This window comes from Schistocerca serialis, chromosome 4 (genome assembly GCF_023864345.2).
Source record: "Schistocerca serialis cubense isolate TAMUIC-IGC-003099 chromosome 4, iqSchSeri2.2, whole genome shotgun sequence".
NCBI lineage: Eukaryota > Metazoa > Arthropoda > Insecta > Orthoptera > Acrididae > Schistocerca > Schistocerca serialis.
In genome coordinates, this window is record NC_064641.1 from 379,863,234 (window position 1) to 380,007,412 (window position 144,179).

Below are 144,179 nucleotides of genomic sequence, written 5' to 3' on the forward strand. Positions count from 1 at the left end.
ATTTACGAGTTCAGAGGACAAACTCAGCACTACATGCTCCCCAAGGCCTGTTTGCACTGTGTCACCTACTTTTCCGGTGTAAATATCAAATTTCAAGTTGTAAGAGGTCTTGTCACACAGCATCCACACTTTGTAACCACGCTTTATGGGTTTATCTCTCATGTATTGTTTCATACTGTTGCGGCCTTTGAATTTGATCATTGACTCATCAATTGCTAGGTGTTTGCTGGGTTGGTAACACTTGGAAAAAGATTCAGATAGTATCTTGATCACTGGTCGCAGCTTGTACAGTTTGTCATAACCTGGGTGTCCTTTTTCTGGATGCAATGTGTTATCATTCAGATGAATGTTCCTCAGTAACCATCCAAACCGATTTACTGCCATCAGAGATGCAATATAACGATCATGAAGTTCTGGGGCACTAGACCAGTAGTCTCTGTATGCTGGCATACGCTTTATACCCATCAAAATGTTGATTCCCAGGAAAGTTCGTATTTCATTGTCAGTTGTTGGAGTGAAAGACTTGCCAGATTGCGTCGCATATAAATTTGTTTGGAAAACGATTAGCTCAACTAGCTCTTTTGGAAATATTTTTTCGAATATATCGATAGGTTCTGGATCATCAATGTCCCTAATAAAAGCACTTGGTCCTGATTCACTGTCGAACTGCATTCCTGAGGTAGCATTGAATTGTTGTCCCCAAGTTGGCGCTGTGTCAGCAGCGCGTTTTGGCGGAGTGGACTCACTTTCTTCCTCGCTCTCTGAAACTTCGCCTTCAGACGACACAATAGCCTCCGCAACAATGCTTGCTTCATAATCAGATTCGTCATCTGTGGTGTCAACAGTGGAATCCTCGTCTGATGGAATTTCACACAATAATCGTTCGATTTCTTCATCTCGTAAGCCTCTTCTTGACATTTTCATTTTCAAACAACAGCCTGAATCCAAGTAAAGAATACGTAAGCAAAACAAAATGGAGAAAGAGCTAAAATAAGTCACAACACAATTAAAAACTAAACTTTGTAGCGGAGGATTTCGAATTTTATACTAGGAAACGAAATGCAATAGAATACTGCTACATGCACGGTGGTACAAATAATATACCACCAAAATAAATTGTATATAAATAACGGAAGATTGTGCATATGAATGTATACATGGGTTCATACCGTAGCTGTGACGTCCAAGATATGGAAAAAACACAGGCGCAACAAGAAATTCGTTATAAACCACTATTCACACGCAAAAACCATGCACAACTCAGCACGCAGCTTTCACAGTTGTAATCTATGCAATTCTTGGCGGGAACTGATTCCTTATAGGCAGTGAGTGCCATCTGTCTGATAAGTAGAGAACTAGGTGAGCATATTAGAGTGGTGGTCGTGCAGTTAAACCACTGTGCAAAGAGCCAAGAAAATTTTCAAAAGGTGGTATACTATGTATACCACCGTGCTCCAAAGAGTTAATGTGACAGCCTGTCAGAAACCTGAACAGTCATATTCTGCAGTGTGGACCGCTGCGAGGCCGACAGGAGGAGAGTCAATGAAGTTCTGGGAGGTACCGACAGGAACATGGAGGCATACTTACTCCAGCGCCGTGGCTCAACAGTTTCACGTCTATTCGCCCGTAGACATCTCTGCAGCCGTCGTTCCCCCCTGTCATCTAAGGCCCATGGTGCACCACAGTTGCACCAGCTCCGGCTTTGGATAGCGCCATTTTTCCATGCAGGGTGTACTTCAAACAGGGCAGCAAGTGAACAACGACCGCATTGTTTCTATGCCAGCCACCGCCCCTCCCCCCCTCCCCGACACGCATTATATGCCACTGACTGTTATGCTGCCATACAAGGCCACTTTGTTCGAAAAGATTTCGGGATTTCAGCTGGTTGTCGTAAACCTCGACTATTTTCAATCGAAATATCCTGGAGTGAAGGTAACGACGACACGCTGCAATGCCGAAATTTTTTAGAACATTTAATTCGCCGTGAAAATTTAAAATTTCACTAGTCCCATCTGTTTAAAACAGTGTTGTACACCCCTAATGTACAATACTATTTCACAGAAAAAGTTATTTAATAATGGTGAAAGACTAGTGCTAGAAAATTCGTTAGTTTCTCACTCGCAATCACTGCACACACTACACACACATTGTTTCATAACACTAAGACACTGGCCGGCCGCCGTGGTCTAGCGGTTAAGGCGCTCAGTCCGGAACCGCGCGACTGCTACGGTCGCAGGTTCGAATCCTGCCTCGGGCATGGATGTGTGTGATGTCCTTAGGTTAGTTAGGTTTAAGTAGTTCTAAGTTCTAGGGGACTGATGACCACAGATGTTAAGTCCCATAGTGCTCAGAGCCACTAAGACACTACACATACCTATATCAACAGATTATAGAGAGGTTCAAATGCTTGAAGTAATTAGCTGTTTAGGAGCGTATAATGCAATAATTCCAAACCTTGTATTCTAAGACAAACAGCCATACAAAATGGACCCCGACAAATTTCACGATAGATAGTGCTTACGTTCTCACAGACTAAACACCAACTACAAAAAGAAATCCATCTTTCGTGAACTTTTTGGCACTAGAAGCAATGATACACAGATCCAATAGTGGCAGCTAAAGAAAAGCAACGCTGTGAAGCAGTATTTCAGTGATTTATGGAAGACATCTCTAGATATAAGCTGCCCAGGCCTACCATCAAGCTAATAATTCCAGTAGTGTCGTTTCCCCGGAATCCGCTGGCTTATTGTGTTGCTGCACATTGTCGAGGAAGGCCAGATAAAGGTCCGCTGCGCAAAGTGCTTCGGTGTTCTCGGATATATTCTTCACAATAGGACTGAAGCTCACAGAAGGGACTCTTTCGTTGCTTTTCTGAAAGGACGTTATAGCTACATTCTTTGTCATCACGTGCGAAGAAGGTAAAGTATTTCCTTTTCTGTCGTACATCGACAGAAATGATAAGAAGTGAAGTTTTCCGTCCACTAGCTCACTGCGCGTCCAACAGGCTCACACAAAAGCCTTACATTCTTATTTAATGGAAGCTATCTTACAGGAATATCAGTATTTTCTTCTGAAACTTTCATAAAAATTGGTAAAGGAATGATATGGAAAAGTGTGTTCATTCTATCAAGAGTTGCGATTCGTAATCCCAAAATGTAGAACTCGAGACCCCCCGCAACGTTTTCTTGTATGTACTTGAAGACTTACTACAGGGGTTTTGCTACGGTTTTCACTGATAGACGAAGTGATTCACGAGGAATATTTGTGCATATAATTTACAATTATACAATGATAAGTGCATAATATATGTATTATTACCCATTACATATTTAATTGACAAACGTTTAGAGACATCTCGTGATTATGACGGAAGTTACCAAGTGGTTAGTTTCAGACGATGTGGTATTTGGGGAAAAGCCCTTATGTAAACAGCCACCTCAGTGTCACCAGAATCACACATCGGCACATATCGTAAATTAAACTCACTCTCTGTATGTTTAGGATAATCTGAAGAACTACTGTAGGAATTTCGATACAGATTCCACTAAAAGACCGACTCATGAGGAAGTTTACATTATATATTACAGCTAAGCCAGATAATTTTCCTGACAGATACCTAGTATTGCTACCAGTGCGAACCCAGAGCAGATTATATACAGGGTGGTCCATTGATAGTGACCAGGCCAAATATCTCACGAAATAAGCATCAAACGAAAAAACTACAAAGAACGAAACTCGTCTAGCTTGAAGGAGGAAACCAGACGGCGCTATGGTTGGCCCGCTAGATGGCGCTGCCATAGGTCAAACGGATATCAACTGCGTTCTTTTAAATAGGAACCCCCATTTTTATTACATATTCGTGTAGTACGTAAGGAAATATGAATGTTTTAGTTGGACCACTTTTTTCGCTTCGTGATAGATGGCGCTGTAATAGTCACAAAGGTATAAGTACGTGGTGTCACGTTACATTCCGTCAGTGGGGACGGTATTTGCTTCGTGATACATTACCCGTGTTAAAATGGATCGTTTACCAATTGCGGAAAAGGCCGATATCGTGTTGATGTATGGCTATTGTGATCAAAATGCCCAACGGGCGTGTGCTATGTATGCTGCTCGGTATCCTGGACGACATCATCCAAGTGTCCGGACCGTTCGCCGGATAGTTACGTTATTTAAGGAAACAGGAAGTCTTCAGCCACATGTGAAGCGTCAACCACGACCTGCAACAAATGATGATGCCCAAGTAGGTGATTTAGCTGCTGTCGCGGCTTATCTGTACATCAGTAGCAGACAAACTGCGCGAGAATCGAGAATCTCAGAAACATCGATTGCACCCTTACCATATTTCTATGCACTAGGAATTGCATGGCGACGACGTTGAACGTCGTGTACAGTTCTGCCACTGGGCGCAAGAGAAATTACGGGACGATGACACAGTTTTTGCACGCGTTCTATTTAGCGACGAAACGTCATTCAGCACCAGCGGTAACGTAAACCGTCATAATATGCACTATTGGGCAACGAAATATCCACGATGGCTGCGACAAGTGGAACATCAGCGACTTTGGCGGGTTAATATATGGTGCGGCATTATGGGAGGAAGGATAATTGGCCCCCATTTTATCGATGGCAATCTAAATGGTGCAATGTATGCTGATGTCCTACGTAATGTTATACCGATGTTACTACAAGATGTTTCACTGCATGACAGAATGGCAATGTACTTCCAACATGATGGATGTCCGGCACATAGTTCGCGTGCGGTTGAAGCGGTACAGAATAGCATATTTCATGACAGGTGGATTGGTCGTCGAAGCACCATACCATGAACCGCACGTTCACCGGACCTGACGTCCCTGGATTTCTTTCTGTGGGGAAAGTTGAAGAATATTTTCTATCGTGATCCACCGACAACGCCTGACAACATGCGTCAGCGCATTGTCAATGCATGTGCGAACATTACGGAAAGCGAACTACTCGCTGTTGAGAGGAATGTCGTTACATGTATTGCCAAATGCATTGAGGTTGACGGACATCATTTTGAGCATTTATTGGATTAATGTGGTATTTACAGGTAATCGCGCTGTAACAGCATGCGTTCTCAGAAATGATAAGTTCACTAAGGTACATGTATCACATTGGAACAACCGAAATAAAATGTCCAAACGTACCTACATTCTGTATTTTAATTTAAAATACCTACCTTTTACCAACTTCTCGTGTAAAATTGTGAGCCATATGTTTGTGACTATTAGAGCGCCATCTAACACAATGCGAAAAAATTGGTCCAACTAAAACATTCATATTTCTTTACATACTACACGAATATGTAATGAAAATGGGGGTTCCTATTTTTAAAAAAACCCAGTTGATATTCGTTTGACCCATGGCAGCGCCATCTAGCGGTCCAACCATCTGGTTTCCCCCTTCATGCTAGACAAGTTTCGTTCATTGTAGTTTTTTCGTTTGACGCTTATTTCGTGAGATATTTGGCCACGTCACGATCAATGGACCACCCTGTATATACGCACTGCCGGAAAAAATTAATGCAGCTTTCTGAAGATTTCCAATTCACTCAGTATTTATTGTTGCAACAGTGCATATGGATTACATGAAATGATTACATCACAACAGCAGCACAAGTGGTTCTGAGGTACCCAGTACCAACACTTGCTGGAACACCTACGTTAGTACGTGGTGTAGGCACTACGGGCGCTGATTCTGGCATCCAGTCGATCCTACAGATGGCGAATACTGTCCTGGGATACGTTATGCCACGCCTGCTCTACCTGTTCACGTAGTTCTGTAAGTGTTGTTCGTTGACGAGTCGCACCAGTTACTTCTTGTCTTATCATATTCCACACATGCTCGACTGAAGACAAGTCCGGAGATCGTTCTGGCTAGGGAATTTGCTGTACATCCTGCAGAGCACGTTGAATTCCACGGACGGTATTTAAGCGAGCATTGTATTGTCCTTTTTGGACAACATGTCACGTTCCTGTTGCAAGAACGGCAAAAGAACGGATCTAACAACATTCTGCAAGTGCATAGCGCTGGTTAGCGTCCATCCATTCCAGAAACGTGAAAGGTTAACGACGGTTACAGCTAATCGCACCCCAGACCAACCATGGGTTGGGACCGGTGAGTCTTGGACGAATGCTCTCTAAGAGACAGCGCTCACCAGGTCTACACCACAAAAGACCATCACTTGCTTGCGGGCAGAATCTGCTTTCGTCGCTGAAGACCACGGCAGGCCATTCCAAGTGATTCTCTGACAGCACTGGCCGAACCGTGCACGGCAGTATTGTGGGGTGAGTGGAAGACGATCTAGATGCGTGCGTGCCTGTAGACGCATTGCTGATAACCGGTTCGCAACAGTTTGTGTTGACACGCCATTGCTGTCCATACTGTACGACAATCCTGCCAGGTGTCTGCGTTGCGTTGCGTGGACGTCCAGAACGTCGTCTACAGGTGTGAGAATGTTCACTTGGACATTGATACCAACGTCATTGTACAACCGACGCAGCACGTCCAACTTGTGAGGCAGTTCTCTGAAAGAACCGTCCTGCCACTTGGGAAGCCACAATTTTACCTCTTTCAAACTCGTTCAGATGGCTATAGGAAACATGAGTGAGTCCCCGAGGCATGGTAACCTGCCTGTTTCAAGCGTTTGCACCACAATGAGCCTTCTGGCTGTGACTAATCCCTATTAAAAGGTAGACACAGATGGCATTCTGGTAGCTAAGCCACTACGCTCTCTGTTTGCGGACGACGTTGAAACTAATATCAGTACATCTACTATTCTGCAGGAGGTACATCGAATCAAAATCGGCAACGTCTTTCCAGGTGCTCTAATTTTTTATAATATACCAACTCTGTCATTCATATTGTTTCGTGTATTCTTCAGTTGTCTTGGCATAGTTCTAACTGTCTAAGGTACGTAACCGTACCGGCCTCCTGACAGCGCATTGATTGAAGTTACTACGTGGTTGATCTGGTCTAACTCACAGAAGTTTAATAACTGTCTCTAATTTTTGTAATAACTGTCCAGTAACTATAAACAATATTATTACCTCTGAAAACTAGAATATTCATTGACGAAAAATGTAAAGTATCGTATTTTCTTCTTCCTTTTCGTTACTATCGAAATGTGGGTACAATGCATCGATAACACGGTTGGAATGCCCTTTGCCGGCCGAAGTGGCCGTGCGGTTAAAGGCGCTGCAGTCTGGAACCGCAAGACCGCTACGGTCGCAGGTTCGAATCCTGCCTCGGGCATGGATGTTTGTGATGTCCTTAGGTTAGTTAGATTTAACTAGTTATAAGTTCTAGGGGACTAATGACCTCAGCAGTTGAGTCCCATAGTGCTCAGAGCCATTTGAACCATTTGAATGTCCTTTACAAGGTATATTACTGCAAAATTACATTTAGTTGACAGGAATATACATTTGCAGCCGACTTTATTTTGAAGTATGGACTTGTACGAATTTTATCAAGAGACTGCATTCATTTTACGCGTAATTAAACCTGTATTAATCTCGTAATTTTGTATGATACAATTACTAGGAGCGTAATTCTGTTAGTGGATATTATTATGCGGTGTAAATATCCTTCACCTTCATGACGACTTTGATGCAGCCGGGCACACTTACATTGAGGTGTCTGAATGTCTGTGTAGTAGTGGGAACCCCATAAGAGTTGAAACTATAGAAGCCAGTGGTGTTGGACGCTTGGACTGGAGCGACGTCGACTTTTTCTTCCCAAAGGTGTTTCACTGGACTCAGCTCAGCACTCTAGGCGTGCCAGTACATTTCAGGAATAATATGTTCCAGAAACCATTGCTTCTTCACGACAGGAATGCTGAGTCAATCATCGTCTCCGAACGATTCCTCTACTTTACGCCGTACACAATACAGTAAAATATGTTCGTATCCATCCGCATTTAGCGTTTTGTTAAGTGCAATAGGGGGAATCCACTCTGACCACGAAAACCAACCACATATTGTAAAACTACCTCCACTGTACTTCACTACTGGTATTTCTCATGATGCCAGGTAACATTCTCCAGCCATTCGCCAACCCCAAACCTTCCCACCGGATTTCCACAGGGTATCGCGTGACTCGCCACTCCAAGTTATTCGTTTCCCACCATCCATTGTCTAGTGACGTCGCTCTTTACGACATCTCAAGCGTCACGAAGCACTGACTGCATAAATGTGTGGCTTATGAGGAGTTGCTCGACCACTGTACGCCGTTATTTTTAATTCCCTAGGCACAGTCCTTGTACTTGATGGACTGCAGGCTGCACTTTGGAATTCACGAGTGATTCCTTCACTCCGCAATGTTCGACTGTTCCTCTTCGTCAATTCATGGGGTCTACATTGTTGTACCTACGGGTTTTCACGTCACAGTCACATCACCAACAGTCAGCTTGAGCGGCTTTAGAAGGTTGAAACGTCCCTGGTGGATTTCTTCCTTAGGTGACTTCCTATGATTAGGACACCGAGCGACCCATACTGCCGTGACGATTTCTCTACTGACAACGCACTTCTGTCCGACTCCTTTTACTCTGGCGGATCCGCTTCTCGGGACAATCAGTCCCCAATTCCTCTTTATGTAGGGATGTCCGGATACCTGTAATCAGATAGCGTACAAAATCTGCACTGTTCGTGATTGTATCTTCTGAATTTCCAAATGTTGCGCAAGAATTTATTTACGATCACGATCTTGATCTAGAAATGCCTCTGTTCGTTTGCTCTTTAGAAGGGACACGTAAATTTTAAATCAAAATTCATTTCTAACGAAATTTTACAATTTTATTTTTGCGGGAGTCCACAGTCTCAACGTGTTTTAGAGAATGAAAACTATTTCCTGCAGTTGGTCAATGTGAGCCGTGGGCATCGGGACACCATTATGCAATGTGGGATTTGGAAATACAGAGTTATTACAAATGATTGAAGCGATTTCACCGCTCTACAATAACTTTATTATTTGAGATATTTTCACAATGCTTTGCACACACATACAAAAACTCAAAACGTTTTTTTAGGCATTCACAAATGTTCGATATGTGCCCCTTTAGTGATTCGGCAGACATCAAGCCGATAATCAAGTTCCTCCCACACTCGGCGCAGCATGACCCCATCAATGATTTCGAAAGCATCGTTGATGCGAGCTCGCAGTTCTGGCACGTTTCTTGGTAGAGGAGGTTTAAACACTGAATCTTTCAAATAACCCCACAGAAAGAAATCACATGGGGTTAAGTCGGGAGAGCGTGGAGGCCATGACATCAATTGCTGATCATGATCTCCACCATGACCAATCCATCGGTTTTCCAATCTCCTGTTTAAGAAATGCCGAACATCATGATGGAAGTGCGGTGGAGGACCATCCTGTTGAAAGATGAAAATAGCTCCCTGCTTTCTTTATTCGTCGACTTCCGCGGGCTACGCGTGAAACTTCCCCGCACGCGTTCAACAGTTTCTTCGCTCACTGCAGGCCGATCCGTTGATTTGCCCTTACAGAGGCATCCAGAAGCTTTAAACTGCGCATACCTTCGCCGAATGGAGTTAGTAGTTGGTGGATCTTTGTTGAACTTCGTCCTGAAGTGTCGTTGCACTGTTATGACTGACTGATGTGAGTGCATTTCAAGCACGACATACGCTTTCTCGGCTCCTGTCGCCATTTTGTCTCACTGCGCTCTCGAGCGCTCTGGCGGCAGAAACCTGAAGTGCCGCTTCAGCCGAACAAAACTTTATGAGTTTTTCTACGTATCTCTAGTGTGTCGTGACCATATGTCAATGAATGGAGCTACAGTGAATTTAAAAATCGCTTCAATCATTTGTAATAGCCCTGTAGTTGTCAGAGGAGGAGGATCCGCCAGAATAAAAGGAGGCGTGGAGTATTGTTTTGTCAGATGGTATGTCCTTGAAAATGATACACCAATCAAATTGGCCAGCTGCACGGAAAAAAAGAACACAGTCTAGTTGGACCATGTTTCCATTCTCAAAAGAGATTCTTTGTTCTCAGAATATTTGCTTGGGATGAATCACTAGAGGCTCTTTCATTTCTACCATTTTGATTCTCCATTAGCCAACATACTGTATAGTTTTGAATGACTAATCTTATTCATAGTATTTTTGCTATATTAGTGTAGATAGCGCAACAAACATCACCTCCTCATTGTGTATAGTATTGTCAAATCGTTGACTTTCCTTTTCGTAACGCGACAAGATTTGTTCAAATGGTTCAAATGGCTCTGAGCACTATGGGACTCAGCTGCTGAGGTCATTAGTCCCCTAGAACTTAGAACTAGTTAAACCTAACTAACCTAAGGACATCACAAACATCCATTCCCGAGGCAGGATTCGAACCTGCGACCGTAGCGGTCTTGCGGCTCCAGACTGCAGCGCCTTTAACCGCACGGCCACTTCGGCCGGCGACAAGATTTGTGGAAATTGAATTATGGTAAAACATTTTTATCTCTCCTCAGGAAGAGATGGAGAAGTTGGGAAGAATGCCTGTAGCAATTTCCTAAAGAAAACGAAAAACTACGAATCACTAATTCTAATCTGCCTTTCCTCCTTACCGGGAGGCTACGCTAGGGGAAAGGCAAACACGGTGAAATCTTACATCGTGCTAGAAAGATTGTTGTCGTCTACGGTTGGAGACAAACTCCGAAGGAAGTTTGAATATAGGCAGACACGCTACTTTAGCATTTTAGAATATGCACCACTCTTTATATCCGTAATATTATTATATGCAAGATCACTGAGCCATGCACAGCTCATGTTCATGCCGTTCATTGCTTGACATCTTGTCTTTGCCGTACTGCCATCTAGTTTCTTATTCGATTTACTGGCGTCACTAAGTTACTGGCTTGCCTGCCCATGAGTGGCAGCAGCAGCACTTATCGATAAGAGCACTGTCGTACTATCTTTGGAGCGACCGCTAGTATTACCGGAGTTCAGTGAGTACAGAGCATCAGTGAGGTCTGGACAGCCATCACTCGCCCGACCATTGCCGACACACATGACATGAGTGGGGACGACCTTGGTTGGTTGGTCGGTGAGTCGTCTCATTGGACGAGTTGTATTTGGTCGCCCACCGCTTCTGGGTTCTCCATGTGTGTCGTTCATCCTTGTTGTTCAACAGTCACTGGTTTTAGTATTGTTCGAGTTGTTTGTGGAAGTGTTCATGGAACCGTGTGTAGCTTGTGTGATTTTGACTGAGCAGCTATTTTAATGCTGTCTGCGTGCTGCAGGCAGTGAGCAGTGAGGAAGTCTCCACGGCGCGGAGTCAGGCCAGGACTGCTGGTGGCGTGCACACGCTGTCGGATCGTGATCGAGAGCGAAATAATTCGTTGCCCACCGAACCTGGACGGTGAAGTTGAGTGATCAGTTAACCTGTTATGAAACCTCAACTATTGTGACATCTCTTTGTTCATTTGTGGGTTGTTGCTCCCTCGGCCATTCAGGCTAGCAGCAACGTATGATGTGTTGGAGTCGGTGAAATCTTGCAGCTGTCTTCCTATATTGTGATTAATTATTAAACTGACTGTTACTTGCCAGTGAAGTGTACCAGTGTGTATATTAAAGTACAAGGTGACATTACTGTATATTACCATTCCTAATAAAGATCCTTATCTAATAAAGATCCTTTTCCAAAAAAAAATTTCTTATCAGCTACTGAAGCATCTTTCTCTTCTGTGGGTTGCAGGGGTTACGACCCCTGGGGAGGTGGGTGGGTTTTATTTCATGGCTGTGTGACTTTGCCTTATGCTGCTGTGTAAGGCGTGTGACCTTGAAGGGGACTTAGCCGCTGAGCGAGGCAGCCGGGCAACACGGTGCCTAGTATTACTAGCACCGTGTTGCTGGAAAATCAAGATTGCGCAACACTGATAAGGCACGCTGGCGCCTGGCGCACGGGTGGGGGACAGGAAGTACATCCTGTTCTGAGGCAGCAGCAGGCTCATTCGACTCGAGGCAGCCGCACGAAGCACACAGCCATGCCGTACAGGAGGAGAATGTATAGAAGAAGGAGCAGACTACCAGTGTACAAGACAGTGGACACTTTTAGTTTTGTACCTAATAACGTTTCTCAAGAAGAACTACTGACTGGCCCTATCACATTTGTTGGATGCAAGATTAACTTCTCATGTACTACGACAGAACTTGTTCCTGGTAATTCATGGTTAACACTTGCATTTGGCTGCCTGTCTCACCTCGCCTTGCGTTTGAGCTATGTTCTCAGGCTGACCCTTGGAACACTTCTGAGCACCACTTGTTCTGTTTGTGTTAGATTGTGATTTTCATTTTAGTCTGAAGTATTGTGCGAGGCTTTTGACCACGTATTAATTCAGTTTTTTTGAGAAATTTTAAATAAAGGCCTTCAGCCACGTTAAATTAAATTTTTGGATACTGATTTTATTGTTAAAACATATTTTTAAATTTGTTTTATCTGAAATTGCTTGTAATTTAGGCCCTACGCCGTTAGTTGTTCGATGTGTTATGTGTAGCCTTCAGCTGAGGATTTACAGAACCCCTCTTAATAAGGTCTTCAGCCATGTGTATTCTTTAAAGGAAAATGTTTTATAAGAAGGAAGAGGTTTATTTTAAATAGTTTGCCTGACTTGCTGCTCAGGCCTTCAGCCGTTGTTTCAAATTTGTTATGGACTTCAGCCGTGCAATAAGTTAATATTTGTTTAATTAGGCTTTTGGCCGTTCTGTTGTAAGTCTAAAAAGAAATTTCTTGGTAAGAAAAAATGTTTATTAATGTGTTTTAATTATAGTTGTCCTTCAGACATGTAGTGTAGGCCTTCATCCGCTAATTGTTTTCAATTGTATGCATTTTTTTTAAAAAAAATTACCTTCTATTTTTTATTGCTTGTGATTTCTAAGCCAGGCCTTCAGCCATTCTTCTTTTTGGTGTGGTTTTGGGCTTTCAACCCAGAAAGCATCTCAAGTTTTCTTTAACTAGGCCTTCATCAGTATTGTTTAATTGTGATCTTTTAAAGGAATGTGTAAATGATTGGTTCATAGAAAAATAAAATTATGTGTTTGATTGTGCAATTCACAGTAACTGTTTACAGACCCATCCACTATCCTAACCTTATCCTGTGCGTTCTCTGAGTACCTACCAACCTCGTTCCAATCATGATATGATTACCTCACACTTCCCCCAGTGTAAAGATCTACTGTAAACTTTTATCTTAAAAGATTGCACTCTTCTGTTTTTAATGTCTGTGTCTTTATGCGCTAGGGCACCTCTAGGTTAGAACTTTAGCTGCGCACCTACAGGTACCCACGATAGAAATGAGCTACACTGCAAGTTGTCACTGTTCTGAGACCTTTATTAGTAGAAATAAGTGTGATTTTGTATAATCCAACCAAAAAAAGCAGCAGCCATGTTTCTGCCTGCATAACATAAATATACATGTACCACAAGTTTTTGTATGGTTGCTCACATATTCTTATTTGACATTTATTCTGTCTTACATCTTCTTTATATACAGTATATAATTCTACTGTACGTGTGTATGTCACTGAACTCCTCTTAAACGGCTCGACCGATTTGAATGAATTTTTTTGTATGCGTTTGGGCGGCGCCCTGGATGGTTTAGATTCACAAATCAGCCCGGCAGATGGCGCTACAGTCGGTATCAAGGTTATTTATCTATACTGCAACCGAACGGCTGGATTGATTTTAATGAATTTTTGTGAATGCTTTCAAGTGGGGGCCTGGATGATTTAGATTCACAAATCAACCTGGCAGATGGCGCTGCAGTCGGTATCTAGGTTACTTACCCATACTGCAACTAAATGGCTGGATCGACATGAATGAATTTTTGTGTATGCATTCAAGTGGGGGCCTGGAAAATTTACATTCTTAAATCAGCACGGTAGGTGGCGTTGCATTTTTGTGTGCAATATTGAGCGTATTATATTCAGATATAAGTTACGTGCGTAGGATTTCGTTTATTTTTCGACATTTTAATTTGAGTGTATTATATTATGTGTGTTTCGTTATTTTGACATTTTAATTTTTTTGTACGGTGTCTTTTGATATTTCAGGTGTCGCATTTCAGTGAATATTAAGTGTATTATATCATATTATATCTACATATAAGTTACGTACATAAAACGACGCCACGTCTTCGTGGACGAGGAGGAAATATTGGTCGACAGACTCGGAATTCACAATTAGTCCAGAACCATCGGTTAAATAGATCGGCAGAAGATCAATTGATGGACAATGAAAATTTAAGAAACCAGGCTGCAATCAGACGTGCTAATGAAAGTCAAGAGCAACGCAACGAGCGCCTTCGAGCTAATGCATTGAGACAAAGACTGGCCGGTCAACGAGTCACCGACACATTCAGAACACGTGAACAACAGCGTTTGCAAGTGTATCGCGCACTGACACGTGCATCGCTTCTTCTTCGCCTTGCGTTTGAATATGAGTCGGACATCAACTATTCGTCACATTCACAAATTGTAATCGGTGCTATGAACAAATAATGCCAACACTGTCATGCCCTCAAATACAAAGGTGAATCGGTCGGTTTCTGCTGCGCGTCTGGAAAAGTTGTATTGCCACCTTTGAATTCGCCGCCAGAACCATTGAAAACACTGTTGGCTGGAGCTACATCTCAGTCTAAATTGTTTTTGCGTGAAATTTGCAAATTCAATTCGTGCTTTCAAGTGACATAATTTGGAGCAACAAAAATCGTTCAGAATGAGGATGGTCGCAATTTTCAATCAACGTTTAAGATTCAGGGTCAAGTGTATCATCAAATTGGTTCTTTAATGCCGATGCCTGATACCGATTCAAAATTTCTGCAAATGTACTTCATGGGTGATGAGGAGCAGCAAATAAACGCACGCTGCCAGTACAACCATATCGAGCAGATGGAGGAGCGAGAAACTGTGGTTATTTTAGGACCATTTTTACAGAATCACAACCAGTTGGTCCAGTTGTTCAATACTGTTTCAAACAGACTGCAAAACGACATCTATACAGCAAAGTACCATCCGGATAGCACGCGGGCCGATATAATGCAGCGACCATTAATGAAGTTGCAGTTGTTATGTTTGGCGACGCATTTGAACGTCGAGATATACGAATCCAACGCAGAGATAACACAGTGCATACGATTGAAGACAGTCGTCGCTCTTACGACGCTTTGCAATATCATTGATATTTTGGGAAGGAGAAGATGGGTATCATTTAAATATAAAAAAAAAATGCAGGACAACGTCTGTTGGGTCCACTAGTTGCTATATACTTCTCTACGTATTAGTGTACAGCCAACATAGCAGAGTATGACTAGCGTCTACCGATAGCAAGCTTTTTAAGTTAGGCTCTGTCCAACCAAGGGCAGTTCTGTATGTGTTGCTTTGTTGGTGTCTGCTGAAGCTGGGCACTGAGTTTTGCTCTTGCATTGTCCGGGGTGCATGTTTCCTGATGGCTGCCTTCCAATCTCTCTCCAACAGCAATGTGGTCGTGCGCCTGTCGCGCTGGCGGTGGGTAAGCGTCACAACAACGTAATAAACTATTGATGAGTAAATACCTTATTTTCCTATTATGCATGAGGAATAATAACGTATAAAGGAGATTGTGAGAATTAAGTACGTGTTTCAGGTATTAGTAAAGTACAATTTTGTGATCTCTACTACTCTCAAGGGCCACTCACTAAATAAGATAATTTTAAATATGAAAAGACAAGTATTTACGATCTGTTACAAAGTTCCGATGTAACAGACATCTGGTAGCTGCAACATATACTACAAATATTATGTTTGCAGCAATACCTGTCAGTTCAACCTTGTGCGCCATCTGAAGTGGAACTGCATTGTTTATTACGTGTCCAGCATATGTACACAGATGTATTTGTATTTGTATACTGTAACAAGCATCTGTGAGTAATAAGTACATGGACATGACCTCTTGGATAAGATTCTGTGTGTTTTTAAGTATTTTAGTCATAATAAACGTTTATAATGTGCTGAGCCTTATCCACTTGACATCTTGTCCATGAGATCAGCATAAAATGAACATATTATACTAGAAAAAAATATTTAAGGTATGTACATGTACAGGTCTACTTTCGATTTTTGTTTTTTATAATACCAAATTAAAACATATATATAAAGTGAGACATTTTCCATGTATTGCATTTTCTTACAGACCTAACGATGACATCTAAGACTGTTGAAACCGGTTGTCTGAATAAAAAATATTTTATTCATTCATGGCTTTTGAGTGATACTGTGGTGATACTGATTTTTACAAGTCACTTGCTCTCCGACATATTTGTAAATTCTTTCTGTGAAACACCGCCCAAGTAAGTCGTGGAAGCAATGATTTCGCAGTCGTTAGGGCAGTCTGCATAACTGAAAATTTTTTGTTGACTAATCTTTAGAATGCAAAACTCTATTGGACGACCATGTAAAACTACAATCCATTCCCAGCGACCGTTCCAGAGAGTGAATTTTGTCTCCTCGTCTTTGGCGTGGCATTTGTCAAAGACACTTTTGCTATGAATTTGTGACTCTTCATAAACTATGGCAGCACAACTCCAATTTGCGACAATACGTAGTAGTTCTGCCCAAACGATCACTGGTGTTGCGACTGAAGCATGTCAAGCAGCATAAGAAACACATTTCCGTAGGTAATCTAACGTTACAACACTTGGATGCCTTAAGCTATCTTTCACAGTTGTTATTCTGGACTTCGAAGAATGATTTGAGGCAGTCCCTCACGCTAGTCTATCCTCCTGTACTAGCCCCTTCATCTCTGTATAGTTCCTGCAACATGTATCTACTTGAACCAGGTTAATGTAATCAAGCCATGAACTGCCTCTCCAGATTTTACCCTCCACACTTCCTTCTGTTTCTATTATTGACCGATCAACTTGTCCGTCCTTTTAGTCAAGCTGTGGTACTTTTTTTCTTTTCATTTCAGAACTGTATCACCTCATTATTTAATCGATCCATCCATCTAACCTTCAGCACTCTTCTGTAGCACAAAATCTCAAAAATTCTGTCTTCTCTTCTTGTCTGAACCTTTAATAGGTCAAATGTCAGTTCTGCACAAAGCTGCGCGCCTGACAAATACCTACAGAAAAGAGTTCTGTTTGGTTAAATTCATATTCATTTCTAACAAACTTCTCTGTTTCAGGAAAGTTTCTCCTGCTAGTGCCAATCTGCGCTTTATGTCCCCCATACTTCGTGCACCGTTAGTTGCTGCCCAAATCGTGAAACTCATCAAATCTTTTTAGTCTCTCATTCGACACAGTAATTCTCTCGGAGACGCCTCTTGTAAACTGACTACATTTCACTACATATGTTTTACGTATTGAAATTTGTATCTGAACCTATTTTCATCAACAAAAATTGTAACAAACTTTTATCCCAAAATTAAGTACGTACAGAGTCAGTAGTCGTAAAGAATGATCTGCACTAATCCCTCCTCATGTTCTCATTTCCTTCAAATGGGAACAGCTGGCCCTCTTGTATCAAACATTACAAGGATAGTTATTTGATTTACTTGAAAATTAGAGGCAGTTTTGCAAGTTAGTCCAGGACGCGGAAGATCATCCCAAATTTTCCCTCGAGAAATTCAAGACCAGACCTCCCTACCTGCCCTGATGGGCGAACAGTAACTGCCGTAGCCACTGGTGGCAGGCTCGACCGGTAAAGCGGGCGAGATGAAATCCAACAGGAGCTGAAGCTTTCGAACGAGACAAAATAGATCGCTCGTCTCTGTAATTTGTGGAAAACTTCAAAATAACAGTATCAACTCAGCTAAATACGCAACCTGTTAACATCACTTGCACAGCAACGGCACTGGAATCCATTTATATGTGCGTAGTCTATTTCGATTTTATCCTTGATGGATACGAGGTCGTGATTGTTAATATCTGTCTTCAAATGTAGGCTCACCCATATTTCACAATGCAAAAACACTAAAGCTGATGCGTTTCTAAGTAGTAACCCGCCATCTTCACAATTATTCTACAATAATCATACAAAAGCGATAAAGATAAATAAAGTGTTACAGATTCGTGCTCAGTTCCTGTGAAAGCTTGTCTTCCTAAAATCTACTTCAATATCATTCGCCTAGTCGGTTAAAGAAACTGCGTATGCACTCCGTGAATTAACGAAGCAGTAGCTGGGAGCGCGCATGCGATCTATTCCTCTAACAAAGACAGACCTGGACACAAACACATAAATAACTGAGCATTTAGTGAGCATAGTCAAGAGATAAAGGACTCACAAATGATCAGAGATAAGGCACGTGCCCACGGAGACGCCTGGCAGTTCTAATCTCGTTGCGCACTGAATGTCAACAGTATTGCTGCAGTGAAAGTAGCTAACCGCAAAAATGTTATACAAGATCTGCAAAATCGTTAACACAGATAGTTGCGTTTCCTGTAATCTGTTGATTTAATGTATTTTCGTTTACCCCGCTATGTATCGTAAACTCAAACTGTTCCAGTAGATCTAATTTATCCGTCCCGTATGTGGACAACTGAGAGATCTCCAGCCGACTTTTTTTTTTTTAAATCGTCAGTCTTTCTCTCCTGTACCAGCCCCTTCGTCTCTAAGTAAAACATGCACCTTATGTCCTTCATTCGTTGTTTTATGAATTAAAGTCTCTATGTTACACTACAGTTTTCACTCTCTGCAGCTCCCTCTAGTACCATGGAAGTTATTACCTAGTATCTTAACACACAAACTATCAACCTGTGACTTCTTCATGTCGGTGTTTCCCAAATCTTCCTCTATTCGAAGACCATGCGGAGAACAGCCCCATTTCTTATCAGCTCACCTAATTTTAAACATTCTTCTGTAGCACACATCTCAAATGCTTCGATTTAGTCCCTGTTTTCCCACAATCCATGTCACACTATCATACAATACTTATGTTTGATACTAGCAGACTTCACTTGGGCAGAAATTCCTCTTTACATGTGCCAGTCTGCTTCTTATGTCCTTCCTTGCCGTCCAAGGTAGCAGAATTTCTTATCTTCACCTACTTTGTGATAAAAAATGTTGATGCTAAGTTTCTTGCTATTCACATTCTGCTCCTTCTCATAACTTTTGTCTTTTTGGAGCTTACTCTCAGTCCATATTCTGTGCTCATTAGACTGTTCATTCCATTCTGCAGGTCCTATAATTCACTAAGAATCCAGTGCCATCAGCCAGTCTCATCACTGATGTTCTTTTACTCTGAATTTTAATCCCATTCTTGAAACTTTCTTTTATTTCCGTCATTGCTATTTACTGAACAGAAGGGGCGTAAGTCTGCACCACTGTCTTAAAAACTTTATAATCCGCTCACATCGCTTTTGTTGTTTCAGTCTTCTTATTCTCTCTTGGTTCTTCTACAGATTGCATATAAACGTCTTTCTCTATAGCTTACCCCTATTTTCCTCACAAGTTCGGAAACCTTGCACCATTTTACATTGTCTAACTCTTTTTCTAGATTGACAAATCCTATGCACATGTCTTGATTTTCCTACAGTCTTACTTCCGTTATCAAGCGCACGACATGACTCTCTCTTTGGCGCCTTTATCTTTCCTAAAGCCAATCTGATCGTTATCTAATACATCCTCAATTTTCCTTTCCATTCTTCTCTATAGTATTCTCGTAACCAGCTTGAATGCAAGAGCCTTTAAGCTGACTGTACCATAGTTGTCGTGCTTATCTGCATCTGCTGTTCTGATGGTATGTCTCCAATCTCATAGACAGAATAGAAGTTTCGCCGCAACTTTCCCGATAGAATTTCACCTGTTGCTTCTTCGAGACCTCCTTTAAACAATAATACTGCATTCCCTATGTATCCCACATAGACTCCAGTTTCTTCTAGTACGTCATCAGGCAAGTCGTCCCCCTCATAGGGTTCTTCAATGCACTCTTTTCACCAATTTGCTCCTCCAAGCTGCGTTTAACAGTAGGATTCCTATTAAACCACTAATGGTACCATCCTTGCTTTTAATTTAACCTAAGAGCATTTTGACTTTTCTATATACAGAGTTAGTCCTTCCAATGATCATTTCTTTCTCTTCATACTTTTTCTGCAGCCATTTCATGTTGGATACCCTGCACTTAATGCTTATTTCATTCCTAAGTGATTCATATTACAATATTCCTATTATCCACTGAACAATTGTTAACTCCGTTCTGACGACCACATGGTCGAGCCGTTCTCGGTGCTTCAGTCTGGAACAGCGCGACCGCTACGGTCGTAGGTTCGAATCCTGCCTCGGGCATGGATGTGTGTCATGTCCTTAGGTTAGTTAGGTTTAAGTAGTTCTAAGTTCTAGGGGACTGATGACCTCAGATGTTAAGTCCCATAGTGCTCAGACCCATTTGAACCATTTGAACTTCGTTCTTTCGTCGCTCAGATGAAATATTAATTCTTTCACGCAAGATATCTTCGCAGTATCGTTCTTTTTACCTACTTCTTTCCACAATCTGTGACTGCCCTTTTCCTTGTCGCAGTAGCCACATCCTTAGAGAACAAATGCGTCTCATTATTTCTCACTACTTCAGTATCCCACTTCCTTCCACATTGATTCTTCTGGACGGTTCTCTTAAACTTCAGTCTGCTCTTCATTGTTACTAAATTGTGATCTGATCTATACCCGCTCCTGGTTACGGCTCTAAAATACAGTATCTGGCTTGGGAGTGTCTGCCTGACCATCATGTAGTCCAGATGGAATATTCTGCTGTCTCCGAGTCCTTTCCAAGTACACCTCCTCCTCTTGTGATTCTTCAACAGAGAATTGCCTAGTATCATTTGAAATTTATTTCAAAACTCAATTAGTCTCTATCCTCTCTCATTGCTACTGCCTAGCTCATATTCTCTCGTAACCCTCTCTTCTTTTCCTTCCAGTACAACCCAATCCCGCATGATAATTAGTTTTTTACCTCAATTTACGTATTGAATTACCCGTTCAATATCTTCATATACTTCATCTGTCTCTTCATATTCTACTGACGAAGTCGGTATGTATACTTGAACTATCGTCGTCGGCGTTGGTTTTGCTGTAGAATCTGGTCAGAACAACCCTATCACTGAACTGTTCACAGTAACTAGCTCTCTGTCCTACCATTCTATTCATGAAGAATTCTTTTCCCGTTATATAATTTTCTGCTGCTGATGATATTATCCTTTATTCGTGTGACCATAAATTCTTGTTTTGTTTCCCTTTCAAGAGACGGACACACACTATATTTAAATAGAGTCTTTGCATTTCCTTTTTCAGATTTTCTAGCTTCCTTACCACGTTAAAACTTCTGACGTTCCACGCCGCTGCTCATATAACTGTATTCTTTTCTTTCGTTACTCAATCTTTTTCTGTTGGTCTCCTTCCCCTTTGGCAGTCCCCTCCCGGAGATACGAAAGGGAGCTAATCCGAAACTTTTTTTTCAATGGAGAATCATCATAACACTTTTTGTCAGTTATAGGCCACATATCCTGTGGAAACACATTACGTGTCTTTATTGCAATGGTTTCCATTGCCTTCTGTATCCTCAAGCTGTTGATCATTGATGATTCATCCACCTTTTAGGGGTAGTTTATCAACTCAAGAGCAAGAGAGTGCCCCGAGCACCTGTGACCTCCTTCATCCTCATTGACAAGGCTGTTGGCAGAATGACGGTGACTTCTTATGCTGGAAGTCTTCGGGTGCCATTGCTGGTGATTAACATTCAAAATTTAAATAGTGACTGGGTTGGAATCCGAGAGCCAGAACTTTCTGATTGCTTATGAAAGACGCTACCACTAGGCCATGTGTCTACCATTACGATGAAATGTGGATCTCTGTCATTTATATTTTAACTTGAAGGACCTTGCAGTCTACCGACGCAGTTCGCACTGCAACTGTTACACTGAAATCTGTAGCTACTAGCTTTACCATGTTTATAAAACTCCTGTTTTAAATTATTCCTTAATTTACGTCGTACACATCTGTTGGTTTAAAAGCAGTTTCAACTTTAAACGGCTTATTAATGTTAGCCACTCTCTGAGATAAATTACCGAAATACGGATCCTTAACTTTCTGTGTGGCTTTCCCATTTACATTCGTTTGCTGCTCTTGACGTATTAATTTATTTATTGTGTTTTCGTGGAATCCGTTATCTCTGCTAGTTGCCTTATAATATTCATCTCAAGTATTCTGTCATATTTACTCATTTGGCCTTTAAAAGCCATATCTGTCGGGCAGCCAAGAGTGGAAAATTAGAATGGCCGTATCAAAATATCCGTTGTTGTTGGCTATCCGTACACTTCGAAGTCATGCTTGCTTCACGATATTTACATCAAAGAACTGCAGTTCACCTTTTTTCTTATAACATGGACAATACGTTACGATGTAATTAAAATTCTTTTCGTGGCAGTAACAGCATAAGGTTTCTGTCACAGTCCCGGGAAAGGCGTGCTTATTGGGTATTTCTGTTAAACTAGGACACATCTGCACTCTTTCTTGGAGTCTACTTAGAAATGGAAGTAATTGTCTCGTAGTAGCTGAGGCTGGAAGTGCACTTTCTTTGAACTTGATAAACATAATTCTTTTATTCCTCTCTTAATCTACAACACAGGTAACTTTGCAAAAACTTTAAAAAACTGCATCCCCCATTCGGCTACCTCAGTTCAGTACCTATCTGATGGATTATTATTTTTCATTCAGTCTGAATACCACTATCGAAGACAGCTCATTGATTTCGGACACAGATCTCTTGGCCACTGGAAGCCTCGCAACCACACTTACGTCATTCGTAACCACACAACTGTCGTTCGATACTACAGAAGATCCCAGGTTGTACTCCTCATCCCGGCTGTCATCAGAGACAGCGTCGCTCACATCTTGGAGAGACACCAGGCGCCTGGACGATGCACCTCTCAGCAACCTTCCGCTGAACATGTAGCTAGTTTACTACAACCCAAGGAGTTTCCAGCAATTTCTTCGACTTCGAAATTTAACTTTGTAGAGGAATATGAAGTATTTTAGTTCATAAAAAATAAATAAAAATTATTCCAGTGTTCCTCAGTTCTGATCAAAGTTTTTGGGAGGTTGCTCTTGATACTCAGGTGAATAGACACTACAAGTCCTCTCCTACAAATTTCCAATTCAGACCCTTCTGCTCCACTCTCAATTCAGTCTGATACTGGCTGAAAAGAAGCGGCCCTCTCTTCTTTTAGAATTGAGATGGAAAATAAATAAATAAAAATGAAATTAAAAAAAAGAGCTGCGAAACGAATTTCGTACTGTGTAAGACAGGGTCGACGATGAAGTGAGCGCAAAAACAGAAAGCCAAGCTACACAAGAAAATTGTCGGAAAGTCTGAGGTGAATTATAAGACAGAGTAACGCAACAAAGGTACGTGATAACGAAAAATAAATTGGAATGCAGGACAAAGAAGGCTGTTTCAGTAATAGTGATCAGGGATCTACAGGTGAAATGCAGTGAACTTAATCATTCGATGTTTCCGATCATGCCTATCATCTGGCCGCATACATCCCGTCAAATTTGGGAAAAAATTCAGGAATGCATTTCCGATGCCATGGGCTGAGGAAAAGAAAAATACTGTCTATGTTGGCTGTTTGTTGGACGATACTGGCGCATCAGGGAGCCGTGCATTACAAAAATAAGAAAGACCTCGAGAACTACAATTTGTCGTCATTAAAGAAAAACTAGTCGAAAGATCTACAGTGGGCAGTGAAGTCGGTTACATGCAGGGTTCACATAAAGTCTCTATAAATTTCTATGGTATTATTTTTGTTGCACTGATCTGACAAAATATTCGCAACAGAAGAGTGAACCGCTGTTGTTCGTGCCAGTTTGAGTGGAATGTCACACGAAAACGTACACAACGACTGCCACGGTACATTAAAAATGTAAGGTCGCTCATGTTTGGCAATCAAGTATTTGGTTAACAAATTAAAACGTATGTGTAACTTCGTGATGAGGAACTTTCTGGGACGCCGTCCGTAAATCAAGAAATAGTTGCGATCGTACGAAGGCCCACTGCACCTACCAGGAGTCTGAGTAGGGAGCCAGGTATTCCACAGTTCACAGTCTGGAAAACTCTGTGATACATATTGAAGAAACGCGCATGCCTCGTAATGATTCTGCATAAGCTTGAAGCAGGGGACTGCGTACACACGGCAGGCTATAAGAGAAAATAAGTGCCGGGGACGCGAGCAGTGTTACGTTTAAAATATTTCTGATGTCGTAGTTGGTACAAGATGTGGTAAAGGACTAAGTTCTTTCCTAGCAGGACGGAATACCGCACCAATTTACCTTTGTTATCCGACATTTGCTGGATGCAGCTTTACCCAGAAGATGCATTTGACGTGGTTATCAGGCCCCTCGCTCTCCAGACCTGACACCTTCAGCTTCTTTGTATAGCGAGTTTATCGAAGCTGAAGTGTGCCAAGTGAAAATTAACAGCACAGCTGAATCAGAGACAGAGTTGATTAAATGTCTCCAGCTATACTGGACAGAGTGTTTCGGCCTGTAGAACACACACTTGTCGGACAATCGTGTTGAAATGTAGTCATCTGTGGTTCTAGTGCGTTATATGTTTCTTTATACACAGATATTTAATACGTTTCCGTTCCCACATATATTGTGTCCTATTCATCTTGACCATCGCAAATATCGTTTTGTACAGTAAGAAAATAAAATATCTCTCAAATAAATATTTTTTCTACCAGGGGGACATTGACTAGTAGACTACCTTTCTTGTGTCTTTGTTCTTTATAAGGATAAGCAGAGCATTACGACTGCTCCTAATCCTTCCCACACAGGCTCGAAGGAGTTCACCACACTGTTAATTCTAAGTTGGCCTTTTTTTCTCGTTGGCTGAGAGACTGCGAGGTTCTCATCAGAGTGAGAGAATATGAATCTCCACAAGACTGTACGCCTGTCTGTGATTGCAGAACGTCATTCGTCAATCAGCCGAAGGTGCGGATGGAATCCCAGTTCGATTCTACAAAGAATGCACTATGGCATTGTCTTCTTTCCTAGCTTGTATTTATCATGAATCTCTCGCCCAGGGCAAAGTACCAAGCGACTGAAAAAAAGCGCAGGTGAATCCAGTATATAGAAAAGGTAAAAGAACGGACCTGCAAAATTACAGATCACTATCCCTAACTTCTGTTTGCTGCAGAATCCTTTAACATATACTCAGTTTGAATATAATAAACTTTCTTGAGACTGAGAATCTTATTTGCACGATTCAACGTTGTTCTATAAAGCATCGCTTATGCGCTTTCTCACATGATATACTGAGATCTGTGGATTGAAGGGCAACAAGCAGTTTCCATATCTCTGTGTTTCCGGAAAGCATTTGACACGGTGCTCCACTGCAGGCTGGTAACTTAGGTACGAGCATATGGAACAAATTCACAGATGTGTGAGTGGCTCGAAGATAATACAAACCAGTATGTTGCCCTCGACCTCCTGTGTCCATCAGAGACACACGGGTATCGTCAGCAGAGCCCACGGGAAGTGTTATAGGACCACTGTCATTCTCTATACAGGGTGTTACAAAAAGGTACGGCCAAACTTTCAGGAAACATTCCTCACACACAAAGAAAGAAAATATGTTATGTGGACATGTGTCCGGAAACGCTTACTTTCCATGTTAGAGCTCATTTTATTACTTCTCTTCAAATCACATTAATCATGGAATGGAAACACACAGCAACAGAACGTACCAGCGTGACTTCAAACACTTTGATACAGGAAATGTTCAAAATGTCCTCCGTTAGCGAGGATACATGCATCCACCCTCCGTCGCATGGAATCCCTGATGCCCTGATGCAGCCCTGGTGAATGGCGTATTGTATCACAGCCGTCCACAATACGAGCACGATGAGTCTCTATATTTGGTACCGGGGTTGCATAGACAAGAGCTTTCAAATGCCCCCATAAATGAAAGTCAAGAGGGTTGAGGTCAGGAGAGCGTGGAGGCCATGGAATTGGTCTGCCTCTACCAATCCATCGGTCACCGAATCTGTTGTTGAGAAGCGTACAAACACTTCGACTGAAATGTGCAGAAACTCCATCGTGCATGAACCACATGTTGTGTCGTACTTGTAAAGGCACATGTTCTAGCAGCACAGGTAGAGTATCCCGTATGAAATCATGGCGGTGAATCGAGGACGTACAGTACATACTGACGAAACTAAAATGAGCTCTAACATGGAAATTAAGCGTTTCCGGACACATGTCCACGTAACATCTTTTCTTTATTTGTGTGTGAGGAATGTTTCCTGAAAGTTTGGCCGTACCTTTTTGTAACACCCTGTATACATAAATGATTTGGCTGACGGGAAGGGCAGCAATCTGCGGTTGTTTGCTGATAATGCCGTTCTGTACGGTGTGTCAAAGTTAAGTGGCTGTGCGAAGATGCAAGACGAGACAGACAAAATTTCAAGTTGGTGTGCTGAATGGCAGCTAGCCCTAAATGTGGAAAAATTTAAGTTAATGTGGATGAGTAGGAAGATCAACTCTGTAATATTCGGATACAGTCCTGCTTGACACAGTCTAGCCGTTTAAATATCTGGGCATAGCGTTTCAAAGCCATCTGAGGTGGAACGAACACCTGAGAACTGTGGTAGGGAAGGCGAATGGTTGACTTCGGTTTATTGGGAGAATCTTAAGAAAGGAGACTGCGTATGGGACGCTGGTGCGACCTATTCTTGAAAACTGCTCGTTTGGGATCCGTAGCAGGTCGGATTGAAGGAAGACGTTGAAGCAATTCAGAGGTGGGTTGCTAGATTTGTTACAGGTAGGTTCGAACAACAAGTTTTATGGAGCTGCTTCGGGAACTCAAATGGGAATCCCTGGAGGGAAGGCGACGCTCTTTTCGAGAACCACTGTTGAGAAAATTTAGAGAACCGGTATTTGAAGTTGACTGCCGAACGATTCTACTTCTGCCAACATATATTGATCGTAAGGACCACGAAGATAAGATACCAAAAATTAGGGCTTATACAGAGGCATACAGACGGTCATTTTCCCTCACTCTGTTTGCGAGTGGAGCAGGAACGAAATGACAAGTAGTGGTACAGGGTACACTCAGCCACGCAACCTATGGTGTCTTGCAGACTATCGATGTTGATGTAGATGTAGATAGACAGTGTTCGTAGTTGTCATAAAAATTTCGACATGGATGTAAAACCGGCGTGGTGGATCGCTTTGATCATATGATCGAACCAGTCGTGAAGCTGCATCTACACTCAGTCACGATCAATAGGCTGTACACAGTGCAGTTAGCCTTGCTGAGTACCCACGTGGACCACATTTTCTCGGACATGGCTTTTTCTGTTATATGAATCGATATTGAGAAGTAGTCACTGGAGTTAAGGTCACAATGTATGTCCCAGTGAACAGTGTGTTCGACAGCTGGAAAGCAAAAGGATAGCTTCACTGTACAGAATGACCTTGCGGCAGTGCCGAAGTTCCTGCTTTTCCCAGTGTTCAGGAGACAAATATTTTCGGACAACAAGCGGTTCTATTGTGAACTTAAAATGTGTTTGCGGTACACGTAAGCACAAAGGCCTGCTCTGTGATAGTCTGACGTTCTCCCCGTGAGTTCCGAACCTTCTACGTCCTACTGCAAGATGCGAGCCATTTCACTCGTCGAGGGGCTCACTGGATCCTTCAGGCAGATCTACGGCCACATTGCCCACGTCAGATTTCACAAAAGCCTAGTGTAGTGTGGCCTCATGGCTTTTCCACCTCTTCATTATACCTGTCCTCTTCGATGGAGATGCTGGTACTTCATCAATGGGGACACATTATTGCCTCTAGTCTGTCTACCTGTAAGGATGTTGATAAGGTCAACAAGAATGGACACCAACAGTAAGGTCCAAGAAGAAGGGATGGGAAACACATTGGACACCACTTATTACTTAGACGAAGAAGAGCTGGGAAAGTTATTGACCATCACTTGTACTTAGGAATCCTTATAACTAATTTATCGACTATCAGAATCTTTTACTAACACGTTACAACGCCCAAACATAAATCTGATTTTTGTTTAGAACAACACAAGCTTTTGCAGAACCCAATCTATGGAGGTCTCTTTTTTTATAACAATATAAACCTTAAAGAACACCAAGCATAAACGTATTTTTTATTTAGAACCAACAAACTTTAAGGAATACTATTTTACTCGAGCCTCATTTTGATCAATAACCATGTTTCAAGATTTTAGTGTCACAAGAAGGAAGTATATCAAACATGATTAAATGTTGTGTACTACTCACCAGGCGGGAGGTATCGACCACGCCTCATGGCTCAGATGTATTAGTGTCTTATGTGGCAGGCTAATCAACAGTTGTGTGTTGGCTGGCGGAAACAACTATTTTGTGCCAACTCCACCATTGCAAATGCACCTGCAGGCGCAGTTGTTGGGCGAAATTTCGGTTGGTAAGGTCTGTGTTGAAGAGCTTTTTATTTTTGGTAATGAGTTTTACCCACTGAAGAAAATTAGGATACGAAGGTTGACGGATTTTAAGAAACATTTTTGTGGCTTCCAAATATGGGACTCTGATCGTGACTTTGATTTCCTAAATTTTCTTCTCATCTTGCAAAACTTAGCCGTCAAGACTCCAAATAGCATGACTGCCCTTGCATTTCGCACGGGAGAAGCTTTACAAGGATCCCTATCTTCGTGAGTAGCTTGGCCACATTTTACACAAGTTGTCCTTCTTCCCAATTCTGTGGTCTAACCGTAGTTCTGAAAACTGAAACATCTCGTTGGGTTGGGGACATACTGTGTCACATTCAGGCAGATGAATCCTGCTGTAATATGTTCAGGTAACACTACAGAACTCAGAATCAGAAAGAATGTAGATGTGTTTTCTTGACCATTGTCCAAACACTTTAGTTGATTTTGAACATCCGTCACGCCAATGTGCACTCCGTGTGCATACCGGGGGGAGTCATTCCAGATGTGGAAAGGGTCCTTCCGGATGCCATGCAGGGTACAGGGTGCACCCATCTGCAGGTGGTCGCTCATGTCGGCACCAATGATGTGTGTCGCTATGGATCGGAGGAAATCCTCTCTGGCTTCCGGCGGCTATCTGATTTGGTGAAGACTGCCAGCCTCGCTAGCGGGATGAAAGCAGAGCTCACCATCTGCAGCATCGTCGACAGGACTGACTGCGGACCTTTGGTACAGAGCCGAGTGGAGGGTCTGAATCAGAGGCTGAGACGGTTCTGCGACCGTGTGGGCTGCAGATTCCTCGACTTGCGCCATAGGGTGGTGGGGTTTCGGGTTCCGCTGGATAGGTCAGGAGTCCACTACACGCAACAAGCGGCTACACGGGTAGCAGGGGTTGTGTGGCGTGGGCTGGGCGGTTTTTTAGGTTAGATGGCCTTGGGCAAGTACAGAAAGGGCAACAGCCTCAACGGGTGCGGGGCAAAGTCAGGACATGCGGGGACCAAGCAGCAATCGGTATTGTAATTGTCAACTGTCGAAGCTGCGTTGGTAAAGTACCGGAACTTCAAGCGCTGATAGAAAGCACCGAAGCTGAAATCGTTATAGGTACAGAAAGCTGGCTTAAGCCAGAGATAAATTCTGCCGAAATTTTTACAAAGGTACAGACGGTGTTTAGAAAGGATAGATTGCATGCAACCGGTGGTGGAGTGTTCATCGCTGTTAGTAGTAGTTTATCCTGTAGTGAAGTAGAAGTGGATAGTTCCTGTGAATTATTATGGGTGGAGGTTACACTAAACAACCGAACTAGGTTAATAATTGGCTCCTTTTACCGACCTCCCGACTCAGCAGCATTAGTGGCAGAACAACTGAGAGAAAATTTGGAATACATTTCACATAAATTTTCTCAGCATGTTATAGTCTTAGGTGGAGATTTCAATTTACCAGATATAGACTGGGACACTCAGATGTTTAGGACGGGTGGTAGGGACAGAGCATCGAGTGACATTATACTGAGTGCACTATCCGAAAATTACCTCGAGCAATTAAACAGAGAACCGACTCGTGGAGATAACATATTGGACCTACTGATAACAAACAGACCCGAACTTTTCGAATCTGTATGTACAGAACAGGGAATCAGTGATCATAAGGCCGTTGCAGCATCCCTGAATATGGAAGTTAATAGGAATATAAAAAAAGGGAGGAAGGTTTATCTGTTTAGCAAGAGTAATAGAAGGCAGATTTCAGACTACCTAACAGATCAAAACGAAAATTTCTGTTCCGACACTGACAATGTTGAGTGTTTATGGAAAAAGTTCAAGGCAATCGTAAAATGCGTTTTAGACAGGTACGTGCCGAGTAAAACTGTGAGGGACGGGAAAAACCCACCGTGGTACAACAACAAAGTTAGGAAACTACTGCGAAAGCAAAGAGAGCTCCACTCCAAGTTTAAACGCAGCCAAAACCTCTCAGACAAACAGAAGCTAAACGATGTCAAAGTTAGCGTAAGGAGGGCTATGCGTGAAGCGTTCATTGAATTCGAAAGTAAAATTCTATGTACCGACTTGGCAGAAAATCCTAGGAAGTTCTGGTCTTACGTTAAATCAGTAAGTGGCTCGAAACAGCATATCCAGACACTACGGGATGATGATGGCATTGAAACAGAGGATGACACGCGTAAAGCTGAAATACTAAACACCTTTTTCCAAAGCTGTTTCACAGAGGAAGACCGCACTGCAGTTCCTTCTCTAAATCCTCGCACAAACGAAAAAATGGCTGACATCGAAATAAGTGTCCAAGGAATAGAAAAGCAACTGGAATCACTCAATAGAGGAAAGTCCACTGGACCTGACGGGATACCAATTCGGTTCTACACAGAGTACGTGAAAGAACTTGCCCCCCTTCTAACAGCCGTGTACCGCAAGTCTCTAGAGGAACGGAGGGTTCCAAATGATTGGAAAAGAGCACAGATAGTCCCAGTCTTCAAGAAGGGTCGTCGAGCAGATGCGCAAAACTATAGACCTATATCTCTTACGTCGATCTCTTGTAGAATTTTAGAACATGTTTTTTGCTCGCGTATCATGTCATTTCTGGAAACCCAGAATCTACTATGTAGGAATCAACATGGATTCCGGAAACAGCGATCGTGTGAGACCCAACTCGCCTTATTTGTTCATGAGACCCAGAAAATATTAGATACAGGCTCCCAGGTAGATGCTATTTTTCTTGACTTCCGGAAGGCGTTCGATACAGTTCCGCACTGTCGCCTGATAAACAAAGTAAGAGCCTACGGAATATCAGACCAGCTGTGTGGCTGGATTGAAGAGTTTTTAGCAAACAGAACACAGCATGTTGTTATCAATGGAGAGACATCTACAGACGTTAAAGTAACCTCTGGTGTGCCACAGGGGAGTGTTATGGGACCATTGCTTTTCACAATATATATAAATGACTTAGTAGATAGTGTCGGAAGTTCTATGCGGCTTTTCGCGGATGATGCTGTAGTATACAGAGAAGTTGCTGCATTAGAAAATTGTAGCGAAATACAGGAAGATCTGCAGCGGATAGGCACTTGGTGCAGGGAGTGGCAACTGACCCTTAACATAGACAAATGTAATGTATTGCGAATACATAGAAAGAAGGATCCTTTATTGTGTGATTATATGATAGCGGAACAAACACTGGTAGCAGTTACTTCTGTAAAATATCTGGGAGTATGCGTACGGAACGATTTGAAGTGGAATGATCATATAAAACTAATTGTTGGTAAGGCGGGTACCAGGTTGAGATTCATTGGGAGAGTGCTTAGAAAATGTAGTCCATCAACAAAGGAGGTGGCTTACAAAACACTCGTTCGACCTATACTTGAGTATTGCTCATCAGTGTGGGATCCGTACCAGGTCGGGTTGACGGAGGAGATAGAGAAGATCCAAAGAAGAGCGGCGCGTTTCGTCACTGGGTTATTTGGTAACCGTGATAGCGTTACGGAGATGTTTAATAAACTCAAGTGGCAGACTCTGCAAGAGAGGCGCTCTGCATCGCGGTGTAGCTTGCTCGCCAGGTTTCGAGAGGGTGCGTTTCTGGATGAGGTATCGAATATATTGCTTCCCCCTACTTATACTTCCCGAGGAGATCACGAATGTAAAATTAGAGAGATTAGAGCGCGCACGGAGGCTTTCAGACAGTCGTTCTTCCCGCGAACCATACGCGACTGGAACAGGAAAGGGAGGTAATGACAGTGGCACGTAAAGTGCCCTCCGCCACACACCGTTGGGTGGCTTGCGGAGTATCAGTGTAGATGTAGATGTAGTTGTAGATCTTCCTTTAGTTCCCCTACGTCAGGGTTTTCCAAACTATGTTCCGCAAAACCAGGTTTCTGTGTGAAGTGAATAAGTACTTCGCAATAACACGTTAATAACATGGCTGGCTTTTATTTCGACATTTTGACGATACAAATTATTTCTTCAAAATTTTATTATGACTTGTGTGTTACTAGTTATGATTTAAAATTGAAGTAATCATTGAATAAAATAAGTTTTTCTCATTTTTTAAATCTTATTAACCTTAAAATTAAATAAGACATTCCATGAAAGAACGAGTATTTTCTATGTGTTCCATCAGAGAAAAAGTTTTGTAACCCCTGCTCTGTGTCTATATCCATTAAGTTTCTGTAAGTTACAGTACGCTTGCTAGAATTTAGAATGTTATGCAGTTCAATCTAAACTGGATGTTCCTCAAGAGCTTTCACTTTGTATAATTCTTCCACTTCATACAAGGTGTCAGTTCCAGAGAGTACTGTGCCATTTCTCAATTGTTTGACAGATTTTAGTGTGCCTGCTATACATTGTCACCCTTTATGTACGTAGAAAGGCGACACTTTTAGAACTTTCCTGTTTTTTATTAATCAGGAACACATTCTGATATACGGTACTCATTCTGTTATTCAGTGACATTCGTTTTTAAGCTGGACTTCGTGTCACGTTACCAAAAGGTGCTATTGTTAATTGGGTGTTATTATTCCCAGACGGTACAACCTTCCAGTTGGGAGTGTTTCTTTGGATTCATCAAGGCGTTCCCATGAGCAGCTAAGGATATAAAAATCCACATAAGCGAAGCCCCACTTGCCTGGGCAAGCTTTATAAGAACTGAATAGCGGAAGGTTCCACAGAGGTTGCCCGCTAATGACTGTTCCGCCTCAATAGCTATCAACCTCACACCACGCAGCGCATTACTGGGACTGAAATTTTTCTTTCAAGGTTTGTACCACCCTCACGATCCGGGTCGCTCCTCGTGACACACAACGCCGAATAGTCGCCGCTGAAGCATCCAGGGAGCTCACTGTTACAAAGAATTGGATATCAGAGCTCGTCAAACCCGTACCCAGCCACTGGAGGCTGAGTTCCCTAGGGTGCTTGGATTTAGCACGCCGCGAGACACACGAGAGTATTATCGAATATCAGGGATGCAGCCAGCATTAGCCACTGTTTTAAGTCGAAAATTTCATGATGAATCCTTAAATCATAATGGTTTTTACATAAAAATAAAACAAAGTCACATATATAAGAATATATCAATATTTTCTTTAACTATTTTAATCAAAAATTTGCAACGAAACTGTGGTGCTGGAAGTTAAGGGAGATGAGAGTGGCTAGGGCTTGTGTGGGCCATAAATGGGTAACATTATTTAAGAAAACATACTAACCAATATCAACAAACTCCAAGCACATCCTTAAGATAACACAAGTATGATATTCAGCCCTCAATGTAGCAATATGCAAAATTTAATATAGTAACAGTTACGTTGTGTGTATATTTCAATGTAGTTGTAAACTGAACTGGTTTCCTATTCTTAAGCTTAAATGTATGTCTGTGTTGAATGTGAAACCGAACAATGCAGGCGCTGTGACTACACTGACACTATAAAACAGAAAGTGTCGCTAAATGTCTGAAATTGTATAGCTGTGTTGCAATTAACTTTTGCCAAAATCAATTAGAAAATCTTATATACTATTGAGCCATGGTTGGCTCGCGCTGATGCCATTTCTGTTTTTGGCGTTTTGTGACCATCGAGTGGCGTCTTATTGCTCCCTCCGTTACTACCTAAATGAGTTGCTCACTTGCCTCCATCAGTGGCAGCAGCAGCGTTTATCGATACTGGTACTGCTGTACCTTCTTTGGTGTGGTCGCTATATTTCCATCTCGTGGTGTGTTTGAGGCAGTTGGTCAGTTGCTAGGAAGTCTTTGCAGTACGAGGTCAGGCCGGGGCTGCTGGCGGCGTGCGCGCATGGTCAGAGTTGTGTAGCACTAGCTGTGAGAGCTGCAAAGTTCGTCGACCACCGAACCTGCATACTGGAGTTGAGCAATCAGTGAACCTGTTATAAAACCTCAACTGCTGTGACATCTCTTTGTTGATTACTGTTGTTGCTTCCTGGGCTGTTCCCACAAGCAGCAACATGATGGTGTGCTGGAGTTGACAAAGTTTTGCCGCTATCTTCCTGTATGGTGTTTAACTTTTGAAATGATTATAATTTATTAGTGAAGTGCACCAGCGGTGTCCTCTGCCTTCTGGCCGTTAACGTTCCAGTTACCTGCCCTGGTAGTCAGCGTAGTTTTCCGGCAGTGTGTTTTCTTCATCGTGTTGATACTGTCCAGTACGGTGTGTAGTTCCACAGCTTGATGTTGTTCTCCCTTTCCCACGGGGTGGTTATTGTGCCTTGACTGTGTTTAGATGCCAATTATTAAGACATAGTCCGGCTGCAGTCCTCGTCCTCACTGATATTTTTGGTTGTCGTCCCACTGGTTGGGTGGAAGCGAATTGATTGGGTTGTTACAGTTTCCTTCCCAGGCTGACCCTTGGAACACTTCTGAGCACCGCTCTTTCGCTATTTGTGTTTGTGATTTTCTTTTGTTCAAATGGCTCTGAGCACTATGGGACTTAACTGCTGAGGTCATCAGACCCTTAGATCTTAGAACTATTTAAACCTAACTAACCTAAGGACATCACACACATCCATGCCCGAGGCAGTATTCGAACCTGTGACCGTGGCGGTCGCGCAGCTCCAGACTGTAGCGCCCAGAACCGCTCGGCCACTCTGGCTGGCCATTTTCTTTTGTCGCAAGTACTGTGCCAGGCCTTCAGCTGTGTATTAATTTTGCCTGTTCTGTGTTCAGTATATGGCCTACAGCCGCAACTTATGTGAAGTATTTTAATATTACGCCTTCAGCCGTATTTTATTTAAAATTCTCGCTTGCTCTGTATTTAGGCCTTCAGCCGTATTTATTGTAAAATATGTCGCTTTCAGCCCACAATGTGTAAATTCCTGTCTGTAAGGTTTCTCTTTAATTATCTTGAAAGCTTAAAATGGCCTTCAACTGTACTGTGAAAATGCTTATCTTAAGGTTTGTCTTTACTTATTTTGAATAATTGTTGGGACTTCAGCCATCAAGATATTTCAAGTTGTCTTAAGATGGTTTTCTGTTCTACTGTGTAAATGCTTGTCGTGAAAGGTTCCCTTTTATTATGTTGAAATGTTATTGGGCGTTCAGCTGAGGAATTAATTTAAATTTTCCTTAATATGGCTTTTAGCCGAAATGTGTAAATGCTTGCTTTCTAAGAATATCCTTTGCTGATCTGAAATATTATTTGGGCCCTTAGCCAAGAAGATACTTTAATTTTATTTAAGTAAGGCCTTCAGCTGTATTTTAGGGAAGCAGCCTACTCACGCCATATAGAATTGATGTGCTTTTCCATTGTGTGCCAGCCTAGTCCGCTGTAACTAGCAATGACATCACGAATGATGCGCAACACCTTATAAAGTAAATGATCTGAAAAGTTAATAGCATGCCAGGAATGGTGCTAAAATGATAATGTGTTAAGTTTCAGTTTAGTAACTTTAACAGTTTTAGAAATTTGGGCGTTTTATGTAAAAATCATCGGCACAACAGGAAGGAGCTAGAAACTACAAAATTTCTATTCGGATTCCTTTTTCATTATAATTTAATGGAAACAGCATTCTGGATCTCACAAAGTAATATTTTGGTTGAAGTTCATGATTTTCTGTTATTGTGTCCTCAGAGTATGGAAGCAAGATAGATTAAGTAAGTGATTAGATAAAGCTAGGATGTTTAGATTTAGGTAGAATGGAGATATGCTATAATAACAAAGATGTGAGAAGTTTCTAAAAGATACCTATAAAACTATAGCTTCGCCAAAAGTATTTAACCTAGCCACATCAGAATTTTATTATAGATACTTACCTGTGTGCTAATGGCACAGTTAAATTGAGAGCTTCATTGGCCTTCAGCGAATGAAGCAAGTAATTATTTAGCAACTTGAAGTGGTGGTCTACTATCCCCAATGGCTACTCAGGAAGGCAAATGTCGGCTGCGCCTTCGGCGGTCCGCACCGCGGCTATATAAATAAGAGCACTGGGAGTTAGAGTCAGGCCCCAGTTCTCTTCTAGATTCGTATCAGCGCGCACTAAATGTCGGAAGACGCGTCGCGTTTGTGCAGTTCTAAGGAGCAGCCTTGGATGCCGTATTACGTAACTGGGTATGCACGCAACAATGAGTTCGTATTGGGGTAAAGTGTTAATTGCAGAACGACTCCAGTTATTTATTCTCAGTTTGCGTATATGGAATTTTCACGTGTCGCCACAGGACAGACCTTCTATCATTACCAGCGCGGCTTCTGATGAGTATTAACATCAAATTTTGGCGAGCATCCACATTTACATCGATAACGATAACTGAACAGTTTCGTTATCTAGGGGATAACAGGATCCGTGCAGTAGACTCTGAACAGCTCTGATAGTACAATAGCTGATAGTAACATTGCTTGGTTAAATATTTATTTGAAACTTTATGCTTTATCTTTTTCCGAATATAGTGAAAACTGTTATAGTAAACTGCATTTTCTATGAAACCCAGACATGATCCTAAATCCTCAGAGTAATGAACTTCAATGATCAATAACTTTATTTCCCCATCAGAGTGGGCACAGTGAACTTTAATTACAGGCATCACGTTTTTGCTAATTACTTTCTGGTTGCAAACATTGAAGTTAGAGAGCCTGTCTTGCAAACGGCAACAATTCAATATTAATAAAAAAATTTCACCCGCCGCCCCACATATGGTGCTAATCGCCGAGAAGAATACTGTTCAACTGAGTGAAAGTGAATTTAATTATTCGGACTCGGAAGTGGAATGCGCCACGCAACTGGACAATAGAACAGTGATAAACAGTGTTACATGTGCACACTGACGACGCAATTGGATTAACGACCCCTTGGATTACGACGCATCTGATTGACGAAGCTGGCGCTGAATCTAGCTGTGTCGCTGGCATCGCAAGAAGCCAGTCTGCCACACTGCAGTCGTCCGCTGCGACCGGAGCCGCGCCTGCTGTTGCGTGTCACACACACACACACACACACACATACACACACACAACAGCTGTCGAGGTGCCGTCTGCAGTTCAACGCGCCGCGCCCCATCAGTAGTCCTGGTACGCCGCGCAGGCATCGCCATACGTCGTGCAGAAGGAACTAAGTGAAAAGCTGTTCAACTTTTTACTAACCTTCGCTAAAAGACTTTCGGCGATGGAACCGTTAAAAGAATCTAAAGTTAAAATTAAATCAGAACCAATGTCTGACGAAGAAAGTGCAAATCTACGCAACGGTTCAAATGTAAATCTGCTTGAAAATAGTGATGTTAAAGTGAAATCCGAACCATTGTCTCCTGACAATAATGTGAAAAGAGGCAATGATAAATAAATAGAAACCCCTGTAGTAAAGCAGAAAGCAGGGATTGTTAATTTACTGGATGATAGTTTCTCTGATGATTTAAAAATGAAACAGTAATCAGAAGTGGTAGTGTTTAAAAAGAAAAAGTTGGATACAGAAGACCAATCGAATGTTTCATTTGGTATTGATGAATCTGGTATTGGGTCTAGTTTATCGTCACCTGAGTGTGGTAAGAAACCAGATAATGAGCAACCCAAAGATACTGGGGCAATGGATTTAAATGTAATGTTGCTGGAAATATCAGCCAGTAATGCTAAAATGACAGCTGAATTAGAAACTTTCTTCAAGGCTGGCTGCAATAAGTTGAAAGAGGATTTAAAAAGCTGAGCTCAAAGCAGATCTGGACAGTTTAAATTATAAGATTGATTCCAACCATGCTGACATCAAGGAAAAGGTTGCTCAGCAATTATCTTAGTTGCATAAAACGGTAAAGTACGAAGTCGCCGAAATTCGCAAAGACTTCCAAAAGGAAGATGCGAAACTGGAGCAAAAATTAACAGAAAAGATAGAGGCGGAATCTGAACTGTGCTCAGATAGATTTAAAAATGTTAATGTAAGATTGAACATATGTCAAGCAGAGATAGAAGCAATAAAGACTGATACTACTCATGTTGTGCAAAGTGTAGGTAATGTTGAAATGAAAGTAGAAACGATTAGCACTAACACTGATAAAACTGATAGTAAAGTAGCTTCTGGTAATGGTAGTGTACAACAAGTTGTAGCTGCAAACGCCGCCTTTATCGGGTGTCGGCAGTTCTTACGATTCGATCCAGACAAAAATATCCATCCGCTAGATTTCTGGAACGATGTTGAAGATGTGTTTCCATCAGTTTGGTCTGAACGCGCGAAAATTTCATTTATTAGAAGTCATATGGTAGGTGATGCAATGCGTTGGTCAGCTGGTGTCATGTTGAAGTGTAGCACATTAGCGGAATTTAAGACAGCTTTCATTAATGAATACTGGTCTAGTAATAAGCAGAATGAGGTGTTGAGAGAATTTTGGAGTGGGGAACGCTTCAATGCAGGTATGGAATCTATCAAAGAGTTTGCCAGATTTTGGGTTTAACGTCTGTCACATTTGACGGAAAAGCTGAAACCTGAAATCATAATACTAGGTCTTGAAGCTAAATTGCCATGGTACTGGCAAACTAGAATCATATCCGCCCCTAGAGACAATCTTTACCGTTTCATTGAATATTCGGAACGTGTAGAGCATGTTGCTGCCAATGAGGAGCAGGCAAGTAATAGTAGAAATAGTAATAGCACTAATAGTAATTTTAACAATGAGCAGAATGGCAATGTAAACATCCGAACAGTAGGTGTTCGCCATCCTAAGAAAGGTAGGAAATGGAGAAATAATAACTATAACCAACAATGGCAACCTGATGCTAGTAATTTTGTTCGTAACGAAAATGTGCAGGTGAACAACAGTGTTGAAAGCAATGCTGTTCCAGTTAACAATAATGGCAATAAGGGAAACAGTAGTTGTGAAACATCCCCTTAGAACATTTTTACAAGAGTGTGCTTAAGCTGAAACACAATATTTTTTTAGCGCAACGCAATCTGACTTTCAATAATCCCTACAAAAGAATGGGCCCTGACTAACATTAAACTATACCTTTCACAAATCGCTTACCTCACAAAAATCTTGGTTACTCCCACTACTGCAATACAGCCAGCGCCACTACTGCCAGCTAAATAAAAGATTCAAACTATGGAAGGCACTAACTACTGATAGGGATAGTTAGCAAATGAAAGATATTAATAGAGAACAAACAATGTATTTACCTTAATAGTCATAATATATGTAGCAGTTCATGACAAATTACAAAACTCCGCCATCTCTCTCCCCACATCCACCACTGCTGGCGGCTCACCTCCAACTGCGCAACGCTACGCGCTGTTCACAGCCAGCTGCCAAACACTACAATGGTGAGTATTACAACAATGCAAAGCAGCCACAGACTGCACACAGCACAGCCAGTGATTTTCATACAGAGGTGGTGTTGCCAATAAAAAAAAACCTAAACAGCCTACTTACAAAGCCCCCGACTGCACACAGCACAGCCAGTGATTTTCATACAGAGGTGGCGTTACCAATAAAAAAACCTAAACAGCCTACTTACATAGCCCCCATGCTCCCCACAAAAAAAATTTTACAAATTGGTTTGGGCAGTGACCAATACAGATTTGAAAAAATTTTTCATAATTACAATAACAAAGATATCAAATGCACACAGTTATTGATACAATGTTGGTCAAAAGCTAAAATTTTCTCGCAGTCCATAAAGAAAGTCCTCATCATTCGTCACAGTAAAATTGCAGTGTTTTTCTCAAAATGTGAGCAGTAAAAGAAAATGCACACAGAAGTAGTGGATTTCCATGCAGTCTTGAAGAAGTAGTGTTGGCCTTCCAACGGAAAGACAGTGCTGACTCTCGACATGCAGACAGGTAATGCGCCACAACAGAGCAAACCCACAGCAGAGTCAGTCAAAGTTTTGAAGAATATTGGTAGGTAGGTCATCACAGAGCAGACCCACTGTAGTCCTGGTAGAGAGTATAGTATTGGTGGGCCACCAGAGGTGCAGACCCACTGCAGTCCTTGTAGAAATAATGGTATTGGTGGATCACGAAAGGTGTACAGCCCCTCAAAACTTATCCGCATTTGCTTAATCAAATTGCCTGAACATTTACGACACATTATTTTGGCAGGACGTTGCAAAGACGACATTGAAGCTTTTCAGGGACTGTTACAAGAATTGGAAATTGACACTGACAATCGCGGAATGCGGAAACAGGAACACAACAATTACAGGTCACATCCGTCACAGTTCCGCGATAATAACTGGACGCGACAAGGCTATTCTCACAACACAAATCGTGACCAAAACAGACACCACCCGTATGACAACCGTTGGCAGAGTAGTAATAATTACAGGGAAAGGTCACCTCTCCGCGGTAATGACTATCACAGAGACAATCAGAGAAACTGACAATATGGGAACCAAAATAAATATTATCAGGGGAGACACAATAACTTTAGACGCAACGGTCCAGCGCGCAGTTACGATTCAGGGAGAAATTCTCCACCACGTGACCGACAAGAAAGAAACTATGGAATCTACCGACATGACGACACACGATATGATCGTAACGACAGACCTGAATTGCATCAGAACTGGCGGGATTCAAACAGAGCAGGGCCCTCTCGACAAGGCGAATTTGTAGACGTTAGGTCTCCAAATCCCAATAACGACGCGCGCCAACAAAGAGACAATAGACAATGACTCATACCGCAGGCAGCCACAAAACGTACGTATGAAACTGACGACGCAGCTGCCGTAGCTAGTAATTACGTAAAAATGGAAGACATTAGGGACATCTTACTCCAGGAACACGACGTAAACCATAACAACATTGCATATCCTGTGATTCACATTACAGTAAATGACGTAAAATTTACGGCAGTACTTGACTCTGGCAGTCCCATTTCAGTAATTAGTGAAGCAGCCTTTAGCAAATGTAACAAATCGAACGATTGCCCCACACTTCCGTTACGTAAGATTAAATTACAAGGTGCAATCTTTGGAAAAAGTGTAGATGTACGCCAACAAACCAATTTAGAATTCTTTTGTCAAAGCCACAGCTTCTCTATGAACTTTCTCATTGTTCCATTATTGTCGACGGAAATTATACTGGGAGCAGACTTTTTGAATGATACAAAGCAATCTTAAGCTTTCATGATGCTGAAATAAGTTTAGAAAAAGAAGGTAAGTCAGTAGCTTTGAAATTTGAAGATTGGCTCTCAAACCATGACGAAGAAATTAATCGGCTTTACCTCCTGTTAGACAACAGTTCGGAATTTTCGACGGAACTTGACACTAACAATCAATCTGCAAGTACTGACAGGGGTGATATCGACGGCGCATTTGATACTAATGAGTTAATTCAGAATAAAATTCAAACAATTGAGAATTGTAATGACAATGATAGGCAAGACCTTTTTGAGATTTTACAAGCACATTCCACAGTTTTTACTCACAAAACAGGAACAATCAAGGGATTTCAATACCAATTTCGTGTTCGTGAGCATACTAAATTTTGTGTTAGACCATACGTAATTCCGGCGCATTATAGGGACCGTGTTAGAACAGAAGTACAATCTATGCTTGACGAGGGCATTATTGAGCCTGCAGTAAGCTCATACAACAATCCATTACATGTTGTTCAGCAGAAAAATAGATCGATCAGGCTTGTCTTAGATTCGAGACAAATCAATACTATCATCATTCCTGAAACAGACAGGCCGCAAACGTTGGAAGAACTTCTTCAAAATTTTAACGGTGTAAAAGTGTTGTCTTCCATTGATCTCAGATCCAGCTTTTATCAGATCGAACTTCATCCAGAATGTAGAAAATACACAGCTTTCCTTTGTTTCGGCGTTTGTTATCGGTTTCGGAAACTTCCCTTTGGTTTGAACATTTCTTCAGCAGCATTCATTCGCGGGCTAAATTCCATATTACCTGAGTTCTTAAAACGTCACATCACCTTATATGTGGACGATATTCTAATAGCAGAAGCTTCATGGGAACAACATAATCGCATCCTTAACAGTTTGTTACGTATTTTTGCAGAATCTGGAATTACAGTTAACTTGGAAAAGTCTGAATTTCGTAGGTCAAAGGTGAGGTTTTTGTGACATATTATTTCTTCTGAAGGTATTCAGCCGGATCCTGAAAAGTTAGAAGCAATCAGAGTCATTCCAGTTCCATCCACAAAAAGACAAGTCCGCAGTTTTCTAGGTCTCGTAAATTTTTACCGTCGTTTTCTGAATATGCAAATTCTTGTTACACCAAAACTTTGTTCTCTCACTGGAAAAAATACTATTTGGAACTGGGACGAACAAGCACAGTTGGAATTCAATTCTTTGAAAGAAGCGTTACTTCATGCGCCAATATTAGCTCATCCAGATCTGTCACAAGATTTCTGCCTTACCACGGAGTCTTCTAAAGTCGGTCTTGGTGCCCATTTATTTCAAGAAGCCACAGAAAATGACACTACTGTTCAGAAGACCATTGATTTTGCTAGCCGAGTGCTAACAAAATCTGAAAAAAATTATTCCGTTACTGAATTAGAAGCTTTAGCTATCGTTTGGGCATTTAACAAATTCCATTTCTTTCTTTCTGGTAAGCACGTAAAAGTACAATTTCTTATGTCTTCAAAATTAAATCATGACAGGTTAAAACGTTGGACATTGTTTCTGCAAGAATTCCGCTTCACAATAGTCTACATTCCCGCCAAGGAGAACACTGTTGCAGACGCACTGTCACGCGCACCAGCTGGGCTTGAGAAAAGTAACACAGAAGGTAACCTCGAGAAAAATTTCAGTATTCTTTACATTCAGAAAGTCGCCTTTGAAAACTTCATCACCACATCTTTAAAGGACATTGCTCATGAACAAAATCAGAAACAAATGGGACAAAATCTTCAAAAGTTAGACACAATGGAACAAAATCAGAGACAAACACAGCAAAAGCTTCAAAAGTTAGACACCACACTTGAAAAAACACGTGAAGATTTAACTACTGAGTTACATAACATTGAATCGAAATGTCAAAAAGTCTGTAATGACGTAAAAACACAAATTTGTGAGCATTTTCCGCCTATTTTTTCGCGGCATGAAAATGCATTACAGAATCATGAAGCAGCCATAAAAGAACTGCAAACCATTCTTCATGAAAATCATGAGACCTTGTCGGCTAAAATTGACTCAGTTGCATCTACCGATTCGGTTATGCAACTTGCAAAAACTCAGGAAAACTTAAAGGACACAGTAGATTCGATTTCAACACAAATGGACACTCTGAAACTTGGTTCAGAATAACACATTGAGGAAATGTGTTCACTATCGGAGAAAGTAGCCGAACTTTCGGATCAGTTCACAAACTTATCTACGAAGGTAGATGATAATCTGAACGACACAAAACCGGTAGTCTTTAATGACACAGAAGAGTGCGAACAAATGAGGAGATTAAAACAAAATCAGAATCAAATTAATACGCAACACCAAAGAGAAATCCGGGAAGTACAAGATCAGCTGACTCAGGTAATACAAGAATTACGTATTTCAGAGGCCACTCGCGCTCCAATACGGGAAGCGGGACTTAGAAATACGGAACAACCACAAAATAATAACACAGGACACTTCGGAAATTATGAAAGAAATTGGCAACGTGCACCGAATTTTGAGATTGAACCGCCGACACGATGTAACAATGACCGACATGCGACTCGCCGACACGATGATTTTGACTATAAGCTGTTCATTGCTACACATAAGTTCAAAACGTTTAAGAATCCTGGCAGGGTCGCCATATGAAACATCCCCTTAGAACATTTTTACAAGAGTGTGCTTAAGCTGAAACACAATATTTTTTTACCGCAACGCAATCTGACTTTCAATAATCCCTACAAAAGAATGGGCCCTGACTAACATTAAACTATACCTTTCACAAATCGATTACTTCACAAAAATCTTGGTTACTCCCACTACTGCAATACAGCCAGCGCCACTACTGCCAGCTAAATAAAAGATTCAAACTATGGATGGCACTAACTACTGATAGGGATAGTTAGCAAATGAAAGATATTAATAGAGAACAAACAATGTATTTACCTTAATAGTCATAATATATGTAGCAGTTCATGACAAATTACAAAACTCCGCCATCTCTCTCCCCACATCCACCACTGCTGGCGGCACACCTCCAACTGCGCAACGCTACGTGCTGTTCACAGCCAGCTGCCAAACACTACAATGGCGAGTATTACAACAACGCAAAGCAGCCACAGACTGCACACAGCACAGCCAGTGATTTTCATACAGAGGTGGCGTTACCAATAAAAAAAACCTAAACAGCCTACTTACAGTTGGCAGCGGCAGGAAAACTAGTTCCTGTCTGTGAGGACACTGACGCTCACCAGGCGGTTACTTTTCCTAAGCCGGTAATTAGAGAGATTGGTAAGACAGATCAAAATACTTAAACCAAGCATTCGGATGATGAGTCAGTAGCCTCCAATGATACAGCAGAAATATTAAACCACTCACAGTATTTAGTTGGTACCGTGTTAGAGACACTTTCTAAGTGGGAAGAGCAAGAGGAGGCGCAGCAACGTAATGTTAGGGAAGAGCTACAAAGTACTGAATTGTCAGGTGAAGGAGCAGAAGAAATTCATGCTTGTATCTACGATAAGAATGATGTGTTCCTATCTAAAGTGCCTGTGTAGGATGTTGATACTGTGCTGATAGATTTAGGGCAGGAGGTAAATGAAAATGTAGAGGGTAGCCTGTTGTGGGTCGATGAACCCAGTGGCTGTGACCAGTTGTCAGTTGAGAAGGAACCCGACGATAAAAATGAAAGTGGCTTAGCTGTAACTAGTGTTACACCCAGTTTGGAGGCGCAGAGTCGCTCCGACCACAATAATTTGGATCATGTTCAGCAAACTAAATGTAATGAAGTCGTGCGGGTTTTGATTTGAAATTAGTAAACCGACTGGAAAACGCAGCTGAAAATGTGGTTCAGGATACCCCTACTCACCTTGACCTAAATGTAATGAAGACAGATGTCGATCACTTTAGCTGGATACAAATCCAAAAGGAACTGTTGGATGAATTTGAGGAACCATCTGTACAACCTAGAAAAAGCCACCCTATAATACTACTAAATATATTAGGTATCAATGTACGTTGTCTCTTACACAGTGACAGTGAGGTGAGTGCGTTGTCTCAGTCCTTCTTTGATGCATTACCTAGTATAGATAAGCTTACACTAATGAGGGTATCAGGACTGAGAATAAAAAAATGGCTCTGAGCACTATGGGACTTAACTTCTAAGGTCATCAGTCCCCTAGAACTTAGAACTACTTAAATCTAACTAACCTAAGGACATCACACACATCCATGCCCGAGGCAGGATTCGAACCTGCGACCGTAGCGGTCACGCGGTTCCAGACTGTAGCGCCTTTAACCGCTTGGCCACACCGGCTGGCGACTGAGAACAATTGGTGCTACTGGCAACGTGTCAAAAACGGTAAAGCAAGAAGCTTTGCTGTCCCTTAATGTTAATGGTAATGTACTTGATCATCCATGCTTAATAGTAAACAACCTCAGTGTCGAGGTTGTAATTGGCATAGACTTCTGGTCGAAGTATCAAGGTGTTGTTGACTTTGAAAGAAGCCAGTTAAAAATGGCCTTGCCAATAACTGGAGTAATTACGGTACCATTTATTGACAAACACATAGTAAGTAGTGGTGAGACTTGGGAGCTGCCCATACGAGTTCTGAAAAGTAGAAGCTATTGGGACGAAGATGTTGATCTTGAAGCAGAAATAAAGAAATTCATGTTCGTATACCGAGGACCTTTCAGGATTATAGGAAAACCACATGCAAATGCGTATAGACTGGAGTACTCGAAGAGTAAAAAAGTATTAGGTCTTAGAATGGTGATCGACCTAAAGAAATTCATAGGTAGTGAATGAATTCTGTAGGGAGGAGGTTGTTCTGTAACCTCTACGCAATGTGGCAGCTGTACAGTTCCAGCTGTGTGAGATCTTCTTTCCCCATTTCAGGTCTCACTCATTCTTCATCTTTCCCATCCACCAAAGTTTCGTCCCCTTCTTTCCAGTACTAAAATTTTACGGTATGGCTATCAATCCAGTAATAAGCCAATGAATTCTGTAGGGAGGAGGTTGTTCTGTAACCTTTACTCAGGGTGGCAACTGTGCAGTCCCAGCTGTGTGAGATCTTCTTTCCCGCTTTTCAGGTCTCACTCATCCTTCATCTTTCCTATCCGCAAGATTTCGGTTTCTACTTCCCATAAAAAGTTTTGTAAGTATTTCCAGTAACAAACCACGAGCTCTGTAACCATTCTATCCACCGATTAGTGAAGAAACTACTGGATGTGACAAACCTAGTAGTGACAAGTAAACAATAGAGCGGTATGAAGTAATGAAAATGTAAATGTATTTGAGTAACAGGTATATATATATATATATATATATATATATATATATATATATATATATATATATATATATATGTATGTTTTAGGAAGAACGTTGGTAATGTTATAAGTAAAAAGTGTTGTTTTATTGGAAATGGTTCCATAATAATATTCAAAAGATATGCAACATCGTTTGTAAGCATAAGCTGAAGTGGCAATGAGACCTATTGTCTGCATTAGAGCTAACTAGTAAATAGTAGAAGAGATTGCTTAGTGTTGTGGAATACATGCAGATAAGTTGTAATAATGAACTCACCTTGTATAGCAAGGAATGGCGATAATAACGAAATTGAATAGTGGTTGTGATTGACACGTGAAGGACACGTCCTTGAAGTATTTATGAGGTTGGAGCGGGCCATTATTTTGGTGTAATTTGTGCTAGGTCACACCTACATGTATTAAGGTTATGAGTTGGAGGCGTAGGTACCCTTATGTTAGATGAGACAAAGCAGCTCATGGTGTCCTATAGGGTTAAGGAATTTAGCATAACGCATATCCATTATTACATAATGCACTTTAGTGGTAGTCGAGAGAGACTACCTGTGGTTTCAGCATCCGATCAAGTGGGAATGGATTGCCATGTGAGCAAACTGATCAGCTGCAATACACCATAGAAATGAAACTAATGTGCTATCCTGTGCTTTAAGTTGTTAATAGAGTGGGTATTACGTAAGTACAGACACTAGTAATATAACTGAATAACATAACTGCAGACGTGATACATTATTAATAGCTCAGCATATTTAAACTTCAATAAAATGTGGAACTGACACAGCAGCAAAGGACCAATAAGTTAATTCAGTAATCGACTAATGATGGTGTGTTTTGAACACTCAGCAATAGTTCTACTATTACCACAACTTACTCAAATGTACAGAGAAGCTAAGAATGACAACTCTTAATTAAGTATACTCTAGGGCAAGCAGAGAACATCCGAAGAAGACCAGCACGTTTAGTTACAGGTTCATCTTGTAAGCGAAAACACGTCATGGGGGGGCTCAGCCAACTGTAGTTGCGGTTGCTGGAAGAGAGGAGTTCTGCATCACGGTTTAGTTTACTCTTGAAATTCCAAGAGCGTACGGTCCTACAGGAGTCAGCTGATGTATTGCTTCAAGCAACGTGTATCCCGTGAAAAGGCTATGAAGTTAAAATTAGAGATCAATCGTAGTATTATAAACAGTCATTCTTCCCGTAACCATTCACAACTGGAAGGCGGGTGATATGAATTTTAAGTACTCTGTTTTGATGCTGGTCGCATTACATGGAGGGCCCATGAAAGAGAGCTACTTTGGGTGAGGGTTAACGTCTAAAATGGGGGAGCGGGAGTAAGAATTGATATGACCAGCTGTCAAAGGCCTGAATAACCACCTGCTGAGGCGTGGATCACAGAGAGATGTGCAGGAAGAGAGGTGATGGTATTCTGAAAGATATCGACACGGATGTGTAAGCATGACGATTCCAGTGGCAGCTCCGCAAGATTTCTCTATTGAGGATCCATGGCGCGAACAGACCGATCGAGGTAGATCTAAACATTCTGGACTGCGTTTAATCCCGGGGCCTTTGATGGACTGGGGAGTATGGTAAACACATTCTCGTGCTCTTCGAACAATACAAGTACACTGCGAGCTATGTGACACCTTGCATTGTCTTGTTGGTAGATACCAAAGTGTCCAGGAAACACCAACAACGTGTATAGGTGGACGTGGTCCCCGAGGCTAGATGCGTCCTTGTGTTGATCCGTTGTTTCACGGCGATGGTGCATGAAACCTGATTCACATGAAAAGGCCGCCTGTTGCCACTCAGCGAATGTCCAGTTGTGATGTTGGCTTGTGAATTCCGGCCTCTGTCGCGGATGAGCATCATCAAGGACGGGTCCGTGAAAAAGGTGCCTGCTACGGAGACCTATACACAGCAACGTTCGCTGAGCAGACGCTGTAGTAGCCCCTGCGTTAATGTGCCTGCTCAGTTGCTTACCTATTGCACGTCTATTCCCACATCTCCACAGCCGTCATTCACTCCTGTCATTTGTGGAAGACACTGTTGTAGCCCCTGCGTTGATGCTGCAGGACAAAAGTTGTCAAATGCCTTATTAATAACGTGCATTCAGATGTTCCCATTGTTTTGGTAAATATCTCTGCCTGAGTCCGTGGGCTTTCATGATCGTTGTCATTGAGTATTCAGAAGATACGGAAGAAGATCCCAGCAGAGGGTTGAAAAGCTAACAGTATAAGAAGAAATTCAAGAGAAACTTAACGGCCTATAAGCGTAAAGGATTTTATCTTCAGTCTCTGCTTGACCACTATGTAAGCGATACACAACGGTCGACCAACGACCTCCATGGTAGAAAGAACTTTTTTATCCTGGACAAAAGTCCGGTAGATGAGCTGGTACGGACTGAGACTAGCAACGCTGCAGTGTCAAAATACAAGACTTTTAGATCAACGACCAGACGAAACACGTTTATCTAAAGTGAGAAACAAATTTACACTGTGCATGCGTATTATATGAACATAAAATTTAAATTCAATGCAGGACTATTGCCACTGCCTTTGGCTCCAATATACATTATCGCAATACGCTACATTTATCGAAAATTATATGCAAGGTGTATCGAATGTTTCCAATCAACATCGGTCTAATGCTGCATAATTTGCTGATGTTTTCCATAAAATCTACTTTGACGTCACAGATGAGAGCATCTGTGGAAAGAAATTAATGAAACTCTCGGTAATGTATACAGCATTAACCTCATAATGAGTGAGCTCGCTCCAGACATGTGTCGTATGTATGTTAATTGTAATTGTTATCAGTTTCAAAGATTAATCTTTCATTTTATTGTTTCAATTGCTTCCGCAGCATAATGAATAATAAAACAGCTAATTACGTTTGCCTCTGTTAGATGCATCAGCGAGTCCAGTTCACAAACAATATTTGTGTATGTCGTATCTAAATCTAGTTCAATTACAGAAAAAAGCAAGTTCAACCACAAAAATATTCGTTACATCTATGCAATGTTCACTGGTTTATTTCGTAACTAATTAAGAAGGTTGTGAGATATATGCGTCCGTGTACATAGGGTACTTCGAATTAAGACGGATGCGTAGCTGTAACATTGCTACTTTTCGTACTGAACCCCTTCGTTGCATATACGAGAGCGTTACCTTATTGTGATTATCTGCTAGTTGAAACGTGAACAGTGAGTAATGAAAGAAAAAAGATTTTCGTCCATCAACGATGAGATCACTGAAGTCAAAAGATAAGTTTCTGATTGTAGGCTGATAGAGAAGACAATTGTACGTGTTCGTTCCAGGGAAGCCATCGCAGCATTTGCCCAGTCCTCCAGAATGCGACACTGGTGTATTGGCACTACACTGTCTCACTCTCTTACAGGCAAGATATTGCCTCAGATGGTGTGCATTACGGAAGTACGTTCGATTCGTGTCCGCTGTTTGGTGAAAGGAAGCTTTTAGACTTGCAGAACGAAATCGACAGCTTTCGGGCCACTTCGTGTGCGTGATATATATATATATATATATATATATATATATATAGAGAGAGAGAGAGAGAGAGAGAGAGAGAGAGAGAGAGAAGTTTTTTTCAAAAAAAGAAAAGAGGCGGAGGAACCAAGACGTCATGAAAAATTTAGAGAGTTCGTATCCTTGCTGCCAGTTGCTGTCCGATGAAAGCATAGAATGATAGGATTTATTGCAGCATTGAGGAGAATCATCGTGAAAAATGTGAAGTAGCGTGTCGACTTAAGTGTAACGTGAGGGTCAACAAATTCAAGGCCGATTATTGCGCTATGTCAAGCGCTCACCGTCCATTTAACAAAACGGCAATCAGGCTCTTGCCTCTTGGATGCGGAGGTGCGATGGATACGTCGAAGGGAAATACACGAATTTCTTCGAAATAGTTGAAAGTGGTTTATTTCTGGTGGTAAAAGTGTAAACTACTCCAACAAACCACCTTTTTCCATTTAATCGATAATTTCAGTGAATGAAGGCTGCAACCACAAGAAACATATGATTATTGTGGTATTTAAAGCTGCTACATAAACTCATTCAGGTGGCCTGCAACCATTATGCGAATACTCAGCACGTCCTTTTTCGCTGCTTCTTCTGCTGATCCACTTGTTGTTAAAACTTTACTTATTTACGCGTTTCGGACATAGCCCTTCACCAGAGCATTAGATAATAGAAATTATTACAATGTATCATGGTGCCTGATTTCTGGGTTCACATTGGTCACGAATGGTAAGACTGAAGTCATGTGTCACGATACTTAATATTAAGATCGTTCATCAGATAATCTGATGGTGGATTACTCCCGAAACGTGCAAATAAATTAAGCCCTGACAACAACTTAACGGGTGTTATTAGATGACAAAGAATTGTGAAAAAAAGACGTGTGTGTATTGTGGTAATCTCTAAGAGCATTAATCCATGGAGAAGGAACTCTTGACCTTTTTCGCTACTTGTCAGTCCTCGGAAGTCATATTCACGAAGAAATGATGGCCGGCCGCTGTGACCGACCGGTTCTAGGCGCTTCATTCCGGAACCGCGCTGCTGCTACGGTCGCAGGTTCGAATCCTGTATCAGGCATGGATGTGTGTCATGTCCTTAGGTTAGTTAGGTTTAAGTAGTTCTAAGTCTAGGGGACTGATGATCTCAGATGTTAAGTCCCACAGTGCTTAGAGCCATTCGAACCATTTTGAAGAAATGATGACCGTTTGTCTAGAATTGCATGAATTCTTATCACAGTACGATAATCGCCCAAAGATGGGTGTAAGAGTTCGGTATTGATACAAAAGTAATGCGTTGCCTCCCACATTGCCCACATCTTAACCCCTAGGGACATATGTGGTGTCACCGCCAGACACCACACTTGCTAGGTGGTAGTTTTAAATCGGTCGCGGTCCATTAGTACATGTCGGACCCGCGTGTCGCCACTGTGTGATCGCAGACCGAGCGCCACCACAAGGCAGGTCTCGAGATACGGACTAGCACTCGCCCCAGTTGTACAGACGACTTTGCTAGCGACTACACTGACGAAGCCTCGCTCCTTTGCCGAGCAGATAGTTAGAATAGCCTTCAGCTAAGTCCATGGCTATGACCTAGCAAGGCGCCATTAGCCTTACATAACTTGTATCTAAAGAGTCTCACTTGTCTCATCAAGAGCGATGTACCACAAGGATGGATTAAAGTATTCCAGAAGCTACGTACTTTTCTTTATAGCATTCATTACTTATCCTGTTTCAGACCTCAAGCCCATCTGCGTGAGCTTAGCGCGTGCCTTTCGGCTTCCTCTCATTGTGTCTAGGCTGTCTTGTCTAGACACAACAACATATGTAGGTCTACCACTTTCAACATGCACTTCAAGATACCCTGCAACTGATGTGGGCAGACGTCTTTGTTTTTGCTACCACTGGAGAACTATTAGTACGCAACAGTGCCGCTTTCAGATAGTTCAGGTGCTCAGCGCTGTAAAAGGCGCTCACCCCAGGTATTACAAGGTCACAAGGTAGTGAGTCGAGATTATAAACTCTTGCTTGCTCATCCATGCGCACCAGATAGGAAGAGGAGGAAAGAGAGAGAGTGCACGTTTAACAGAGATAAGGAGAGACAGAGCAGATGTGCGAGAGGTAGGATGTAAGGACCACTCACAGGTTCGGCCTTAGCCCTGTTGCGACTGAGTAACTGCTACCGATAAGACAATACTATAGTCGTATCTATAATTATGGAACTTGTAATCAACATGTCGTCAATAAATGAATTCTAGTTATGCCACTACCTGTTTATTGAAGCAGCTCAACATTTGGCCTCTTGAAGTATGTGTACTATATTCCAGACCTCCCTATCCAGAAAAATCTGAGGATGTACCGGGAACAGAACACATGTTCTTATGCACAGAAGACAGCGACGCTAAGCATTCGGCTACCGAGGTGGTCGAGAAAGAAACAGAATGCAGCAAGAAATAGGTGGTCATATGTTCCAGGAAACTCCACATGAAAGTGTAGTGTAAAGCTTTTTTTATAAATCTGTGGCTAAGGTGATATTGTGTAAACTGTGCCCTGCCGCGGAGACAGATGTAAAGTTACTGTCCCTGGCACAACGACAGATTTAAAGCCCCTTGTCTCTCTAGTTATGTATTTTCTAGTTTATTTTTGTGGCTGTCGGACTGTGAAACTGAAATATGGGAGCTTTACACACAGAACACAATTTGTTACGAAACAAACGTGACCTTGTACCTAATACGAATATGTGTCTCTTATACGTTTCGAAAATAGGTGTTATTTAATTGAATAATGAAAAAATGTGACTCTGAAACGATAACAGTAAAAGTTACTCTGATTTCTGGTTCCTTTTGCATGTAATACACTTCCCTAACAAGACCTATGCTTATCCAGTCTCGTTTAAGAGTGATGCTTGTTTCACGTTCACACTGAAGTAATCATTGCTACGTTGCGTTTCCACATTAATTTAACAGGTAATTACAGAGCAGAGAAGCATTTCAATTTACGTTCTGCTATCAATAATTTCTCCACGACAAACACTGAGCATCAAACATGATACAGTTTCAACCATTAATCTCTTAATTAATCAGCACACCTTTCTGCGAAGTAACTGAATTATTGCAATGCCGTTCGTCTTCCAAAAACCGATGTAACCCTTTCAACTATTAATTCCACTTCCTATCAGATTCTTCATATAACTTATCTCCGACACGACTGCAAGGTACGCTGCGTGCGTGAACTCTTCACCGACTCCTCTGCACAGGCCAAGACGGAGCGTGACCGTTAGCTCTGGGTCATTTTTGTCATGATATACTACGGGCAATGCTCCCTTGCAGAAAAGTTCCAGAAGCCAGCGATAAGTAAGGAGTACAATATCGATACGTTATGACATCAAAGATAGCAGTACTCCTTACAGCATGAATACGAAAATCGGACATTATGCTACAAGTAGAATGGTGTAAGGAAAGCTAGCTTTACGCGAACGATTTACAACTCCGTACAAAACTCGCTCTTCCAAAGCAGCTGAAGAGGTGCGCCCCGTCTCTTTAGAAAGAAGTCAGTGGTACGGCAGAGAAAAAGCGACAGGCAGAGCTGGGTGGATAAAATGCGAGGAACAGCAGATAAGCGACGGCGAAATAGGAGCTGGCTGCCGCCCGCTTCCTCACTGCCCCGACCTGTTTCGATCAGATACTCGGAGGGCGCGCCGTGGTGGGGGAAATGAGAGGTGGCCGCCGGAGGAAGTACATTAAGCGGTAGCCCCGCACAGGCGCCAGATATGCAACCGCGCCGTGCGCTGAGAGTCAATAGCCCCCTTTGTGGGCTGCGGCCGTACCTGCCCCAACCAGAAGTAACCTTTGCCCTTCCAGCAACGATTAAACTGTGAGCTGACTCTCATCTCTATCTGTCGAAAGCAGAGCTTTCCTAACGGCGAACTGATCGGCATTTAAGAGATTCTCAGTTTTCATTCCAGTCCTCTGTACATTATTCGTGTCAGTAACCCTAAGTTGAGCTGTTAAGCTGATTTTCCGATAGTTCTTGCACTTATCTACCCTTGATGTTTACCGGATTGTGAGGGTGACATTTTTGTTATAGTATGTTCCCAGTCTCATACACTCCTGGAAATTGAAATAAGAACACCGTGAATTCATTGTCCCAGGAAGGGGAAACTTTATTGACACATTCCTGGGGTCAGCTACATCACATGATCACACTGACAGAACCACAGGCACATAGACACAGGCAACAGAACATGCACAATGTCGGCACTAGTACAGTGTATATCCACCTTTCGCAGCAATGCAGGCTGCTATTCTACCATGGAGACGATCGTAGAGATGCTGGATGTAGTCCTGTGGAACGGCTTGCCATGCCATTTCCACCTGGCGCCTCAGTTGGACCAGCGTTCGTGCTGGACGTGCAGACCGCGTGAAACGACGCTTCATCCAGTCCCAAACATGCTCAATGGGGGACAGATCCGGAGATCTTGCTGGCCAGGGTAGTTGACTTACACCTTCTAGAGCACGTTGGGTGGCACGGGATACATGCGGACGTGCATTGTCCTGTTGGAACAGCAAGTTCCCTTGCCGGTCTAGGAATGGTAGAACGATGGGTTCGATGACGGTTTGGATGTACCGTGCACTATTCAGTGTCCCCTCGACGATCACCAGTGGTGTACGGCCAGTGTAGGAGATCGCTCCCCACACCATGATGCCGGGTGTTGGCCCTGTGTGCCTCGGTCGTATACAGTCCTGATTGTGGCGCTCACCTGCACGGCGCCAAACACGCATACGACCATCATTGGCACCAAGGCAGAAGCGACTCTCATAGCTGAAGACGACACGTCTCCATTCGTCCCTCCATTCACGCCTGTCGCGACACCACTGGAGGCGGGCTGCACGATGTTGGGGCGTGAGCGGAAGACGGCCTAACGGTGTGCGGGACCGTAGCCCAGCTTCATGGAGACGGTTGCGAATGGTCCTCGCCGATACCCCAGGAGCAACAGTGTCCCTAATTTGCTGGAAAGTGGCGGTGCGGTCCCCTACGGCACTGCGTAGGATCCTACGGTCTTGGCGTGCATCCGTGCGTCGCTGCGGTCCGGTCCCAGGTCGACGGGCACGTGCACCTTCCGCCGACCACTGGCGACAACACCGATGTACTGTGGAGACCTCACGCCCCACGTGTTGAGCAATTCGGCGGTACGTCCACCCGGCCTCCCGCATGCCCACTATACGCCCTCGCTCAAAGTCCGTCAACTGCACATACGGGTCACGTCCACGCTGTCGCGGCATGCTACCAGTGTTAAAGACTGCGATGGAGCTCCGTATGCCACGGCAAACTGGCTGACACTGACGGCGGCGGTGCACAAATGCTGCGCAGCTAGCGCCATTCGACGGCCAACACCGCGGTTCCTGGTGTGTCCGCTGTGCCGTGCGTGTGATCATTGCTTGTACAGCCCTCTCGCAGTGTCCGGAGCAAGTATGGTGGGTCTGACACACCGGTGTCAATGTGTTCTTTTTTCCATTTCCAGGAGTGTATATTCTACATAGCAACTCATTTGGCTACCGCTTTCTCCAATGATTTTAGAAATTTCGAAGGAATGTTATATATCCCTTCGACCTTCATTTATAGCAACTACCTATGCTTCCCATGCCGACTCTTATGTTCTGTCACGTTATCACACACGTTGTCCCACTCGTATAGCTTATCAACGTACACTTTTTACTTTTCTGTGCTCTTGTCTGCATTGAAGAGTGGAATTCCTATTGCACCCACTTCTTTTCCGCCTTTGTTTCTAATTTTACCCAATGTCTTCTTGACTTTTCTACATGCTGAACCACTCCTTCCAACGACCATTTCTTTTTATATTTCTCCACATTTTCCCTTCAGCTATTTCCTATTTATTTCATTCCTTAGTGACCTACACTGCTGTATCCTATTTATTTCATCCTTTAGTGACCTACACTGCTGTATTGTTACCTTTCCCTGAAAATTTCTGTGCTTCAAACTCTCGTCAATCATTTTAAATATTTCAGCTGTTATCCGAGATTATTTCGCAACTACTATCCTTGTACCTATGTCTGTCAGTCCAACTTCTGTGCTTGTCCTTTTCAGATATTTCCATTCCTCTTCAGTTGCGTACTGAGCTGTTCACTATCGCAGTATCCACATCGTTAGAGAACTTCAAAAACATTTCATCATTCCTCAGTATTTCAATATCCCAAGTATTTCCACACCATTTATTCTTGACGATTGTCTTAAACCTCAGGCTGTTCATCATTACTAAATTTTGAGCTGAGTTTGTATCTGATGCTGGATGCGCTTTACAACCCAATATCTGATTTTGCAATGGTGTAATTCAACTGAAATATGTAAGAGATATATATGAGCGAGCCTAAGTTCGTTTGTAAGGCATTATTCAGTCATGGTGGTCATAAGAAGAATTTAATTTCAGTGTTGGAACAAAGTTCCATAAAAAAAAAGTTGTAGGGAAGGATTCGCGTCATCGCTAGTAGGAAATAGGTGCCAGAGAGAGCCTACAGCCTGGACCCAATGCTCCAGGCGTCCTCTAGCAGGCACCATGTGATTTCTCCCCCAAGTTCCCTACTGGCTAGCCACAGGGGGGAAAAGTGGTTCAAATGGCTCTGAGCACTATGGGACTTAACTTCTTAGATCATCAGTCCCCTAGAACTACTTAAACCTAACTAACCTAAGGACATCACACACATCTATGCCCGAGGCAGGATTCGAACCTGCGACCATAGCGGTCGCGCGGTCCCAGACTGAAGCGCCTAGAGCCGCTCGGCCACCCCGGCCCACAGAGGGGAAAAGATGGCATGTTGTCTGTATAGCTCATTCCACAGCAACAACTGGTGAAGCGACCGTCCTACTTATCACATCGATCATAATAAATTCTGCTTGAACGTGAAAGGAGAATATTAAAATGAAAAATTATAAATGGAATAAAACTTTGAAATAACAATGAGGCCAGCTAAACGACGTGGAATAGCAGTGGTGTTGGGGATTCCTACCTCAAAATCAAACTTATGGATCATGCTAGATGTAAAAACCATATTGTTTGATATAAGATTCTGACAATGGCCAAATGTGCCAAATACTGACTGAAGCGCTCAACTAAGTATCGTGCTGTGACATTGTCTGTCGGGAACAACGAACAGAAATGTGTAAATACGTCCACACTTACCTACGTGTATCGGTTTCCTTCCCTGGAACGTGGAAATGACCCATTGTAGTCGATGTGAATTCTCTCTATATGGGATCCTTCTAAATTTCAGGCCACTAATCGTGCTCAGTATCCACTGCTGTTTCATTGACACTAGAGCCCTTTCATCTTTGGACGAGGGTCCTAATTCTTCATCCACACTTTTCAAGATAAAGTTTTCTCTAATCTTCATTTGCGTTTGAAAAATCCCATGGTGAACCCCTCCCACCTCCCATATTACTATTTTAAAACCATGGACACCAAATCAGAAGGTAACTACAATTTACTGCCCCAGTCAACCTTACTACCTCTAAAAGAACCACACTTCTTAACCAGTAAGGTTTATTGACGTGCTGTAACTTAGCCTCCACAAGCTTTCATTCCACACAGGTTTCTTGATGTTGGCCTACATCCTTAAACAAAACCAGCACAACACTTAATATGGTTCTCTAACATCTTCTGTTCTATAGCACTTGTGTGTCCGACGACCAGCTCATGGTTTTACTTGCCAAATGTCTGGCACAGACTATTCGCTACAGAATTCTCCAAGACCCATAATTATATGGACCACTCCTAGGAATTCAACAGAACGGTTGGGTCTACCCAGAACACAACTAAGTTAAAAATTACCGGTCTCTAAAATGAAAGCCGTTGCTCCAAATACATTCTAAACTTTTCTAATGCGAACAACACTTCCCAGGCTTTCAACTGATAAACTGAATACCTGACTTCAAAGTTCGATAACGCTCAGGAGGCAGATACCAACGGCGTCTGCGAAACGGATGCTCATGAAACAATACGATGGCCATTCCTGACGCAGATACGTCATTTTATATGGTAAACTCTCTTGAAAAATCTGTGATGGCAACAAGCAACTTATTTAGCAAAGCAGTTTTCAATCCGTCAGATAAAGCCTACTACCGTTCATTTCTTTCGAATCTTCTTCTTTGGCTCATTTAAAGGCCCCACTAACTGAGCAAAGTTTGGTATGAATTTGCGAAATATATCGCTGGACCCTTTAACCTTGGACTGCTTGATTGGCATGCCCGTACCCTCAGCCGTTTCAGAACCTCCCGCACATGTCCACATTCAAAACATTTACTATAGACCACAAGATCGTCTAAATAATGATATATCAGACGACTTATCAGATAAATGTTAAAACCAATGAGGTATCAGTCCTGTACTTTCTATAAAATTTGATTTCAGGTCAAGTGGTACTGCAAATTATGCGGAATTTCCTAGCAAAGTCCGGAATGCAAAACCTTACTTTAAGGGTCTGAACACCTTGTTTAACGCCTCTAACATACTCAGCTAAAGATTCTTATTCCCAGTCTTAGGCTTTCCAGGAAAATCAATTATCTGTATTGATTTCAAATATCCAGCTGGCTGCAATGTTTTATGAAATACAGTATTTCGAAAGCACACATTTCCATCATGCAGGGTGATAACTGTAGAATGAGCCTCTTTACTTCATTGAACATCATTTATGTTCTTTGAGTCATAGCAGTTCATGGAGCAAGGAGCGGAAGATACTAGTCCACAAAATATAAAATTATTTCATAACTTTTATTTGACTTCCCAAAGGGCTAACCTGTAGACTAGTTATCTAAATCTCAACAAATCAACTTCATACAAATTAGGACCAATAACCCACATGATTTTGAATAACGGTAAAATTACTGTTTAACACTGAAAGAATTTCATTATAATAATTTCAAATTATACCTTTATAAGTTTTACAAATCACACGTAAAAGAAAACCTCAGTTATTGAAGAACCATCTTCTTTTCTGGAGTACGCACACAGACCCAGTGCTTTAGCACATCTTTTAAACAGGCTTAAAAACATTCACCTATGGAACAACAGACACTAACACCCCATATCAATACAACATAAGAGAGCTGAGCTACAAACATGCAATATAAATCACTACATTAAAGGGAACACACACAGGTGATGCAAACGCGCGTTAGCAATTCAAATGAAATTCGTGCCGCAAACCATTACACCTGCGCTCGACATACAATCGTGATGCACACTTACCCACAGGAATAAGAAACATTCGACGCAATTTGAAATGGAGACTATCCTGTACATTAAAAGATACATATTAAAACGGTTCCTGTCACATAAAACTAAAACCCACTTCAGTTACCAGTACTGACACATATGGTCCACCACAGTTAAAAAAACTCAACAGCTTCGAAAGAACTTAAACTTACAATACCTTACATAAAATACTAATGTTATTCTCAGCACAGTACATATCAATGTGAAAACAAGTGAATGGCCTCTGGCGCCATTACTCCCAGAATCTGAATTTAACTGGCAAGGCGTCACATGGGGTACGGGCATAGTTCTCAACGTAATAACAGCACTGCATTAATTTTGTCTTTAACTTCCCCAAAGCCCGTCAGGAGCTTTATAAGAAAATGGGTCTTTGGTCAGTCACTCAGAGCTAGTTTAAGTTTAATAAAAAATCAGGCTCACCAGATAGGATTCCGTTGTGTTGTTGAAATTCCAGTAACGCCTTCGGTGAAAATAAATGCACTTCACCAATTGCCAATGACACTCAGAGCCGCTATATGCATGCATCCGTAACTCGACGCAAAGGTTTTGAGACTCGCTCGGCGGTAAATCTCCGTCGGTTGCCAACTGATCACGAAGGAAACGATTACTACCGGATTCAACAGTGCATCACTGTAGCCATCGCCTCCACTCATGAGAACTCCAGTCGAATATATCGTCCCATCTCAGATACGGCATAAACACGTGTTTCATACCCTCTGAAGCACAACCTTGTACTCCACCTCTGAGACAAACCACTACTGCTATCAATACGAGCCAAGTGAGGGCTGACACAGCTGTGCTCAACGTTCGGTTCGCTTTTTCGCTTCTTCGCGTGTCTCCTGTCGGGACGTAGTGGAATCCGTCATCCAGCGAATGAATAGCAATATCTCTGACGCAATCGCTACTTACCCATACTAGACAAAGTACGGCTCAATCTTATCGTTCTCTACCCCACCCTCCCAACCGGGAAGAAAGCCGCTTTGGGTTGAGTACTGGGGCATGAGATCGCCGCTGAATGTTGGGCGAGAACTACGGTCCCGCAGTGCCTCGGTTGCCCCCATCGGGCGCGGAAGTCGTTCGCAGCCGACGTTGCGAATTCTGTTGGCTGTGCGCTGGGTCCCACGCTTTACTGTGAGTGAAGCCACTGTCTCCACTGCTCAGGCCGTCGGCCACTCATATTTGAAACGCGTTTTATACAACACAATCCCAAAACGACGATGCCTGTCTTTGCACTTGCCCTTGTTCATTTTTCAGTATCTCCTTTGCCTTTCCCTGTCTTTTGATCGACATGCGTATTGTTTGGAGGTTACACTGAAATGCCAAAAGTCATTGGACATCTCCTAATATGGCGTCTGACTTCATTTCGCCCAGCATACAGCAGCACCTCGACGTGGCACGGACTCCACAAGTAGCTCCCTGTAGAAATTCCAAGCCACGCTGCCTCTATAGCCGTCCATAATTGCGAAAATGTGCCCAGTGTGGGATTTTGTGTACGAACTGACCTCTCGATTATGTCCCATAGATGTTCGATGGGATTAACCTCGGGCGATCTGGACGGCCACATCATTCGCTCGAATCGTTCAGTATCGCGAACAATTTTGGCTTGGTAGGGCGCATTGTCAGCCATTAAAATTCCATGGTTGTTTGGGAACGTGAAGTCCATGAGTGGTAGAAAATGGTCTCCAAATAGTCGAACATAACCGTTTCCAGTCAATGATCGGTTCACTTGGACTAGACGACCCAGCCCATTTCATGTAAACACAGCCCACACCATTACGGAATCATGACCAACTTGCAAAGTGCCTTGTTGACAACTTGATTCCAAGGCATCTTGGGCTCTGTGCCATACTCGACCTCTACCATCAACTTTTACCAACTGAAATCGGGACTTATTTGACCATGCTACGTTTACCGGTTGTCTAGGGTCCAACCGATATGTTCATCCTGGAGATGCGCTGCAGGTGATGTTGTGCTGTTAGGAAAGCCATTCGCGTCAGTCATCTACTCCCACAGCCCATTAATGCTAAATTTCGCCGCTCTGTTCTAACGTCTACGTTCATCGTACGTTCCACATTGGTTTCTGCAGTTATTTCGGGCAGTGAGGCTTGTTTGTTAGCACTGACAGCTCTTCGCAAATGCCACTACACTTGGTTGTCAAGCGAAGACCTTCGGATACCGCATTATCCTTGATGAGAGGTAACTCTCGCAAATTTGGTATCCTCGGCACATTCTTGACACTGTGAATCTCGGAACATTGAATTCCCTAACGATTTCCGAAATGGAGTATTCCATGCGTCTAGTTCCATCTACCAGTCCGTGGCCAAAGACTGTTGATTCCCATCAAGCAGACACAATCGCATCGGACAGCTCAATACTGATGTTAGATCCGCCAATGCTCTGGCCTTTTATAGCTTGTATACGCAATACTACTACCATCTGAATATGTGCATATCGCTATTCCATGACTTTTGTCAGCTCAGTATACATTTTTCTACTGAATATCGACTCTTTTACCTTTGTATTTCTGAGGCTTGTGTCTACCAGTGCTTGGCACTATTGTAATCGACAGCAGCTGTTTCAAACATACCGCGAGACCAGCTGACGTCTTTGAGACATTATCTGAGCAGTGAGTAGTGACGGAGAGGCAGGGAACGGAGGTGGACGTTTCGACTGTTTGCGAGTAGCTTAGACGGAACCGGTGCCGAGAGATAGCTGTTAACTCTTGGGGGAAATGCGCATGGTTTCTGCACCGTCGCAGAAACGCGTTTCCTGCACTTTGAAATTGGCTCCTAATTAATATTTGCTGGTGTTGCAGTGTTGTTCTAGTGCTTTCCGGAAGGTAGCAAGTCTTTCCAAATACGTATTACTGCTTACGGCTGAGTCTGCCGGTTCGTGTGTATTCAGAAGTAACAGCAACCCTCGACAAGCAGTGCTGTGCTGTGCTGTGGGGTGCACTCATTCTTGAGCTGGATGATGTTATGATGATGGGACCTGGGTCTGGAGGCTGTTTTGTGGTGCGTTTTGGTTACGTACCAGTGACTATTTGACTGAATACGCTCTTGTTAGTGCATCTTAGTCTGAAGATTAATGATGTTGGTATCCTGTAAGCCGAATAGTAATTATTTCCGATTCCTTAGGGGTACACAAGGATTCGGGTAGTTCGTACGAATTGATATTATAAATATTACGGAGCACTTCTTGTTCAGTAGTACTGAGTTTTTGTTTTCAGTTTGTGGCTTCGTAAAATTGTGGTCTATGATTCTCACTGCCAAAGATAATGTAAAGCTTACCAAGTAAACTTAAGCCTTTTTTTTTTTGTTAGAAGTGTTGTATGTCTCCCTGGACTATATTATGATTTGTCTGAACTATTATGCCTCACCTTAAAAGATCAATATTGTCACGTTTCTGGACGAGATTTAGAAGTTACTGTCGAGTAGTAAGCGCTACTGTTAGTTATTGCTTATGGATGATCTACTGTTAACCTGCGTCTAAAGTATGCATGTTCCAGGAAACAGGTTCGATTACGATCAAAGGTGTGTTGTAAAGCTAGTTTCTGTTCTAATGAAAGCCGACGTCAATAGCTCTACTGGTCGTTAAGTGATGTTCGGCCTATGTGGAATGTATGACTTGAAGGGTGCTGTGTCTTCGACAGAAAAATTATCTTCCACCTAGACTAGCATTTTTTGTAAACTCGTTACTGCGCTACTGAATGGTTTTGTATTTTTTTTTTATTAACAGGAATGAGCAGGTTTTATCTAAAGGTTTTGCATATTTACTAATATTTTTATGCTTCTTGTTTTAAAACTTGTGTTGGCAGTCTAGTGTAATTACATTTGGGGAAACTGTTTTAAAGTTGCTGAGACACTATGAGAATTTCTCTGAGCTTTAGCAAGGTAAGTATTGTTAAAGATATTGACCCATATCAGTGTGCAACACTGTTACATTGATACTAAAACGTATTGGCTTGATATTTTGTGAGAACGAATTTCTGTTTTGTGGAAGATACAGGTGTATGCTAATTTGGAGGAGTATTAGTTTTTGGAATGAATGAACTATTTTATTTACGTGTTAAATAAAATGTGTGTAATGAATGAATCTTTGGTTATACTAACTTTGGCTATACTCCTGTCCTAATGTCCCAATCAGTGATGGCAATTTGGGTAGGGTGCTTAGAATCAACTAACGGCTAGCGACCATCGACTCATAACGAAGTTCTTTATGTGTGAGAGAGAAAATGTGTCAAATGTCATTACTATACTTAGAACAATAATCTCACTCTTATTTACATTTTGTGTAAGGTTTGTGACAGTTTATACATAGTGCTGACTTTGCACATGGCCATAATCTCAGTACTTTTTCTCTATCATTATTTCAGAATTTGCACTAGCCCTGCTGGAAGTTTGGCCATTTATAATGACAGAGTAAGTATTAATTCATACGCATTTGAATTACTTTCCTTAATAACCTACAATGAATGGTCAATGTGTATGGTACATTTGAAGGCGCTCTTCATCATTCACTATCTTTATAACAGCATCTTGTCATTTCCATGTGACTCATATAAAGTAAAAGAGATTGTAAGTATATTTTCAGTAGAATAAGCTATGTAAAGAAGTATGTAAATATTGGGAGACGGTGTTTCATCAAGTAAGTAGAAGCATAAGTGTTTCACATTCACTAGGACATTTAGAACTTCGGTGAGTGGAATGACTTGATATATTTACAAAACACAATTTACGATGTTCCGTCTAGTATAAATCAGTCATAATTACTTCTTTTTGCAGATAACACTAGTATTGTAATAAATCCAAACGTACATGCAACAATAGAAGGAATAGTAAGAAATGTTCTTATAAGTATTATTTAGTGGTTTCCTGCAGATGATCTTACTCTCCGTTTCAAAAAGACACAATATGTTCATTTCAATGATAAGTGTAACAGATGGAGAGGAAATAACACCTAGAATGGAAACTTAAAAATTTATATTGGGAAAATATGCGTTTCTGAACATCAAATCATTGTAAACCTTGCAAAGAGACGAATCAGTAGGTTAACAACTTTTACGTATTTTCATTTAATAGTGTTGTATGGAGTAACATCCTAGGATAACTCGCCTTAGGAAGGAAAATTTTTATTACTCAGAAATGTGCTGTGATAATACGTGGTACTCACTCACTATAATCTTATAGAAATTTCCAATATGAGTAATGATGTATATCATTCGGGCGGGCCGCTGTGGCCTAGCGGTTCTAGGCGCTTCAGTCCGGAACCGCGCTGCTGATACAGTCGCAGGTTCGAATCCTGCCTCGGGTATGGATGTGTGTGATGTCCTTAGGTTAATTAGGTTTAAGTAATTCTAAGTCTAGGGGACTGATAACCTCAGATGTTAAGTCCCATAGTGCTTACTTAGGTTTAAGTAATTCTAAGTCTAGGGGACTGATGACCTCAGATGTTAAGTCCCATAGTGCTTAGAGCCATTTGAACCATTTGTACATGATTCCAGTACCATAAGGGAAAAAAGATATTCATTACACTACAAAAAGGCTGTTTTATCACAACAGCTGCATAATGCTGCCACCAATATACTTGACCATTTTCCAAGTATATAAAATATCTGAGTGACAGCATAGCTAAATTCGTAAAGAAAGTGAAATTTTTTTCCTTGAGAACTGCTTTCCTTCTGCAGAAGTGCTTCTATTTAAAATATGATGGGTGGTATTATTATTTCACATCTTAATTTGAAAAAAGGAAAATATCTTGTTAATGGTCAGCATGTGTAATATGAATGTAAAATCATGCATATTCGCAACAGTACGATTAATCTAACAAATGATCCACACAACACAAAACTAACCAACTACGATATTAAACAAGATGTCCATATAGTAGAGCATCCTGTGGGCGTCTGTCGCTACGTGATTCGGTCTAATGCAGACCCCACGAATTCCTCTCCTGTGCCAACCTTTTCATCTCAGATTATAATTTGCAAGTTACGTCCTCAATTATCTGCTGGGTATATTCCAATCTTTGTCCTCCTCTACAGTTTTTACCTTATGCATTCACTCTATTACCACGGAAATATTTCCCTTAACATTTTCTCCTACCATCCTGTTCCTTCTTGTTATCAGAGTTTTCTATAAATTCCTTTTCTCGCCATTTATACGGAGAAAGTCCTCATTTGTTAACACTCCATCCGATTTTCAACATCCTTCTGTAGCACCTTACCTCAAATGCTTCTATTTACTTCTGTTCCGGTTTTCTCACAGTCCATGTATCACCACCATACTCGAAACGTACATTCGCGGATTTTTTTATCAAATTAATGCCTATGTTTTATACTAGTTGACAAATCTTGGCCAGGAATGCTCTTTTTGTCACTCCTAGGCTGCTTTTTATATCCTCGTTGCCCCGTCCGTTATGGTTTACTTTGCTGCATAGTTAGCAGACTTCCTTAACTTCCTGTATTTTATAATCTTCAATTCCGTTGTTAAGTTTCTCGCTGTTCTGTACTCAATAGATTTTAATTGAATTCAACACATCCTGTAATTCTCCTTCACATTCACTTACGATGCCAATATCATCATTGAATCTTATCAATGGTATACTTTCACCTTCAATTTTAATCCCACACTTAAGCCTTTCTTTTTCCATCATTGCTTCTTCCATGTATGTACAGTAGAGGCGAAAGACTGCATCCCTATATTACATACTTTTCAATCCGAGCACTTCGTTATTGGTGTTAACAATCTTATTATTCCCTCTTGGATTTTATAAATATTGTATATTACCCGTCTTTCCCCATAGCTTATCCCTAGTTTTCTCAGAATTTCGAACATCTTTCACAATTTTACATAGTCAAACACTTTTTCCAGGTCGATAAATCCAATGAACTGATCTTGATTTTTCTTCAATCTTGTTTTCATTATCAAGCACAACGTCAGAATTGCGTCTCTGGTGCTTGTACGTTTCCTAAAGCCAAACTGATGGTCATCGAACACACCCCCAATGCTTTTCCTATCTTCTGTATATTACTTTTGTCAGTCTCTTGGATGCATGAGCTGTTAAACTGATGGTGCGATAATTCTTGCATTTGTCGGCTCTTGTAATCTTCGGGATTGCGTGGATGATATTTTATCGAAAGTCAGATGGTATATCGCCGGAGCCATACATTCTACACACCAACGTGAATAGTCGTTTTGTTGCCATTTCCTCCAATGATTTTCAAAATTCTGATGAAATATTATCCACCCCTTCTGCCTTATTTTGTCTTAAGTCTTCCAAAGCTCTTTTAATTTCTGGTTCTAATACTGGATTCCCTATCTTTCCTATATCGACTCCTCTTTCTTCTTCTGTCACGTCACCATACAAGTCTTCCCCTTCAAAGAGGCCTTCACTGTACTCTTGCCACCTACCTGCTCTCTCCTCTGCATTAAAAGTGGAGTTCTCATTGCACTCTTATCCTACCACCCTTACTTTTAGTTTCACTGAAGGTTACTTTGACTTTTCTACATGCTGATTCAGTCCTTCCGGAAATCATTTCCTTTCCGATTTCTTCATATTTTTTATGCAGCCACTTCGCCGTAGCTTCCCTGCATTTCCTGTTTATTTATTTCCTAAATGACATATTTCTGCATTCCTGAATTTCCCGAACATTTTTGTAGTTATTTCTTTCGTCGATCAGCTGGAGTATTTCTTCTGTTACCCATGGATCCCTTGTAGTTACCTTCATTGTACCTACGTTTTTCTTACTAGCTTCTGTGATTGTCATTTTTAGAGATATCCACTCCTCTTCAACTGAACTGCCTAATGGGCTGTAATTTCAGTGAGCTTCAAATGTAACTCTCTATTCCTTAGTGCTTCCGTATCTTACTTCTTTTTTGATAGGTTCTTCGTGATTAGTCCCTTGGTTCTTAGCCTTCTCTTCATCATCACTATATTGTGATCTGTGTGTAGACCAGCTCCTGGGCCCGCCTTATAATCCAATATCTGATTTCTTAATTTCTGCCTGACGATGATGTAAACGAAATGTAATCTTCCCGTATATCCCGGCCTTTTCCAAGTATACATCCTCCTCTTGTAGTTCTTGGAGTATTCGCTATTAATAGCTGAAAATTATAGCAGAATTCAGTTACTTTTTGTTCTGTCTTATGCCTGCTATCAAGCCCATATTATTCGATAACTTTTTCTTCTACTCCTTCCCCTACAACTGCATTCCAATCAACCATGCCTACTATTTTTTAACCTACCTTTACACGCGGAATTACCCTTTCAATATCCTCATGTATTTCTCTGTTTTTTCATCTTCTGCTTGCGACGTCAGTATATATACCTAATCTATTGTTGTCGTTGTTAGTTTGCTGCCAATTTTGATAAGATAAACCCTATCACAGAACTGTTAACAGTAACTAATTTTGTGCCCGACCTTCCTATTCATAACGAAACCTACTCTCGTTATATCATTCTCTGCTGCTGTATTACCATGTAATCGTGTGACCAGAAATCCTTGTCTTCTTTCCATTTCACTGCACTGACTCCCACTGAGATTGAGTCTTATTTCCCTCTCCAGATATTCTAGCGTCTATACCACGTTGAGACTTCTGGCACTGACTCGTAGAACGATACCCTTTCATTGGTTATTCAGTCTTTCCCTTACGGTCATCTTTATATTAGATCCGATTAGGGACTAGTCCAGAATCTTTTGCTAATGGAGAGATCATCATGACAGTTTTTTAATTACAGGCCACATTTACTGACACGTTCCATGACATTGGAGAATTGCTCCTCAATTAGATCCTACGGAACTAGTCTTATAAAATAAAATAAAAATGTCCTGCGGATACACGGTATGTCTCTTTAATGCAGTGGTTTCCACTGACTTCGACATTCTTATGCCGTTGATCATTGCTGATTCTTCCACCTTCAAGGGCAGTTTCCGATCCCAAGGACCAGATAGTGCCCTAAACTTCTGTCCGCTGCTCCACCCTTTTTGAAAAGACCATTGGCAAGACGATGGTGACTTCTTGCGCCGAATGTCTTCGGACGCGGTTTCCGATGATTTTTTCTACAGCTAATGCACCTCAAATAAACTCTGTGCTTTTATCTGTCGCTAATGGACGAGAGAAGACAGCCAGCTGCCAGTCAGAGGTGGGCGCTAGTGACGTGTCATACAGTGGTGGGTATGGAAAGGGGCGAGGGGGGGAGGGGAGGGGAGGGGAGGGCGCGCCATTACGGGCTCATTTGGCTGGCACAGGCACTTCCTGGCGGCATTCAATTTCCTGCCACCTCCTTCCGGGCACACACCGCGCCGGGCGCTCGGGGAATTATGCACGAGGTCGAAGCAGCGGCTGCTCGGCAGAAACGGCCCGGCTTCACCCACCTCACTTGTTGCTCTTAAACACTCACTGTTCATCACATCGCTACAGTCCACAATTGCGCATGAAATCCTCAGAGCAATTAAGAATAAGGAGGTAGTATGGGAAGTGTTGTTGATACGTCTTCAACAGTACCTTAAGACACTTTTACATGCAGTTGATTATGTAACCGGACAACGATGCACCATCTACAAATGAGACAATAACTCTGTCTGTGCAATTTAAGGCATATGTTTCTGCACCAAGTATCCTTTACTGCTCAAGAAAGAAAGGAATCTAGACTTTTTTAAATTTATGGTATCCATTCAGCTTATCTAAGTGCACAATGAGAATATCTTATTATTATTACTCACTTCAAAGTTTAAACAACATTCCTCTTCAGACGTCACAATTTTAAGACCACCTTTTTCTCGATCTTACAAAGTAATTTTCCTAAGATCTTCTAGTTTTTTCATATGACTGGAATTCTGTCTTCTTCCGTACGTCTGAGACTCCCTCAATGCCCTTCGCAAGATGGATGTAAACTCCGTATGTTACTGGAGTGAGAAAAACGCTTTGTACCTTCAAACTAGCACCATAGTGTAATTCCGTATGCTCCATGGAAATCACTGATACTAGCTAAAAGTAAGTCTCAATACACTTATAGAACCTTTGCATTTTGTTCACTAATCTGCAGAATGTGGGACTGAAAGCAAAATAAATGCCAATTTTTTACAACTTACTTTGGATTGCCTAGATTTGGTAACATGCCAAAAACACCCAAAAGCAAGTAAAAGCCGTTGATAGCTTTCCTCCTCTTCTCAATAATACGGAGCTGCAGTCCTTAATGGGTAAAACTATCTATCACGATAGGTTCGTTGTCAAGGTAGCACAGATCTTGCAACTCTCCCTATATTCTTGCAAGGGGGTTATGGTAACACTTATCAGGTACGTCCATGGTGTTTCCTAAGATTTTTGTCCCACCCTCAGCTGAGTGATCAGAACATCTGTCTGCCATCCAGTGGGACCAAGTTCAGTTCCCGGCTGGATCATAAATTTTTCTCTGCTAGGGGGCTGAGTGTTGTGTTGTCGTTACCATCATTTCTTCATCATCGACACGCTCACTGTGGCCTCAACTGGAACTTGGCAGCTGAGCTACCCCCATGCGATCAGCCGTCAATTAGTCGAGCAGGGTTTATAAAGGCATAACTGTCTTTAGAGCTTCAGTCGGCGCAGAGACGAAAGTGCGTGTGCTTCAAAGAGGTGCTGAAAACTCGTCAGTAGAACATGATGTCACTGCCATGGGTCAGTGCTAAGGCCGCGTGCTCTGCTGACATCTAGGGTGAAGAGAGAGAGAGGTGCTGTCTGCCAAGATGTTCAGCGATGGGCCAGTGCCGCTACCACTTCAGCACACTCGAATACAGCCTGTTGTATGCACAGGTGGAGACGGCCGACTGTGGTCCAGGATGCAAGTTGTCGTGAAGACTAGGACCTACTCGCCCACCATCTATCGACCAAGACTACAGCAGATGCTCTCGAGTCAGCCATGACGCTGCGCGGACGCACTGGTTAGAAGATGGTAGCTTGCCGGTCCTCTGTGATGACCTGTTAGCGCAGGAGGCTGGCAGCTCACCACTCTTCTCATCCACGATGGCCTAGTAGGCAGCATGACAGACCACGGCTGGCCATCATCGATCAGTATGTCATGATTCCAATGAAGCTCAACAGGCGGTCATTCTCTCTGGTTCTAGCTGCACAGACAGAATGGCAGCATGAAAGAATGCGTTCTTGAGCTCTGAAAGCCTCTCTGTTTAACAGGTTGAATCCGAGCAGAAGACGTGTTGGCTCTGGTCGTATGAATGCATTTTTCATTTACCGGGCTCTTCAGTGCTCCTTCCCTCACTAAGGTAATTTCGGTAACGATTTGGGTCGTTGTGCTCGGTTCTTTCTGTCTACTTTTGATTTTGTAGCAGCACTCTGATAGTGAAGTTACATAGTATTACCTTACACAACAGAACAGTGCTTGCGTGTCTCTCTGCCTCATTCTGAGATCTGTTGCATTCGCGGTAAGCCTTGTTGACATAACTATTGGCACATCAGTCCAGTGCTAAGCTACTGGGTTTCGAGCTCGTCTTGTAGAACGTTAACAAATATGTGAATCGGGACAGCAGAATAATTTTGCTGTGCAAAACGTTGATGGCGTAGCAGCGGTCAAAACGCTCAGGACAAGATCCTATCTGAACTCAGAATGTTACGCCAAAGTGATATTTAGAATCACCAGAGAAATTTTATGAATCCGAACAAATCAGTACGTAACCAGAATGAGATTTTCACTCTGCAGCGGAGTGTGCGCTGATATGAAACTTCCTGGCAGATTAAAACTGGGTGCCCGACCGAGACTCCAACTCGGGACCTTTGCCTTTCGCGGGCAAGTGCTCTACCATCTGAGCTACCGAAGTACGACTCACGCCCGGTGCTCACAGCCTTACTTCTGCCAGTACCTCGTCTCCTACCTTCCAAACTTTACAGAAGATCTCCTGCGTACGTAAGTTCTTGGTCCATTTTGTTTTGGACCGAGTACCCCCATGAATACAGTTGTTCATTATTGCTGTACCTAACAGCAAAGTGATTCACAGCCAGCTGAGCCAGTTGTTTGTCTCTCTAAACAATGCACAATGCAGAAATTTCGACGTATATTTCCCAATGCTCTTCAGTCTCTTGTGAGAATTATTAAGTTCTAAGAATTTCGCCCCAAGACAGACTCGAAAACTTTAACGCTCGAGTATGCACATCTTTGTCACGTGCGTAGTGAATAATGCGGTCCCTGTTTAAAGAATCATCATACGACTATTTTCTTTGTTCATTTGCAAACACAAAATTGTAGTAACGGCTCAAACCCTAAGATCGGATACTCAGCGAAGATGTGACTCGGACTGCAAATTCTTAAGGCTACAAAATTCTAATCAGGAAAACGCTGAAGCAGTTTGTAAGTATAAAACTCCAGAACCACTTCACAGACCCTGAACAGTGACAACTTTTCAGCATAGTCAAGGGGGTTTGCATTTCTACAAGGTTACTTTTCTACGAAGACACACTACAGCCCGAGAAGACCAAGACAAAAATAAGGAGTGCTGAAGATCCGGATCGTTTACATTGGAAACAGAAAATTGGTTATGTAGTCGACATAGGTGCATTTTCCGTTCACCACTGCTGTTGTGAGAAGACAGAAATAGTGGAACCGCAGGAGTCGAGAAGGTTGTAGTAGTTTGCGTTTCTGTTGTACATCTGCTGGTGATGCGACCTGTGAGCTGCTGCTCTTGAATTTCAGCACTTTGGATCCATCTCGTAGCACTGTGGATACCTATATGCCAACGTTATGACACGGCACCCGCCATATGTATTGAATACAAGGCCCGATAACACTACAAGCCCAATGCACAGGCAATAAATCAGTCGTAGTTGTCGGTATACAGCAAGAAAGATCAACATATAAGGTTTGTTCAAAAAGATTGTGTTCGAAGGACTTATCGTCGAGAATCGGTATGAAAATCAGGGGAAAAAGCCATGAACATTGAGGCAATCGGCCTACTGAGGCACCGGGTTGGGGATACCTTACTGGAAAAACACAGTGTCCTGCTGCACAGCCTCATCTGACAGGAATCGTCGACCCAAAGCATTTTTAAGGGACCAAAAGCGTGATAATTGCGTGAGGAGAAATCAGGACTATCGGGGGCGTGCTCAAGTGTCTCCCACACGAGCTGGCGTAACTACTCCGTTACGACATTCGTGGTATCGGAACGTGCGTTGCCATGTAGCAGCAACACACCTCGTCGCGCACTGTTCCACACTGGTGGTTTTCAACAGATATGTGCATCATACATGTTCTTTGTCTGTCGGCAGCCAAGAAAAGAATAACAGCTCGCCAGTCCTGTTTTGGCGCATTTGGTGAAACGTCGCCATAGTTCACGTCCCATGAATAGTGCGCACTCGTCAAAAGGACACAAATGGCACACTAATCCGTTGCATACCTGTCTTTGCTTATATACCCGCATCACAGACGCGCTACGTTGCGTATACGATGCAGGAACTCCCTAAAAAGTGCGGTATCACCCAAAGATCGTGGTGCCTAATACATTTGACACCTAACATCGATATCCCAGAACACAGCGATGTCTCGCTGTATAGCTCATCGGCGAATGGGAGGTGCTGGCGAAGCTACGCCGTCTCTCCCAGCACCACAGCGCCACTACACGGTAGCCGATATAAGCTGAGCAAGGAAACGTTAGCGACGGCATCGGTCCTTGAGCTAGACCCGCGCATTTACTTCCCTCCACACCAAATAAGTGCACGTGTCCCCCACCACCGAAAAATGTTAGTCCGCCGTATAGTGGTATTTGGTTGTTGTCATAACGTGGGAACGCGTTTTTAGTGAGCCAGTTTTATTGCGAAATGAATGTGAAAGTTGCTGTATTTGGACGGGTTACTCCTGTAACCGAAATATCAGATCTGAAGATTGTTCTAGATTAATCGAAACCGGTCATATGAAAAAACATTTTTCAATCAAGACGGATTATAAGCACATTGTAAAGATTATATAAATGAAATCAGTCCCCAAATACAAATAAATCGTGTTTTCGACTGTCATATTACAATTTCCAGATACACTATTTTGTAGCTTAAATCGACCATCAGATTCGAGTATTTACTAAAATTACGAATGTATAACGAAGGATTTTGTATGAGTTATTTACAATATAACGTATTTCTAACAACCAGTTTTTAGAAGCACTATTTTATTATTTCTCCCACCTTATTTTCCATATAAGATGATAGAGTATTTTTTATTCCCTTATTGAGGAAACTGTGAAAGTTATTAAACTCTCCCGAAAGCGAGTCTGACGTCTTTCCATGGTGAAGGCACTGGACTTATGTTAGAAAAGAACAGCGTTCAAAACTGCTCCATAGTATCGCGATTTACGATTTCCGTTTCTCTTTCACATCAGGCTGATCCAGGACAATTCTTTCAATGTCACTTTTGGTTTCATTTTAATTCCATTTCTGCTGGTTTTCCGAATCTGATGCGTCCATGTTAAAGTCAAAGCTTCTATCTTTTTTTGCAAATAGTGCTTAGTAATTGTTCAGAAGTTTTGCTCACGTTTTATACTACAGCTTATAGGAATCAGACATTACGATTGTACTGGACAAGACTACGTTTTTCATCACAGTAATGGAAAACAAATAATAGGAAAGTAGACTGATGTCGCCACTAGATTTGCGTATTTAGAGTACGCACATATTCTTATTTTATATGTTGTGAAATCACTATCTCGAAAGAAAGAGTGAAAGAATGGAACTAAACATTTTGATTTGTGAGCATCAAGTACCTAGCGGTAAGTGCGGTGCAGGCCGTAGTTTTTCAAACTAACAATTCCGGAATCCACCATAAGGGAATTATGTAAGCCATAACTCTGGATGATCGTACATGAATCTAAAGAAGTGCACTCATCCTGGTGATGATAATTTAGAAGCTACTTGAGGAGCAACTGCTCCAAAGTCAAGAAAGCCGTGAAGGGCCTGGCGACCAATGCGCTGAACCAATATGCTGACCCCTCCATGCCATGCCCGAATGATGCCATTGGCAGAGGATGATGCGGCGGTCGGTCGGTCCAAAGTGGTCCAGTTGGGACAGAATGTGGAGCCTTGCTTACTTTGCATGCTTAGTACATACTCCTGAAACCTGGTCTTCCTGAATGTTCGTTCAGTTTATTCCGAATGCAACCCTGTCACTACGGAAGTGCCTTAAAGTAGGAACTGTCTCAGCTCTGTGACTTTCATATTGTTCGCCCCCCGTAGCTGAATGGTCAGCGTGACGGATTGTCAATCCTCTAGGCCCGGGTTCAATTCCCGGCTGGGACGGGGAATTTTCTCTGCCCAGGTACTGCGTTTTGTGCTGGCCTCATCATCATCCTATCATCCTCATCGACTGCAGGTCGCCGAAGTGGAGTCAAATTGAAATACCGGCACCCGGCGAACGGTATGCCCGACGTGGGGCCTTAGCCATACGATTAAATAAATAAATAAAACTTAGATTTGGTCACGTACCGAAGCTGTATATCTTGATCAATGTAGTCAGGTGTGTCTGCAATATATACAAGTATCTTCGGTACCCTCGACTGCATGGAAATAGTCGTCGTCGTCTTGCACTGGATATTTACAAACATATTAACTACCTTGCTACTAACGTGGAATGCAGTACTGCAACAATTTACTCTATGTGATGAAGCCCGTAGGACCACGCACAGCTACCAGGCTTCTCCTCTGCTGGATTCTCTTTTGCTGCTGTGTCATCAGTCGCCCCCTACACCGATCTGCAGCAATTCCTCTCAGATTTCATCTCTCCACCTTTTCTTTGGTCCTGCTAGCAGTCTTCCTACGCAGGGAGTAACATCCATAGTTTTCAAAGACTATTGGTCTTTATCCATCCGAACATGTCCTGCTCATACTAGCCGCTTGCTAAAAATCAGACCTAATATGTTTGACGTATTGAAGATTTCATACAGCTCACAATTGCGCCCTGACTAACATTAAACTATACCTTTCACAAATCACTTACCTCACAAAAATCTTCGCTGCTCAAGCTACTGCAATACAGCGAGCGCCACTACTGCCAGCTAAATAAAAGATTCAAACTATGGAAGGCACTAACTACTGATAGGGATAGTTAGCAAATCAAAGATATTAATAGAGAACAAACAATGTATTTACCTTGATATCATCATATATAAATATAGCAGTTCATGACAAATTTCAAAACTCTGCCATCTCTCTCCCCACATCCACCACTGCTGGCGGCTCACCTCCAACTGCGCAACGCTACGCGCTGTTCACAGCCAGCTGCCTAACACTACAATGGCGGGTATTACAACAATGCAAAGCAGACACGGACTGCACACAGCACAGCCAGTGATTTTCATACAGAGGTGGCGTTACCAATAAAAAAACCTAAACAGCCTACTTACAAAGTGTTTTCTCCACACATCCAGATTTTCGAAACCAAGCTTTCCTTTGTGTTTTTGCACAGCTGTAGTTTGAAATTCCTTGAGGGACTGCGTGAATTAAAATGCTGAATCCTACTGAAGTATGGTCGCTTTGCGGCTTGACTCCTCACTTTGATTTTTGCCTCACACGATGCGTCCTCTGCGAATATTACCCCCAAATATTTACAATTATACAGTACGATTGGGTTCCGATTACCAGAGCCTGGAGTGGGTCTCTTAAACGGGCATGACGATCGCTCATCACCAGTGGGTCTTCGAGTCATTCGCAAGGTGACCGATTTTGCACGCAGCATACTCCCGTGCTATCGCTCATCCGCGTCAATCCTCCCTTAGCCTTGGATAATATGGCCACATAATCGGCAAGCGCGAAGTGTGTGATTTTCTCACCCTCTATCTCGATCCCCTTGAACTTATTACGGAAAGCTTTCCTCACTATCTTTTCGAGTGCCAGGTTAAACAATATCAGTGACACACCGTTTCCATGTTCCAGCGGTGTATTTGGATAGAAGTTCACCGTGACTTGATCCCCGAGCTTCACTTTGGCTTTGGAAACAGTGAGACAAACTCGAACTAGACTGACGGGTTTCTTGCGTACTTCAGACTCGGTCAGCCAATTCGTCAGGCTCTACCAGTGGGTACAGTCATACGAACTGTGCGAGAAAAGTAATGAGACTGGCAACATTACGAGCGACCTGCAACGCTTTGTTGTTCTACTTCTGTAGACCGCTGTGTTCATCCCTCACTGATGATCAGACCGAATTTCAGTGCCATCAGTGCAGTTTTTGTTGTATGTTTCGAAAACACAACAGAGAAATTTAGAGCTGCGTTATGGCACCAAGTTTTGCTTAAACTTGGGGAACCCGCCAGTGCGACATTCGTAAAGTTGAAGTAGTCCTATGGGGAACATTCCTTATAAAATCCTCAAGTTTTTAGCTGGCACAAATTATTTTTGGAAGGCCTGGAACGCTTTGAAGATGAACTTCGCTTAGGGAGACCTCCAACTTCAAGAGCAACGAAATTGTCGAACGTGTGCGTGCCCATGTGAGATCAGACCGACGTTTAACAACAGGGATGACCTTCCTCAATTTCTGACCGAAGTTTTGAACATGCGAAAGATCTGTGGCAAAATGGTGCCGAAAAACCTCACAACTGAGCAGACGGACAATCGAAGAAATGAGTGTTAATCTTCTACGATGGAGAGCCAATAACTACGAATGGTTCACTCGCGTGATCACAGATGATCAATCTTGGATTTTTGAGTACTTTCTTAAGACAAGGCGGCAAAGTGGGGAGTACCAGCCTGAGACACCTCCTCGACGGCAAAAGAGCACGAATGAACAAATCAAAGATAAAAACAATGCTGATTTGTTTTTTTGACAGTGAGGATGTCATGCATAAGGAAATTCTTCCTCCAGGAGAATATGCCAACGTAGTTTCTTTTTTTTTTTTTTTTTTTTTTTTTATGAATGCCTTGAAAGACTCTAAAAGGGAGAATCGAATGAGACCAGACATTGCAGACAAGTGGGTGCCGCATCATGACAACGCTACATGTCGCCTGGCCACTTCCATCACGGAATGTTTTCTTCAAACGACATTCTTGTTCGTCCACTGCCGCCCCTCCTCCTCTACTCAACTGATTTGAGTCCTTGTGAGGTTTGAAATTGAATACTTTCTTAGAAGGGCGTCGTATTCTGACTCTGGAGATCATTCAGCATAATTTGACCGACGTGTCAGAGGCCATACCAGTGGAAGCCCTTCAGTGTTACAACCAAGACTGGGAACAACGACCCCGCCGGTGTATAGCAGCCGAAGGGAACTACTTCGAAGAGGACAATACTGTTGTTTGAAAAAAATAAGAACTGTGTTAGATAAAAAAAATCAGTCTCATTACTTTTCTCACTCCTCTCATGCCTCCTTGAAATGTATGAAGACCACATGCATGTCTTCGCCCTATTCCCACCAATTGCTGGTGAGCTGTCGCAGCATGTAGATGATGTCGACAGCCGAACGTCCTTTCTAAAACTCCGTTGGTACTCACCAATCAGTTCTCCTGCAAACAACTGAATTCTGTCTAGTATACAGTTGGACAAAATCTCATAGCAGACTTTCAGGAAGGCGATTCCTCTGTAGTTAATGCAGTCCATTTTGTCACTTTCTTGTATATAGAGCAGATGACCATTGTCTTACAAGTCTTCTGGGATTTCCACAAAAATCTGTATACTCCTGATTATTTGGTGAACTGTGGAGTCTCTCCCCTCCAGATTGAGTGACAACTGCTTGGATAACATTCTCCTGGATTCCTGTTCTTCTTCAGCTGCATTAGATATTTCTTTATTTCTTGTAATGTAGATGGCGGATAATCTAAATCTATGATGTCAGGAGCTTGACATTCGGAAATATCCTCCTAGCTGAGGAGTTCCCTGACGTATTATTTCCGTCTCAGCACTGCTGAACTCATTGGTGAATATGTTCCCATTTTTGTCCTTGACGTATTTTTGGCGAGTCTGTTAACCCTTCTTGTAGAAGTTAACTTTATGGTGCATCTTTCGCACCTCTTTTCGCAGGAATGTTATTGAACCTAATTTATCATTCCCTTGACTTACATTCTCTTCGCTCTCCTCAGAGTTGCTTCGGTAATTCCTCGTACTTCATCGTACTGTGTTTTGCCTTGATCAAAATCTGTGTCAATTCTCCCTGGATTCTCTTCTCTTGGCTAGTGCCTTAATGCATTTTTCCTTAAACAATATCTTATCCACCTCCTGATGACTGCATTTACCACCTCATTTATTGCATTCTTGACTTATTTCCATACTTCTGGAGTCCTCTTCCAGGAGAATTTCAAAGCGGCTGCAGAGCTGCACATCAACGTGGCAGCATACTACGTTCTCAAGATTTTTTGTAACTCAGGCTGTCGGTTATACCTGTAGCCAGTTTTTACTAGAAAGTGGTCTCTCCCGCACTCGGCTCCCCATGCTGCCTTTATACCCATCATCGAGTTTTTTGCTCTGATGTCAGTTGCAGTGTGAGTCCTCACTACGTAGATCTGACAAGTTCTTGCTAGTTTTCCGGAGGCATGCGACCCACCATGTCTACTAACAGATCAGTTCCTGTAAATTATGGGCTCACGGTTGGTAGGATAAAGCTAGCGTCCGATGCTTTCCATCAGGTTAAGATCAGGCGAATTTAGCAGCTAAAACACCAATGTGAGTTCACCACCATGCTACTCAAACCTCTATAACACTATTCTGGCCGTGAGTTATGGACAGTTATCTTCCTGGAAAGCGATATCGCACTCGGCTAAGACATCAAGCGTGAAGGGATGCTTACGGTCGGTGATCCTGTTGACGTAGGCCACAGTTGCCATGGTCTGGGGAATGGCATGTGAATGTACCATGTACCGCTCCCATCGGTCTCCGTCCCTGGAGCAACGCTTGTTTCGAGCAGTTTTTCGCGTGGGTGAAGGCGTATCCTGACACGATCGTCTACCTGGTATAACAAGAAATGTGACTGATCTGAACAAGAATTACGTTTCCATTATTCTGTAGTCCGATCTCTGCGACCCAGTGCCCACTGCAATCGGAATTGACGATTAATTAGCGTATGGCTTACATAATTATATTTTGAAACAACATACAATTATGTTAATACAACACGAGATGAAATGATATGAACCAGTACATGAAGATACATCTATATACATGGATGTGTGCGTGTATATATGTAAGTATGTATGAAAGTTGGAGAACTGGCAGCAGATGCAGAAATGTTTAGATATCGTTTCTCGATTGGGATCCCCTTTTTCCATCATAGTTGGATAGTCAAAGACTCCAGGCAGTCAACTAGTGCAGGTGTTGCGTCTACGAAGGGTTTCTAGGTACCCATGAATGTTCTTTTTAGACAGTCTTGAAAATGTGTTACAGTATTTGTTCCGATGTTCTGCAGTCCAATTGGTCGTCATCGGTGTTTCTCCACTTGTATATCGTTGCTTTGGTTTAGGTGTGGCTGGTCCTGAAACGACTTCTTCAATTGGTTCACACCTGGGAGTTGGATGGTCGGATCTATGTTACCTAACTTCTTATGAACTTGGAAGGACGTTCGTTGGTTCCTTCAATCATGTCTTAGATTATAGCTTTCTGGAACGAGTTGGGAAGGGTTTATCCATATTAGTTCTCTAGATTTTAATCGAGAACGTGGTAATTCGCTCAATGTTACATGAGCGCGGTGTGGGATCCTTACCAGGTAGGATTGACGGAGGACATCGAAAGGGTGCAAAAAAGGGCAGCTCGTTTTGTATTATCACGTAGTAGGGGAGAGAGTGTGCCAGATATGATACGCGAATTGGGATGGAACTCATTACAGCAAAGACGGTTTTCGTCGCGGCGAGATCTACTTACGAAATTTCAGTCACCAACTTTCTCTTCCGAATGCGAAAATATTTTGTTGAGCCCAACCTACATAGGTAGGAATGATCACCAAAATAAAATAAGAGAAATCAGAGCTCGAACAGAAAGGTTTAAGTGTTCGTTTTTCCCGCGCGGTGTTCGGGATTGGAATGGTAGAGAGATAGTATGATTGTGGTTCGACGAACCCTCTGCCAAGCACTTAAATGTGAATTGCAGAGTAGTCATGTAGATGTAGATGTAGAACTGGTAAGTTTCTTAATCGTCTGATTTTCATCCATTTATCTGTTACTGCTTATTGTCGACGGAGGTTTGGATGAGCATTTGGCAAGTACTGACAGCTATCGTGTTGGTGTGAATTTAAGAGTTCCTGTTACAATCTTCATCGCATCATAGAGATGGATATCTGTTTTGTTGACGTGACATCATGAACTCTAAACAGCTGAACCGCAAAAATAGTTCAAATGACTCTGAGCACTGTGGGACTTAACTGCTGAGGTCATCAGTCCCCTATAACTTAGAACTACTTAAACCTAACTAACCTCAGGACATCACACACATCCACGCCCGAGGCAGGATTCGAACCTGCAACCGTAGCGGTCGCACGGCTCCAGACTGTAGTGCCTAGAACCGCTCGGCCACTCCGGCCGGCGCTGAATGGCACTCGGCTACAGGAGACACAAGTGCTTGTGCTGTAGTTCTTGATATGTTTGCATTAGATCAATTTTGCATTGGCTCAATATAGGAACACGAATGGATCTTCTGCTCTAGAGCACCATGTTCAGCAACGTGTGCTGAACGGTCTTCTCCGAAACAGCGGTGCCTGCACCAGCCTTGTAACCGGTCATCAGATGCACAAATGACGATGACGGTGACGGTGACCTTCCCGACTGGCGGCGAATGTGGCAGTTGCGGGAGCGTGTCTGCCGATTGCTGGCACAGTTATCACGGAGGAGAGTCCCCCGAAGGAGTCTGCCGTCCTAACAAGCCAATCTAAATGCAAGCGGTGGCCGCGCGGGCCCGGCAGCCGCCAATGAGGGCGACGGCCGCCGCCTGCATACGAAAGACCGGCGGTCGGCTCTCCGGCCCAGTTTAAGGGAGTGCAGGCGATCCACAGGTTGCTGTCGCCTCTACTTGCCCCGCCACCGACAGTAGCTGTGTGCTGGGTCACCAGCAGCGGGCTACTCATACATCTTCAAACGTTCCTAATCTTAAAAAAAGAGTTTGAAAAAACACACATCTACATTTACACCTACATCGATACTCCTCGTTTCCTTTCCTGTTCCACCCTTTACGTGCAGTGTATGTTGAAGTGATAGAGTCGTTCTGCAGTCAGCTTCAGATGCCGGTTCTCTAAGTTTTCTCAGTAGTATTCCCCGAAAAGAACGTCGCTTTCCCTCTAGGGATTCCCATTTGAGTTCCCGAAGCGTATTCGTAACAGTTGCGTGTTGTTCGAACCTACCACTAACAAATCTAACAGCCCGCCTCTGAACTGCTTCAATGTCTTCCTTTAAGGGGGGTAGGACGTCAAACGGGCCGACTTGGAGCTGGAGAGAAATCACAGGACATTTTAATTTCCAGTGTCTATACTTTTACAAATAAATTCATAAAACTTTGTCATCATCACCAGGAAGGATTCGGGATTCACACTCATTGCAGTGGAAGTTCGAAAACATAACAAAATATTTTTTTTACGTGTGAAATTTCATCATTTTTTCACTTACTAATGGCTGCATTTGTTGCTATAGGTACACTTTCCTTCAGAAGTTCCAGAGATTCTTCGATGACTTTTGCACAGCATAGATACCATACTTACATGTGTGTGAAACTCTAGAATTTATTTACTTTATGAAAAAGACGAATGATCTGTTGTATTTTAAACTTCACGTTTAGAAAAAACACAAATTTTGTAGTTATTGACCTCAATTTTTACTACAGTTCTTAATAGATTTGGAAAATTCTAGAGTTTCATACACCTTTAAGTTTGGTTTGTATGCTGTGCAAAATCCATCTAACCATCTCTCTTACTTATGAAGAAATGTGTACCTTTAGCAACAGATGCTGCCATTAGTAAGTGAAAAAAATGATGAAACTTTACATGTAAAAAAAATAACTTCGTTATGTTTTCGAAGTTCCACTGCTATGAGTGTGAATTCTGAATCCTTCCTGGTCATGCTGACAAAGTTTTGTGAATTTATTTGTAAAAGAATGTACACTGGAAATTAATATGTCCTGTGGTGGCTCTCCAGCTCCAAGTCGGTCCGTTTGACGTCCTGTCCCCCTTAATCCGACTTGGTACGGATCCCAGACATTCGAGCGGTACTCAAGAATACGTCGCACTGGTTTCCTATACACAGTCTTCTTTATAGATGAACCACACTTTCCTATAATTCTCCGAATAAAAAAGTTGACCATTTGTCATCCTATCGCGATCCTAATACGTTCGTTAAATTTCATAACAATTTGCAGCGCTAGGCCCAAATATTTAAACGAGGTGACTGTCAAACAGGGCACTAATAATGCAGTATACGAGCATTATGGGTTTAGTTTTGGTACTCTTCAGCATTAACTTACATTTTTTCTACATTTAGAGTTAGCTGCCATTCATCACACTAACTAGAAATTTTTTTTCAGTCATCTTGTATCCTCCTAAAGTCACTCAACTTCGACACTTCACTGTACACCACAGCATCATCAGCAAACAACTGCAGATTACTGCCCATCCACTAGCAATAGCAAGAGCAGAAGAATGAACTAGCTCATAAGTAGAAGTAGGAGCAAGCATAGCCGCAGAAAGTCAAAAAGGAAAGGGAATCTAAGCTCTTTTAGTTACAGATGCTAAAACAATTATCCTGACGATATCCTTGTCTCTGATGAACACTAGCCGTCAAGGACAACATACTGCTTTCTATTACTTAAGAAGTCTTCGTGCCACTCATATAGTTGTGAACCTATTCCATATGCTGGTACCTTCTTTAACAGCCTTCAGTAGGGCACCGTGTCAAACACTTTCCGGAAATCTAGAAATATGGAATCTGCCTGCTATTCTTCATCCATAGTTCGCAGTAGAGAGGGCAAGCTGAGTTTCACACTAGAGATGCTTTCTAAAACCATGCTAATTTGTAGACAAAAGCTTCTCGAAGGAAATTTATTATATTGTAACTGAGAATATTAGAATGTTTTGAAGGATCCTGCAGCAAACCGATGTTAAGGATATTGGTCTATAATTTTGCGAGTCCGTTATTTTGCCCTTCTTGTACGTACACAGGAATCACCTGCGCTTTTTTCCAGTGGCCTGCGACTTGGCGCTGGACGAGGGATTCGCGATAAGTGCAAGCTAAGTGAGGGGCCAATGCCACACAGTACTCTTTGAGAAAACCGCTTTGGGATTCCATGCGGACCTGGGGACTTATTTGTACATAACTCCTTCAGTTGTTTCTCTACGGCTGAGATGCTTATTACAGCGTCGTCTGTTGGATGGTCAAATGACGGTATGTTTGTATGATTATCATGAGTGAACGATTTCTTGCTTCGGCTTTCGCTTTGCTGTCTTCAACGGCCACACCACACTAGCCAACAGTGACTGGATGAAAGCCTGAGGCGAACGTAGCGATTTCACATTGAACCTATTTTCTCGGCTTCTCTGTCCGATCTTTCGCTAAGGTACGACGCTGGTAGCAGTTGTATGTTTCGCGCTAATACCTTTTCACAGACAACATGCAATTCAGAACCTGTAAGAGGTTTGCGTAAAATATGATGACAAACAGATAGAAGTAGTGGACAGTGTTAAATTCTTGGGATTACAGCTTGATAATAAGTTCAACTGGGAGGAGCACACCACAGAATTGCTGAAGCGGCAAACAAACCTCTGTTTTCAGTGCGAATGCTGTTAAACACAGGAAATATAAAAATGAAGGAGGTTACATACTACACTTACTTTCATGTCATATGGGGTTATTTTTCGGTGTAACTTACCAGGTCAAGCTTAAGTTTTCCTGCTACAAAGAACGTTAAATAAGGATTATTTGTAGCGCGAACTTAAGAACATTCTCCGCTGGCCTGTTTAGGGAAGTGGAGATACACTCCTGGAAATTGAAATAAGAACACCGTGAATTCATTGTCCCAGGAAGGGGATACTTTATTGACACATTCCTGGGGTCAGATACATCACATGATCACACTGACAGAACCACAGGCACATAGACACAGGCAACAGAGCATGCACAATGTCGGCACTAGTACAGTGTATATCCACCTTTCGCAGCAATGCAGGCCGCTATTCTCCCATGGAGACGATCGTAGAGATGCTGGATGTAGTCCTGTGGAACGGCTTGCCATGCCATTTCCACCTGGCGCCTCAGTTGGACCAGCGTTCGTGCTGGACGTGCAGACCGCGTGAAACGACGCTTCATCCAGTCCCAAACATGCTCAATGGGGGACAGATCCGGAGATCTTGCTGGCCAGGGTAGTTGACTTACACCTTGTAGAGCACGTTGGGTGGCACGGGATACATGCGGACGTGCATTGTCCTGTTGGAACAGCAAGTTCCCTTGCCGGTCTAGGAATGGTAGAACGATGGGTTCGATGACGGTTTGGATGTACCGTGCACTATTCAGTGTCCCCTCGACGATCACCAGTGGTGTACGGCCAGTGTAGGAGATCGCTCCCCACACCATGATGCCGGGTGTTGGCCCTGTGTGCCTCGGTCGTATGCAGTCCTGATTGTTGCGCTCACCTGCACGGCGCCAAACACGCATACGACCATCATTGGCACCAAGGCAGAAGCGACTCTCATCGCTGAAGACGACACGTCTCCATTCGTCCCTCCATTCACGCCTGTCGCGACACCACTGGAGGCGGGCTGCACGATGTTGGGGCGTGAGCGGAAGACGGCCTAACGGTGTGCGGGACCGCAGCCCAGCTTCATGGAGACGGTTGCGAATGGTCCTCGCCGATACCCCAGGAGCAACAGTGTCCCTAATTTGCTGGGAAGTGGCGGTGCGGTCCCCTACGGCACTACGTAGGATCCTACGGTCTTGGCGTGCATCCGTGCGTCGCTGCGGATCGGTCCCAGGTCGACGGGCACGTGCACCTTCCGCCGACCACTGGCGACAACATCGATGTACTGTGGAGACCTCACGCCCCACGTGCTGAGCAATTCGGCGGTACGTCCACCCGGCCTCCCGCATGCCCACTATACGCCCTCGCTCAAAGTCCGTCAACTGCACACACGGTTCACGTCCACGCTGTCGCGGCATGCTACCAGTGTTAAAGACTGCGATGGAGCTCCGTATGCCACGGCAAACTGGCTGACACTGACGGCGGCGGTGCACAAATGCTGCGCAGCTAGCGCCATTCGACGGCCAACACCGCGGTTCCTGGTGTGTCCGCTGTGCCGTGCGTGTGATCATTGCTTGTACAGCCCTCTCGCAGTGTCCGGAGCAAGTATGGTGGGTCTGACACACCGGTGTCAATGTGTTCTTTTTTCCATTTCCAGGAGTGTATGTTTAATTTCTTTTGCTTCGTTTCACATCTAATACGATCTGTGGAAGGTACATTAGCATACTCGTGTTTATTTTTCATTGTAAATATTTATTTTTTATTCTTCATCTTCTTACATGTCCTACGTCCTGGATGACCTCCTCACTATGTATCAATTGCAACGAAAAGTACACGTAATCAAGTTTAATCTTATCTAATCTTACCTGATTCTGTCCAACACAAGCTTCGTTGGATCAGTAGTCAACAAAAAAATTAGAAAAACTCAAACATTTTGTTAAATGATTTGTCCAAAGTAAGAAATAAAACAGATTGGAGACACATTTGCTATGCCTTTCAGTGACCTTCCATATCACTTAAAGCAGGTTCCCCATATGTTATTGACGCATCGAGACAACTGAGAGAAATTACACCAGACAAATATCCTCCAGTATTCCTTAAAGTTCCAACAGTCTTGGTTAAAACTGAAGTTTAATTTGCCAGACGGCACCTCATTTGCTGTTCGTAATTTCCAGCATCGTTCAAACACACGCCGAGAAATTCTCTAGTCTGTTCCATTTCTTACTTTTATACAATCATTTAACAAAAGATTTGCCCAGATTTTTTTTCTAATTCTTTTCCTATTTTTCAAGTTTTATTTAGAAAACTTTAAATATGATATTTTTAAATAACGATCGGTATTTACTATTATTAATAATATAGACACTGTCCAGCCACATTAGTGTGACCACCTGTTTGAAGTCTGAGTAACCACCTTTGCAGTGCTGACCGCTGCCAGATGTGCAGGAAAAGAGTCAGTGAGATTCTGAAAGGTACAGACAGGGATTTGGAGTCATGTCGACTCCATTCCGTCGCCAGCTGCGCTAGGTTTCTAGGCTGAGGATCCATGGCCCCAACAGCCCGATCGAGGTGGCTACACAGATTTTCATGGCGGTCTGTGGAGTATGGTAAAGTCATCCTGGTGTTCCTCAAATTATGCTCGTACACTGTGAGCTGTGTTGACACACTGCATTGTCCAACTGGAAGATGCCATTGTGCTAAGGAAAAACTAACTGCGTGTACATCTATATTTGCATCTACTTACATACTCCGCCAACCACCGTATGTTACGTGGAGGATGGTACCGTGTACTACTACTACTACTACTACTACTACTACTACTAGTCAGTTCCCTTCCCCTTCAACTCGTAAATAGAGCGAGGGAAAAACGACTGTCTGTATGCCTCCATATGAGACCTAATCTCTCTAATCGTCGGGGTCCTTACATGATGTGTACCTTTGCGGCAGTAGAATCGGTCTGCAGTCAGCCTCAAATGCCTGTCCTCTAAATTTTCTCAGTAGTGCTCCTCGAAAAGAATGTTGCGTTCCCTCCAGCGATTCCCATTTGAGTTCCCGAAGTATCTCCCTAATACTTGCCTGTCGCTGGAACCTACTAGCGACGCATCTAGCAACTCGCCTCTTAATAGCTTCAACGTCTTCCTTCAATTCGACTTGGTGCCGATCCCATACACTCGAGCATACCCAACACTGCTCGCACTAGTGTCCGATATGCGGTCTCCTTTACAGATGAACCACACTTTCCTAAAATTCCGCCAATAAACCGAATTCGGGCATTCTCCTTCCCTACTACAGTCCTCAAATGCTCATTCCATTTCAAGCTGCTTTGCACCGTGACGCCTAGATATTTAATCTACATGACTGTGTCAAGCAGCACAATACTAGTATTGTATTCGAACATTTAGGGTCTCATTTTCCTACTCATAAACTTATATTTTTTTTGCATTTAGAGCTAGCTGCGATTCATCATACCAACTAGAAATTTTGTCTAACTCATGTTGTATCTTCTTACAGTCACTCAATGACTACACCTTCGTGGCCGAGCGGTTCTAGGAGCTTCAGTCCGGAACCACGCGGCTGCTACGGTCGCAGGTTCGAATCCTGCCTCGGGCGTGGAAGTGTGTGATGTCCTTACGTTAGTTAGGTTTAAGTAGTTCTAAGTCTAGGGGACTGATGGCCTCAGATGTTAAGTCCCATAGTGCTTAGAGCCATTTGAACCATTTTTGAACTACACCTTCCCATACACCACAGCATCATCAGCAAACAGCCACAGACTGCTTCTTACCCTGTCCGCCAGATCATTTTTCTATACCGAAAATAACAGCGGTCCCATCACACTTCGATGGGGCACAATAAAATGGATTCTGTTACTTAAGAAGTCTTCGAGCCACTCATGTACCAGAGAACCTATTTCTAGGCGTGCAGCTTCATTAACAGTCAGCAGTGCGGCACCGTGTTAAATGCACGTGAGAGAAGGAGAAGCTGAATTTCGGACGAAAGATACTTCCTATAACCGTGCTGAATTGTGGACAGAAGCATTTCTCTCTCAAGAAAATTTATTATTCTCGAACTGAGAATATGTTCAAGGATTCTGCAGCTATCGATGTTAAGGAATTTGGCATTTAATTCTACGGATCTGTTCTTCATATGTGTAGGAGTTGCCTGTGCTTTATTGCAATCGCTTGGGACTTTGTGCTGGGCGAGAGATTCTCGATAAAAGCAAGTAAAGTAAGGGGCCAGTGGTGTTAAGTACTTTATGTAAAACAGAACAGGGATTCCACCAGGATATGGAGACTTATTTGCTTTCTTCTCTTTCAGTTGTTCCTCTGCACCAATAATGCCTGTTAGTACGTTCTGCATACAGAGACTGTGCGATGATCAAACGTGTTTTTACGATTCTCCTGTGGGAATGAATGTTTAAATGCGAAATTTAACGCTTCGACTTTTCTTTTGCTATCTTCTACTGCCATACAAGACTGAACAACCAGTGACTGGATAGAGGACTTAGACCCACTCAATGATTTTACGTAGAATTAGAATTGTCACGGATTCTCGGCAAGATCTATTGCTAAAGTATGATGGTGGTAGTTGTTGTAAGCTTCAAGCGCCGATATTTCTACAGATGCACGAATTTATGTTAATGTCTTCATTTGCCCGTTCTCTTTTGAATCGAGAGAGCAACAGCCTTTGCTTCCTCTGAATTGATTGAATTTCGTTGGTAAACCACGGTGGGTCTATTCCGTACTTAATCCACATAATCGGCACATACTTCACCAGAGTATGGTCTACAAACCATTTAAGGGGGGTAGGATGTGAAGCGGGCCGACAGGGAGCATGAGAGGCATCACAGGACATTGGAACAACCTTCCCCAAAACGTTAAAGAAATTTCTTCAAACTTCAAGAGACAGCTAATGGCCCACCTATCACAATAGCTATCTCTTCTCGCAGCTCACTCTCGTCAACCCTGCCTTCTCCAACACTTTTCTCTCTCATTGTCTACAGAGCGCTCGAGTGAAGGTCTCTTATTTCCTAGGAACCACTGTCATTTTAATTTCAAGCCTCTCCGCTTTCATTATCCCTTTCACTTCTTCTAATACCAAAGAAGGCATGAAAAGTGCTAAACAAATCAATATCACTCTTAGTGCCTGCATTAGATTTTTTTTTTCTTTCTCTTCTCGATCGTTATGTCTGGTCAAAAATGGAAAGTGACGCGGACCTTGATCAAGCGTGACTTCCTTTTAACTGTTCGGTATATGTTACATTGCATTTAGGAACTTTCGGGTAATTGAACATGTATCTATAATTACAGATTTCTGTAGTTGTATATATACGCTTGGATGTAGCCGTATTGCGTTGATGTACTGGTGGATATTGTGTGGTATGACTCCTGTAGTTAATAGTATAATTGGTATGATGTCAACTTTATCCTGATGCCACGTCTTTGACTTCTTCAGCCAGTTGGATGTATTTTTCAATTTTTTTCTCCTGTTTTCTTCTGTATATTTGTTGTATTGGGTATGGATATTTCGATTAGTTGTGTTAATTTCTTCTTTTTATTGGTGAGTATGATGTCAGGTTTGTTATGTGATGTTGTTTTATCTGTTATAATGGTTCTGTTCCAGTATAATTTGTATTCATCATTCTCCAGTACATTTTGTGGTGCATACTTGTAAGTGGGTACGTGTTGTTTTATAAGTTTATGTTGTAAGGCAAGCTGCTGATGTATTATTTTTGCTACATTGTCATGTCTTCTGGGGTATTCTGTATTTGCTAGTATTGTACATCCGCTTGTGATGTGATCTACTGTTTCTATTTGTTGCTTGCAAAGTCTGCCTTTATCTGTTGTGGTATTGGGATCTTTAATAATATGCTTGCTGTAATATCTGGTGTTTATTGTTTGATCCTGTATTGCAATCATGAATCCTTCCGTCTCACTGTATATATTGCCTTTTCTTAGCCATGTGTTGGATGCGTCTTGATCGATGTGTGGCTGTGTTAGATGATACGGGTGCTTGCCATCTAGTGTTTTCTTTTTCCAATTTACTTTCTTCGTATCTGTTGATGTTAAGTGACCTAAAGGGTTGTAGAAGTGGTTATGAAATTGCAGAGGTGTAGCCGATGTATTTATATGAGTGAATGCTTTGTGTATTTTGCTAGTTTCTGCTCGTTCTGGAAAGAATATTCTTAAATTGTCTACCTGTCCATAATGTAGGTTTTTTATGTCGATAAATCCCCTACCTCCTTCCTTTCTGCTTAATGTGAACCTTTCTGTTGCTGAATGTATGTGATGTATTCTATATTTGTGGCATTGTGATCGTGTAAGTGTATTGAGTGCTTCTAAGTCTGTGTTACACCATTTCACTATTCCAAATGAGTAGGTCAATATTGGTATAGCATAAGTATTTCTAGCTTTTGTCTTGTTTCTTGCTGTCAATTTTGTTCTCAGTATTTTTGTTAGTCTTTGTCTATATTTTTCTTTTAGTTCTTCTTTAATATTTGTATTATCTATTCCTATTTTTTGTCTGTATCCTAGATATTTATAGGCATCTGTTTTTTCCATGGCTTCTACGCAGTCGCTGTGGTTATCGAATATTTAATCTTCCTGTTTAGTGTGTTTTCCCTTGACTATGCTATTTTTCTTACACTTGTCTGTTCCAAAAGCCATATTTATATCATTGCTGAATACTTCTGTTATCTTTAGTAATTGGTTGAGTTGTTGATTTGTTGCTGCCAGTAGTTTTAGATCATCCATGTATAGCAAATGTGTGATTTGTGTTGGTATGTTCCAGTAATATTGTATCCATAATTTGTATTATTTATCATGTTGGATAGTGGGTTCAGAGAAAGGCAGAACCAGAAAGGGCTTAATGAGTCTCCTTGGTATATACCACGCTTAATCTGCATTGGCTGTGATGTGATATTATTTGAATTTGTTTGGATGTTAAGTGTGGTTTTCCAATTTTTCATTACTATGTTTAGGAACTGTATCAATTTAGGATCTACTTTGCATATTTCCAATATTTGTAGTAACCATGAATGGGGTACACTATCAAAAGCTTTTTGGTAATCAATGTATGCGTAGTGTAGCGACCTTTGTTTGGTTTTAGCTTGATATGTCACTTCTACATCTATTATCAGTTGCTCTCTCCTTGTTTGGTTTTAGCTTGATATGTCACTTCTGCATGTATTATCAGTTGCTCTCTACATCCTCGTGCTCCTTTGCAACAGCCTTTTTGTTCTTCATTTATAATTTTGCTCTGTGTTGTATGTTCATTAATTTCTGTGTAGTGACTGAAGTTAATATTTTGTATATTGTTGGTAGGGCGATATTTAGCTGGGTTTGCTGTGTCTGCTTGGTCTTAAGGTTTCAGATAAGTTATTCCATGTGTAAGTGTATCAAGGAAAGTGTATGGGTCTGCAATATAAATGTTAAATAATTTAGTTAGATGTGAATGTGTTGAGGTGAACTTCTTTAGCCAGAAATTTGCTATTTTATCTTTTCCAGGGGCTTTCCAGTTGTACGTCGAATTAATTGCTCGGGTGACTTCATGTTGCAAAATTACCACTTCAGGCATTTGTAGTATCATCTTGTATGTGTCTGTTTCTGCTTGTATCCACCGTGCATGTCTGTAATTTTGTACCGGGTTTGACCATATGTTGCTCCAGAAGTGTTCCATATCTGTTATGTTTGGTGGATTGTCTATTTTAATGTGTGTGTTATCTATTGTCTGGTAAAATCTCTTTTGGTTCGTGTCGAATGTTTGGTTTTGTTTCCTTCTATTTTCACTTTTTTTGTATGTTCTAAGTCGTTTGGCCAATGCTTGTAATTTTTGCTTCTTTTCATCTAATTGCTCTATCGCTTCTACTTGTGAGATTATACCTAAGCTTTTTCGTTTTTTGTCTGATATTTCATTTCTTATAAACTGTGTTAGCTGTGCAATGTCTTTTCTAAGTTTTTCTGTTCTGATCTGTATCCTGTGTTGCCATGCTGGTTTTATGGGTTTCTTCTGTGTGTTGGTTGGTTCTGATCTCTGCCTGGTGTGTATATTTAGTGTAGTGAGTGCTCCTATATAAACCAGTAGTTGTAACTCTTCCATAGTTGTATTTTCATTTATTTTGTTGTGTATGATTGTGTTGATAGTTTTTATTGTTGTTTCGACTTGTGGGTTATTTGGCGGTCTATGCAAGAATGGTCTAATGTCTGTATTTGCGTCTTTCTATTCTATATATGTCAGCTGAAATTTTTCTTCTATATCTAACATGTGTGTCACTTCGTGTACTATTTGTGCTTGTACTGGTGGCTGTCTTAAGATTTCGTTTTCCTCTGATTGTTTAATTGATGCGTGTTCTTTGTTTGTTTGCTCTGGGATGTTTGAGTCCATTACTGTATTTTCTTCTTCTTCCGATTGCACATTATTTTGTTCCAGTATTTGTTGTACTTGTTGTTTGATGTTCTCTAATTCTGACTGGGGTATCCTGTTATTTTTTATTATTACACGAATCTGATCAGCTAGTCGTGGTTCTGTTAAAATTTTTAATTCTGGGTATCTGGTAATAAATGTTGTGTATACTTGTGATCTGTATCCAGTTGTGTTGGTTCCTAAGTTTGTTGCTTGGTAATAACAGAACATGAGGTGTCGGTTAACTTCATCTGACCATCTCATCCTCTGCCTTTGTTTTCCTTCTAGAGTGGTTGCAGGAAGCTTATCCTGCAAAACACCTCTATTTGGATTTAAATCATTTGCCGTGCGGCTAGCAGTGTCGTTACCATTGTGGACGGGTATAGGGTTCAAGCGTCGTCCCCGACCATGACAGCGCTTGTCTGAGGCTTCATTAGTTCTGTCCTGAACCAACTAATCACACTAAAAGGGGGGTTAGCCCTATTAGTGGTTTGTTCTTTTCGTTGCCTTTTACGACTGGCAGAACATACCGGAGGCCTATTCTTTTCCCAGGCCTCCACGGGATTATTATTATTGTTATTATTAAATTAACTCAAATATTGTTATTGAGTTTCTTATGTAATAACTAATTGATGTCATTCTTAATTCGTCAATTATTTTATTATCATCATCAGTGGTGTTAGTATTATTAATGCCAATTATTATTGTTCAAATGGCTCTGAGCACTATGGGACTCAACTGCTGAGGTCATTAGTCCCCTAGAACTTAGAACTAGGTAAACCTAACTAACCTAAGGACATCACAAACATCCATGCCTGAGGCAGGATTCGAACCTGCGACCGTAGCGGTCCTGCGGTTCCAGACTGCAGCGCCTTTAACCGCACGGCCACTTCAGCCGGCAATTATTATTGTTATTAATAATTCAGATCATTATTATTGTGAGTTACTCAATATTTTTGTATGTGGTGCCCCTGGTCAGATGAAGACAGGGTGTTAAGAAACTAACTCGGTCAGGCTAAATAACCAATAAATGGAAAAATAAAACGAGTAATTGTAACTCCTAAGTATTTAGTTGAATTTACAATCTTTAGAATTGTGTGATTTATTGTATAACGGAAATTTAGAGGATTCCACTTAGTACTCTTGTGGATGACTTCACACTTTCATTATTTAGTGTCAATTGCAAACTTTTTGCACCGTACCATTTTACAATTGGTTTTCATCATCTGATGACATTGATAGGCGTCACGTATAACTCTGGTATGTCACTCTATTGTGAGCGAGCAGCGATGATGTAAGCTGTATCGCACAAGTTGAGTATCTTTGAGCAGCGCGAGGGCGCAGTGAGGCAGACAATGTTTAGCTGTGGTAGACAGAGCTATGGAAATTCAGCTGTGTTAGAGTTAGGCAAGTGAGTAAGCTATGACAATATTATGATTCAAATTTGTCTCAATTTATCATTTTGTTCAATAGACATGATTATGAAACTGATTTGTGAAGGAATAATTCTAATAGAATGTCAGGTAAATATAATAATGATGTTACTTTTTTCACTATTGCTGTGCCATCGAACTAAATTGGTTATTGTAGTGAAAGTTGTTAGATTGCAGAGATAGTAAAGTGTATTGTTTGGATGTTGAGAAGTTCATTAAATTTAAAATCCGCCTTGAGCAAAAAAATGGTTTAAATGGCTCTGAGCACTATGGGACTTAACATCTGAGGTCACCAGTCCCCTAGAACTTAGAACTACTTAAACCTAACCAACCTAAGGACATCACACACATCCATGCCCGAGGCAGGATTCGAACCTGCGACCGTAGCGGTCGCGCGGTTCCAGACTGAAGCGCCTAGAACCGCTCGGCCACCACGGCCGGCTCACCTTGAGCACTTTTTGTCAATATACAAAAGAACATAGTGTTGTCATTTATGCGCATAGTTCATTTTTTACCCACCTTTCTCCTGCAATTCTTTTTAATGGATCATCCAACAAAATATATTCGATAAATTATTCGATTTGCAATTAACAGAGAACTCATTGCACATCTCAACTGTCTCTGTGTAGATACAGTAATTTGCAGCTTTAGCATAGCGGCGCGTAAGACAGAGCAGTACTGCAATGAGTTATTCAGTTTTGAGCAGAAGGAGAAAATATTTTTTTTATTTATTCAGTCAGGGACAACTTATGTTATTCATAGGCATTTTTTGTGATCAAATTTTGCAAAGCCAATTACTCTAGGTTTCATGTCCAAGTTAATTATTCAAGCAGTTTATACTGTTCAAAATTCTTGCAGTAGGACTGCTAATTTTTACAGTATGAAATATTTCCCTTTCCATTACGACAGTTAATTACTTTTACAGTGTTTGCCTGCGCTGTCAAAAGCCTTGTGGAAATCTAAAACTATAGAATCAATTTGACAACCGCTGCCGATAGCACCCATTACTTCGTGACCCAGTTGTGGTACACAAGAACGATCCATGTTAACTGTTTGTGAATAAATCGTTTTCTTCGAGGTGATTCATAATGTTCAAACACAGCATATGTGACGAGGCTCACCAGCCCCTTAAGGAAAGCAAGATGGAAGGATTGAGCCCCAGGTTGACCTTTATTTGCAACGCCTTTCAATGTTTTAAATTTCTCAGAGCACATATTACTATTCAAGCAATCTTAAGATTTTATTAAATACAAAATTAGCTCAGTTAATATAAAACCAAGGAATCTGTAAAAGGGATGATTAGGTTAAATTTTCAGCAACAAGAAGTTCTTTATATAACTCCAAATTTGTTAGATTCAATTTTACAAATTTCTAAAATACCGGTACTCAATAATGAGCCTGAATAATAATCAAACTGTAAGAATCTATGGAGAGAGCATTCGGGTTAGATTTTCAGCAACAAGAAGTTCTTTACGCAATTCCGAATTCATTAAATGCAATTTTACAAAAAATTTAAAATAATGAATAATCAGCCCAAGCAATAATTTAAGTGTAAGAATCTACGGAGCAGGCATCAAGATTAGAGTTTCAGCACGAAGATCTTTACAGAAATCTGTATTCGTTACATTCGGCTATACAAAAAATTCTAAAATGATGATAATAATCAGCCCAGCCATATTAAACAGTAAGAATTCAAAGAGCGAATACTTAATTTAAATCTTCAGAAACAGATAACTCCCTAAACCAGATGCAGGGGACTTGAACCTTGAACTGAGGAAACCCTCTATATATATCAAACCCCTGCCTACCTCCCCCACTCCCCCCGAGGGAAATAGATGCAGACAGAAAAATTAAACCAAGACCCTTGGAGCAGAACAATTTTAAAACAACGTTTACTTACAGCACCCATATGCTGAACGTAATCTGAAGAATGAAAAGGCTAAGTAGGCTCTAATGGGAATCGAAATATAATTTGCAGTATGAGTTATTGCTTACTGAAACACAAGATAACTTAACTTACAAATGAATGCGACGAGCAAGAAACAGATGTATCACGAACACAAGCTACCGCACCGCGCACAGCACCCACACAGCTAGTGGACAGCCAAGAGCAAACCGTTCAGCCGACTCTTACCGTATTTATCACAGGGCAGACACAGATAAGCAGCAGCGGTGTGCCCATGGTACTGACTGCTACAGCAACCCTTAAATACTGTTTACCACAGGAACGTGAGACACAAAAGATTCTAGTAACTACAACAGCATCTTAACTCAGTCAACGCACAGGCAAGACCACAATTAATAATGACAGCTAACGCGACCAAGAAGCCTTAGAAAATTACGCTCAAGTACAACAGAACGATTATGAAATACGAAAAGGCTGCGCTAAGGCCTAGGATGCACATCACCAAAATTTTAATAGCTACTTACAATTTGCCATGCGTTACTAGATTGCGATTCCCAACCGGCGTATATCACGTCCATTATACAGGTCCACTATACCCCCTATATTAAGTCATAATATATCTTACTGGGCCCAAGGCTTGACAATAACAAACAGTTTTAAACAACACATTACACAAGGTACAACAACAGAACTCCAAAATTTTTCTTAATTAATTCACCTACCCACCTGTCATGGGAAGCGGACAAAGGTCAAGTTTTTGATCGAAGATCGACCGAATCGAGCCGCCACGGCTCAATACGTTCCAAAATACTACTGAAAATCGACACTAGAGATATGAACCTGTAATCCAGCGGATTGCTCGTATTTTCTTTCTTGAGTATTGTTGTTACTTGTTCAGTTTTACAGTCTTCATGCTCGGACCTTTCGACGGCTAGTGGTTTTATATGATTGCTAAGAACGGAGCTGTTGTATCAGCATATTCGGAAAGGAGCCTGACAGGCATACAGTCGGGATCGGAAGCCTTGCCTTTCGTAAGTGTTTTAAGGCGCTCCGCTACACCGAGGTTATCTACTTCTAAGTTACTCATGTTGTTTAGTAACTCTGCTTTAGTAGCACTGTCATCAGTCACACCATAATTTTTACGGCGCAGTGGAGGTATTGATTGCGTCTTGCCGCTGGTGTGTTTTACATACAACCAGAATCTCTTCGGATTTTCTGCGAGATTTGGAGACACAGTTTAACTGTCCAAACTATTAAAACCATCCCGCATTCAACTAAACTTCAATCCTCGGTGAAACTTCGCCAGTCTTCGGGGGTTTTGCATTCTTTCTTTAAATTTAGCATGCTTTTTTCGTTCCTTCTGCAACATTGTTCCGACGCGGTTTGTGCACCATGGGGTATCAGAACTAACTCTCATTAATGTATCTGGTATATATCTCTCAGCTGCCACCGATACTGTTTATTTGAATTTCAACCACATCTGCATCAAGCTGACATAGTCAAATTGGAAGGAGTGGAGTTCGTCTTTTACGAAAGCGTCTACCGAAATTTTATCTGGTTTTGCATATATAACAACATTGTGGTACTAATCTCTATATCCATCATGATACTCTCTAGTTGCTCAGGACTATTTGTAGCTAAGAGGTTAAGTGTATTTTCGCAACCATATATAGCTCGGGCAGGCTCCAGAACCAGTTATTCAAAATAATTTTCTGAGAATTCATTCAGCACGATTTCAGAAGACATTCTGCGCCTGCCAGCAATTTCGGACATGCATTTTCGCCAACATATCGAGGGTAGACTGAAATAATCACCAACCATAATTGTACGAGTGGAGTACCTACCTGAACTGTGACTCAAGTTTTCTTTGAACTGTTCAGCAACTGTATCGTCTGAGTCTGGAGAGAGGGGAGGAATCGTTAAAAGGAATCCCATATTAATTTACTCCGGTTGCAACTATAACCCTTCCCCTTACTAACTCAGAGGAACTACCTACCTCAATTTCATTACAAGGTAAACTGCTTCTGACAGCAATAAACATTCCACCACTAACTGCTTCAAAAATGGTTCAAATGGCTCTGAGCACTATGGGACTTAACTTCGGAGGTCATCAGTCGCCTAGAACTTAGAACTACTTAAACCTAACTAACCTAAGAACATCACACGCATCCATGCCCGAGGCAGGATTAGAACCTGCGACCGTAACGGTCGCGCGGTTCCAGACTGCAGCGCCTAGAACCGCTCGACCACACCGGCCGGCACACTAACTGCATTTAGGTACAGAGTCTCTGTAAAAATTTTGACTGAACGTATCTCCGGCTTTAGCCAGCATTCCGTACCTCAAGACTCTTTGGGCTTCAGTGCTTTCTATTAGCGTTTGGCGCTCTGGTTCTTTCCCAACATAGCGACGACATTTTATGACTACACTACCGTTGTTGCTAGGATTACCTTCCTGTGTTTGCCCTGCAACTTTTAGAGTGGCTCCTTTTCTATAGTTTCCTTAGATCCTCTAAACAAAAGCACCCACCAGTTCCCTCCAGACAGCCCCTGCTATCCAGGTAGACCCTTCTCCTCTGTAGTGGATCCCTGATCTATGAAGTGGAATCCGGAAACCCACCATCATATGGTGTAAGTCGAGCAGAAATGCAATTACAATCAAAGATTTGAACCGGTTAACATCTAAATGTAGCCACAACGTCCCTCTTTTGTTTAACGGCAATCCGTGCCTTAGTACAATTGTTCCAGCTTTATTTACGATCAGGAGCTGATTCATAAGAACATTAATGATCGAGTACAAACCAGAAGGAAAGTTAAAATAATAAAGGGGCAAATGTTCAAACGACAACTAGTGTCTTAGTACAATACTACTGCCTATATTTACGACCAAAGAACCGACCGAGTAAAACTCTGAGGATCGGGTACAAACGAGAAGATAATAAGAAGGGCAGGTAGACAGTGATGCAAATCACCACGGGGATAATAGAATGTTACTTCCCTCTATCACCAAGCAGTTCCATACATCCACGGTGCGTCGCAGCGGTTACCGAGTGGTGCCGATGAAAGCAAGGTAGAAGAGTGCAGCCAGGCCACGAGCGGTAGTACGACACGAATGTTGCCAACCAACCGAAGGGGACGGGATGTCGGCCTGCTGTTTGTAGTCGACGCTGACCGCGGTGAAGCACTCCGGTATCTTCGCTCTGCGCAGGCCCTCCTTCCGCAGCTGGTGGCTTCGGCTGCTCTGTCCTCCTGACCACCTCTTGTCGCGACGCTACTGCCAATCCCAAAACTTTGTGCCTCTCTCTCCTGCCAGCAAATCCCGTATATATAGCGGCAAGCAAAGACCTTCTAAGGGCGCAATCCACAGATACCAACTCTTCCTCATGGATATTGGCAATGGGGCCGCAAGGGGGATAACCGATACTACACCTTACCCACTGGCGCCAGTCAGAACAGTCTACTAACACAATGCCGCCAAGGCTCATCAATAAGCAAGATCAGGCCAGCTGTACCACCAAAAGGTATTCAAACGAATAAGTAGCCATTACAAACCTAATGCAAGTACCATTTAATTCCGACCCACAGTGACAATAATAATTAAACAGATGAAAGCAACTTGACACCAAACAACGAATAGTTAACTGTTTCCGAATTTGTCGGAGCCAGTAACAAACGTCAAGTAAGAAACAGTCTGCGTACCATTAGGATGTAAAGTTCCAGCAGACAGCACTAAACAGACTGGACTATATAAAGTATTTAAATTCGGCTCCTGACACAAGGGCACAGTAACAGGAAATCATCTAAAATGTGCTCAACAAGTTCAGTGCGTTTTGGTTGAACAAGGGCTATTCCAGATGGTAACTGGCACACCAATCCTTCTTTCGTCGTGCCGAGCGATCCGAGGATTCCTTCACCCGTTATGCAGCCACCCAGTTCGCCTTCTGTCCACGTCCTCGTACTGGCTCCGTGTTGTCTTCGAGCACTCAGCCTTGCGCTACTTGAAAGTGTCCCCTCAACTTGTCCGCTCGGAAAAGACTTTGAGCTCCTGTTGCCATTTGGTACCTAGCTTCTTGACCGGCAGATACAAGACATCTACGGGAGCCCGGCATCCCTATAAAAGGCTTGCAAGCCGCCGCGCAAGCCCTCTCGCGAACTCGTTGGTGGGTAAAAGCCAAAAAATGTAATCACGCCTATATCGATGAATCGACACATTTCAGAGTTCAAGTTCACAAATAATCGAAAATGGCCTTTGTTAATGTTGAATATATTGCTTGGATTAACTACGCTTATTCCTGATACTCTTGATGACAACAATAGACTAGTGACGACAGGCCTAATCTGTTTTCAGCTGCCACTAAGTGCAAGAAAAGCATACTACAAGTTAATATTACTCGTCATTGTGGGCTAGGTGTCGAGCGTTTGGGCTCATAAAGCCAGAAAGGTAAGAAGAGGTCTCTATAGCGAGGTCACAGAAATGTACTCCTTCGTCTGACTGGCACTTTTACAGAACAACTGGAGATGCTAGGCTCGTTAGAACCAGACGAAGCCATAAGAAAGCGAGCTGCACAGTATTCGCTCAAAAGGGCAAATATGCTGTGGTAAAGGAGATACTGGGCACGTGAAATACGCATGCACTAAAAGAGAATGGCCAGGGACACGGTGAAAATAGGGATAAAAACTTAACAACTTCTTTCTTACATAAAAGAGAGCTCGAGAATGTCATACTTCTTTCCGAACGAGGGAGCTATACAATACCTGTCGCGACATAGTCTCTACCGCAGATATTTACAGAAAATACGACAGCGCTCTACAGACACTTGTAAATGTGGTGCAATTTGCTCCCCACACCACATCGTCTGGCAATGTGACATTACACGAAATTTACGGCCCAGCACAGCCATGCCTTCGGTAATACAACAGTCTATAACATAGTAAGGATTGAGGAACTTCGACATAAACAGCACTCACTGACAATTAAAATATGACTGCAAGCCCATATGGCTGAGAGACAATCAAGAAGAGGTCGTACATCTAGACAACGAGAAGCCCAACGGCAGAACATTCCCCTACAACAGCACTCCAGAAGCAGCGGGGAAATGAGCCTCAGGAGTGATCAGGCAGGAGCTCCTGAGACCCTGACAGCCATCTCTTAATCTCTACACTTTGAGTGGCACAGCAGTACAGTCCCTGTGAATCCTGAGGTGTACCTCAGAAAGCCGGGGCTAACTATCCAGACACACCAAAAATATGCTTGGTTCTGATACCAAGTACGGTTGTGTACTGTAATGTATTGTAGTGTCGTGTAGTGTAGTATTGTGTGGTGCACTCTTGTACAGTAGTGTAGTCCAGAAGCACAAATTACAAAATTTGTGATCCACAAGTGCTGCATAAGTGTATACGATCAGTAGTATGTACCTCCTGGATCCACAATGGACAAATACGTATCCGTGTGCCAGATGGTCAAATGGCCGTATGTAGACTATTTTTTCATTTTTAAATCTTTTGTTTTTATGTAGATGTTTATGTATATTTGCTCCCCCTTAAACACCATAATGTTTAGTTGTACTAACATATTTGAAATTCTATAAAATATTACGTGCTGTATTCATGCCAACTCAAGTGCAACATTTGGTCTGTCCTTATATCTAGACAATAAAGAAAAACATAATTAAAAAATCAAGTCAAATTCACGAGTATCTTGAAGGTACGTGTCTTCTGCGAGATGTTTCCAACTTTTTTCCGCAGCATAATATATTTCCTCAAGTATTGATAACGCATTGTAAAACTGAGGTGTTCATACTTCTTCAGTTTCTCGATCTGTTGTTGATTTTAGTTATAACTTGTCTGCTGCTTGTTTTACAACTACTTTCGTTTTATCACACAGGGGTTTTATTGCTAACAAGGTCCCTGTTACATTTTTCATCGGTGTTGTCCCTGACATGTGGCTGACACCTCCCCCTCCCCACCACCATACTACCTGCAGCTGCAGTGTGTTTGTCACACATCCGTATTAAAAATGTTTGTTAACCCGTGTTGAGTTGGCAAATATATTAACAGTTCGGTTTCTTGTCTATATTTAATAACTCCATTTTCAAAAACTGTGAAGTAGTTGCTGTGTACTCATTATGCGCATAAATTACTACTATCTCATGTTCCTTTGGTGTTTATGGTAAGCTATCAGTTCAGATGTGTAAACTAAATTGTGAGTTCCAATTTACAGAAGATATGTACATTAAAAACAACGTAACAGGCAATCTGAACTACAAATCTTTTTTTTTTTTTTTTATCAAACATGCCACGTCTTCGCAAATAACGAGTCTGATAAAGTCTCTCGGTTTCCATTCTTACAGATGCAATTCTGTGTATGAAGTACATGAAACTTGTTGGTTTGAGAATTAGTCCTCGAACCAAAGGTTTTCGCCCATCATTTCTGATTGGTTCTGGTCAAAATCCAGTAAACGACTGCCATCAAAGCCGAAAGCCCACACAATTTGATTGGTAGGCAGAGACCCTATCCCTATATCTCAGTGACTTGTATCTGCAACTACCAGCTATGATTCCAAGTTCTTAATTTCGTTTGTATAAGGGAGACTGGAGGGTACACTTTTCGTAAAGTCTCATCTGTGTTTCCACGTGACAAAGAATGACAAAGAACTTCTAACCCGTAAATCACCTTATTTTGAAACTGCGATTTTGTTTAAAACATTGTGGACAGATCGCATTTCAGTGAATCTCATTTCCACTGACGTCAAATAAAGAACATTAATTAGTTACTGATACCATTTGATGTTATATTATATGGTAATGGTATAATGTCATTACTTACCATAATGAAATACACGATAGAGTAAGCTGTATGCAAAATGGTACTTGGTATGCCATTAATTTGAATAATTAACATAATGTGCATTTGATTAGCAGCTTCATCAGTGTGTCAGTGAAACCAGTTAATTAATTATTTGTACAGCAGATTGATCTATCGAATCAGCTACGATATGCTTTTCATTGGGCGAAGGCGTACTGAAAAGTAATGCACCCGCATTTTTTTTATGTGAAAACTGTTACAACTTTTTAAATAAAATGAACTTCATTAACATTCTAAATTGTTATTCTTCATGTCAACATAGTCATCCTCGCGACGAACACATTTCTCCCAACGATAGACAAGTTTGTTGATACCGTCATTGTAGAATGTTTGACGGCGTTGACGGAGCCACAATCTCACCTCTGTTTGCATCACTTCATCACTATCAAAGTGAAGTCCTCGAAGGTGTTCTCTAAGTTTTGGAAAAAACTGGATGGTTTCCGAGTCGAGACTGTATGGAGGATGATCGATGATAGAGAACCCAAGCCGTCGGATTGTTGGACATGTCGAAGGGCTCGTGTATGGCCTGGCACTGTCACGCTTTAGCAGAGAATGCCGCACGTGTGGACGAACTCTTAGAATTCAAACTCGTTCACAGAACGTTGTTTCTCACGCTCCCACATGGTTACGATCCACACCGCCATGTTACACGCTACAATTCCGACCCCTCTTGCGGTAGACGGCTGAAAATATGTAGACACGAAGAATAAAGATGTAAAATGTTAACAACATTGTTTTATTTAAAAAGCTTTAAGAGTTTTCACATAAGTTACTTTCAGTATGGTCTCATAGATATCTCGCCACGTCAAACATTCTTCCCTGTAACATATTGCTCAGCATTCTAAATAGCTGTCAACCGAATGGAACATACAATACCGTCACTTCAAAAACTCTCGTCCTGAATATTGTTTCTTGACGTTGACGTGCCCCTGCCTTCTCTTGGCAGGTGTAATCCGGTTGCTTGTGACGATATGATGTTCTTCCAGCGGTATTTTGTTTTGGCAGATATCATTCTTTTGTTCTTGTTAATCTTTATTTCATCGATTCCTTTTCCCGTGACCCGTTGCTACTGATTAATTAGTTTTAAACGCCTGTTTCCCTGGAACAAAGCATACTATCCTACGGAAAAATATAACTTATAATTTACACTTATAAAAACAGTTGACAGTGCGTTTCAGCATGCACATTTACGTGCTGAAAAGATTTTTAATGAATATTGTGTAAACACTGACACAGTTGACAAATCAGTGGCAAAAATAAAAGCGATTTTTGCGTTACTTCACAGTTACAAGAAAATAGAGATATGCAATAGACAAAGTGAAAGATAGCACCGATTGTCCTCCTAAATATTTCTCCTTTTCTATATTGCTTCTGGAGGAAGTAAAACTAAGTCTCAGAATAAACCTCGATTCTTTGTATGACAATCTCTCCATTGTCGGCCCTCATTCACCCTCAGTGAAGACCAAAGTGACGTGACAGTACGTATTGTGTGAATGAATTGCCTGTCAGTGAGGAGGAGCTGTTCGCGCTATGTGTGAGTGGAATTTCATTTGACGAACTGTAGTGTACGGGAAGAATAATGTTCCTTAAGGATGTTATCTTAAATGTGGCAGCGCCACTGTTCATGCTTACTTACCTGTACATGTGTCGTTTGTAGAACATTCTGGATTAATATTAGCACCATTATTCTTCCCTCTTCCGTCCGTTATCGACAGTTAATCACATAATCATTTTCGAGCGTATTTGGGCGGTTTTATGTCTTCGTCGTCATTGTTGCAATTAGTAGTTGCAACTACTAATTACATCGAGAATGATACAAAGTTCACTTAGAAACAATTCGAGTGTGTAGCCGCCGTTATTTTTAAAAATGCAAAGCAGCTGGAGCTTCCTAGGACACGCTGATTCTAAGGACAATTTCAAAAACTTTGTGAGTGCACAAGTGGTGGTTTATGGACTTGCTATATTATCCGCAAGACTCTTCGATAGTGATTGTGCACCTGTACAGTTGCAACAGATGACTGCTGGCCGTCTCTACAAGGACTACAGTGGGTCTGCATCTTTGATGGCCCACCATTACCATTATTTCTACCAGGACTGCAGTGGGTCTGCACCTCTGGTGGCCCACCAATACCGTAATCTCTACCAGGACTACAGTGGGTCTACTCTGTGATGACCTACGTACCAATATTCTTCAAAACTTCGACTGACTCTGCGTTGGGTTTGCTCTGTTATGGCCCATTACCTGTCTGCATGTCAAGAGTCAGCACTGTCTTTTCGTTGGAAGGACAACACTGCTTCTTCAAGACTGCATGGAAATCCACTACTTCCGTGTGCATTTTCTTCTACTGCTCAGACTTTGAGAAAAACACTGCTATTTTACTGTGATGAACGATCAGGACTGTCTTTATGGAGTGTGAGAAAATTTTAGCTGTTGACCAACATTGTATCAATAAGTGTGTGCCTTTGATTTCTTTGTTATTGTAATTATGAAAAAATTTTATCAAATCATTATTGGCCACTGCCCAAAACAATTTGTAAAATTTTTTGTGAGGAGCATGGGGGCTATGTAACTAGGCTGTTATGTTTTCTTATTGGCAACGTTACGTAGCGCTCTGTATGACAATCACTGGCTGTGCTGTGTGCAGTCTGTGGCTAGTTTGCATTGTTGTCTGCCATTGTAGTGTTGGGCAGCTGGATGTGAACAGCACGCAGCGTTGCGCAGATGGAGGTGAGCCGCCGGCAGTGGTGGATGTGGCGAGAGAAATGGCGGAGTTCTGAAATTTGTAAGACTGGATGTCATGAACTGCTATGTATATTATGATTTTTCAACACTATTAACGTAAATAATCTTTCATTTGCTAACTATGCCTATCAGTAGTTAGTGCCCTCAGTAGTTTGAATCTTTTATTTAGTTAGCAGTAGTGGCGCTCGCTGTATTGCAGTAGTTCGAGTAACGAAGATTTTTGGTGAGGTAAGTGATTTGTGAAAGGTATAGGTTAATGTAAGTCAGGGCCATTCTTTTGTAGGGATTACTGAAAGTCAGATTGCGTTGCGCTAAAAAATATTGTGTGTCAGTTTAAGCACAGTCATATATAATTGTTCAAAGGGGCAAATATCTGACAACAAGCGCGAATCTACATTTGAAAAGACTGCCGCCGACAAAATGGTTGTCTTCAGTAGCACAGGAAGGTACTGAACGAATCCGCCACTTCTTGCTGCTGTTGGTGAAACTCCTGTCCCACCGCCCGTATGTCAGAATGTTCTGTGAGGTCGCGTGACGCAGGAACGCCACCCTCGATACTCTGCCGCTTCGCCTGCACGGCGTGGCGGAGCACATTGAAATTCTGAACAGCAATTGTCTCGGTCGTGTCATTCAAATTTGGAGCGACTGACGTTAATCCGAGCAGTTGACCTAGTTTCGTGAGATGTGAGCTGACAGAACGAGGAGTCGTGAAATTCATCGAATAGTCAGACGGGGTAACAAACGTCAAAGTTACTAATAAGTGTACTACGATCACACTACATATTTTGCAGAATGAACTACACTACAGCAGTTCCCTTATACAGGAGGGGCTTCGATCCTTAAAGGCTACGAACTGTTGAAGTTAACCAGAAACCTGCGCTTGAGAAAAAGTGGCTGGTAAAGTAAATATTTCAGGAAGCCATCATTTAACCTTCAGATCTTGATAAGGCACACACGAATCATTTTAAAGAATGAAAATTTATGACTGCTCCACCATTTTTGTGAGAATGTGTGTATTTTCTGAAATGCACCGGGTATTTGCGGCGTTATACAACTTGATTCAAAAGCGTGAAGTTAGGAACACGAATGGTTTTTGTAGAAACGAGCGTAGATACACTTTACATTTGAAAACTACACATTTCCAACTGCAATAATATTTAGTCGTTAATGTAATGTATGATACAGCATTGTGGTGTACAGCAGTTATTCGTAGCGAAATGACCTCTTACTTTCTTAAAATTTGTGGATGTCATTTTCACTTACGTTTTTACAGGGTCTTGCTGAAAAGTAACGGCTCCGAATTTTTTATATAAAAACTGTTACAGCTTCTTAAACAAAATAAACAATTGCCAGAATGAGATTTTCACTCTGCAGCGGAGTGTGCGCTGATATGAAACTTCCTGGCAGATTAAAACTGTGTGCCGGACCGAGACTCGAACTCGGGATGTTGCCTTCCGCGGGCAAGTGCTCTACCATCTGACCTACCCAAGCACTACTCACGCCGCCTCCTCACAGTTTCAAAATAAAGTATGTTAATAGTCTACACCTGTATTCTTCATGCTTACATATTTATTTCTCAAAATAGCCACCTTGACGAAGAAAACGTTTCTCCCTACGAGAGACCAGTTGTGTTTATACTTTCACTGTAGAAAGTTTCACTTTCTTCATGGAGGCCCAGCCTCACGTCTGCCTGTATCACTTTGTCACTATCAAACTGAACTCCTCGACGGTATTCTTTAACTTTTAGAAAGAGATGGAAATCGGATGGGGCCAATGGAGAATGTTCGATGAGAGTGAGCCCACTGCTTCGGATTGTTTTACATGTTGCAGCACTCGTGTGTGGTGTGGCAGTGCCATGCTGAAGAAGAGGGCGCTCCATGTGTGGGCAAATGTTTTTTGCGGTCACAAGCTCGATTACAGTACGCTGTTTCTCATACACCGACATATTTACGTTACACACCGTCATGTTACACGTTAGAATTCGGAGCCCTCTAGCGACAGAGGGTTGCAACTTGTGTCAGCGAAGCGGGAAAGTCGACAGAGTAATATGCATGACGTGTAACACCGCAACCGATATTGAGAAAAGACTAAAAAGTTCGGAGGCATTACTTGTCCGCGGGCACTCTTTTGTAAGTAAAAAGCCACTTTCTGTTCTATTGTCTCAGGCTATATAGTTTAACTGCCTCATTGTACACCACGCAGTCATATGTTTCATTACTAAACAGAATTTTCCTCTGAAAATAAACCTTTTATTGGAGAACCTGCAGGTGTCTCAGTTTTTCACTAGAACAGTAAAATAATGCACATTTTAATTGCACTGTACAACGGAAATCCAAACTGCAGATCGACTCAGTTTAAATTTAAATCTGATCCTGAGGGCTATAAATCTATTTAAGAAGTGTATTTTTCTTAGTTACTACACACATAAAAAAGTTTTGCATCACCTCGGTTCCTAGAGTTCCGGAATCATTACAGAAAATTGGAATAGAGATCAACATAAACATCATTTCCGCCCTTTTTATTGCTCTTCAAAACCAAACATTGCATGTTGTACCACCGTACAGCGAGACCTTCATAGTTGGTGCTCCAGATTGCTGTACACACCGGTACTTCTAATACCAAGTAGCACGTCTTCTTGCACTGATGCATGCCTGAATTAGTCGTGGCATACTATCCATAAGTTCATCAAGGCACTGTAGGTCCAAATTGTCCCACTCCTCAACGGCGATTCAGCGTAAATCCCTCAGACTGGTTGGTGGGTCACGCCGTCCACAAATGACGCTTTTCAACGTATCCCAGGCATGTTCGATAGGGTTGATGTCCAGAGAACATGCTGGCCACTCTAGTCGAGCGATGCAGTTATCCTGAAGGAAATCATTCACAAGATGTGCAGGATGGGGGCGCAAACTGTCGTCCATGAAGACGAATGCCTCGCCAATGTGCTGCTGATATGGTTGCACTATCGGTCGGACGATGGCATCCACGTATCGCACAGCCGTTACGGCGCCTTCCATGACCACCAGCGGCGTACGTCGGCTTCACATAATGCCACCCCAAAACAGTAAGGAACCTCTTCTGCGGCCCGCGGTGGCCGAGCGGTTCTAGGCGCTTCAGTCCGAAACCGCGCGACTGCTACGGTCGCAGGTTCGAATCCTGCCTCGGGTATGGATGTGTGTGATGTCCTTAGGTTGGTTAGGTTTAAGTAGTTCTAAGTTCTAGGGGACAGATGACCTCAAATGTTAAGTCCCATAGTGCTCAGAGCCATTTGAACTATTTTTTTGAACCTCCTCTTTGCTGCACTCGTTGGACAGGGTGTCTAAGGCGTTCAGACCGACCGGGTTGCGTGCAACCACGTCTACGACGATTGTCTGGTTGAAAGCATATGCGATACTCATCGACGAAGAGAACGTTATGCCAATCCTGAGCCGTCCATTCGGCATTTAGTTGGGCCCATCTGTACCGTGCTGCATGGTGTCGTGGTTGCAGAGATACTGTAGATGGACTTCGGGAGTGAAGTTCCGCATCATGCAGCCTATTGCGTACAGTTTGAGTCGTAACAAGAGGTCCTGTTGCTGCACGAAAAGCATTATTCAACATGGCGGCGTTGCCGTCAGGGTTCCTCAGAGCCATAATCCGTAGGTAGCGGTCATATACAGCAGTAGTAGTCCTTGGGCATCCTGAGTGAGGCATGTCATCAACAGTTCCTGTCTCTCCATGTCCGAACAACATCGCTTTGGTTCACTCTGAGACGTATGGACACTTCCCATGCTGGGAGCTCTTCCTAGCACGAAGTAAGAATGCGGACGCGATCGAACAGCGGTATTGACCGTCTAGGCATGGTTGAACTATAGACAACACGAGCCATGAACCTCCTTCCTGGTGGAGTGACTGGAAATGATCGGCTGTCGGACCCCCTCCGTCTAATAGGCGCTGCTCATGCATGGTTTTTTACGTCTTTGGCCGGGTTTAGTGACATCAAATGGTTCAAATGGCCCTGAGCACTATGGGACTTAACATCTGTGGTCATCAGTCCCCTAGAACTTAGAACTGCTTAAACCTAACTAACCTAAGGACATCACACACATGCATACCCGAGGCAGGATTCGAACCTGCGACCGTAGCAGTCCCGCGGTTCCGGACTGAGCGCCTAGAACCGCTAGACCACCGCGGCCGGCTTAGTGACATCTCTGAGCAATCAAAGGGACTGTGTCTGTGATACAATATCCACAGTCAACGTCTATCTTCAGGAGTTCTGGGAAACGGGGTAATGCAAAACTTTTTTGATGTGCGTATATTGGACATTCGAGGTGAAGTCTTAAATAGAAAAAATACTAAATTCTGAACTACGTTACGTGTGTCCTAGTCATTTTGCACACATACGACTAAGCCTGTGGCTGTGAACGGTGGTTATTTTAAGGTAGCTAATTATTACATTGATACTGCAGATAATGTTTGCTTTCTGATAAAAGGAGTGCAACATGTAAATGCATATGGCGATCTGCGGAGTCGTCTTCCACTTTTCCAATGCCTTCTGAATGATTTGTGTACTGCTGCTTCTCAGTGGATGTTTTTCGAAGTAACTGAGATTTCATTGATTGAAACAGGATTAGTGCAAAAAGAAAAAGTACTTCCGGAACTGAAAACGAGTACATTGCTAGAGTAATCTGTTTTGTATTAGATAGTCGGCAACGTGAGTTACTACCAAAGGTTTTCATGGACTGCTCCACGGACGAGTACTAAAAAATTTACTACGTATACCGTAATACATTTCTTTACATCAGATATGATGTCTAATGTAGTGCAGACCGTCAGATTTTTTTAGATTTAATTTTCATATTTACTTACGTACGTGCTGCTACAAAAGATGTCAAAAATTAAAAAAATGATCCGATTCATGAAGAAGTCAGATTAGTAGGCCAGATTATATTGTATCCAGGAACAGTTAACTGGTTGCAAAATACCGGAAGAAATAAGGAGAAATTAATAGGGAAATAGGGATCTTGTAAGTGTATGTATGTATACGTGTGCGTGTGTGTGTGTGTGTGTGTGTGTGTGTGTGTGTGTGTGTGTCTTCTAGCTTAACTGCGGAACGTCTGAAAAATCATCGTCGAAACGTGGTACACGTATGACTTCCAATCTGAAAGAATATACTGTTGAGGTAGATGGGTTGACATGAAAAATAATCGATAATGAACTACGCTGGTGTCGAACTCATAGTATTCGGAGCTGCTGGACTGTCTCCTGACACTCCTGACAGCATCTAACTCCTAGAATTGGAAGTGGGGGTAAGATGGTGACATAAAAAGCACAAATCTAGACTAGTGGTGAAATTTCAACGAAATTAGGTGCGAATATATTTGCGAAAAATACAATGGGACTAGGAAATCCCTAGCACTATATATATATATATATATATATATATATATATATATATATATATATATATTACTATTTATGGTGTAAGACATCCTAACAACCCCACTTACGAGGGTGGTGGTGGAGGAAGTAATGATATCTAGGGATAAATCCGATACACATAGAGCAATTTCACCTGAACATGTTATGCATATCACTTGCGGTCTAGAGAAAAATGTCCAGGGTTGGGATAATTTGAAGGAGTGAAATTTAAAAATAATCGAAGTCGGAAAATACAGCCGGCCGGAGTTGCGGAGCGGTTCTAGGCGCTTCAGTCTGGAACCGCGCGACCGCTACGGTCGCAGATTCGAATCTACATCTACATCTACATCTACATCTATACTCCGCGAGCCACCTTACGGTGTGTGGCGGAGGGTACTTATTGTACCACTATCTGATCCCCCCTTCCCTGTTCCATTCACGAATTGTGCGTGGGAAGAACGACTGCTTGTAAGTCTCCGTATTTGCTCTAATTTCTCGGATCTTTTCGTTGTGATCATTACGCGAGATATATGTGGGCGGTAGTAATATGTTGCCCATCTCTTCCCGGAATGTGCTCTCTCGTAATTTCGATAATAAACCTCTCCGTATTGCGTAACGCCTTTCTTGAAGTGTCCGCCACTGGAGCTTGTTCAGCATCTCCGTAACGCTCTCGCGCTGACTAAATGTCCCCATGACGAATCGCGCTGCTTTTCGCTGGATCATGTCTATCTCTTCTATTAATCCAACCTGGTAAGGGTCCCATACTGATGAGCAATACTCAAGAATCGGACGAACAAGCGTTTTGTAAGCTACTTCTTTCGTCGATGAGTCACATTTTCTTAGAATTCTTCATATGAATCTCAACCTGGCGCCTGCTTTTCCCACTATTTGTTTTATGTGATCATTCCACTTCAGATCGCTCCGGATAGTAACTCCTAAGTATTTTACGGTCGTTACCGCTTCCAATGATTTACCACCTATGGCATAATCGTACTGGAATGGATTTCTGCCCCTATGTATGCGCATTATATTACATTTATCTACGTTTAGGGAAAGCTGCCAGCTGTCGCACCATGCATTAATCCTCTGCAGGTCCTCCTGGAGTACGTACGAGTCTTCTGATGTTGCTACTTTCTTGTAGACAACCGTGTCATCTGCAAATAGCCTCACGGAGCTACCGATGTTGTCAACTAAGTCATTTATGTATATTGTAAACAATAAAGGTCCTATCACGCTTCCCTGCGGTACTCCCGAAATTACCTCTACATCTGCAGATTTTGAACCGTTAAGAATGACATGTTGTGTTCTTTCTTCTAGGAAATCCTGAATCCAATCACAAACCTGGTCCGATATTCCGTAAGCTCGTATTTTTTTCACTAAACGTAAGTGCGGAACCGTATCAAATGCCTTCCGGAAGTCCAGGAATACGGCATCAATCTGCTCGCCAGTGTCTACGGCACTGTGAATTTCTTGGGCAAATAGGGCGAGCTGAGTTTCACATGATCTCTGTTTGCGGAATCCATGTTGGTTATGATGAAGGAGATTTGTATTATCTAAGAACGTCATAATACGAGAACACAAAACATGTTCCATTATTCTACAACAGATTGACGTAAGCGAAATAGGCCTATAATTATTCGCATCTGATTTATGACCCTTCTCCTGCCTCGGGCATGGATGTGTGTGATGTCCTTACGTTAGTTAGGTTTAAGTAGTTCCAAGTTCTAGGGGACTGATGACCTCAGCTGTTAAGTCCATAGTACTCAGAGCCATTTGAACCATTTTTGAAAATATACTTTAAAACAGAAAAAAGATGTCCCCTGGAGGAACTATCTGAATGGAACTGAAATCATTAGATGAGATGCGAATGTACAGACAAACAAGTGCTTATAATTTCAGAAAAACTGGATGCTTTACTCAAGAGAAAGTTCTTCACAAATTGAGACACCAGTAAAGAGTTAGTTGCACCTCTGGTCCTTATGCAAGTAATAATTCGGCTTAGCATCGATTCATACAGTTGCTGGCTGTCCTCATGAGTGCCAAATGCTATCCAGTTGGCACGTCAGATCGTCAAAATCCCGAGCTGGTAGGAGGGTCCTGCCTGTAATGCCCCAAAGGTTCTCAACTAGGGAGAGACCTCGCTATTTCGCTGGTCAAGGCAGTCTTTGAGAAGCATGAAGAGAAGCAGTAGAAACACTTGCCGTGTGCGAAAGAGCATTTTCTTGCTGAAATATAAGCACTAGATGGCTTGCCATGAACGGCAACAAAGTGGGGCGTAGAGTATCGTCGTCGTTCCGCCGTGCCATACTGTTGCTGCGGATAACAACCAAAGGTGTCCTGCCGTGAAATGAAATGGCACCCCAGACCATCGCTTAAGGTTTTTGGGCCATATGACAGGTGAGAGTCAGGTTGGCATCCCACCGCTGTCCTGATCGTCTCCAGACATGTCTTCGCTGGACGTTGGGGCTCAATACGAGACGGGACTCATCAACGAACACACTTCTTCTCCAGCCAATGGGGCGAGGTGTCCCCAGACACGTCTTCCGCCTTTCATCTCATTGAATGAAGAAGAGGTGTGTTCGTTGATGAGTCCCGTCTCGTATTGAGCCCCAATGGCCAGTGAAGGCATGTCTGGAGACGATCAGGACAGTGGTGGGATGCCAGCATGACTGCCGCCCATCATATGGCTCGACAACCAGGAGTGATGCCCTGGGGTGTCATTTCATTTCATTTCCTAAGAGGACCACTTTGGTTGTCATCCGCTGCACCCTTACAGCTCAGCAGTACTTCGACGGTACTCTATTACATTCCTTCAGTTTAACCCATCGTGGGCTCACATTGCAGCAAGATAATGCCCTCCTGCACATGACGGGAATGTCTACTGCTTGCCTGCCAAACTTTACTTTCATCAGCAAGACAACCAGATATCATCCCAGTCTGGCGCGATATCACTGAGGCACATATCCAACAACGCTTTCAATCAGCTCCATGCCAAATAACTGCTTAGATAAGGACGAGAGATGAACAACCAGTTACTGACTTGTTCAATTTTTGAAGCTCTTTCTCTTGAATAATTCATCCATTTTTTCAAAAAATTGTAATCATTTGTTTGTTTGTGCATGTACGTCTCGTTTATCGATTTCCATTCCATTCGGATAGTTCCTTCTATGTGCTTCTTTTTTTCTCTTTCCTTAGAGTGTGTCACCTACGAATTCATAGTATCTCTAGTCACTGGGCTGGGACAATACCAACCGTGCTGGATACACACATGAATCACTACTTAGAAAAAGTATGCCATCGGACTAGGACAATCGTAACTCTCCTAAGGGTAGTGATATGGAATTGAACGGGGTAACATATAGGAATAGCTCTGCAACGCCTGAAGAAATTTCAGTCAAACGCAATACTCATATGCCTTGCTGTATAGGAAAAAATAATGCGTAGATACTGCATCCCAAGTGCCATTACGAATAAGACGACGTGAGAATTTGATGACGTGTAATAATAATGGAAAACGACCAATATTAGACCTGAATCGTTATTTTCCAGTGTTTATGAACTACCTGGTTTCAGAGCCGATGACGTTTCACCGCTGGACACGCGCCCGCGTGTAGATTGGGCGTAACTTGTGAAAATAGTCGGAAGCTACCAACAACAATTTACAATTTTCACAAGTCAAATATATGTCGAGTTATTATTACATGTCACTCCTATATAATAATGAGTAAGACCGATTCTTCAGCTAGTATTCGAATATAAACCATATTTCAGTTTCTACAGACATGTAACATTTTCAAAACACATACGGAAAGGAAACTGGGTGACGCCTTGGACCACAGTCAATATTTCGACAGATAAATACCGAGTCATTTTCGTGGCATGCATGAGCGAGCGCTGCGGGAATAAATTAAAACTCTGAGCAAGCAAGCTACGCCCACCAAGTAGCGTAATATGTCGTATGCAGAAAGACGAGCCCCGCACAATAAACTGTTAGCGTTACCACTCAAGTAAAGATCATTAACGTCGTAACTTATCGATGGTAAATACTAACTCCGAACAGTTGAGCTAGTAGCAGTAACTACATACCTCTGTTATTCCAACAGGGAGAGAGCATGATTACAAGCAGAAGTGCAACAAAAACCCCGTTCTCTGTTTATAAGGCCTCCAACTGATTCAATATCAATTGCTCCTTTAACAACCATTTGCTGGAGCTGCACGTCAGACACTTTTTATTGTTATAGGATGACCGGTAGTAAAGCAATGTTGCAGAACCATTAAAGTGCATCTGTGTTGTCTGGCACATGGTAATCGTAGAAAAAGTACTACTTTACTACATAATGGACAAAATACCATTCTTCCGCTTTCAAAATAATCTCCATTGCCAACAATATGTTATTAGCAACGTTGATAAAGCTAAAATTTTATTGAAATTATCGACTGCATCTGTGTCAAAAGATGACCCTCTATTACTCACGTCATCTACATCTCCAGCTATTCCATTCATGTTACCTTGTGCTAGTCAGTCAATTTGTGAGAAACAAATCAGGAATTCACTTACCAAACTCTTGCTAATGACATTATCACTGTTATTTGTAATCTAAAATTCGTCCAACAACAGATGCAGCTTTTGTTCTACCACCTGTAGCACCTGCTCCATGATACCTCTCGATATTCTAGCTAACATTCTACCGAATGTGGCTAATCATTAACAGTTTCTCTTCTTTTCAGAAAGTATTTGAATAAGTCGTAAACACTCTTCCTCCGCATCGCTTCTAGATAAGAGGGTCCATTGTCACTTCTGGAGCACATAAACAAGTCTTCCTTGCTATGTGCATGCACGCTCTGACCTACAACGCTCGAACGGCCTCAGCACACAAATTGCCATCAGCTTAAATTGTTCCGCACTAGTTATGCATCAATACGTTTCCCAAAGCCAGAGTTTATAGCAGACATTGCCACTTGGATTTAAGTCATTTCAATCAAATTTGCGACACAGGTCGTAAGTAAAGGTGAAATTTTCTCCTAATGAAACACCGATTTTTCTTCGATGTTTGTCTCATATATGTAATATACTTCAAAATACATCCTATACAACAAACTGAAATAAAAATTTTGCTTCAACGGAACTGTTTTTCATTGGAATAAAGATACCTGACTGTCAGTATATATTTAGTACATAGCCTGCAGCACGACAATAAAGATGGCAGTAAAGTAAGTTGGGAAGAAATAGGAGGTGGCGTCAAACTAATTGTAAGACCGGTGAGTTAAAAAACGTAGTCTTAGAGTCTCCATAATAGCGATCCCTCTGTAATCATAAACTGCCACATTGAAAGCGAGTACCGTAATCACGCAGAAGAATTTACCGAAAGACAATTCTGTTAAAACTGCAACACCAAGAATGATAGCAATTATCAAAATTTTACTTTCTATGCCCATTGACTGTGGCCGAAGCAACATATGATTAAGTTTGTTGGTGATTTGTTGGTATGCGAGATGTAGATTTTAGTATGCACAACAGCCATCTCAAGCAGCAACAACTGCCCGATCTAGGCTGCACATCCTGTCGATCTCAACTTGGACGGAAGATTCATGTACATCATCCTATGCTGATTAAACTTGATGACACAATTCATGAACCACAGTGCTTAACGGGAGGTGGTAAATCAGTTTTGAGAAACACAATACTATTGGGGGGAACGCCTACAACTGTGTATCGAAATAGACATTGGAAACATCACTTGATTTGTAAATATTTATTTTTCATTTCACGAGCGCTTCCGGGCTAACAAATGCCCATCATCAGGTGCAGTTAGTAGCGTGCTGCAAACTCCAGTGTCAGGAAACCATAGAACCAGTTGTTTTCGATGGGTAAGGTAGATTGAGGACTTGGTGGTCAGAATAACTGTAGAAAACCCTCCGTACCGACTTAGGTCAGTACAGGACGGGCTACCTGGTGTTTTGCCTTTATCTTATTGAAAGATGACGTCGTGGAGACTCCGTACATAGGGCATAGCCATCTGCCTTAGCACGTAAGAAATGCAACGGCTGCTGTGGTCATTAATGCATGTCAACCAGAGGTGATCGTGTTTGCACCCAATGGTATCAAGCAAGGCACTGAGCCACTTCACAGTGATGAACGCAATATGGGAACATTCGCTCTTTTCGGAACTTCCACACTTAGATACGTCCATAGTGATGCTGTATACAGACCTGTAACTCATCTGAAAAGATGTGTCACTCCTGTGTCCAGTGTAGTTGCTGAGTTCTCCTCTGTCGCGACGCCTCTCTCTGCCTCCATACCAAGAGAGATGTCAACAATGTTCACCGTGTTGTTATCTCATGGTACTCGATATGTGTTTTGCTGCCGGTGCGAACAATTGGCTTGTGATGTGACTATGATCCTTCACAGCCAACAGAACAAAATGTCTATCCTTTCAGGGACTAGTTATGTGGAAGCATTGATACACTGCATGGCATCGAGTGTGGCTCTCCTAACCCCTCAAGATTCCACATTCACATGACACTGATGAGGTCACGACCAATCCGAGCAGCAATATCGAATCACAAACCACATTCTCGACATGCCGAAATCCTACTACTCTCAAATTGCGATGCGTTTCTCCTTCTTACACTAGGCATAACATAATCTTCGTAACCCTACACATGTTACAGACCCCAAGCTCAGAGGTTGTAATATGTCAGAACGAACGAGATGTATGGTTCGGGAAAGAGAGACGACTCACGCCGAAGCGTGCACAGAAACACCGGCAAGTATGTCACTGACTTTATTACTTCTAAAGTACACAGCCGGTCTTGCGCTGAACTCGGCGATGACGCCACAAAGTGTGCGTGGGTCAGCGCCCTCGCGAGTGCCGCAAGCTTCATGGTTGGTGTCCGGTTGCCCAGCCTTGCAGACGTAGCGATGCTACTCGTTCCACGGCTAAGTGGTCGCCGCGAGCATTAACTGCCCCCGTGGGCCAGAACACGGCTGACTGCTCCGTCAAACGCAACTCGTGGACCCCATGCAGAGCGCTGAAGGGAAGCACCTGACGGCCGTCGTTGCAGTGAACCCTAGTAGCTCTGGCCGTCCAGAGCAGACAGCCCGCAGTCAGATCTGCGTATGGGAGGCCGCGAGTTCGCGCCACAGCCATGCCCCTGTGGACAGCTGCTTGCTGTGCGCCGGCCTATGCCACCCAGAGAGCGGAGGCTAGAAGCCCTCTCGCTCATCGCACGAACGCGACGTGCCCCGCCGTTGGCCACCGATATGCATCACCAAAATGTCGTCGTGGTTGGCCTGCAACTTAACACAATCGTCATTCTCTCAGGTTCTAGACGTGGACAAAATCGCGACACAGCTGCCTGCTTTGAGCCCCCCGGCCCGCTTATTTACGAGGGCTATCCACAAAGTACATTACTTTTTGGAATTAAAAATAAATAAAGTATTGGAAATTTCTTTTATTATACACAGATGAAAGCCACACTTAAATACTACTTTTCTATAAAGTTGACATTTAAATTAAGGCACTTATCGTAGCGATGGACGAGCTTGGAAATTCCTTCGTCGTAAAATTCGGCCGCCTGCGCCTTCAACCACGTGGTTACCTCTTCTTTTGGGACAGAAAATGTGTGATTTTTGTGGATTTCCTGGAAAGAGGCACTACAATAAACTCTCAAAGGTATTGCCAAACTCTGCACAACCTCAGAAGAGCAATATAAAACAAGCGCAGGGGAAAGTTGGGCTCAAAGATCTTGCTGATTCACGACAACGCCCGGGCCCACACTGCAAATGCCACTCGTGAAGTTCTCGAATCTTTTAAGTGGGAGTTGTTTCCTCATCCGCCGTACAGTCCCTACCTGTCACCGAGCGACTTCCTCTTATTCCCAGCAATGAAGAAGTGGTTGGCGATGCAGCGTTTTGATGACGACGCACAGCTTCAAGAAGAGGTAACCACGTGGTTGAAGGCGCAGGCGGCCGAATTTTACGACGAAGGAATTATGGACAAACACTTACCTAGCGCATAGGCTGCCTTGCTTGACAGGCTTGTGTGGGAACAGTACTGGCCTGCCGAATCAACCTGCTTTGCAGGGCAGTCAACATGTCAGAGACAAGAAATGATTTTCTGGGCTCCAACATGTAGACTGCTTTTCATGAAAGGTGTGTCACATTGGAATATTATTGGCGTTCTTTGTTGACCTTGTTTGCATAGCAGCTTGTATGTCAGCGCAAATAAATCACTTTCAAGACTCTGATGTGTAGTGTGCCCTGCATGACAGGTGTGTTGTGGGAGTAGTATCTGCCTGATTTATTGAACTACACGAGCCAATGAGGATGAAGGGGGAAGGTTAAGATGGATAGAGGAGGAGATGGACAGGGCTAGGTAGAGGAGGAAATGAAGAAAGAGAGAGGGGGAGGTAGGGGAGATGCATGAGGCAGGTGGAAGGTGTAGAGGGGTGGTGGGCAGGTGGAAAAGGAAGACAGAGTTACAGATGGAAAAAGAGGGGAGGATGAGGATATGATCAAAGAAAGGGGGGACAAAGATATGGCCAGAGTGTGGGGGGCAGAGGAATTCGACCAAGAGGGTAGGAGGAGGAGATGAAGAAACAGAGAGAGTGGAGAGGAGGAGATGAAGTGGGAGGGTGAGGTAGACGGACACAGGGAGGATGAAATGGTTCAAATGGCACTGAGCACTATGGGACTTAACTGCTGAGGTCATCATTCCCCTAGAACTTAGAACTAATTAAACCTAACTAACCTAAGGACATGACACACATCCATGCCCGAGGCAGGATTCGAACCTGCGACCGTAGCAGTCGCGCGGTTCCGGACTGAGCGCCTAGAACCGCGAGACCACCGCGGCCGGCAGGGAGGATGAAGTGCACACAGATAGGTGAACGAGGAGGTGTGTTCAAAATATACACGGACAAAGATATGGGGAAAGAGGTAGTTTACAAATAAAATTTAAACAATCATTACGAAAATGGTTAAGTGGTGAGCTCTATTACAGTCAAAATATCATTATCTCACAATAACTTTTACGTGCCCAGGCAAAACTCACCGACGTCACACATAAAACTTATTGAATTTCACTGTTTTAAATAATAAAAAATATAGCAAAAAATGTCACATTGCTGTCACAGTATCACTCATATCCACTCCGTGCGGCCACACTGGAATGCTGATCATTATCATATCGAACAACACAGTGCACTCAATGGAGATTTGTCGTTTGTTGCTTGCTGCATTTATTGCATTGCAGTTCAAATGGTCAGCAGTGTATTTAGACTAGAACACTTGCAGGCGAACTGAAGTTCAAATGGTTCAAATGGCTCTGAGCACTATGGGACTCAACTTCTAAGGTCATTAGTCCCCTAGAACTTAGAACTAGTTAAACCTAACTAACCTAAGGACATCACACTCATCCATGCCCGAGGCAGGATTCGAACCTGCGACCGTAGCGGTCTCGAGGTTCCAGACTGCAGCGCCTAGAACCGCACGGCCACTTCGGCCGGCACTGAAGTTCTTGCTGACACATTTTGCCAGTTTTATCTCTGTACCATATAGATGAATACAAAAAAAAAAAGCTACGCGAACGTTTCGGGCCATCGTAATGGGTGGCGATAGAACGGCCAGAGCGATATTTGAAACAATTTTGCAAGCCCGATAAGGGGACGCACTTCAGTCACGAGGCAGCGACATTCATGCGCTCTCTCGATGCTGCGGGTGGGATGGGGCCATTCACAGCGTCGTTACTGGCAGAGTCCTGGCGGGTTGCCACTGGCGCCAGTGCCTCGCGTGTTTACTTTTAATATGTGGCGCGACAGTGGGCGCGGCCCGTCCTCTTGTGCGGGCCGCCTCGCAATTTGGCGCGCTGTCCTCCCCAGACCGGCTGGATTAGCTCCGCACGCCCACCATCATCCGGCTCTCGTGCATTATACAGCGGCGCCGTGCCGCGGGTAGCCGGCAAATTAAGCGCCAAGACTTGGCGCCGGCCGGCCTCGTTACCTCCGCCTTGAGCCACCCAATTACATCAGTACTCGCCGTTCTCTGTCTGCTCGCAGCCGAGCGCTAGACGCCCTTATGCAGACAACTCATTCTCTAAGTAATCAGCTCTATCTTCGGTCATCTTCACCCATACCCATAGGAACTCTGTAACCAGTGGCGGCTCGCGAGTATACATTCTGAGTGTTCACAAATTTTTAGGTTCAGAAAAATTTGAGAGCATGAAATTAATAAAAGCATCTGCTGTATAACAGTTATGCAAGTTTATACAACTACAGTCATTGCCAATAATAATATAACAAAATGGTTCAAATGGCTCTGAGCATTATGGGACTTAACAGCGGAGGCCATCAGTCCCCTAGAACTTAGAACTACTTAAACCTAACTAACCTAAGAACATCACGCACAGCCGCGCGGAATTAGCCGAGCGGTCTGAGGCGCTGCAGTCATGGACCGTGAGGCTGGTCCCGGCGGAGGTTCGAGACCTTCCTCGAGCATGAGTGTGTATTTTTGTCCTTAGGATAATTTAGGTTAAGTAGCGTGTAAGCTTAGGGACTGATGACCTTAGCAGTTAAGTCCCATAAGATTTCACACACATTTGAACATTTGAACATCACACACATCCATGCCCGAGGCAGGATTCTAACCTGCGACCGTAGCAGCAGCGCAGTTCCGGACTGAAGCTCCTATAACAGCTCGGCCACAGCGGACGGCTGGTAAAATGTACAAGATACCTAACAGACGTATTAGTTCACGAATTTACTTCCGGGCTGAGAAACAAATATTCATATGCTGCACCCATACAACAAATTGCGATAACTGTACACTTTCTTGTTAAATGTTCACTTGCAGTCACGGTTATTTGATTTCTTTACTCTCTCAATCAAACGATGTGTTCTCGGAGGCCCTAGTTCCTCTCCAGCCAACGTTTCTTGCAAATTTACTTTTCTGTTCCCACAGTGAGATTTTTCACTCTGATATGAAACTTCCTGGAAGGTTAAAGCTGTGCCCCAAACCAAGACTCAAACTAGGGACCTTTGTCTTTCGATGGCAAGTGCTCTACTGACTGAGCTACCCAAGAACAGCTCTACTTTTCTGTTAGCCTTTAAAACAGATTCAACATAGTTCATGTTTACACAGCACACGAGAGCTAATTCCCATACAGTAAACAACCACCTCCAAGCACAAAATGAAGTTTGTGGAAATGATTAAACTCAAGTAGTAATGTCTACTAACACGGTCAGTTGGCTAGAATACAAATGAGGAGCTAAGATCCATAAGGACCTAAAGCACACTGCTGTCGATCTCACATTTAAATGAATATCAGAGAAACCAGTGATACAGCTTTTCGTGAATGTTGGTATACACAATGTGGGACTACAGCACAGATAAACGTGACTCACCATAATATCAATAGATTTCCGAAGCATGAATAAATGCTACAGTCTCACAGTCAAAGGTAATGTGTTTTAGACCCTTATGATTCTCAGCTCCTCAAATGGATTACTGTCTGATAAAATTCATACTGTCAGTACAACTTTAACATACACTGACGTCCGTTCTAATTTTACTACAGTATGTAGTGAATGAATTAGCGTATCTGAGGAGTGCTCCATCATGTATGCCGAGCGAATGAGAGAAATCTGCCACAGTGTGCTACCACCTGGTGGCACCGACTTAAACTTGTAGCTGAGTGGCACATCGTGAAACGTTCACGTTGTTTATCAAATCTGCATGTATTTTGCCTGTAAGTAAATCACGTCATGCGACTTGCGCATGCGCTAAAGCTCCTCAAAACGTGCACAACTGAAGGTGTGCTCGCAACGTTGATGCCAAGTGTCACGGGGTCTAGAGGAGCAGAAGCGCGGTACATTTAAGTGCCGTACCTTTCAGACTGCAGCATCTGTGTTAGGTTCAACAGCATTCAAAGAAAGCTAGCCAATAAATCCGCAAAGTGTCGAACGTTAGGGTGTTCACGTGTTCTTGTGCTCTTACACGGCAGCCGCCACTGTCTGTAACACTAAAAGCTACTCTCCACTGTCTGTGCACGTTAAATTATCATTATATCCCGTGAAGATTACCTAGTATTAATTCTTGTGTGCTTTACTTTTATCCCATTTTTGTCTTATCCTGACTCTGCGGGTGTTTTCTCATTCCTGAGACTAGACCTTGAACGTATACTGTTACATGTCTGACGAAGATGACGGAGGTAGTCATCGAAAGCTTGGGATTTTATCCAAATTTGACGCGGCAAGTAAACCGAGAACTTTTTATGCAAGGACTCCGTCGCGAAAGACTTCGTAGTCAAAATAGAAAAATAGTTTGGTGCACCTATAATTAGGATTTACTGAACTAAGTGTCACAGATACAATGAAGTTCTTAGGCCATACTCACAAGTGACGAGGCACTTAACCTTGAGATGGACGAGAAAATCAAACCTCAGTAGACACAGTGCCTGAATCACTTGAGACGTGTTGGTTAAATTTATTTGCGACTGTAGAGCGCTCCAGCGGCAGCGGTATACGGTTCGCAACCCACACAGTTTGTTTACGATAATGGACGTTCTTCAAATTCCACATTCCATTTCCGATATGCCTATTGTGTTGTTTTGTCTATAGTACACATAAATAAAAACTTTAGTATCCATGAACATGTTATAAGACCAAAGTTCCATGTCCAGTCAGTAAGGACATCAGCTTATAAAACTTAGTCCGACAAACTCATTCCTGAGAGAGAGGGCACCTGCATTTACAAAACATGGAATATTACAGAGAATACGACGGAAAAAATCGCAACACCAAGAAGGCGTTGTGCGACATAAAAGAAAGCTGGTAGCGGTGCTTCTACATCTGAAAGATGTCTACTCAAATTCACCCAAGTCGCATAAGTGTCGCATTAGCGGCACCACTATGAGGATGCAAATCAGGTTTCCTTTAAATACACGCCGTAGCGGTCGTCAATGTTAGTTACCTTTGATATTGGACCTGGTGAGTTGATATTAGTCAAGAATGCCTGTAAGATAACAAGGACACCATCTCAATACCTCACTGAGTTTCAATGAGGTCTTGTGATAGGACTACGGGAAGCTCTGCGATACTGCATAAAGACTTCGCAGGAATATAGCCACTGCCAACGGTTGTCACGGGAATGATGTAAGGTCACAGGAGGATCGGGAGCCACACCGCCACGTGGCACGAACGAGCGGGAAGACCATCGTGTTCGGCGTATGGCTCCGGCACATCGTACTGAATCCGCAGCCGGCGGCATCGCAGTGGCACAACTAACTGCTACAAATCGGTTAATTCAAGGACCGCTCCGAGCCAGACGCCCTGTTGCGTGCGTCCACTGACCCCAAACCAACGTCGTTTGCAAATTCAGTGACGTGAAGCGAGAGGTCATTGGAGCGCAAAGTGACGGTCTGACGAGAGTTGGCTCTACCTCGGTACCAGTGATGGTCTTGTGTTGCTTAGGTGGTGAACAGGTTAGGGCCTGTCTGCATGCTAGACGGACTGGACTTACAAGTGGCATTATGGTTTGGGGTGCGATGTCGTATGACAGCAGGAGCCCTCTCGTGTGAGTGCAAATTTGTACGTCAATCTGGTGATTCTAGCTGTTGTGCTGTCATTCATAAACAGAATTCCAAAAGATATTTTCCAACATGATAACGCCCGCCGACATACCACTGTTGTAACCCAACGTTCTCTATGGGGTGTCGACATGTTGCCTTGGGCTGCCACGATACCAGATCTGTCCCCAGTAGAACCCGTGTGGGACGTCATTGGACGACAACTCCAGCATCATCAATAAACAATATTAACCGTCCCTGTACTGACTGACCAAGTGCAACAGGCATGGAATTCCATCCCACAAACAGACATCCGGCACCTGTGCATACAATGCATGCATGTTTGCATGCTTGCATTCTACATTTGGTGGTTACACCGGTTATTAATGTAGCAGAATTTCCCATTTGCAAATGGTGTACCTCGTCTTTTCATTTCTCCGTGAATTTGCAATGTTAATCACTTAAATATATTACCTAGACAAATGTACTGCCAAAATTTCACTACACGAAGTTAATTAGTTTTAATGTTGCGATTTTTTCCGTTGATGTATTTCTGTTAATTTAACAAAAAATTATGACAACATCTTAGAAAACGTGAAAGAAAAAAAGATGTGGATAACGCTGGCCATTAATCCACTACCCATTGCTTCCTAAAATTGCCCCTCTACCAACCGCGCTATGTTGAACCACCGCATTAAATGACTTTGTATCTTACGATCTTGTGAATGCGTTAATAGCCGACACGTTATTGGCTCTGAGCACTATGGGACTTAACTAGGGGTCACCAGTCCCCTAGAACTTAGAACTACTTAAACCTAACTAACCTAAGGACATCACACAACACCCAGCCATCACGAGGCAGGACACGTTATTGACTAACATCTAATTACAACAAATAATATTAAGAACCGCGCGTTTATGATGAGTCATCAATGTGTTGTTGCCTTAAAATGTCGTAATTTCCTAAGACTCGAGCTATAACACGAAAATAGCTATATAGGAAAAATTCTTTAACCACCAATATTACGTTTCCCTTCATTTTATTGAAACAAATCGTACCAAAAACTACGCGTTTTCGAGAGGGTCTCCTTATGCTCATGCTTAGAAACCGCATACATTCGTAGCGTGTGAGGTAGGAATCTAGCTCAGCAAATATGGCCTACAAAAAAAAAATGACAAATACTAGTTCTGCTTGTGACGTAGAGAGCATTCTTGCTTCTTATTTGTTCTGTTTTACGTGATAAGTTGCCGAAATATCGCATAACTTTCCTGTGTGAAAATAGCTTTTGAGAGTGTCGCTGATAGTAGACGTACAGTAGTTGGGCGCACTGCCGATTTCTGGTAACCTCGTCGGATGAGCACAGAGAAAGTTGTCGAGTGCGAATTTTGATCAGTTTCACATTTTATTTCCCTTATTAAGAGCCATATTGGGAAGAAGGAAGATGTTACACAAACGACAGCAGAGGTGTAGAATCTGTGAAACCCCTCAGACTACTAAAGAGAGTAAGAAATGACGCTAGTTAGTTATCTGTCTAGACATCTGCCCCAAGGACCCATGCTAATTAAACCGAGCACAGCGGAGTTAATAAACGCTGATTTTCCCTCCCAGCAGTGGATCATTGGGTGGGTTATCACATAGTTTCTTTAACGATGCACAGGAATGACTAGCTACGAAATGAAATTCAAGAATATAAAGTTTCGTTTAAAAGTTCTTTTCGTTTGACTTTTTGAACGAGTAGTGGTTTGGTTGGTTGGTCATAACTTTTCTGTCGTTTAGCTCTGTGTGACTTTGTACATTTACAAATATATATATATCTGCCCGCGAGAATACAACATGAATTTGGCCATGTTTAATAATCTTTCAAAAAAATCTGCAAGCTGATTAAATCATAAACTTTACTATTAATCTCTTTAATTAAACAAAGTGGTCCCTTTGGGTTAATGATCTACCTCTTAATCCTGTTCATAAAATGGTCTGAGTGTGTTGATAATTTTCATAGCAAACTGTGCCTGAAAGGAAAATTTCTTACCTCATAACGTAATTGCTTGGAAGTGTAGTGCCTACTGCTCTCTCTGCGCCAGCTACAAATTTCTAACTACAGTTGCTGAGAGCATTGTGCATGGTCAAGACAACTAGTTACCAATTTTATACACGTCATTGAGTAAGACACTCTTCAAATAAAAATGACAGGATCGATTATGTTGACAATGCTCTTAGCTGAAATATTTCTTTACCCAACTGTTTTTAAATTATCTGATATGTCATTACTTTTATGAAATTTATGTTACAACACTCGTTAACACTGATAAAGGGCAACATTGATATCAAGCTCTTTCTCCCACAAATGTTAGGCAAATAACTAATAAACATGAAAAGTACTTTACAATGAAAATTACTCAATCTTTAATAACAAAAATCTAAAGAGCTCTGATTTGGACGTCTCGTTCAACACTGGTTCAAAACCACATGCAACTGCAATGCAACCAAATAAAAACGTTACCTTCATTCCTCTTCACACTCTTTTCTAATCTCATTACGTATCATTTCATTCTAAATCACTAAACGTAACTTCCTCCTCTGTTTCACAATATTCAAACACAAATCATTTTATCAGAAAATTGAGTCCGCCTCGCATGTTTGCAGAGAACATGATGATCGTTAAGTAAAGAACGGCAACAGAAACAAAAATCACACAGAATATATGTCACAGACAGCGACAATAATTGCTTTAAACATGCTATAACGTACAATAAATAAGGTAGTATAAATGTGTCCATATGAAAACTATATTTTAAAAAACGAATAGTAAAAATGTAATAACGTGCTACTGTGTTTGTATAACCATGCTATTTTCTGCATGATTTTCGTTTAAAAAAACCACTCATTATGGTGATATTTGTCGCCGAAACTAGTTTGGGAGAATAAAGAAATAAACGAATAACAAGGTGTTTTGCATCAAGGTGGACTCAATTTTCTGATATTACTGTTTTCTATGCAAACACAGACCAAATGGAAGAGTTCCAAGATAAAATCATTGTTTACAAATCATTTTACTTAAACACAGATGTACTTTAAGTATTCCTCTGCTCTGCATCTGTCTCACTACTCCTCTAACGATAGAGCAGCGATGGCAAAACAAGAATATCTCCCAGCGACGCAGCTACTCTGACCAAAGACTGCGCGCAAATAATCAGCAAATTAAAAAGTATCGCCTAGCGTTTGAGATATTTACAAATTTCAGTATTGCAAATAACAAACTCCCAATAGACCTGTTTCAGATACGATAAATTCCCGTGTTTATTGCTACAAGTCGATTATTGGTACAAGTTGATTTCGTAAAAACATTACCAAGCAGTTTAGTAGAAGTTACTCCAGATGCAATGACAATAATTATAAACACAAAACAAAATAAAATTGAAGTGACTTATGGTTGGTAAAATTCAAGAAGGGAAGAACGTGATAGACAAGTTCAGCTCTCTAACATATTATTCCGCAGCTCACGATCTAGCGGCTAGCGTTGCTACCTCTGGATCACGGGGTCCTGGGTTCGATTTCCGGCCGGGTTGGGGATTTTCTCTGCCTGGGGACTGGGTGTTTGCGTTGTCCTCATCATTTCATCATCATCCTCATCATTCGTAACAGTGGCTAGATCGGATTGTAAAAAAAAATTCGACTCTGAAAAAATTGGGACCTTGTACGGGCGCCGATGAGCGCCCCACAAACCAAACATCATCATCTAACATATTAAATTTCAATTGGCTCAAATCCGCGACTTGACAACAGTGGTTGCATTCGTACTTGGAATATACGTTGTGCAGCTGTGCCACCGCCTGTGGCAAAATAGAACCTAACTATGAAATTATTGACGGTTATGCTCGTAAATGTCATCGTCGTTGGGATGCGGATTCACTGGCTGGGGGAAACGCCAATGGCTTGCTAAGCCTGGCTGTGCGCGCCACTGTTACATAGCCCTCGGAGGAGGGCGGTGAGTCGGAGGTGAAGTCTCTGCCTGGAGCGTCATGACCACAAAGTGTCCCAGCTTTGTGTGGAACACGAAGTATTTCTATCGAGCGCAAGACGGGAAGTGATTGCTGCAAAATGAGGCTAAAGTGTCCCCTGTGCAAGCAGAGCCTGACATCCCTCAGAGCAAAATTGGAAGTGAAGTTAAAAACGCGTCAGTTCTGGTGACGTTTACCGCATTTAAGGCAGCAGCTGCCAATCAGAAAGGAGCGTTTTTGTTCCACCAATGAAAAAACATTAAGTAGGCTCCGCTGTATTCCCACCACCACAATTGAAATTCGGCCGTTCCAATCATGTGTACTGTTCTAAAAATATTACATCACGATACTCCATCCAGTCCATATGAGTTATATTTGGCGCCTTTTGCTTGCTGTATTGTAACTACGGAACATAAAAAGAGAAAAACGAAAATCAAAGAGGAAAATGTCGCGCTAGATGTCGAACACGCAGCCGAATCACGTGACCGCCACTCCCAGGGACTGCCTGTGTCTTTTACGACCTTCAAGATTGGTATATCTTCTGCCACTGGCAGTGTTATTTGCCAAATTCTCCTTCCATCAGCCAAACGTTTCGCAGATGTTATTAACAGAGAAATGCCACTGACTGACAGAGTCTCCCCAGGAAGCCAACAGAGCACAACGCAGACTATCTGCAGCATTCGTCCTCCTCCTCCTCGTCCGTGAGTCCGGCACCAGAGGCCGACGCAAACCTGCAGGGGTTGGAACACTCCTTCTGCTGGACGGCCCTTGCTACTCTGCGGCTGACACAGCCTGCAGAAATCGCCTTAGGCCAAACATAAAATAGAATATCTACAACGGTGTAGGTGAAAGAAAAAGGGAGAAATCACTTACACAATCACTTTTGTTGTAATGCAGATGATAATAAATGTGCATTTCTAAAGTCTAACCAATTTCGACTAGATTTAATTTGTAACTTAACTGATGCGGATATCAAATTGACTCCAATTTGCAAAGAAAAATTTGACTACTTCGCATAACAATGAAAAGAGGCGTGGAATTCTGTTCCGCAGCCTTTTTAACGATATTAGACTACAAAAGCTGTGAAAATCATTCAACTTCATATTTTACATTACAGTTCGTATAATTTTGTGTGTATAGTGTCACATAGCTCTGGCAAGTATACTTTGCCTTGCCATGATTTTTGTATAAGCGTTCTCTGTCAAAGGTCTATTTCTTTGTATTGGATGTTATTTTAGACCAAAATATAAAACAACATGTTTTCTTCCGTATTGTTTTGTGTGTCTTATTGACTGACAACACAATGTTTATAAGCGATACTGTATAATCGCAGCATCTAAAAAATGTGCTTACACGAAGTTGTAAAAAAAAATAAAATAAAAAGTACGTGTATTTGCGGGCTAACTCGCTCAATTTTCCGTACGCATTTTTACTGCTGTTATAGTAGTGTGCACGTAAAAAGGCAAATGTCAGTATACCACGTGACTCTCCACCTAATGGAGTTTGCTTCGTTGTTTTAGTCGGCTGAGTCACTGATTTTTCTTGCATCTGTCCTGGACTGTTCCGATGACACACTGGTGTGGACTACGGTATGCACTAGGCTCTCGGAGACCTAGATCGTCTGTAACATTAAAAAGTGTGGAGTCTTGCTCTCTCGTATCGTATAGGGTGCCTATGGATGCTGCGTTCTCGGAATGCTATACAACAATTCAAGCAAATAACATTAGTAATTTTATTTCAATAACGCAGATTGACAATACTTAGCTTTGAAATAACAATGGTGTCGCAAGCGATGGGCGACATGCAACATAAATCCGAGTCCTGTGCTATATATAAGGTTCACGCAAGTTTGACACACAGTTTGTGGATCATTAATAACTGATATCGTAGCTCCGTCTGCTAGGCCGTGCTAGTACTCTGCGAATACTGCCCACTAATGGCCGGCCGAGGCTGGCAGGAGCAGCGCTTATATTCTCTTCTTTTATAGGCCGGTCCTGTCGTGGTGACGTCCTGGCAGCGCACTACTGGCTGACGTCGTCTCACAGCATTCTCTGGTCTTATGTTCTTCATCTTCATTCCAGCGCTTGTAGGTACGCCAGAACATTCCTCCCGTCGTCGTGCAGGGAGTGCGACCACGGCGGGGGAGGCAGCAGTGTGGGCGCATCGCCTGGCCGGAAGGTGTGGCTGCAGGAGATGTGATGCATCCGGCCGTACCCAGCCACCCCGCCTGCGCTCCGACGGAAACGTCCATCGGAAAACGACCTGATGTGTGCGCGTCCACATCCTGCTGCCAGAAACCAGATGAGGAAGGCGGTATGAGAGGATCCAGCTCCATCGGTAGGACGAGAGGAGGCGGAGGAAGCGAAGACTCCGTCTCATTGGGGTCGTCCGGTCGTGAGGACACCCTCTGGCGGCTGTTGTGGCGACGCTGTCCTCTGGACCTGTGAATCTGGAGGAAGAGAAACTGAAAGATCATCGTGTACATGACAGAGGCGAAACTTTTGATGGCAGCGGTGCAAGCCATCTGGACCTAAAAGAAAATACATACAAGCTCCAAGTCGACGGACGATCTCGCCTCGCGCCCACCGTCTGCTGCCGATAAAAACCCTGTAAAAGACAATATCATGCGGCGCGAAGCGATACTTGCAGCCGTCCTTCGGCGCCGGATGCTCAGGAGGGAGCCGGCCGCGTTGGTCTCGCGGTTCTAGGCGCGCAGTCCGGAACCGTGCGACTGCTACGGTCGCAGGTTCGAATCCTGCCTCGGGCATGGATGTGTGTGATGTCCTGAGGTTAGTTAGGTTTAAGTAGTTCTAAGTTCTAGGGGACTAACGACCACAGCAGTTGAGTCCCATAGTGCTCAGAGCCATTTGAACCATTTTTTTGCTCAGGAGGGTGGAGTAGGTGGAGCAGTGTGCGATGGCGGCGGCCGTGAAGCAATTCCGCCGGCGATGGTCCATCTCGTGTGTGCGAACGATATGAGGTGAGAAACAAGTGCAATGCTTGATCCCTGGTGTGCGCGGAGCGAAGTTTGGCCATCTGTTGCTTGAAGGTTCGGACAAAACGTTCCGCTTCTCCGTTTGACTGTGGATGCACCGGTGCATATGGAATGTTGTATGCCATTGCGCTCACAGAATGTTTCAAATTCATTTGACGCGAACTGATGTCCGTTGCCTGACACTAATAATTCACGTAAACATTCTAGGTAAAAATTCTATAACAACATCTGAATTGTGCTACATGATATTGTCGAGTTCATTTGCACAGCAAACGGAAACTGGCTATACGAGTCAACCACAGTCAACAAGCGAGTGTCCCGCAAAGTCTATGTGCACGCGTTGCCATGGCGATTACGACTTAGGCCAGGCAGAGAATGTTTGCGGCAGAGCGGACTGATTTTCTGCACATGCGTGACACTGTGACGTCATCTGTTCTATTTGGGCGTCCATACCCTGCCCGGTACAGTGTCGATACGCTAACTGTTTTCCACGAACAATCCCCCAGTGTCCTTGGTGAAGTAAGTGCAAAACTTCTTTTTGCAGACCTTTAGGGATCAACACACGTGACTGTCCACTGTTATTTTGTACAAGAATTACACCTTTCTGTACAGCTAGGCTATCCCACGTACAAAGTATTGGCGCACTACAAAGATTTTTATGCTATTCAATGAGTCAGCCCAAGATATACGAATGTATTTGAACATGGATCAGCGTCCGTGGCCTGTGCAATTCTCTTATAGTTCAGCGGAAAAGACTGAAGCAATACAGAATTCTGAGCATCGATGTGACAACAAGATGAGTAGAAGCGTCAAAGGCTGTATCACGGCCAATCGGAAGACGTGAAAGTGTGTCCGCATTACCATGTTGACGTGTCAGACGATACATAATCTTGTACTGGTATTGAGACAACAACAAAGCCAATCTTTGCAATATTTGGGCAGTTCGTAGAGGAACCGGTTTCGTCGGATGAAACAAGGACTGCAAAGGCTTCTGAATCGTTACTAACAAGGGAACCTCCCCATCGCACCACCCTCAGATTTAGTTATAAGTTGGCACAGGGGACAGGCCTTGAAAAACTGAACACAGATCAATCGAGAAAACAGGAAGAAGTTGTGTGGAACTATGAAAAAAATAAGTAAAATATACAAACTGAGTATTCCATGCGTAACATATGCAACATCAAGGAGACTGCGAGTTCAGGAGCGCCGTGGTCCCGTAGTTAGCGTGAGCAGCTGCGGAACGAGAGGTCCGTGGTTCAAGACATCCTTCGAGTGAAACGTTTAATTTTTTATTTTCAGACTATTATTATCTGTCCGTCCGTCCGTCCGATGCGATCACTTTTTTGCGAGTGATTATCACATCCACAAGAAAACCTAAATCGGGCAAGGTAGAAGAATCTTTTTACCCATTCGCCAAGTGTACAAGTTAGGTGGGTCGACAACATATTCCTGTGACACACATGCCGTCACCAGTGTCGTATAGAGTATATCAGACGTGTTTTCCTGTGGAGGAATCGGTTGACCTATGACCTTGCGATCAAATGTTTTCGGTTCCCATTGGAGAGGCACGGCCTTTCGTCTACTAATCGCACGGTTTTGCGGTGCGGTCGCAAAACACAGACACAGAACTTATTACAGTGAACAGAGACGTCACTGAACGAACGTACAGATCATAACTTTGCGAAAATAAAGAAAGCAAAGTTTCCACTCGAGGGAAGACTTGAACCAAGGACCTTTCGCTCCGCAGCTGCTCACGCTACCCACGGGACCACGGCACCCCTGACAGCACACTATCCTTGATGTTGCTTATCTTACACATGGACTACTCAGTTTGTATATTTTGCTTATTTTTTACATAGTTCCACACAACTTCTTCCTGTCTTCTCGATTGATCTGTGTTCAGTTTTTCAAGATATATCCACTGTGCCAACTTGTAACTAAATCTGAGGGGGGTGCGATGGGGAGGTTTCCTTGTAAGTAGAATTTTCTGCATACAAATAGTGGTGGAATTTGGTGACACCATACACAAAATCCAAAGCCTCTTTCTCAATTTGTGAGCTTCGGACAACACTTTTGATATGAAAGCAGTAGGTCTGTCTGCAATAGGTCTGTCTTTATCACCAATTCTTTGCGAAAGCACGGCACCGATTCCGTAAGAGGAAGTGTCAACTTGCAACACAAGTGGTTTGTCAGGATCAAAGTGAACTAACCATCGATCACTGAGCTATGCATCTTTAAGTGTTTGAAAAGCTACGTTGCACTCATCTGTCCAAACAAAGAGGACACTCTTGCGACGCAAGCGATGCAATGGAGCCGCTATTTGTGCAGCATTCGGTATGAACCGAATACAATAGTTCATTTCCCTAAGACTGACTGCAATTCTTTGATATTACGAGGAACTGGCAAATTTCGTATGGCTAACAAATGTGGCTGAAGAGGATGTACACCTTGACTGTTTATGACATGACCAAGATATTGCAACTCAGGTTTAAAAAAATCACACTTGTCCAGTCTACACTTCAGCCCTGCATCAGATAACACACGAAACAAAGCACGTAAATTTGCAATATTTCCTTCAAGTGTAAGATCTGCTACTACAATATCGTCCAAATGGTTTGGCACTTGTGCAGTCAGCTATTACAAATACCGTTGAAAAATGACGGGAGTGGAAGCACTGCCAAAAGGCAAACGCAAATATTTGAACAAGCCCAAATGAGTATTTACGCCAAACACTTTTCGAGATTCTTCATTGAGCGGTATTTGAAGATACACTTCGCGCAAATCAATTTTTGAAAAGTAGCGTCCAGCACCTAATTTGTCCATGAGATCCTCTGAGCGTGGCAATGGATAAGTATCAATGACAGTTTGTGGGTTGATTGTAGACTTAAAGTGAACACAGAGGCGAATGCGACCTGAAGGTTTGGGGAGAAAAACCAGTGGACTTGCCCACTGACTAGCTGGTATGGGCCAATAACTCTATTATCTTGCAATTCCTTAAGTTCAGCAGCAACTTTGTCCGGTAATGCAATAGGAAAAGTTCTGGCCTGGTAAAATTTGGGCTGAGCATTGTCTCTCAGCGCAATATGTGCAACGAAATTGTTAGCTTTGCTTAAACCTTCTGAAAAGAGTTCTGGGAACTCTTTTCGCAAGCTAGCTACACTGTCTTTTGCATTGAATGCAGACAGTGACAACACATCGTCTTGAATTTTAAAGCCAAACAAATCAATAGAATCAATACCAAATATGTTCTTGCACTCGAATGATTTTAGCACTGTAAAAGTCAATGTTCACATATGCGAGCGATGCATGGCAAGCAAAGTACATGTTCCGAGAACGGGAATGTCTTGTACTTTATAAGCCGTCAGTTGTGTGCTAGTTTTAGACAGGCGTGGGAAGCTTAACAGTTTATATGAGTGACGATTTAGCAATGTGACAGAGGCACCCATACCGAACTGAAATTGCCCACTTTTCCCACAAAGAAGTAAATGAACAAAAAGTTTGTTTGACTGGCGTACCACTGACGAAACTGCATGCTTGCTAGTCGCAAAAAAAAAAAAAAATGGTTCAAATGGCTCTGAGCACTATGGGACTTAACTTCTGTGGTCATCAGTCCCCTAGAACTTAGAACTACTTAAACCTAACTAACCTAAGGACATATTTGAACAAGCCCAAATGAGTATTTACGACAAACACTTTTCGAGATTACTCATTCAGCGATATTTGAAGACACACTTTGCGCAAATCAATTTTTGAAAAGTAGCGTCCAGCACCTAATTTGTCCATGAGATCCTCTGAGCGTGGCAGGATTCGAACCTGCGACCGTAGCGGTCGCGCGATTCCAGACTGTAGCGCCTAGAACCGCTCGGCCACTCCGGCCGGCTTGCTGGTCGCAGACTTTGAATATACTGCATTAATGACATGAGCCTTGTGACTAGATTTTTGTGAGTGGGCCGAAACCTTAAGTCTGTTCCGTTGCAAACATATGGATTGCACATGTTCTTTACTACCACAAGCGTAACACTGAGCCTGTCAGGAGGGGCTGTCTTGGCGTTTGTGCCGTGAATAACAACGAGGGCAAGACTTAATGCCGCTCACGTGTGGAGCCGCCTGTTTGCAGAACTGCTTACAGGGCCGTGGAAGGTTGTTTACTCGTCGTGGCTAGCACACGCCACCGGTGCAGAATGGGGCGATTGCAAGCAAGGGATCAACCCAGCAAATATCTGGCTGCTCAAATGTATGAGCCGACAAGGCACCGTAATCGTTCTAATCTAGTATTTGCACTACCTGCTGAAATGATGGATTGGACAGTGTCAAAATTTGTTCTCTGAATTTAACATTAGGCACATTGAACGCGATCGCATCACGCAACATACAATCTGAATATTAAGCACTGCAAGCACGTTTGAATTTGCATTTCCTTGTCAAACCCTGCAAATCTGCTACCCACTAGCGATACATTTGTTCTGACCGTTTTTTGCAACTAAAGAATTGATTATTCAAAAAGATTTCGGGCTAGCAGCTGGCCGTCGTTAGCTTCCATCCACGATATTTCGACTGGACAACTGCCAGCCATCCTCAGGTGAGCCATCGAAGACTGACCAAGACGCCCTCCGTTCCGTAATATATAGCGTGCAGCGAGTATTCCGTGCATGCGTCAAAATCATATGGAGAGACGAACCACACCGCCCGCCAGCAGCGCCCTCGCTGGTGGAACTGCAGAACTCAGCTGTCTTCGGCGTTGTCAATTGCCGCGGCCATCGGAGTACTCTGACGTCTTTGTCTGGAGCAGATCTTAGAGATGACGGGGTTCCACGCATTATCTAGCTGGTAGCCATTCTCACGGTTGATAAGATTGTCTGTCATGCGAATTTCCACTGATTCTTTTATGACGGAGTCCCAAAAGGATGTTGCTGTGGCCGGCCGGCTGGTGTGGACGAGCGGTTCTAGGCGCTTCAGTCAGGAACCGCGCGACCGCAACGGTCACAGGTTCGAATCCTGCCTCGGGCATGGATGTGTGTGTTGTCCTTAGGTTAGTTAGGTTTAAGTAGTTCTAAGTTCTAGGGGACTGATGACCTAAGATGTTAAGTCCCATAGTGCTCAGAGCCATTTGAACCAGCCATTTGTTGCTGTGGCCAAAATTGTTGTCTTGTCATACTCCATTGAGTGTCCAGTGGAAATGCAGTGCTCAGCAACTGCAGACTTGCTAGGTTGCAAAAGGCGAGTACAGCGCTGATGTTCAGGTCAACGTTCTTCTACTGTTCGCAATGATTGTCCTATATATGACATGCACACTGACAAGGTATTTTATAAATTCCCGCCTTCCGCAATACCAGATCGTCTTTCACTGATCCCAGCAGGTCGGAAAACCTTCGATGGTGGACGGAAAATTACTTTCACTTCGAAACCGTGGAGGATTCTTGCAATTTTGAAGGAAATGTTGCCAACAAAGGGAAGAAAAGCTAAAGATTTAGTAGACGTGCTCTCTTCTTTCTCCACAACCCTGTTTCTTTGTTTGATACCTAGCTGCTACCACATTCACTTGTTGGTTATAATAGTTTCTTAGCGAGCCAATAACACTGTAATACGCAAGCTCACTCGGAGTGGAGTTAGGAAAGAGTTTTTGAATTAATCTGAACACTGCACTTCCTACCATGCATAATAGATGTGGAAGTTTCAGAGTACCTGGTACATTGTGAGCTAGTAAATGTGCCTCGAAAATCACTGTAGCCATTCCTCATCTTATTCACAAAACTTTCGAAAAGGTGGTGTAGCAGCTGCAGTAGGCGGTGCTTGTTCCGTCGTGCGTGCAGCGTTGGCCAGTAGCTGCTGCGCCGTGTAGAGTAATGCAGAAATCTGCTGCATATGGAACTGAAACATCTGCACTAGCTGTGTGGCATCTAACGCTTGTGGCTGTGGCGCCTGAGCAGGGGGTGGGACAGGTGGGCCGGGCATGTTGGAAGACAAATGAAACAAACAGACAAAAACAAGGACAAACAAAGGGAATTTATGCAACGCCCACCTGAAAACACTGATTAGCAATAACGACAAGAAACTGTTAAAGAAATATGCGACCCTGCATAATAAAGACGAGAGAGAATTAATGCGCCAGCAAAACAATTTCCGTGGACGTCGGCACGGAGTTCGTTTGGGAGGTCTCGTCGCCAAATGTGGGGTCCTGCCCACTCGTCTCGTATAGGTGCTTAAGGATGCTGCGTTCTCGGACTGCTATACAACAAACAAAATGGTTCAAATGGCTCTGAGCGCTATGGGACTTAACATGTGAGGTCATCAGTCCCCTAGAACTTAGAACTACTTAAACCTAACTAACCTAAGGACATCACACACACATCCATGCCCGAGGCATGATTCGAACCTGCGAGCGTAGCAGTCGCGCGGTTCCAGACTGAAGCGCCCAGAACCACTTGGCCACATCGGCCGGCGCTATACAGCAATTCAAGCAAATAACATTAGTAGTTTTCTTTCAATAAAGCAGATTTACAATACTTAACTTTGAAATAACAATGGTGTCGCAGGCGATGGGTGACATGCGACATAAATCCGAGTCCTTTGATATGTATAAGGTTCATGCAAGTTTGAAACACAGTTTGTGGATCACTAATAACTGATATCGTAGAACTCTCTGCGAATACTGTCCACTAATGTCCGGCCGAGACTGCCAGGAGCGGCGCTTATATTCACTTCGGCTCGATGCTGTTCCTATTGTGGGGACGTCCTGGCCAGCACGCTACTGGCTGTCGTCGTCTCACCGCCTTCTCTGGTCTTGTGTTCTTCATCTTCGTTGTTACGCCAGAATAAAAAGAATACTTTTTATCGCAGTTGAAGAGATCGCAGTCCACTAGATGTATTTCGGTGGGAATCTGCCGCATGTTGGACCAGCATAAGGCAGATACGCGATTTTTGGCATGTTTTTCTCGACCTCAGTCCAACCTCTTTTTCAGGCGCTCTTGATTTTGACTGCGTCGCCCGTCAGACTGATGCTCTGAGTACCTATTACTTCGGACTACCAGTCGTAGTCCATGACACAGCCAAAAGTCATTCACCTGGCTACCTGTCCGACTCACCTCCACCACATTTTCATCACAGCCTTAAGTGGTCCTTCCACTCCAGTGTTTTTCCTGAGTCATTTGTTCGTTTCTATTTATGTCCTAGTAATTACCAACACTAACATTTCAATTCTCCCTCAGCAGCACTTAGTTTTTCAATACTTTCGAATTAAGATTCTGTCTCATTTTAGGAGTCAAAAGCAGTAATAAAACTAATTGTGATCTCGACATAAAAGTTTTCTGGGTTTGGTACCGCGTCATAATGTAAAAACTACTGCTGCTATAGAAAAGCCAACGTTTTGGTCACGATTGCAGCGGCCTTCTTCTGGGTCTTCATTAGACCCAAAAGAAGGCCGCTGCAATCGTGGCCAAAACGTTGGCTTTTCTATAGCAGCAGTAGTTTTCATATTATGACGCGGTACCAAACCCAGAAAACTTTTATGTCGACTGACTCTGGGCGCGGAAGCCTACGCAATTACAATTGTGATCCGTTCAGCTAAAGCCCAATGCTATTTCCCTTTACGCCAATTTAACGATTCCGAAAATGAACTATTTAATTGATTTGTCTTCTGAGACACTGAATGAGGAAGGACCTTTTCATAATTACGGATGAGTCCCCTAACTGGAAAGAGCAAACTGCCGTAACAGAAGGGAAGCTTCTCTCCTGCCTACGCGCTATCAAAACATTAGAAAAAATTACTCAAATTAAACAAAAATTTGCACAGTGTTTAGTCCTAACAAAGACTTACTACTCTCTTTACCAGATGACACAAATAGTGAAAACTCCCGACGACTCAAGTTAACTTGTGCAAGATGTATGTGCAATGATCTGTCAATCTTTCCCACGTACAGTTAGGCAGAACGTGACCGTATAGGTGGTATGATTATCACACACACTGTTTACGTCATCGGTTTCTTAGTTACTTTATCACCGGTATTTCCTGTGGAATACCAAATACTTAACACCAGTCTATCACTGGCGTAACAGGTCAGATACGTGCCGCTATTTGCTGTACCTTTGTATAACACAAAATCATATTTCATCTCCTTCTCCATTTCAGTCACATGTCTGAAATAAATTGTCCTGTAATCTGTGTCTCATCCAAAATCAGTAAGCGTCCAAGAAAACTTTATCTGTTATTCTCGGTCTACTCTCCTCCCTCCCCCCCCCCATCCCCCCTACCCCCCCACTTTGGCATATCCTAGTAGCTGTATTCCTTCTGACCAACAAGGAACCAGTACCTCTGACACGTTGTATTGGTAAACTATGCTTTTCTCATCCCTTTATATCCTGCTTTTTTGCCCCATAACGTCCGCTGATAGTGCCTTATTATTTATCCCTCTTCCTCCGATCAATGAACTTCCTCTCCACATTGATTGCTTTTGTACTCTTATCGCACATTTCTGTTAGATGTAACTACTCACTTTCGACAAGAACGCAGTGAGAAACTTGCTTAATGTTAATAAGGCTAAGATTACTTAAATTCTACATATTAATTATCATACATGTTGTTATTATTATATGGCTCATGTGCTGCACACCTCGTGATGCTGGGTGCCTAAAGGTATCTGTTTGGTTGTAAAATAGGATCTCAGGGCCCTAATCTTTCCAGGTGAAATAAATAAATACGTAAATTGTTGGATATAATTGCTTCGATGTTCTCGACGGAAGGTACTGCGGAATGGCGTCCACCGCGGTAGCTGAGTGGTCAGCGGGACGGAATATCATACCAAGGCACCCGGGTTCGATTCCCGCCTGATTCAAAATGTTCAAATGGCTCTGAACACTATGCGACTTAACATCTGAGGTCATCAGTCCCCTAGAACTTATAACTACTTAAACCTAACTAACCTAAGGACATCACACACATCCATGCCCGAGACAGGATTCGAGCTTGCGACCATAGCGGTCGCGCGGTTCCAGACTGAAGCACCTAGAAGCGCTCGGCCACACTGGCCGGCGATTCCCGTCTGAGTCGGGGATTTTCTCCACTCAGGGACTGGGTGTTGTGTTGTCCTAATCATCATCATCATCTCATCCTCATTGACATGCAAGTCGCCGAAGTGGCGTCAATTCAAAAGACTTGCACCAGACGAACAGTCTACCCCACGGGAGGCCCTAGCCACACGACATTTCATTTCACTGCAGAATGGCGGAAGAAGTGAACGAGATGTTGAGTTCTCAAAAACATATATGATTGAGGGGTCAGAAGATTCCTATAGCTATGCACCGATGAGCCTACCAAAATTATCCGTCTGCACACAGAAGGATACCAATTTGTTATTTCATTCAGTTTTCCGCGCAGCCCGTTGCCGTCATCGAAAACATTCACTTTATTGTCCTGATTTTCCACCTGGATGTGGTCTTTTCATTTTTAAAGAAATTTTTATTAGTAAGAGTCGATGGCAGAGGGAGGAGCTGTTGCGAGATACACAGTTAGGGCCTACTAACAATCTGTCCGTTGTATGGGAACAACAGACTCAACGGTACGTTAGTTTTGCTCCAGAGGAATGACCTTCTGCGATATTACACTACCTTCCTTAATGTTGATATTGATAACTTAATAAGAAGTGTTGACTTATTCTCCGCACTTGTTTCTGCGAACTGTATAAGATCTTCTCGCAGTTTATCGATGTATTCTTCTTGTTTGGCCTGATAGTGTATTTTTCTGAGGGCATATACGCGTACATCTTGTGTAGAAAAATTGTTCTTATTTTTTAACTGACATGGCAGGAAAATCTAGACATGTCTTGTTGGCCAGATGCCCATAAATTTGTAACTGCACCGTTCCAGAAGAGCTGGAGCTATCACGCGCTCGCCAAACTGCCTCACAGCTGAGTACTAAAACGAAGAAGTGTCCTGTCCTCCACGTGGCTTACGCATTAAGATATTAATGTTGAAACCTTCCCGTCTCCCCTACATCTCTTTTCTTACGCAACCTTCCCCTCTACAATAATCTATGAAACCTTCCCTTAGGATTTTTATCTCTTGCTTAATAATAACAAATGAAATATTCCCTTTGAAATTAATTCTCTTTCTCAATAATAATAAGTGAAATCTTCGCATACAAATTTAAATGCTGCTTATTAAAAGTGATTTGCTGATTATTTCGACGAAACATAGAATGTGTCGTTGTCGTGGCCCTCAGTCGTTACCTGCAATAACCCAAAACTGTTCCTTACCTTTTTTACTGTTACTGGATCGCCATCTGACTGCTACATGGAACAGCGACATGAATATACTTACTCTGTTTTACTATACTCTATCAGATGCTGGTGGGCTGTCATAATAAGTGGCCGTATTTATTACCAAAGCTGACGTTATTCTTTAATTAATTTGACTGAAGTTACGTAATTCATAGTTAAACTTTTTCTTGACAACAATAAAATTTTGATGGTTTTTGGGATGGATTATAATCAGTAATGCAATATTGCTGGCAAAAATTTATTATATTCTCAAAACGATTCTTCAGATATTTACTGTTGGTCGTGAAATGATTTTATAAACGTTCAAATGGGACTTACTTTTTACAATAATCTTACAACTAGCATTGCGCAAACATACCTTCAGTAGTCTTGAGTTTCTCAAAAAAAAAAAAAAAAATATCAATAATATTAGTTCCTCTCATGATAATAGTTAACTGATGTCTCTGTACATCCGTTTATAATCTCTTGTAAATCATTGCTGGTGGCTGGCAGGCAAACCGCTCCTCTCAACCTCTCGCTTCAGACCTGCTACCGACTCGCTTCACATCTCGCTTACTACTCGCTTACTACGAACGCTGAAGTGCGGTCTCTCCTGCCAACAATGCTTTCTGGTGCAGACAATCCCTGCTACCATTACAAAATGTATCAATGCGCGTTCTTTCCCGCCCTTTTCTTAAAATGTATCCATAGGCGGTCTCTCCCGCCCTTTTTTTAAAATTATGTCAATGTGCGGTGTCTGCCGCCAACAATACTTTGGTGCAGACATTCCCTGCTACCACAATCATTTTCAAAATGACAAATATTAATTATTCCTACTTAATCCTGTTAATAAAATATAAACATCTTTCATAAATTGTGGTTTGACAATCGACAATAGAAATATACACGTCTTACAAGGTGATATGGTAAAAAAATCGGTTGGTGAATGCAGTGAGCTACGTTTAGAATGGTTGTGGGTGAGTGTCGCTTTCGACTTTGCCGACGCGTTAGGGAGCTTCTTAGCTTTTGCTGTTTGCTCTTGACACCAGACGCACTAGAGTTGCTAATAGCGAGAGCTGTCAGCGGGGTCTACGCAGGTGGGTGAGGTGTTTCGCAGCGTCGGCTGCGCTCTGTGCAAACACATGAATGTATCCGTGTTCCGAGCCATTCCGCTGAGGCCAAAGCAAACAGCCCGGGTGGCGCGGCGCGGCGGATCGTGGTGTGCGGTGTTTGCTGCGCGCCACACGCCAGCTGGCACGCCAGCGCTCCCTGCCCGCCAACGCACCTGAGCTTGCGCCAGGCGGTACATGGCTCCCGACTAACTTAAACAAACTCTTAATGAGACAACAGCTAATTGCGGTTAACTTATCGTTACAGAGTGAATTATCGCCAGGAACTGAGCTACATTTTTGTCCTTGCTGCAGCTGTTTGTGCTACACAATTGGCCACTAAAAGTGCAACATCAGAAACGACGGAAAGAAATCTAAATTCTGCTTATCGTTCCTATGCAAACAACCCATACAAATTATAAAAATGGATTTACGTAGATATGTATGTGTGTGCAAGTATGTTCCACATCTACACCTAAACGATTAGACCGATTTCAATCAAACTTGGTAGGCATTTCGTTTACTGTCTGGAAAGAATCACTATCGGGTAAGAACCACCCACCTATCAAACGGGTAAGGATGAGGGTGAAACAGCAATGTATCCCAGACGCGAGAATAGAGTTATACAGTTTTTAAGAATGAGGGCACTTACAGAGTTGCAACAAACTTCACACATAATTTCGATTTCTCATGAGAAATTTTCTCTTTGATAACCCCAACAAAATGATGAAAAGAAAAAAGTTTGTCGCTTATTTCCTTCTCACAGTTTATGCAGTTAAACTGCCACATGAAGCATAACGTTTTTATTTTAAAAAATGGTTCAAATTGCTCTGAGCACTATGCGACTTAACTGCTGAGGTCATCAGTCCCCTAGAACTTAGAACTACTTTAAACCTAACTAACCTAAGGACATCAAACACATCCATGCCCGACGCAGGATTCGAACCTGCGACCGTAGCGGTCGCGCGGTTCCGGACTGTAGCGCCTAGAACCGCTCGACCACTCTGACCTGCGTTTTTATTTATTATTCCTTTAGTACTCACATATAGCACTGAACGTACCAGAGAAATTATATCTTTGTACGACACTTAGTTCAGAAGATACGTCATAAATATTGAGTGCATGAAAAACTACATCACGCAAAACGTTTTTTTTTACTGAATGCATCTGCAAAAACATATCGTCGTATGACACATAGTTCAGCAGATATAATGTCATAAGAACTGAGATATA